The sequence below is a fragment of the Cornus florida genome, unplaced genomic scaffold, assembly GCF_030987335.1.
Source record: "Cornus florida cultivar Cherokee Brave unplaced genomic scaffold, ASM3098733v1 CherokeeBrave_3.0.0_Hap2_Chr01, whole genome shotgun sequence".
Lineage (NCBI taxonomy): Eukaryota > Viridiplantae > Streptophyta > Magnoliopsida > Cornales > Cornaceae > Cornus > Cornus florida.
In genome coordinates, this window is record NW_026775571.1 from 56,241,070 (window position 1) to 56,385,248 (window position 144,179).

The 144,179-nt window shown below is 36.4% G+C and overlaps 5 protein-coding genes and 1 pseudogene across 7 annotated transcripts; all 6 read left to right on the forward strand.

Annotated features, from left to right (window-relative positions):
- The window catches only part of LOC132272697 (mitochondrial inner membrane protease ATP23-like), a 1,518-nt pseudogene extending 165 nt beyond the window's left edge, over positions 1 to 1,353 (forward strand).
- A 28,899-nt stretch (positions 1,354 to 30,252) lies between these two features.
- Positions 30,253 to 31,089, forward strand: LOC132272707 (F-box/kelch-repeat protein At3g06240-like). Its single transcript, XM_059773805.1, has one exon. It carries the CDS (start codon positions 30,253 to 30,255, stop codon positions 31,087 to 31,089), a length of 837 nt encoding a protein of 278 aa, XP_059629788.1.
- A 30,216-nt stretch (positions 31,090 to 61,305) lies between these two features.
- Positions 61,306 to 68,005, forward strand: LOC132297705 (F-box protein CPR1-like). Of its 3 annotated transcripts, none has more exons than XM_059794933.1 (5): positions 61,306 to 62,955; positions 63,219 to 63,317; positions 65,474 to 65,517; positions 65,683 to 65,740; positions 67,688 to 68,005. In XM_059794933.1, exon 1 carries the CDS (start codon positions 61,581 to 61,583, stop codon positions 62,892 to 62,894), a length of 1,314 nt encoding a protein of 437 aa, XP_059650916.1. In that variant the 5' UTR covers positions 61,306 to 61,580; the 3' UTR covers positions 62,895 to 62,955; positions 63,219 to 63,317; positions 65,474 to 65,517; positions 65,683 to 65,740; positions 67,688 to 68,005. The 3 variants fall into 3 exon arrangements, with proteins under 3 accessions (XP_059650916.1, XP_059650917.1, XP_059650915.1); XM_059794934.1 differs by having other exon boundaries at positions 61,306 to 61,756; positions 61,933 to 62,955; positions 65,474 to 65,740; XM_059794932.1 differs by having other exon boundaries at positions 65,474 to 65,740.
- A 1,639-nt stretch (positions 68,006 to 69,644) lies between these two features.
- LOC132297741 (F-box/kelch-repeat protein At3g06240-like) lies at positions 69,645 to 71,334 on the forward strand. Its single transcript, XM_059794935.1, has 2 exons — positions 69,645 to 70,817; positions 71,054 to 71,334. The coding sequence occupies exons 1-2, from the start codon at positions 70,135 to 70,137 to the stop codon at positions 71,112 to 71,114; spliced, it is 744 nt and encodes a 247-aa protein (XP_059650918.1). The 5' UTR covers positions 69,645 to 70,134; the 3' UTR covers positions 71,115 to 71,334.
- Positions 71,335 to 82,346: 11,012 nt separating this feature from the next.
- LOC132272714 (LRR receptor-like serine/threonine-protein kinase GSO1) lies at positions 82,347 to 84,198 on the forward strand. Its single transcript, XM_059773812.1, has 3 exons — positions 82,347 to 83,259; positions 83,750 to 83,893; positions 84,017 to 84,198. Exons 1-3 carry the CDS (start codon positions 82,347 to 82,349, stop codon positions 84,196 to 84,198), a joined length of 1,239 nt encoding a protein of 412 aa, XP_059629795.1.
- Positions 84,199 to 124,811: 40,613 nt separating this feature from the next.
- LOC132272724 (receptor kinase-like protein Xa21) lies at positions 124,812 to 129,035 on the forward strand. Its single transcript, XM_059773820.1, has 3 exons — positions 124,812 to 126,771; positions 126,910 to 127,251; positions 128,740 to 129,035. Exons 1-3 carry the CDS (start codon positions 124,812 to 124,814, stop codon positions 129,033 to 129,035), a joined length of 2,598 nt encoding a protein of 865 aa, XP_059629803.1.
- The last annotated feature ends 15,144 nt before the right edge of the window (positions 129,036 to 144,179 follow it).

Consider the following 144,179-nt stretch of genomic DNA (forward strand, 5'->3'; position numbering starts at 1 on the left):
ACACATTTCTGTTCAACTGAACAAATAAATTTCAATGTCAAAGACTCATTTGTAGGTATGAATTTAATCTTTTAGTATAGGTTTCAAATACTTATCAAAAACCAAGCTCAAATTATGACCCCAGTCACTTCTTAGTGATTACAAGTTGTTTCTGATTACATCATGACGATTTTAAAGTTTTTGTGCCTGAAACTTATTTGATCCAAAGACCTGAATTGAAAGATTAATTTTGGAAAGCACAAATCTTGTAGTGAATTATTAATTAATTGTTCATCCACTCTCCAAATTTTGTGGTACCTTTGAAATTCACACATTTAAATTTAAGCCAAAGTATAACTTTTCAAATTTCATTTGAATTTTCGTGTGTGATAAAAGTTGCTTAACCAAATACATACTTCAATATGTTAAAGGTGGAGTCTAAATAATGAAATACTACTATCTTTCTGCTTATTCCCTTGAACCTGGTGGTCTAGTGTGTGAATGATCACTTACATTGTCAATGAGATATGGTTGGCACTGGAGCTGAATTATCGTCAAGTATAACTATCTTTTGATTGAACAATTTTGGTAAACTTTTGGCACCTTTTCTTTCTAAAGTCATCTTGATTGATCAAGTTATCTTTTGTCAATTATCAAGATCGATAGTAAAATTTGTTCTCTTTTAAAAATCCTTTTTCTTTTTTCTTTTTTCTTTTTCAATTTTGTGTCTGCCTTCATCAGAGTGTTTCGTACTGATCTGTGTTGTCTTCTTTTTGTTGGATTACATTTTGACATACTTATGCCATTTCTCTTTCTATATTTTGTGGTTTTCAGATAGTGGTATGTAGTAATCACATGAACATTTAAGATGAGGTCAATCAAGTTGTTATTCATGAGCTCATTCATGCATATGATGACTGTCGTGCTGCAAACTTAGACTGGTATAATTGTGCTCATCATGCCTGTAGCGAGGTTTGCGTCCCTATGCCAGCAGACTATTTTCTTGCAGTTAGTTTGTTGGAGTTTCTGTAATTCATTTCTCTATGTTCCATGTGAAACAGATTCGTGTTGGTCATCTAAGTGGTGATTGCCACTACAAGCGGGAATTGTTGCGGGATTTTGTGAAGATAAGAGGTCATGAGCAGGTGATTTCATTTTCTTTAAAAAAATTATAAAGTTATATTACGAATCTGCTTTCTGAACATCCACCATTTTGGAAGGCAAACTTGTCAATCTAATCTCTCGCTAAGCTTATGATGTACTTTAGTTTATTAGCAGATACACATATATTTCTGGTGGGTACCCCATCAACATATATTCATTACACAAGTTATATATACAGTTATGTAAAGTTAATGAGAAAAAGAAGCAACTTTAGAGAGGTGAGAGTTTAATGTTTTAAGATTCAAGACTTCTAGTTTTTCTTCCCCCCTCCCCCTCTTTAATTCAATGTTTAATATATTGATTCTTTTTTTAAGATTTATGCTAATTTTATGTTATTCGACAATTTTTAAACCTAATCTTTATTTTCAATTAAAATTGCGATTAGTAAGATATGCAGTAGTACTCTTTTTCAACCATGGTTTATTCTCTTTTTCCAGAAAAGCAGAAAACACATATTGTTGAAAGTGACTAAAATATTCTTGGCATCCCTATTGGGTGGATTTTTGTGCATATCTTTTCATCTATTTTTCTCTCTTGTCAAAGGCAAAGCTATGCAGTAGTGCAGTACATGCACATGCTACGTATTTCTGAATAAAATGTCACCTGTGAATTTAAAAGGACATAGCTGTATGATTCTAGAATGGGAAAAGTTTGGAAAGAAGTGGATCACAACACAACTGATTGTTTCGTGCATTGGGTTTTAGATGCAAAGCATTTATTCATCTCACCATTAGCCTTTGCACTTGTGTTTCTTTGAATTGTGTGTGCTTGTCTGCATGTTAGATTTGCATATGATAGTTGCATTATTTTAAATAACTTTTCCTTTTCAGTTAAGGAAGTGAGTAAAATAATCATTTGAGAAGGTAATTTTGGGTTATTTTTTCCTTGCAAAGTCCCGAGAGCCAATGATCACCTGCTCTTTGAAGGAATCACATCAAAGGCAATTCAATACTGTACGACCATGGTTTCAAGATCAAAAATCAAATTTGTTATTTGTTATTTGTTATTTTTATTTTCTTTCTCTAGGTAATCACACACACCCATTTGTCCAATTGCATGAGGTCATTTACACTTTAAATTTATAACTTAGCCTGAAAAAAGGTTAGATATATCTTGCTTACTACTTCTAATTATTTCATTCCTACCGTATGTTATTTTGTTTTTCTCTAATATTGTTCATGTGTTTTGTTTTGCATGAGGTCATTTACAGTCTAAATTTGCAGCTTAGCCTGAAAAAAGGTTAGATATATCTTGCTTGAATTAAATTTGTGGACGGTGTCCCTTGTTAAATGAATTTTGTGGGCGGTGTCCCTTGTTCAAATGAATTTTGTGGGCGGTGTCCCTTATTGAATTAATTTTGTGGGCGGTGTCCCTTGTGTATATTGTGTTTTGGAATTTTGGAAATGTCAATTTTTAAGGGGAAATCATGCCGAATTTTTTGAAAAAAAAAAAAAAAAAATCAAAAAAATTGAATTTAACTCTGCTTTATATTTTATGGAATGTCCAGTGGGATTGATAGGAAGCATTCTCCAGTTGCTGCAACTCCAGGAAGCTAGTGATCTCTAAGTTAATCAAATGGAGGCCTATGCAAGTATAAAGAAGTGGGTGTACATTTTATGGAATGAATATTAGTGATCTCCAGTTTTGTGTACATTTTAAGTAAGTGTAATGAAGTGTGTGTGTACACACATACTATTTTTAAGGAATGTCTAGCTCCTTATATGTGAAAGTATATGTGTGAATGGTGCAACACTCAAGTTTTTAAGATTGTGATGTACAAAGCAAAACTATAAGTGGAAGTATATATGTGAATGTTGTTCAGTCTTGTAAGAGAGGGATCTTCCTTGATTGCTTGTTTTTAATCTTTATTCATATTTATCAATTCTGCTTATGGTTGGAGATTGTATGAAATATTCAGAAGTCGGTTATCAAAATAAATACTCAAGAAAAGGGGAAATGGTATATTACCAATTTGAAGGACCTCCAGTACAAAATTTCTAACTAATCTCAGTGAAGTAAAACTATTCACAAGCTTCACTGTCCATTAAATCTCAACTCTGACCAATTCAAGAAGATCAATGTTTTGGCTTTTCTTGTTAGTTTCAATTACAAGGATCTCTTGCTTACATTCATTATGAATTTATATAATATATATATATATATATATATATATATATATATATATATATATATATATATGAAACAAAACAAAACAAAGTTAAATGAAATGCAAGCCAAAAGAAAAAGATAAATGGAATGCAAAGATCTGCTAAATGGCTTTGTTCTTTTAGTTTGGTTGCCATTATACATATAAATTTATTCATAATTTTTTTTTCCAACTCTAATGCAGAATATATATATTTTTTTTAATTTTAACAAATTATCTCAAATCATAAAGAAAAATGAACTATTTATATATAAACTTATAATTGTATTCATATATATAATTTTTCAAAACAAAAGCAAAACAGTCTTTACCAAACAGGTTTTCTGTTATTGATTCAGAATTTTTGATAACAAAACTAACTTCCCAAACGTGTTTTGTTTTCGGATTCTTTAAAACGCATGACAATACCAAACATGTTATTATGTTTCTGATATACAATTATCAAAAACAAAACAATCGTTACTAAACATGGATCCAATTTCTATTAAAAATATACTAATACCAAAACGGTTGTTTTCATATCATACTAAACCATAACATATAACGTTATCGCCATCCAAACGGACCCTAAGATTTCTTCTATTCGTGTTTTGATTTCTCTTGCTGCTAATAGACATTGGCCTCTGTTTCAGTTAGACGTTAAAAATGCCTTTTTACATGGTGACTTAGCAGAAGAGGTTTATATGGAGCAACCACCTGGGTTTGTTGCTTAGGGGGAGTATCTTCACATTGTTTGTTGCCTTAAAAAGGCTCTATATGGATTGAAACAATCTCCACAAGCTTGGTTTGGAAAATTCTCTGAGATGGCGTTAAAATTTGGTCTTAAGAGATGTCAAACCGACCATTTGGTGTTTCACCAGCGCACTAAAGCTGGCTTCATATTTCTTGTGGTGTATGTAGATGATATTGTGATCACAGGTGATGATTCTGAAGGCATTGCTAAGTTGAAGTTGTTTCTGCAATATCAATTCCACACTAAAGACTTGGGTAAACTTAGGTATTTCTTGGGCATTGAGGTTGCTAGATCCAAGAAGGATATAAGTTTATCCCAACACAAATATGTGTTGAATTTATTAGAAGAAACAGGTATGTTGGGTAATCGTCCAATTGATACTCCTATGGATTCAAATACAAAACTTGTATTTGATGAGGGTGATCTATTTAATGACCCGGGCAGGTTTCATCGCCTTGTTGGGAAATTAATTTATCTCACTATCACTCGACCTGATATTTCATATGCAGTCAGTGTTGTAAGTCAGTTCATGGGAGTTCCTAGAATGCCACATTGGATTGTTGTTCTTCGGATTATACGATATCTCAAGAAAGCTCCAAGTTTAGGGTTACTATATAAATCAAATGGTCATCTCAGGGTGGAAGGTTTTACAGATGCTGACTGGACTGGTTCTCCTTCAGATAGAAGATCTACTACAGGCTATTTCACATTTGTAGGAGGATATCTTATTACATGGCGAAGTAAAAAGCAAACGGTGGTAGCTCGATCTAGTGCTGAAGCTGAATATAGGGCAATGGCCTATACCACTAGTGAGTTGACATGGATACAACATTTTCTAAAAGAACTTGGGTTGATAGTTGAGGCTCCTACTCCATTGTTCTGTGATAATCAAGCAGCAGTTCACATTGCATCAAATCCTGTGTTTCATGAAAGGACTAAACATATTGAAGTTGATTGTCACTTCATTCGAGAAAAAATATTAAGTGGGAGCATCTCTACTCCATTTGTGAAGTCTGAAGATCAATTAGCTGATATGTTTACCAAAGCATTGGGTCATAACCGGTTAAGAACTATCTGTTCCAAGCTAGGATTATTTGATATATATTCTCCAGCTTAAGGGGGAATGTTAGAATGTTATATATATAAGTGTTGGGCTGTTATGTAATTACAGAAAGTTGATAGGGGCCCTTGTGTAGTTAAGTAAGACTTATACTCTTTATATAAGCCTTGTACACTTTATTAGGTTTGAGGATAATGAATATATACAAGTCTGAGACTTCTGTCTCTCTCTCATATATATAACTTTGAACAAAAATCAACTTGTGATGAGATAACCTGCCAATAGACGTTGCCCAAGGTTAAGGGTGACAGAATTCCGCATGACACCAAATTAGTGTGTTTGGGTTTACTTTAATTGTGCTTAACTCATAATCTATTAACCCGCTTAATTAATTTTGGATCGGAGCTTGATTAACTTGATGAGACCCATTTAATTAATCGCATAACTTCTTGTTTTAATTCAACTACTATGGACATTTTTGTTCGTTCAATATAATCTAATATGAATATTATGTTTGCCTAATTATCTCCCTTTCCCTTAATTTTGTCATCCTCTGTCATTTTTTTTCTTCATTATATTTGTGTTTTAAGTTAATAACGGTGTCACATGACCCATTTATTATACATAGGTATTTAATGGGTTGTGTAGTTAAACAGTTACAGGAGTCGTGTCGCATTACTTGTCGTGTTTGTATTAGGGGTGCAACTTGGGTTGGCTAATCCAAGCTCAACCCAATTTTTCACAGACTTAGGCAACAAATTTTTTTTTTCTAGTTACACCACCCCCCACCCCCCCCCCCTAAGGAATTATTTGCACTCAAGAGGAGTCGAACCTTAGAGCCAATGCTTCATGATACTTCATGAGGTACTATAGCCAACTAACTTACACACTTGAACCAACATTTTGGGGTTTTGGGCAACCATTATGACAATTAGGGTTGGATCTGGGTTAAAAAAATCTTAATCCGAGCTTAATTAGGGCTGAGTTTGGGTTGAGGTGATAGCAAGCAAAGCCCAACCCGGACCCCGAATTCTAATACTTTTTAATATGATATTTTAAATGTATTATATAATATTCAAATAATGGTCTCCTTTTATTTTCAACTTCCTTTATTTAAATCTTAATTTATTGTATGGTAAACACTTTGAAGAATTAATTTCCTAAGAATTTGTTTATAATTTCTTAAATAATTGCAATAAGTTTTTAAAAACTTTTGCCGTTAGGAGTAATTTATCTTAAACTAACTCAAGATCACATTAAATTTTCAATATGAAGATTTATCATATTGGCAATCCAAAATAACCCAACTTCATAACTCGAAATCTCAGCCCGAATTTCAAACTCAAGTTTAAAAATTAAAAAATGGGTTAGGCTCGGGTTGAGTAATTTAAGGTTAAAGGTTGGGTTAGGGTTGAACATTTTATATATTGGGTCGGTCTGTACCTCCACTCCGCCTGAATTGTAGCTCTAGTTCAAGTGAAGTGTTCAAGGCATGATTATTAAATAGGCCATGTTTGAATTGGCATATTTTACAAAATAATATTAGGTTGATACAGCATGAATATGATCTGACAACACGACTTGCACCCCTACTTATATTCATAATAAAGTGTCAATTATTGTTGGGAAAATAAACGAAACAACAACTAACAAAACGCAGCAATAACCTTTTACCTTCTTTGTTTAATTAAGATATTCTTTGTTTAATTAAAATAGGATGTGTGTTCCAATCAAACTAAGCACAAGTAAAATAAGTAATAATAATAATCCACAAAGTGACACAAAGATATACGTGGAAAAAAACTCACAAAGGGGAAAAAAAACATGAGGACCGGAGTCTGATTTCAACTTTTACTATGCAACAATAATAGGGTACACAAGTTTCCTCTCTAATTACTAGTAGAGGAATACATTTCAAGAATCATTAAGAGAAGATTACCTCTGTAAAGACCGGTTCTTTTTCCTGGTTTTACGAGTTTTCTTTTTTTCGTTACTGAATTCTTCTGAGTTAGGGTTTTTCTCCAATCGGGTTGAGTCGAGTACTCGGGAATAACTCTCGAGACTCCATGCATTCATGATTATGCATTTTACCCTTTTAGTTTGATACTTGTGCATAGCATTCTATGCTTTTCATTTCAATTGTTGTTGTTTCCTTTCTCGAACCTTAGGGTTTTAGGAAGCCGAGTTAGGGTTTTGTGCCTGATTTCATTTTCCGACGCCACATGCATTTACGTCACTTTATTTCCATGAAATATGGAACTTTACTTTTGTAGAAAAACATGCTACTTGTTTACTTTTCCGTAGAGGATGGATGTATAGTTTCTTCGGAAACATTTTCATTTCTCAGGGTGTTTTTCATAATTATGTTTTTGGTTTATTTTGTCTTAGGAGATATTTTGCAATTTATTTTGTGAGATATTTTGGGGAGGAACTATTTTGTAATTTTTAAAAAAGTGTGACAAGTGTCATACTCTCCCTTGAACCACTTGTCATTCTTGTGGTGAAGACACTTGGAAGCCTAGGATGATGACAAATGGAAGGCCTAGATTTAACCTTGTAAGAGACCATTGGATGGTGACACGTGTAGGGTGAAGATTCACCTACTTGTTAGCCTAGGATTGGTGCACTTGTAGGCTTAGGATCTTGACAAGTGTAGGGCTAGGATTTGGTCTTGTGAGGAAACCTTAGATCATGAGAAGTGTAGGCTTGGGATAAAGTCTTGTGAGGATGTGTGAGATTGTGACAAGTGGAGGGGTGAGATTAGGTGTATGTTAGAGATCTTCCACTAAGTCTTCTTCTTTCTTACTTTTCTCTCTAGCCATCTCCATTAACAACCAAGCTTTGACCTTAATTTCACCTACCTTCCCCTTACCTTTTCACCTCACCGTAGAAGGCATTAAGCTTCCTTGGATCACCACCTTGAAGGCCTTGTTCTTGGATTCTTCATTTGCGTCCATCTTTTTGAGGATTCTAGAGGCTCAATCCTCTAGCTAGGTAGGGGGTCTACTATGTTTATACTTTAAATGTATCTTATGTTCTTGTAGTTAATATAACTTGTATGCATGATTAGTGATATTATAGGGTTGTATATAGATGGACCTTGATGTTATCTAACCTAGGGCTTCACTTTTGCATGAAACTTGTACATGATTATACTCTTATATAGTTGTAGTTTCATTTTGTGTAAGAATAAAATCTAGAGATTTCTTCTGATATGTGTGATACCCCTCGATACTAGAGCCACGGGTGATCAAGTCCGGGCACAGATTCGAGGGATACCAAACAATCAATATGTAATTGAACACAGAATATAAAAATAAAAAATAAAAAAAAAAAGATAAAATAATAATAAGCTGATAAGAATTCTAAATACGAAAAATCCTTCAAATAAAATTTTAATATAATTTAAACCTTCCAATCCTTACAACTCGGGAATCCACCAAGTGGACTCCTAATAATCCTCAACTGTAAATGAAATACAGAATTAAAACCCAAGACTAAAATAAGAAAGAAACTCCTATATAGTCGGAAGAGTGAGTGTCTGTATCTGCATCACCACGATCAAGCCCTAAGCCTGGTACTCACGAACACCTGAAAAATAAGGGTGGGTCAGGCCCACATGCAAGTTCCATACTACTACAATCCATACATAAACCCGATACGCAGATACATCCTAGATAGCTCGGTAATAGCTAAAATAGTCCATATAGATATAGATACACACTATAGGACGCTCACTAGTCCAATAGGTCTGTCTCAGCCTGAGTAGAGATACCATGTAAATCGCACATACTGTGGTCATGTGTATCTGGACCTACCAGGGAACAACACCTATGTCCAGTTATCCATCCTAGGCGATATACGCACCCTAACCATGGTCCTGAGACTCAAGCTCATACCATGGCACCATAATGATATGTATATAAAGTCCGTATACTCCTAATACAAAATATCATCCATCTTTTGTAGTGGTCTGATATAAGTATAACAATCCATCCAGAAACCAAAGTAGGTCATTCAATTCATAATTGATATGACACAAATATGAGTGGGACTGAACCTTTATGGTAAATTCACACCTCAATCCAGAATAGGTTGGTTATAGTGCTTGAACTAATCCATACCTAGTATGCCACCGTCCCATACCGGTGCATACCATCCTCCATCCAATATAGTTGACAAATTAATAATAAATATTCATCAACCATACTCCAAAATAAACATAAATACAGTCTATTATATGTATGACCAAATTATGCATCCAGTATATGATTATAATCATAAAACTTCCATTTAAATTGTTAAAGCATTGATAGACAATTTAAACCATCCATATCCATCCAATTGACAAAACAGAAATTTCAATAGTTCATCAATTAACACCCACACCATGGTATAATGACTATCAGAAATATGAGCTGAGCACATTATACTAGACATCCCTAACCATACTCTCATACTAGTTCATTTAAATTATTAAAACAAAGACTAGTAATGAAAATCCTCCTTAATCCCTGACGGCATGAAAATTATCGTTTCATTACATGACGTCCTTTTTAATCCTCCATGTTAAAACCTGTGCTTGACATAATATGTCAACTAAGAAGTCTCACAACACATTATATACAACCCCAATGATATTTTATACTTACTAAAATAAACTGGTTAAAACAAACTGGCAAATAAAAACTCATCCACTCCTGACAACATGCAACAATGTATTTAAATTACATGACGTCCACAACCACAACCCAACCAACCCTCATGGAACTTAAATATATCACAAATATCTTTGGTACAACATCCCTAAAATATCTTTCAATTCAGTCCATTCAATTGGCTAACCAAACTAGAAATTTAGGACTTTCTCCTTCCTAGACAACATGCATATTAATCTTTTTTTAAAAATTCATGATGTCCATTTATATTAACATACTAGCATATACTAACTATTTTATGGTTTTAATAGGTTAATTTTAAACATCTAAAACCCCACACCACTTTCCATTAATTTCATTTAAACCCCTGAAATCAGAAAAACTACAAAAACGCACTTACTGTGCATTACCAAAAGTGGAACCGGCTCCATTATATTTTGGAGCCTGCTCTATCCTCTTGGAGCCGGCTCCAAAATAGTTTAGAGCCTGCTCCATCTCAATGGAGCCGGCTCCTTTGAAGAATGGAGCCTACTCCATTATCTGAACCTCCGTCTTCTTCAATTCCGGACACTTTCTGACTTCCTGGTTGCCCCTGTTCAAGTTCCTAATCCACTGTTTTAAGTTCCAGACAATCCCAACTAGTTATAAGAAGTAATTTTGCATCACTACATGATTCAAAACAAGTGTACATTCAAGAGAAATCATGGTTAAAACAGGTATATAATCCAACAGTAAAAGCAGTCCTAAAACAAATTCAATTTCATGTAATTAAATTCCTTTAAATTCAAGCACATTAATTAAATAAATTTTACTATCCGTTTAAGTCCTAACAATCCTAGAAGCTTCTCCAATTCCAATATGAATTAATTGACAAAACATAAACCATAAACGAAACAGTTTATGCTTCCCCTGTTTGCCCTCTCTGCTACTGGTGAACTCCATCCTTCGGTTCTGAATTTTTTTTTTAAAGTTTACAAGGTTCAATCAGAGTCTAAACAACCCTAAAAACCCTTCATGTTCCAATGTAAATCAATTGACAAAAATCCAAACCGAAAACAACACAATTTATGCAAGAGAACTGAGACCAGGTAATTAAGCATGCAACAGGTTACAGTCTGATAATCTTGTATCAACCTTCCATTTTAAAGTTAAATTAATTTCCTAGAGACCATATAGAATGCACAGAACACAAGTTTACAGGAAAAAAATAGAATGAAACTTACCTTTAGGTTTCGGTTTGAAACCTTACAACGTCGTCTATGGAGTTTTCGACGAACGGACGACCGGCAACCTTCTTACTGCTCAGTTCCAATACCATAATTCATCCACTCCTTCCTCTTTGATACGACCTTCAGGTCACGGTTGAACTCCTGATTGGTGGCCCATATAGTTTCCTCTCAAAACCATTATGTGTGCCTCTGTTTTATCTCTCAAGAATTCTTACGTGCATAGGTTTGTTTTTAACCCTAACAGACTTGTAAAGTTAAATATATAAACTACCATAAAAACTTAACCCTAATTCCAACCTCCTATAAGTCGGCACCCATAATTACATAATCGTAACACCCTAAACCTAATTAATTAATTACACGTAAAACAAATAAGGAAAGCAAATAAATAATCACTCAAAACACATAAATAAATTCAAGACAATAAATAATTAAATACATTCTCACTAGTCACAATTAAACAATATTAATTTAAATACCCACTATTAATCACTTAAGAAAAACAAAACAACTAAATCACATAATTAAATCAATTAATCAATAAATAAAATAAATAAATAAAAATCCCAATTTTATCCTTTTTAAAACTAGGGGTATTACATTCTTCCCCCCTACAAAAAGGAATTCCGTCCTCGGAATTCCGTGTGGCACAGCTGTTTTATATAAGCTCCACCCAAATTCCAACACAACCAACAATAACCAGGTTTCTATGTTTAAGAAATACCATACCTGTACAACTCCTAAGTTGTATCTATCAACGATCCAATCCTACCCAATATTTAGTGAAGGGTAACAATCCCTATTCCTCTAAGTTCCATAGAACAGACGCATATAATTCCTATGCATCCAGCGCTAACAAATTGGTAACACTAAGAAATAGGCAACTGCCTAAATCGATAAACAAAATCTTTGAAAAGTCAGTGTAACACGTAAAAATGACCTTCCTCCAAAAACATCGCTTCCAATACGGAAGACACCCCAAGCAACAATTTCTTGATAAAAACTCCTATGTACGAGTTCAACAATGTACAAAATCCGATTGTTGCCTCCAAACCACGCTCAACCATTTGCAAAAGAGAATATTTATCTCCGATGTATCTTTAATAAAGACAATGTCTTATTATATAACATCGCTTCAATGCCAAACCAAACAGTGAGAGATCGGCACACATACTATCTAAAATCCCCAAACATCTCAGTCATCCCGACCTTCCTAGAATTAGAAAGACAACTGCCAGTCCTCTTTCAGTACCCTAAACTCATCTGAGTAAAGTTCGACCTCATGTGGGATCAGCTCAAATATTCTAAGTTGACCACCTCCATTTCCCTGGTAATAGCAAGTGTTATTATTTCCACATGCTAAACTCAATTATCTTATCAACTGATAAGATCATCCTCCTCCCTATTACTTCTATCGGACGAAACTCAATGCAAAGTGTGAATCCCCACATCTATCCATCTAAACCGTCTCGTGATTCGTGCTATTCATAGGAACTGATATCTTACCAGTTCCAAAATAAACAAAATGAAACTGATTTAATTGTATCAGTCAGCCAATACCCCCTCTAAAATCCTGACCCTTGTGTAGAATCAGCCATCTCTCCTCTAGATCTGTGGAAACTACTCTGTTAGTCCCGTTCTAGCATGAGAAGTGACTACAAGGATCTAAGGATCTTTGACGGTCCATCTAGATTACCTACTAGATATCAGACTTTGAGGCAAATCACTATGTCCCTTCTCCTACCTACCTTCCAACCATCTGCTTCCTTTTTCGAAGCATCATGTTTCCTCCAAGACCCACTAAGAACTAAAAGTTGTGAACCTCAGTCATTACATCCCCCGTCCAATTTGTCGAATGAAAGTATTATTAGTCTGGTAACAACAGCTTCCATAATTAGATATTCAACCTCATCTTCAAGTCTTTGACATCTTACTTGTCTAATACAAGTAAGTGTCTAATAGACATCCTATCCAAATACAACTTCAGATAGAATCTCTTCATCCTCCAAATAGGTTACAATTTCTAGCAACAACTATTTGTTGCAAATTGTGACCCTTAAAAAAAAAATTCCCGTATTATTTGTGCAAATGAAGAGACTTTGCTTCATCCTCGATATGCAACTCCAGCAACTCCTCCTAATGACATGCTCTCATAAATCAAATTCTTGATTATGGATAGACTGATGAATAATTAATCCGTCTACTACCCTCAGTCGGTGTCATCCTAATAAGTACTTAAACCAGTATAAAATCCTCCTGCTAACTTGGGAATTTTTTTTTTTTTTTAGAAGATATTCAGTTAAGCCGTTTCCTTCAATTAACCATCATGACACTACAGTTTATCAAATGAATCTATATCATTTGACTCGAACTGCAAGTTTACTTATCCCATCCTGAAAACGTATTATAACTACACATGTCCAGGTTCATTAGATTGGCTTCAGGTAGGTATACTTACCAAATCCTATGACCACATGCCCAAAATCCTAGCGTAATTAATGTTATTCCTCCAAAATGATAATTGACTGTTCACTTACTTGCGTCCTTAACTAAATCGTATTCCCAATCCAGAATAATTAACGAAAAGAAAACACATAATGCACTCACAAAAACACAATAACATACAATAGAATCCTACGTAAAACATCGTTCCTCCTAGCAAAGAAAATTTCTTTTAGAAATCAACTTTACCGGATTGGTTCACAATCTCCTTTTCCAGTTCCAGAGGTAATCATCCAACCCCGAAACATAAGCTCAAATCATAGCTCATAACAAAAATCCATTTGCATCAAAAAAATTCCCAAGGCTTAACCTCCATCCTCCTTATACCTAGAATGCAACCGTCTAATGTAGCTATAAGAAAGCAACTTAAACCGTCACAACCTAATTCCCATACTCCCTGGAACGTGATATCACATCATTGCTGCGTTCCGATAATAACTCTATCCGATCCTAAACTCCTGAAGAGTTCTCTTTAACAACCTCTTTTAAGGTAACACGAAATTTTTTAACTATATATAAGTCAATCCCCACCAACTCTATTAGTATCGTTCATTATCATACTAGCGAACAAGATTCCCCTTGTGCGATCCTTGATTGACAAGATTCGATATCCTCTTTCTGGGGTGTGTTGCAATCTCCTCCACTAGAATTCTCTTTGGACTCCTATTCCTCGATTGCCTCATTTATGAGAACAACTAAAATCGTGTTGGTCCCTTTATGCGGTGACCTAAAACATACTCCTAAATCCTTCCTTGGCTTATACTTCAAAAGTAGCTCCAATCGGAACTAAACCTTTGATCCCAAGTTTTGCTTCTGATAGAGAACTCGATAATGTACTCCTCTACTCCTTCAGGTCTGATTCATAGTCGCCTTAGACCCCATCCTCCACCTAGTGTCAACCATTCTATAATTATGAAATATAATTGACATCACCTACTCCTCCTAACGAACCGTAAAAGAGTACAACGAATCCTAATATGACTCTAAGTTTTAAGAGACACAACGCGGAAGACTTCTAACGAAAGACACTCCTAAGAACACTAGAACCTGAAGTGCTCTGATACCAACTGTGATACCCCTCGATTCTAGAGCCACGGGTGATCAAGTCTGGGCACAGATCCGAGGGATACCAAACAATCAATATGTAATTGAACACAGAATATAAAAATAAAAAATAAAAAAAAATAAGATAAAATAATAATAAGCTGATAAGAATTCTAAATACGAAAAATCCTTCAAATAAAATTTTAATATAATTTAAACCATCCAATCCTTATAACTCGGGAATCCACCAAGTAGACCCCTAATAATCCTCAACTGTAAATGAAATACAGAATTAAAACCCAAGACTAAAATAAGAAAAAAGCTCCTATATAGTCGGAAGAGTGAGTGTCTGTATCTGCATCACCACGATCAAGCCCTAAGCCTGGTACTCACGAACACCTGAAAAATAAGGGTGGGTCAGGCCCACATGCAAGTTCCATACTACTACAATCCATACATAAACCCGATACGCAGATACATCCTAGATAGCTCGGCAATAGCTAAAATAGTCCATATAGATATAGATACACACTATAGGACGCTCACTAGCCCAATAGGTCTGTCTCAGCCTGAGTAGAGATACCATGCAAATCGCACATACTGTGGTCATGTGTATCTAGACCTACCAGGGAATAAAACCTATGTCCAGTTATCCATCCTAGGCGATATACGCACCCTAACTATGGTCCTGAGACTCAAGCTCATACCATGGCACCATAATGATATGTATATAAAGTCCGTATACTCCCAATACAAAATATCATCCATCTTTTGTAGTGGTCTGACATAAGTATAACAATCCATCCAGAAACCAAAGTAGGTCATTCAATTCATAATTGATATGACACAAATATAAGTGGAACTAAACCTTTATGGTAAATTCACACCTCAATCCAGAATAGGTAGGTTATAGTATTTGAACTAATCCATACCTAGTATGCCACCGTCCCATACCGGTGCATACTATCCTCCATCCAATATAGTTGACAAATTAATAATAAATATTCATCAACCATACTCTAAAATAAACATAAATACAGTCTATTATATGTATGACCAAATTATGCATCCAGTATATGATTATAATCATAAAACTTCCATTTAAATTGTTAAAGCATTGATAGACAATTTAAACCATCCATATCCATCCAATTGACAAAACAGAAATTTCAATAGTTCATCAATTAACACCCACACCATGGTATAATGACTATCAGAAATATGAGCTGAGCACATTATACTAGACATCCCTAACCATACTCTCATACTAGTTCATTTAAATTATTAAAACAAAAACTAGTAATGAAAATCCTCCTTAATCCCAGACAGCATGAAAATTATCATTTCATTACATGACGTCCTTTTTAATCCTCCATGTTAAAACCTGTGCTTGACATAATATGTCAACTAAGAAGTCTCATAACACATTATATACAACCCCAATGATATTTTATACTTACCAAAATAAACTGGTTAAAACAAACCGGCAAATAAAAACTTATCCACTCCTGACAGCATGCAACAATGTATTTAAATTACATGACGTCCACAACCACAACCAAACCAACCCTCATGGAACTTAAATATATCACAAATATCTTTGGTACAACATCCCTAAAATATCTTCCAATTCAGTCCATTCAATTGGCTAACCAAACTAGAAATTTAAGACTTTCTCCTTCCTAGACAACATGCACATTAATCTTTTTTTAAAAATTCATGATGTCCATTTATATTAACACACTAGCATATACTAACTATTTTATGGTTTTAATAGGTTAATTTTAAACATCTAAAACCCCACACCACTTTTCATTAATTTCATTTAAGCCCCTGAAATCAGAAAAACTACAAAAACGCACTTACTGTGCATTACCAAAAGTGGAGCCGGCTCCATTATATTTTGGAGCCTGCTCTATCCTCTTGGAGCCGGCTCCAAAATAGTTTAGAGCCTGTTCCATCTCAATGGAGCCGGCTCCTTTGAAGAATGGAGCCTACTCCATTATCTGAACCTCCGTCTTCTTCAATTTCGGACACTTTCTGACTTTCCGGTTGCCCCTGTTCAAGTTCCTAATCCACTGTTTTAAGTTCCAGACCATCCCAACTAGTTATAAGAAGTAATTTTGCATCACTACATGATTCAAAACAAGTGTACATTCAAGAGAAATCATGGTTAAAACAGGTATATAATCCAACCGTAAAAGCAGTCCTAAAACAAATTCAATTTCATGCAATTAAATTCCTTTAAATTCAAGCACATTAATTAAATAAATTTTACTGTCCGTTTAAGTCCTAACAATCCTAGAAGCTTCTCCAATTCCAATATGAATTAATTGACAAAACATAAACCATAAACGAAATAGTTTATGCTTCCCCTATTTGCCCTCTCTGCTACCGGCGAACTCCATCCTTCGGTTCTGAATTTTTTTTTTAAAGTTTACAAGGTTCAATCAGAGTCTAAAAAACCCTAGAAACCCTTCATGTTCCAATGTAAATCAATTGACAAAAATTCAAACCGAAAACAACACAATTTATGCAAGAGAACTGAGACCAGTTAATTAAGCATGCAACAGGTTACAGTCTGATAATCTTGTATCAACCTTCCATTTTAAAGTTAAATTAATTTCCTGGAGACCATATAGAATGCACAGAACACAAGTTTACAGGAAGGAGATAGAATGAAACTTGCCTTTAGGTTTCGGTTTGAAACCTTACAACGTCGTCTATGGAGTTTTCGACGAACGGACTATAATACCCCTAATTTTTAAAAGGACAGTCTCGGTATTTATTTATTTATTTTAATTATATTTTTAATTATTTAATTGATTATTTGACTAATTGTTTATGTGTTTAATTGAATTAGGTATTACTTGATTATTTGATTATGTGTCTATGTATTATTTGTATTTGTCTATGTGTTAATTGTTTAATTAGATTACGTACTTAAACGGTATTTTGATTAATTGTAAATTAAATGTTTTCATTTCTTTTATTATTTTATTTTATTTTTCTTTTATGGTTATGGTTAGTGGTAATTGGCCAACCAATGGGTCCCATGGACTACTTGGATAGGAGGTTGGATGTGTATGGATTATTACCCGTGAATAGTTGTGTATGTATATATATAAATATATATTATATACATATATAAAAAGGAAAGTAATTTATTAATTACTTTTATGGTAACTTGGATAGTAATATTTAATCTGATGTATATATTTTATATTTAAATAATAAAAATATACATAGATTTGATACGTGTTATGTTTCAAGTTACTTTATAATATTATGGTAACTTAAGTATTATTGGATAATCTATTTATGAATAATGGAATGTTTATAATTTATTTATTTAATAAACATATACATAAATTATATACGTAACATATTTTACTTACCTTTTTAATATATATAAAAGGGCAAGTAATTTATTAATTACTTTATGGTAACTTAGGTAGTAATATTTAATCTGATGTATATGTTTTATATTTAAATAATAAAAATATACATAGATTTGATACGTGTTATATTTTAAGTTACTTTATAATATTATGGTAACTTAAGTATTATTGGATAATCCATTAATAAATAATGGGATGTGTATAATTTATTTATTTAATAAAGATATACATAAATTATATACGTAACATATTTTACTTACCTTCTTAATATTTTTTTTTAAGTTGACTTGGATTGGGAAAAGGGTTAGAGTTATTTTATTTAGCCTATAAATATATAGCTACAGGTTGTAAAAGGGGGTTAGAAATATTCATGTGATACATGCTGGAGAGATAGTGTTAGAGAGGGAAGGAGAAAAAGGAAGGAATGAGGAGAAAAACCCTATTGAGAGAAGATCAAGGAAGAAAAAGTTTAAATTTCGATCCGAAAGTTTAAGGCAAGTTCTTCTTCTATCTCTTTCCCTTTGATTCGTGTTTCTATACATGCCTAGGAAATTTCAGGATTTATTAAACACATAAAATTAAATAATTATGCATGTTTAATTGGATTAGAACATAGGTTTTATGAATTTGGTTCATATCTGTTCTTGTGTTATGAATTAATAAAATGCATGATTTTGATTTGATTTCTTATGTGAATTTTTACATGTTTAAATTATATATTTTTCATATCTGTGGAATGATGGAACGTAGAAACATGTCTAGGATTCCTGAACATTAAATAGGGATTAGGTTTGGGTTTTAATAAATTTAGATAGACTCAATCATAATGATGCTTGCTATTTGAATGTTTTAAACAAACGAATGGATTTAATCTTTTAAAATATTTTAGCAATTGAGATTAAATGTGTAGGATGAATTGGATATAGAGAATCCTTATTTAACAGTATAATAAAATATCATCATGTATAAGATTCAGTTTGTGTAGGACATATGATATAGGAAGTTTAAAGAAATAATAAGTCATTCCTATTATGTGATAACTTGATATCATATTTATCATAATTATTTATGGAATATTTGATGTATTTCCTTAATTGTTACATCAATTGTTGGATTGTGTGGTTTAATGCACCGGTATGGGACGGTGGCTTTCTAGGGATGGATTAACTTATCAGTTAAGTCCTACCTATTTTATATAAGGGAATGGATTAACTAAAATGTTAAGTCCTACTTATATTTAAGTCAGGTCAGCTGAACAAGTTGAATGACTTATGGAGGATTAATTTATTATATAAGGAAATGGATTAACTAAAATGTTAAGTTCTACTTATATTCAAGTCAGGTCAGCTGAACAAGTTGAATGACTTATGGAGGATTAATTTATACTGGATAGGATGGTTACTAGATTTTATATATATAAGTATGGTGCCATGATATGAGCTTGAGTCTCAGGATCAATGGTTAGGGTGCGTATATCGCCAGGGATGTGTAGCTAGATATAGTGTAATTGTGTACCCTGGTAGGTCTAGGTACTCATGCCCACTATATGTGCGTTTTGCATGTTGTCTATTATTCAGGTTGAGACAACCCTATAGTCTAGTGAGGTTCCTTTAGTGTGTGTGTATATATATATATACGGACTACTAATTACTGTTGGATTGACTAGGATGTATACGTGTATCGGATCTCTACTTGGACTGTAGTAAAGTAGAACTTGTTTGTGGGCCTGACCCACCATTATTTTTCAGGTGTTCGTCACGAGTAGAGGTTGTTCGTGCTGAGCGGGGATCAGTCTACTTCATTCTTTCGATGCTACATAGGAGTTCCTTTATGATTCAGTTTCCTGTTTTAGATTACTGTCATTTGTTTAGTTTGGATTTTCTAGGAGTCCACACAGTATGGATTCCCGAGTTGTATTTTAGAGGATCAGTTGTATCAGAAGAGTTTATTAATTAATAGAAATATATTATGAGGTTTATTATTAGATTATCATTTTAGTTTCTTGTCAGCATTTTATTTATTCTTCTTTATTCTTTTGTACTCTGTGTTCGTTTATTATCAATTTGTTTTGATATCCTCGGGTATTCGGGTGTGGGCCTGGCCAACCCGCATTTAAAAATCTGGGGGTATCACAGTTGGTATCAAAACACTCCAGGTTCAAGTGTCCTTAGGAGTGTCTTTCGTTATGTGACTTCCGCGTTGCGTCTCTTAAAACTTAGAGCCCATATAAGGATTCGTTGTACTTTATTTACGGTTTGTTAGGAGGAGCTGATGTCAATTATATTCTGTAGTCATAGAATTGTTGGCACTAGAAAAAGGATGGGTTCAAGGCGAAAGCAATAAAGACCCAAAGGAGTAGAGGAGTATGTTATCGATTTCGTTGCCAGAAGGCAGAGTTAAGGATTGATGGTTTAGGTTCGTTTGGCGTTACTTTAAAAGTATAAGCCAAGGAAGGATTTAGGTGTATGTGATAGGTCACCGCATATCGGGACCAACACGATTTCAGTTGATCTCAAATAGGAGACAAGCAAGGAGTAGGAGCCGAATAGGATCCTAATGGAGGAGATTTATATGTATCTAATAGAGAGGGTACTAAATCTTGAAAAGGGATGATTGCGCGAGGTGATCTGAATTGCCAGTAGTATAGCGAATGTTTTTAGTAGAATTGGGGTTGATCAATCTACAAATAATTAAGACTTTCTTATCATCTCTAAAAGAGGTATATAAGAAGTATTGTTCAGGATTTTGGGAATCGGATGTGTTCTTATCAGAATGAAATACATAATTTTTAAATCACATACAAAAAGGCATTGGTATTATGTTGTGACGTTCTAATTCGATTTATAAAGTCAAGTAAGACAGTTTACATTCCGCATATAAGGAGGATGAGGGTTAAGCCTTTGGTATTTGCTTAGAAAAACATTTGTGCTTTTAAGCGATGTTTTAAAGGATATGTTTCGAGGTTGAATGATTATTTACGAAACTATAAAAGGAAATTTTGAAACAATCTAGTAAGGTTGATTTCAAAGGAGACTTTCATTCCTAGAAAGAACGATATCCTAAGTAGGAGTATATTTTGTTTTATTGTGTTTATCATACGTGTTTTATTTTATTTTTTTGTTAATTACTCGGGATTTGGTATGTGGTTTAGTTGGGGACATAAGTGTGTGATCAACCAATTATTATTTTAATAACATGGAGTCATAGCGCTATTTACACTAAATTTGTGAGCATACGGTCATAGGATTTGGTAGATACACATAAATCTAACCAATTTATTAGACTTGGACATGTGTCATTATGGTGTGTTTTGGGATGGGATAATTAAACCATCACTATGAGTCAAACAATCTAGAACGATTAGTTTGATATACTTTACGCTAGGTATGGATTCGTATCATATTACAACGCCATGATATTGGTGATTGTTAATGTTTCGGTATGCATGAGGTAGTGGTAAATAAAGATCACTATAACGCCATTATGATATATCAGAGGTGCTGGATTTGCTAAACATCTTCTTGAAAATTTCAGAAGTTGTTACCAAGTCGGAAGGAGGATTTAGTATTGGATTAAGTACTTATTGGAATGACACCGAGTGAGGATAAAAGACTGAATAAATATTCATCAGTTTATTCTTAATCAAGAATTTTATTCATGAGGGCGTGTCATTAGGAGGAGTTACCGGTGTTGCATATAGAGGAGGAAACTAAGTCTTATTCACTTGCATAAATTATATGGAATTTTTTTTTTTTTTTTAGGTCACAATTTGCAACAATTAGCTGTTGTTAGGAAATTGATAACTTATGCAGAGGATGGAAGGATTTCATATTCTTTTGAAGTTAGACAAAGAAGTCGGATTGTCATTAACTTGTTTTAAAGAAGCAGGGTGTGTCAAAGACAAGATGGTAAGACCAAACACCTTTATAAAGATGAGGTGCATGGTATGCATGGAAAGGTCGTAGTTTGTTGACTTTTGTTGAATTAAAGTTATAGTTGACTATTGATAAATGGAATTACTAATTGATTTTCAATATCGGCAAATTTATCACCGATCAGTGATGGATAGATTTAGTTACAGAATTCGCTTTTGAAGACGCCCCAATTTAAATGTTGGGTACAGACGAAAGCTGGTGGTATCAGACTAACGGTACTTTCTATAGACAAATTGGATGGAGGATGCACGGACTGAGTTTCATAACTTTTAGTTCTTCATCCTGGTGGAAACATGATGCTTCACGATTAGCAGGAGAAGGGACATAGTGATTGATCTCCAAGTCTAATATTTATTAGATAGTAGAGATGGACCATCAAAGATCATTAGATCCTTTGCAGCCATTTCCTATACTAAAGTGGAAATGAGAGAGCATTTTACGAATTTAGTTGCGGGATTTCTGATTTTACACAAGGGTCAGGATTCTGGATGGGATATTGGTTGACATTAGGTCAGCTTGATTCTTGTTTATTTTGAACTGGTAGGACTTCAGTTCATACGAATAGAATAGATTACGAGACGGTTTAGATAGATTACACTGCTGATTCATACTTTATATCAAGTTCTGTCTGGTGGAAGCAATGATGTAAATGGATGCTCTCAACAAACGATAGAATATTTAAATCTTTTGGTTAGTTGTTAAGTTATCAGATGCATTTATAACAAGTGTAATAGTAACACTTGTTATTACTACGGTAGTTGAGAATGTCAACTTTGAATATTGGAGCTAACCTTGGAGACGGTATTACCTTACTCAGATGGAGTTTAAGGTACTTGAGGGGGATTTAGTAGTTTCTATAAATAATGATATGACGGTTGGGCGACTGAGCTAGAAAGTTTATAATTTTTCTCGGTGTGCTCAGACGGTTAGAAGGTACATCATGACATCAAATGTCGGTTTTGGTGAACAGATACGGATAAGGATGCATATATAATTGCCCTAAGTGTAAAACCTGCTACAAAGGTGGAAAGTTGATCATTAGATATCATAGGAATCTTTAGCCACTTCCTATAACAAATATGGAAGTTGAACTAAACAGGAGTGATAGTTGGTGGAAAGGATCGAAATTGATTTGGAATTTCAATTTTCCATATGGAATCCGAGTGGTGGATTGAGAAAGATCGCTTGAGGACATAAATTTGAGTGATGCTTATTTTAGAACTTCATAGTAGTTCTATAGTTCAGTGATAGTGGTGTTATAGCATGTGGATGTCCATATTAATGGATGCAAAGTGCTATTTTGAAGGAGCCTTATGAAGATTTTGGAGCAGCAGCTCTACTTCATATATATAGACAGAGGAATTAATCGAGAGATTAAATTAGACCATAAAGGATATGTTTGAGGCGTATATCCTAGATTTTTATGGACTGTTGGAAGTGTTTACTTCACTTGTCGAAATTTTGTCTGTGATATTGTTGGCACAAGGAGGTTAGTGTAACAACTTTGGAGGTTTTGTATCTTTCACAATGCATACCTCTCATTTGTTGGTTGGAAATGGAAGTAAGGGTTGTACAATCAGACCTCGACTTCATTTAAAAATATGTCGGAAATAGATACTTCCCTTTGTATTGAACTGCGCGTGGTTAGGAGGCGACAGTGGGCTGTTGTAAATAGTTGAACTCGTATACTGGAGTTTTTCTATCAAGGAGTAGTTTGCTCGTTCTGTTTTCCATGTAGGAAGAAAGACGATTTTTGGAGAAAGGTCAATTTTACTTATTATATTAACTTTTAGAAGATTGTGTTTCGCAATTGAGGCAGTCGCCTATGAATTAGCGTTACCAAATTATTAGCGCTAGGTGCATAGGAGTTTGTTCGTATATTCTATGGCACTTGGAGTTATGCAGATCATTCCCTTATCGACATGGGAGGATTACGTCGTTGTTTGATACAACCTATGCATTGTATGATTATTGTGTTTCTTAAAATATAGGAACCCTGTATACCATTTGGTATATTGGAGTTAAGTGGAGCCCTCATAGTGAGGTTGCATCTACTTAGGACTAGGAGGATGTTTTTTTGCTCATAAATTCCAAGCATAATGGAAGAAAGTAAGGGCGAATTCCGAAGACGGAATTCCTTTTGTTAGGGGGGAAGAATGTAATACCCCTAATTTTAAAAGGACAGTCTCGGTATTTATTTATTTGTTTTAATTATATTTTTAATTATTTAATTGATTATTTGACTAATTGTTTATGTGTTTAATTGAATTAGGTATTACTTGATTATTTGATTATGTGTCTATGTATTATTTGTATTTGTCTATGTGTTAATTGTTTAATTAGATTACGTACTTAAATGGTATTTTGATTAATTGTAAATTAAATATTTTCGTTTCTTTTTTATTTTATTTTTCTTTTATGGTTATGGTTAGTGGTAATTGACCAACCAATTGGATCCCATAGACTACTTGGATAGGAGGTTGGATGTGTATGGATTATTACCCGTAAAAAGTTGTGTATGTATATATATAGATATATATTATATACATATATAAAAAGGAAAGTAATTTATTAATTACTTTTATGGTAACTTGGGTAGTAATATTTAATCTGATGTATACGTTTTATATTTAAATAATAAAAATATACATAGATTTGATACGTGTTATGTTTCAAGTTACTTTATAATATTATGGTAACTTAAGTATTATTGGATAATCTATTTATAAATAATGGAATGTTTATAATTTATTTATTTAATAAACATATACATAAATTATATACGTAACATATTTTACTTACCTTTTTAATATATATAAAAGGGCAAATAATTTATTAATTACTTTTATGGTAACTTGGGTAATAATATTTAATATGATGTATATGTTTTATATTTAAATAATAAAAATATACATAGATTTGATACGTGTTATATTTTAAGTTACTTTATAATATTATGGTAACTTAAGTATTATTGGATAATCCATTAATAAATAATGGGATGTGTATAATTTATTTATTTAATAAAGATATACATAAATTATATACGTAACATATTTTACTTACCTTCTTAATATTTTATTTTTTTTATTATTTTTTTTAAGTTGACTTGGATTGGGAAAAGGGTTAGGGTTATTTTATTTAGCCTATAAATATATAGCTACAGGTTGTAAAAGGGGGTTAGAAATATTCACATGATATTTACTGGAGAGATAGTGTTAGAGAGAGAAAGAGAAAAAGAAAGGAATGAGGAGAAAAACCCTATTGAGAGAAGATCAAGGAAGAAGAAGTTTAACTTTCGATCCGAAAGTTTAAGGCAAGTTCTTCTTCTATCTCTTTCCCTTTGATTCGTGTTTCTATACATGCCTAGGAAATTTCAGGATTTATTAAACACATAAAATTAAATAATTATGCATGTTTAATTGGATCAGAACATAGGTTTTATGAATTTGGTTCATATCTGTTCTTGTGTTATGAATTGATAAAATGCATGATTTTGATTTTATTTCTTATGTGAATTTTTACATGTTTAAATTATATATTTTTCATATCTGTGGAATGATGGAACGTAGAAACATGCCTAGGATTCCTGAACATTAAATAGGGATTAGGTTTGGGTTTTAATAAATTTAGATAGACTCAATCATAATGATGCTTGCTATTTGAATGTTTTAAACAAACGAATGGATTTAATCTTTTAAAATATTTTAGCAATTGAGATTAAATGTGTAGGATGAATTGGATATAGAGAATCCTTATTTAACGGTATAATAAAATATCATCATGTATAAGATTCAGTTTGTGTAGGACATATGATATAGGAAGTTTAAAGAAATAATAAGTCATTCCTATTATATGATAACTTGATATCATATTTATCATAATTATTTATGGAATGTTTGATGTATTTCCTTAATTGTTACATCAATTGTTGGATTGTGTGGTTTAATGCACCGGTGTGGGACGGTGGCATTCTAGGGATGGATTAACTTATCAGTTAAGTCCTACCTATTTTTTATAAGGGAATGGATTAACTAAAATGTTAAGTCCTACTTATATTTAAGTCAGGTCAGCTGAACAAGTTGAATGACTTATGGAGGATTAATTTATTATATAAGGGAATGGATTAACTAAAATGTTAAGTCCTATTTATATTCAAGTCAGGTCAGCTGAACAAGTTGAATGACTTATGGAGGATTAATTTATACTAGATAGGATGGTTACTAGATTTTATATATATAAGTATGGTGCCATGATATGAGCTTGAGTCTCAAGATCAATGTTTAGGGCACGTATATCGCCAGGGATGTGTAGCTAGATATAGTGTAGTTGTGTACCCTGGTAGGTCTAGGTACTCATGCCCACTATATGTGCGTTTTGCATGTTGCCTAATATTCAGGTTGAGACAACCCTATAGTCTAGTGAGGTTCCTTTTGTGTGTGTATATATATATATATGGACTACTAGTTACTGTTGGATTGACTAGGATGTATACGTGTATCGGATCTCTGCTTGAACTGTAGTAAAGTAGAACTTGTTTGTGGGCCTGACCCACCATTATTTTTCAGGTGTTCGTCACGAGTAGAGGTTGTTCGTGCTGAGCGGGGATCAGTCTACTTCATTCTTTCGATGCTACATAGGAGTTCCTTTTTGATTCAGTTTCCTGTTTTAGATTACTGTCATTTGTTTAGTTTGGATTTTCTAGGGGTCCACACAGTATGGATTCCCGAGTTGTATTTTGGAGGATCAATTGTATCAGAAGAGTTTATTAATTAATGGAAATATATTATGAGGTTTATTATTAGATTATCATTTTAGTTTCTTGTCAGCATTTTATTTATTCTTCTTTATTCTTTTGTACTCTGTGTTCGTTTATTATCAATTTGTTTTGATATCCTCGGGTATTCGGGCGTGGGCCTAGCCAACCCGCATTCAAAAATCCGGGGGTATCACACGGACGACCAGCAACCTTCCTACTGCTCAGTTCCAATACCACAATCCATCCACTCCTTCCTCCTTGATACGACCTTCAGGTCACGGTTGAACTCCTAACTGGTGGCCCATATAGTTTCCTCTCAAGACCATTATGTATGCCTCTGTTTTCTCTCTCAAGAATTCTTACGTGCATAGGTTTGTTTTTAACCCTAGCAGACTTGTAAAGTTAAATATATAGACTACCATAAAAACTTAACCCTAATTCCAACCTCCTATAAGTCGGCACCCATAATTACATAATCGTAACACCCTAAACCTAATTAATTAATTACACGTAAAACAAATAAGGAAAGCAAATAAATAATCACTCAAAACACATAAATAAATTCAAGATAATAAATAATTAAATACATACCCACTATTCACAATTAAACAATATTAATTTAAATACCAACTATTAATCACTTAAGAAAAACAAAACAACTAAATCACATAATTAAATCAATTAATCAATAAATAAAATAAATAAACAAAAATCCCAATTTTATCATTTTTAAAACTAGGGTATTACAATATGCTTATAAAATTCTAGTATAGTTCTTGCTTTGATATTGTGGTGAAACCTATTGCTATGTTGTTGTATAACTTAAGGTTTTAAACTTGCTATGTTGTGAATGGAATTCCTTGTTTAGCAACCTTGTGATTAGTGTAGTGAATAATGCATTATATACTTGACATTCACATGCCATTAATTGTAGCTTGGAGACTTAGAGCATGGTTATGTGTGATTACCAAATGTTGTTTGTGCATGGAAGGTGTTTAGTTGCATTGTAGCACCTGTAGTTGTTGTGACAACTTGATGATTTTGGAAATACTTGGGGCAAAGAAACAATGAAATGGCTAGGGTTTGACCCTAGTGTGGGAGGTACGAGTTCTCCCCAATATAGTGCGCACTTAGGTAGTTCCTTGTGGGTTAATGCCCGAAACAACTTGTATTGTCTTGTGTTGTGAGTTCACAACCTTGTCTTGTGTTGTGAGCTTACATCGGATGCCGCCTCTAAGTTTTCCATTTGGTATGATTTGGCATTTATTTTACAAGTTGATATAACTTAGGGTTGTAACTTGTTGTATATCATGGATTATCCCATTGTATTAGATAGATGTACCTATTGTGGATTGCTTTCAATATTGTGTCAAATACAGCTTAGGACCTTGCCTTAGCTTCCCTTTGAAATGTAGACGTTAGGGAGCATGACCCACTTGAATACAGTTTATATTATACAAACAAAGGCCTTGAAACTTTAGGGTATACGCATATTCATTTCCTACGAGTAACTTGTTTACTCACCTTAGTTGATTAGGTTATTTTTAGGTAAGGAGACCTTGTTTTGGGATGCACAACATCCCTAGATCAGCTTGAGCTATATTAGATATTTGATGTGTTTTTGTATACATACAAGTGTTAGTATGTTAAACTTTCCTTAAATGTTGTAATATATAACTTGTATGGAAGCATAGCTTGCTTCCCTTTTTGGGCATGTAATGTGGGCTTAAATATAATATTTGAATGTACTACAACATGTATGTAAATGAGGCCAAGGGCCAATCTCTTTTGTTAAATGGAATGTATGAGAAAACTTAACATATTTTGACTTCCATGACCCATTTTATATTGAGGGCATTTTGGGTATTCCATGTCACTTTTTATTTTGATTTTTGTTCATGGTTGTATAGAGGACTTAAATTAGGGGAGGGGGGGGGGGGGGTTGCTTCACAAACTTTTTCCAAAAGAATCTGTTTATGTGTCGAAAAATGCACATTTTCAGTTAAAAATCTGCTTGTAGCATTTTAGTTTCTATAGACGGTGATCGATCACCGGTTGTGGTGATGGATTGCTAGGCACCTATTCATCCTTCGCAGACTTCGGTGATCGATTGCCGAAGTAGCGATCGATCGCCCTGGGAGCATTTTATTTTTCGTTTTTATTTAAAAACTTTGAGATTTCGTAACTCTTTCATTCGGACTCCAAATCAGGCAATTCTTAAGTCTAACTTTATTAATTTTTTATTATCTATCCAGTGGTATGCACGGTAGCACCCATCTTTATTTTGAAAAGATTATTTTACCCTTAGAGTCATACTTAACCGTTTTTAACCCTAACTTCCGTATATTGTTTTTCTTTTAGTTTCGTGGTTTCATGGGAAGTCACTTTTGTGTCTTAGGGATGACGTACATCTTTAGAGACCTTGCTTATTTTATCCGCTTCTGCATTTCGGATCCAATATCGGATCAACTTTCGGGTCATTATCGACGCACCGGGTTTGAAAAACTTAGACCGTCACAACATCTAAGTACTAAAATCTTACCAAAGATGAACAATATGTGTCCTCACACACTTACCTACTCTAATATGTTGTTCTCATCAAATCGAACTGTGTTGACACGTTCCCATCTTCAATTCCACTTCCGAACTCAAGACTCAAAATTAAATAATAAAATTATAACTCGACTAGACACGCTTTGACATCAAAATTTACCAATTACAAAATTTATATGTTACAGTTATTGATTTGTCTTGAACCATATAATAATATTTCATCTATTAGACCGAAACAATTTTTCACAAAAGAGATTTAAAACATATATGGTGTGGCCTACTTGGGACCAAATAGACACTCACATCACTCCGAACATTTGACAACAAATCTATTTCTCACGAGGATTTAATTGGCATTAAATCTGTGTGTGTTGCTTACCAAAGTATTAGTATAATATGAATAATTATGACTGAAATTTGTAACTTATTTTTTATTAATTATTATCATTTTTTGTTTCCTTCAATTCTAACACCCACCAAATGGGTGGCTAATGGGTTGGCAAGGACGGAGCCAATTAAGGTTCCCTTTTTAAAAAAAAATAATATTTTTGTATCTATAAATCTTTAAAATTTTAAAATTATCTTCTTGTTTTTTTTTTATTCAAAACATAATTTCTAAATTCAGCCCCACTAGTTGGTGTTCTTCATCGGTAGACACGATTCAAGAGAAAATAAATGCCTCACACCCCTATTACACTCTCAGTAACATAAATGACTGGTCTTATTTTGACCATGTTTGACCCTAAATCAGCCATCAATTCCACTATTGAACGATCTCAGCTTGGACGGCCCTGATCTTGTTCTCCTAGCTAAACCGACCACAGACAGAGCCGTTGAATCGCCCCTGCGATTGTGATCTTGTTCTCTTCAATCTGAAATCAGAAGTGTAATCAACTGTGCGGGCGATCTTATTTCACTAAACCCTACTCTACTCTACTAGGGTTTACTTTGCTTGCTCTGAAGAAGTTATTAGGGTTTTCGTTTGTTCAAATCCATCTCTGTAGGGTTTTGTTTGTTCAAATCCATCCCAGTTTCTTTCAAATTCAAGCGAAGAATTGGAAGAAGAAAATGTCAGATTTCCTACCTCATGATGTGTTCATCGACGTCCTCACTAGACTACCCATCAAAGCCCTCGTCCGGTGCGCCTGTGTCTGCAAATCGTGGTACTCTTTGTTCACAAACCCTAGTTTTATCACCACACACCTCAATCGGTCATCCATTGTGAACAACAACAATCTTCTACTAGTTCGAAGCCGCTCTAGTGATGATGCCAATGTAGTGCATTACTCACTATTACGTTATGAAAACGGAACGTTGTGTGATAATGCAGAGCTTGAGCTTCCACTGAAGTGCTATAGAAACCCTTCTTTGAGGATAATCGGTAGCTGCAATGGCCTCGTGTGCCTTTCGAATGATTTGCACGGTTACCAGGAGGAGCTTTATCTATGGAATCCATCGATTCGGAAGACGATGGCCCTTCACCAATTACGGGTCAAGTTTCAATCACACGGTCCGTTTATGCATACAATCGGATTTGGCTTCGATCCAGCGACTGATGACTACAAGGTTGTCAGGATTGTGTATCTTGAATCTCTTGATGAACCCTATGATTTTGGATCTCCTCCGGAGATTGACATTTTCAGTCTGAGCACAGGCACATGGCGGAACATCAGCCATTTCGGTCTTCCACATATCATCGACGAGCGGGCTCCCCAGACTTATCTAAACGGGGCTGCACATTGGTTTGCTAATGGTTTGCTTTCGGGGAACACCTGCCACTTGATCGTGTCATTCCACATGGGTGATGAGGTATTTGGCGAGATCAAGGTGCCCAGTAGCATTTTTGATGAATACAGGGCCTCAAGTGTTGGTGTTGAGAAGTATCAAGAATCACTCTCTCTCTGATTACTGGTATTTGGGGTGAGAAACTTGTTGCATATGGGTGATGAAGGAGTATGGCATGCCAGAGTCTTGGACTAAAAAAATCAATATTGATATGAGTGCATCATTAAGCAGAAGTGTAGCTGGCTTCACCAGGAAAGGTGAAATTGTGCTTGGGAAAAAAGATGGGTGTCTGGTAGCTTATGATCCCGAAATGGAACAAGTAATGGATCTTCATATTAGTGGTTCTACAGATTCATTATCTTTGGACAAAAATAAAACAACTCACTCAGAAACAATAAAAATAAATAAGAATAGTGTATAGAGAAGCGTGGAATTGCTTGATCTTTTATTGGAGGCCTTAGCCTCTATTTATACACAAAAGATTACAAAATTATGGTAGGACTCGCCTTGCTTGCCCTCCAATTCTTTCTATATAACCATTCTTTTCTAATAGAGTTTTTTCCATTGTCGAATTTTCCATACATAGAACTTGCCTTGTACAGAACTTCCTATCAGAATTTTCCTTCTACAGTAAATCCTTCAAATGGTAGGACTTGTGCATTCTTGGGCTGAATATATTTTGATCCGGCTGGGCTTGAGTAACAGGCCGGATGTTAAATACTCATAAGTTGGGCTGATGACTTCTTGATTCGGCCTTGATGGAAGTTGGAGGACAAATAACAATGGTCTTGGGCTGTAAATACCCTCAACTTGGGCTTGAGCACGATGGGCCTTATATGTCCTTGGAATGTAGACATGGGTAGTGGTGACGTGTGCGCTTTTTATTGGAGGGAGTTTTTTTCCCTCCACACTTTGCCCCAAATTTCGTTTTTAATTGAGCGACGGCTCCTATTAAAGAGGGAATTGAAACCGGTTTTTTACTTTGCTTCAGAAACGGTTCGAGGTCTTTCATTATTACTCCAACGTACAAGATTTTGTAAGAGTTACATGTGCCCTTGCTGCACTTCTGCGTTCTTCATTCCATCGCTTTGTCAGGTTAGTCTCGTATCTTTCTCTTCAATCTTTCCTTATGAGTACTTCATCTACTCCCGAACGTATAGACCTTGGGGATTCTGAATCCACACCTTCATCTTCCCCCGTTCGCATTAGGGCTCCCCCTCCTAGGGTTTCTACAGATCGCCCTTTGTCGAATCCATTAGGTACTTCCCCTCTTCCAACCGAGACATCTACCTCAGGCTCTGATTATGTTCTTACTCATGACGAGAAGAAAGCAATCATCTCTATTCGCCGTATCAAGTTCTCTATTGCTTCGGTAATGGAAGAATTTGATATTCCTGAGGGAGTAGAAATTGCAGAATATCCCGAGGGTGCCGATTTTACCTCCGGCGAGGGAATTGAGGAGGATGAGTTGCTTCTTTCAGTGGGGCATTTTAACGCCCTCCGATTCCCTCTTCATCCCTTCTACCATTTAGTGTTTAATAAGCTGGGTCTTGTCCCCCTTTAGGTAAACCCTAATTTCTTTCGCATCCTTTCGGCACTGTTGGTGCGCCGGAAATTAGAGGTTCTTGATTTGACCCTTGTCGACCTTCTGCTTACTTACAATATATCTAAGCATGGGACCGAGCCTGGTCGCTTTTTTTTTACTTCTCCCCTTCATCATAGGATATGCACGAATATTCCTTCATCCGAAAAGAAATGGAAAGAAATGATGGTTATAGTTAAAGGAAAATGGTTCGTGTCCCAATCAATTGCGCTTCCCATCCCGCGCAAGTTCGGGAAATTAGGTATAGAATATTTAACCTCCCTTCATACCAAGTGTTCTGGCTGTTTTCCTTGCCAAGTCTTAATGTTTCGACTTATTTATGAGTTTCTTGGTGTTTTTTCAGCTACATTCCCATCCTCCGCAGCAAGGAACAGACTTTCTTTTCTTGAGGAACGAGTCTGGAGTGACCCCTCGCCTATCGAGGACCTGCTAACTTCTTCAAACTCAAGGACATTGCCTCCAGTGCCGTTACTGCAGACCTCATGGATATGTCTCTACCATCCTTTGACAGTTTTCCCATGACTGAGGAGGAGATACGAAGGGCTGAGGCTTTAAAAAAGAAAGCCGAAGATGCCCAACCCTTGGTCGTTATTAGATCAACTGAGGATGAGGTGGAGGTTGAGGAACCACCAATGAAGAAATCTCGCCTCAACCCCTCATCCTCTGGCAAGGGCAAGGTCCCTTGTAAAAGCAGAGGAAAAAAGGCTGGAGAGGCCGAACCTGAAGATGAAGTCAGGGCCTTTGTTCTAGCTGAGACTGGGACTCCTTGGACTCCTTCCTTCACCCGGGCTGATAGGTCAGTCCTGCACTCAGGGGATTCTGTGATTACAGACCCTTCAGCTGTACTGGCGGTGGCTCGAGGAATGTGGCTCCCAAAGGACGAGGAAGCCATCAGCCAAATGGGGTTGGAGCAACTACTCCCCTCTGCCCCAGTCCGGGCCATAGAGGTTCGCATTGCTCCTTCAGAATTATGTTACTTTTGCTTGCTTGTGTTTCTATTTATGCTTATATTTGCTTCCCTGTTAAACAGAGTCTATACCATACCATGGCCCTTTGCGCCACTGCTGAAGCTCAATCCCTCTCCATCAAGAAGTTGGAAAAGGATCTTGACAATGCAGAGAAGAGTGCCACTACTGCCTCTACCAATCTGAAGATAGCTTCTGAAGCCAAGGATGCGTATAAGAGGCAGTTGTCAGCCTCTGAGGCTAAGGTGGATTCTCTTCAGGCCGAGGTTCAACGCCTGACCGAGGCTCTTACTACTTGCTTCAAGGCGGGGAAGCAAATGCAGGGGCGCTACTCCTGTCTGGCGCACCTGGCTAGTGCTAAAGCGTTCCGGTCTGGCTATAATCAGGGCTCAGGCCCTAAGACGATGGATCCGGACGCTTTTGACAAGCAGGTAGGGGTGCACTTCCCATACGATGAAGGCCCAGAGGCTTTGGAAGCTGAAATCCGCTTTGCCGAGATGGTGAAGGCACACCTGAAGGGTACTCCTAGCTCCCCTGCTCCTGCGGCTTCAACTCCTCCTACCTCAAGTCCTAATGTAGTGGATATTTTTGAATCTACTCCCTTCGATCCGAAGAGGAAGTAGAACCATGTATTTTGTTTTTATGAACAGCCTGTTTTGGGATAATGAGTAATGAATATAACTTTTTGTTTTAGGCTTGCCTGACTTGTTTTTGCTGTATGCTCTTGATACTGTTCATATTTCTCTGACTGGTAATGTGTTTAAACACTAAACATTGTCTTTATACTTCGGTTTTATGCTATCCGTGAAAACGCAAGGATTGTGGGAAGAAGGAGATCCTTTTAACAGTTTAGTTGATATCGCAGGATGACTCATATGGACAATGATTTAACTGTTAAATGAACCCTCCTTGCCTTTTACTTGCCTGCAGTAGACGTATACATACTCTTTCCTTCTCGTGTGTTCCTGATGTGGGGTGGAGTATGATGAACTTATGATATATCCGCATCCACAGGGTATTAAACACTTGGAGTCCGGAGGAAAGAGTTCTGATCCGGGTACCAGAGGTCTAAAGTGAATACTCCTCGGCACTGAGTGTGGAGGAATATTGCTGAATAGGACACTTAGGGTCCAGATTTGTCTCGGATACTTAGGATTCGAGGCGAATTATCCCTCGGCACTGAGTCGTGGAGGACTAGTGCTGAATAGGACACTTAGGGTCCGAAGCTGTCTCGGATACTTAGGATCCGAGGCGAATTATACATTCCTTGGCGTGGAGCTGGAGGGGGGTTTTGCCGAGCCGAACACTTAGGGTCCGAGGCGAGACTTTCGCCGAGCCGAACACTTAGGGTCCGAGGCGAGATTTTTGCCGAGTCAGACACATAGGGTCTGGGGCGAAATTTTTGCCGAGCCGAACACTTACGGTCCGAGGCGAGAGAACTACTCCCCGGCGCTGAGCTTGAGGGGAGGTTAAATGAATTACTCCCCGGCTCTGAGCCTGAGGGGAGGTTGTGCCGAACCGGACACTTAAGGTCCGAGGCGAATGAATTACTCCCCGGCACTGAGCCTGAGGGGAGGTTGTGCCGAACCGGATACTTAAGGTCCGAGGCGAATGAATTACTCCCCGGCGCTGAGCCTGAGGGGAGGTTTGTTTTACATTTTTCCTCAAACCACTTATCATGAGGCCGAGGACTCAAATATGATAGGAGGCCAAGAAAGCGAGTAACAGTGGCTGTGAAGTTTTCCATTTGTTGACTTTAGAGACCTGCCTCCACTGATACTCCATTCTTGGCAACCAAATGTTGTGGACCACGCATATATGAACCACATTTCTTTTCTATTTCTATCTGATGTGGGACATAGACTAAATTTTGTCAAAAAGGTTGGTGTAAGGAATGCCTCTGGTATTGAGCTTGACAGCCTTAAATACCAGTGGGCCCTCCTTACACCGTGATTAACTATTTGAATATTTCCATATATAACAGAATGTGGCACATACTTTTTTGTCAATGTGGGATAGAAAGGTTTAAGCACAGGCCATAACTCATGTTTTGTTTTTGTGAAAAAATCAGACGAATGCCATGCATAGTATGGTCCCCCATTTTTATAAAAAGAAACAAAAATAGAGGAAAGTGGTACTGAACATAGAAGCAAAATAAAGAAAAGCTTGGCTGACTGTGGACATACACAGCTTTATTTGCGAAGAAGTTGTAGCAAAATGGACAAACTTAACTAATGGAAATACCTTTTCAGGTGTATTGCGTTCCAAGGACGCGCAATGGGACGTCCGCCAGCTTCGGCCAAACGATATGCTCCTTTCACCACTACTTCGGTAACCCTGTAGGGTCCGGTCCAATTAGGTTCCAGTTTCTTTACATGAGCTGTCTCCTGCTTCAAAACCCAATCACCTACCACAAAGCTCCTGAATCTGACGCGTTTGTTATAATTGTTACACACCTGCTGTTGGTATGCCGCGAGACGAATTGCTGCTGCATCTCTCATTTCGTCCACCAAATCAAGGCTATGTTCGAGTTGTTGCTCATTGTTCCCCTCCAGTACCAGAGATGTCCGAAGGGTTGGGATTATGGACTCGGTAGGAATGACAGCTTCGGATCCATATGCCATAGCAAATGGGCTTTCTCCCGTGGGTCGTCTTGGAGTGGTTCGATAGGCCCAAAGCACTTGAGGGAGATTCTTGTACCACTTTGTCTTCAACTTCTCCAATTTTTTCTTTAAGCACCCGAATATCGTGCGATTAGTTATTTCAGCTTGCCCATTGCCTTGTGGATGACTAACTGCAGCCAATTTTTACAGGATTCCATGTTCGCTAAAGAATTTCCTTGTACTTCTGTTATCGAGGTTCTTACCATTGTCCATTACGATGACTTTTGGTACCCCAAACCGGCAAATAATGTTGCTCTAAATGAAATGCTTTACTTCTTCGTGAGTGACGCTGGAGAAGGCTTCAGCTTCCACCCACTTGGTGAAGTAATCCGTAGCCAGAAGCACATGTTCCTTTTTTTCCATGGTTTTGGGTAATGGTCCTACTATATCAATCCCCCATTGGGCGAACGGCCATGGATTAGCCATGGCGTGCAAACCTTCGGCAGGTTGGTGCTTTATTGGACCATGGCACTGACACTTGTCACATCGTCTTGAGTATTCCTCGGCATTCCAAGCCAAGTATGGCCAGAAATAACCTTGGGTTAGAATTTTGTGTGTGAGGGATCTTCCTCCGGAGTGGTTTCCACAATCTCCTTCATGAACTTGTTTTAGAATTGTGATAGCCTCAGTAGGGGTTAAACACTTGAGATAGGGACCGGAGAATGACCTTCGGTACAACTGGTTATTGATGATTGCGTACTTAGCCGTGGTAAGCCTAAGCTTCCTTGCCTCAGCTTTCTGATTCGGGAGAACCCCTTCCTTGAGGTAAGCCTCGATTGGATCAATCCAGCAGGGCTCGCGTGGTACTTCTGGGATCACCATCACCTCTTGCCGGGGATTAATGCTGGGTTCTTCGAGAACATCGATTGGAACAAGCCGAATCAACTCTTCATCTGAAGATGATGCGGCTGCGGCCAATCGATCTGCTTCGGCATTTTCATCTCGTGGTACCTGATGGAACTCGATTTGATCGAATTCCCGGATAGCACTCTCTACAGTATCTTTGTACGACTTCATTCGTTCCTCCTTGGGAGAATATTGCCCTGTCACTTGATTGATCACAAGCTGTGAGTCACTAAAAACTTTTAAACATCGTACCTGTAGCTGTTTAGCTAGCCGAAGTCCGGCGAGCATCGCCTCATACTCGGCCTCGTTATTAGTAGATGGGAAATCTAGCAAAATTGACTGCTACAGCTTGGTACCTTCGGGTGTTGTGATGTCAATCCCGGCCCCTGCTCTTTTCCGGTTGGAAGAGCCATCAACCCGTAACTCCCAGTATGGCTCTTGAAGTGTCGGTTCCTCAGGTTGATCTTCGTACTCTAGTAAGAAATCCGCTACCGACTGCCCCTTGTGAGATACCTTCGGCGCATAGGTGATGTCAAAAGAGCTAAGTTCAATAGCCCATTTTATAATTCGACCAGACAGGTCTGGTTTAGCTAGGATAGCCCGTATAGGGTGATTTGTAAGTACCACTATGCTGTGAGACTCGAAGTAATGTCGAAGTTTCCTCTTGGCATAAATTAACGCCAGGATTACCTTTTCTGTCTTGCTGTACCGTGTCTCGGCATCCGTCATCGTTTTGCTTGTGTAAAAGATTGGGTGCTGAACCTTGCCTCCTTCTTTGATCAACACTGCGCTTGTTGCTACAGCTGATACTGCCAGGTACAGGATGAGAGTGTCTCCGGGCGTTGGAGCAGAAAGGATTGAGGGTTTTGTCATGTAGCTTTTCAATTGATTGAGAGCTTCCTGCTGCTGAGGTCCCCACATATCTTTGTTTTTGGATCGAATAGCATCAAAGAAAGGTTTATACTTATCAGATAATCGGGATATGAACCGGCTGAGAGCCGTAATTCGGCCGGTTAGAACTTGCACTTCCCTGCGGGTTTTAGGCTCCTGGTTCTGTATGAGTGCCTTTGCCTGAGCTGGGCTTACTTCTATTCCTCTTTTATTTACGACGTGCCTAAGGAACTGTCCTGACGAGACGGCGAAGGAGCACTTGGTGGGGTTCAGCTTCATATTGTATCTCTTGAGAGTATCAAAGACCTCCTGGAGGTGCTTTGGGTGGTCCTCTTTCCGTATACTTTTGACCACCATATCATCGATATAGGCTTCAACTGTATTTCCCAATAGATTATTGAAAATTTTATTGACAAGTCGCTGGTAGGTGGCTCCGGCATTCTTTAGACCGAAGGGCATCACTCTGTAGCAGTAAGTGCCCGTTTCTGTGATGAAAGCGGTTTTCTCCTCATCTTCAGGATTCATGAGAATCTGATTATAGCCGGAGTATGCATCGAGGAATGTGAGCCTTTCATAACCCGTCGTAGCATCCACCATTTGATCAATCTTCGGCAGAGGAAAGCTATCTTTTGGGCAAGCTTTGTTAAGGTTGGTATAATCTACGCATACCCTCCATTTCCCATTCTTCTTTTGGACGACTACTACATTTGAAAGCCATTGTGGGTATTGCACCTCTCGAATGAATCCTGCTTGTAATAGTTTATTTACTTCCTCAGCTATTATGCGATTCCGTTCAGGTGCGAACCGTCGGTGCCTCTGCTTGACTGGCCTGAACTCTGGGTTAACCCTTAGACTATGGCATGAGACTGTGGGATCGATCCCTACCATGTCCGAGTGATCCCAGGCAAAGACATCCGAATTGCACTGAATGACCCTGATCAATGCTTCCTTCTCTTCGGCTGTGCAAGATGAGCCAATGTAGGTGATCTTCTGAGGGTCTCCGAGGACTACCTCTATAGCTTCGAGGGACTCCTCGGTAGGTGCTTCAGCTTCGGCTTCTTCCTCTGCCTTGAGATACTTGGGCAGAGGGTACTGTAACTGCTATTTGATTGCGTCTTTGGGATTCGCCTCTGACTGAGGTGATTTCGACGCTTTCTTTGCTTCATGTAGCATTAACATGTAACATTCTTTTGCAGCAACCTGGTCTCCCCAGAGGTCGATGACCTCCCTGCCATCCGGGGATAAACACCTCATTACTTGATGAAGTGTAGAGGGGACTCCGTTCATACGATGGATCCAACCTCTCCCCATAATGAGGTTATAAGATGGATGAATCTCTGTCACGACGAAGTTTTCCTTCAGAGTCCTCTTTGCTACAGTAACGAATAGATCGATCACCCCAAGCGGATTCACCTTAGTACCATCAAATCCCATTAGGGGGCTGGAAGTTGGCCTGATGGATAATGGTGAAACCCCCAACTGATCAAAAGCTATTTTTGTAATGATGTTGGCACTACTTCCCGTATCTATCAGCACTCTCCTGATCATATAATTCACTACCAGGAGGCTGATGACTAAGGGGTCCTCATGCGGGCGCTGGACTCTAAAAAGATCATTGTTACCGAATCCAATGTTGATGCTGCCTGGTGCAACCGTGTTTACCGAAGACAATCTCCGTAATTTATGAGTCTCCCTCAGCTTGGATCTGTACAACTCTTCAGACTCTTCATCATCCTCTGACCTTCCGTGTATAGCATGGATAACCTTTACCTGGCCGCCCTCTACCCGTCGAGGGTTAACTCCCGAGGTTTTACGTGCTCCTTCGTGGCGAGATACTCCACCAATTCTCCTCTCGCTATCATGCTTTCTACCTGTCGCTATAGGGACCTGCAATCATTGGTGGTGTGCCCATAATCTCTATGGTAGGCACAATGTTTGCTTTTGTCCCTCTGCTCCAAGGGTTGTTTCATGGGCTGAGGAGTCGCAAACCTCGTCTTATTCTCTTGGAATAGGCGCGCCAAGGTAGTACGGAGAGGGGTAAGCCTGTCCTCTGTCCTTCGCCTTTTCTCAGACGCTTGGGTGACTGGTGTGGCGGTATGAGGAACCTTCTGCATCCTTGTGCTCACAGCTTTCTCTCGAGATTTGTTTTCCACTGTGACGAGGGTAGCGTGCTGTGCACGGTGGGCTACGTTTTCCTCCAACCGAATGTAGATTTGTGCCCTAGCGTTCAAAGTCTGCATATCCGGGGGGGAATATTTGACCAAGGATGTGTGAAACTTGGTTCCCTGGATCATTGCCAACTTAAATGTTTCGATTGCCATGGCAGGGTGGCAATCTGCTATCTCCGAGGCCTCCATGTTAAACCTGGATAAAAAATCTTGTAGAGTTTCTCCCTTCCTTTGCCTTATGGTGAAAAGGTTGGCGATACTTTTTTTCTGCTTCTTATTGTCGCAATACTAGGCTAAGAACATAGTGCACAAGGTCTCATAGTCAGGGATAGACTTGTGTGGCCTATTCCTGAACCATTCTAACGCTGTTCCGGTTAAACTGGTAGGAAAAACCTTACACATCCACGGATCGTTATGATCGTCCAGTGCCATCTTTTGCGCATAATGATCGAGATGCCGAGAGGGGTCTCCTGCCTCATCGAACTGGGTGAAAGATGGCATAGTGAACTTCTTCGGCCTCTCCATAAGGTACACCTCGTCAGTAAAGGGGGTCTTGACCAAGGAGTTCTTGTGCTCCCTAGCCATCTCGGCTGGTGTTTGGACTCTCAAGAGCTTCTTTTCGTCGAAGGCATCTTGTGCGCATGCGCCATCTGGAACGCCATTGGACCATACCGTAAGCCTATGGCTGGACTAGGCCTGTTCGTCCTGCGTGCAATGCGGGAGATTATCCGAAGCAACCGCCTCGGACCTCGTCCCTTGCTTTTGCTGAACCTCACTAGGTCGCGCCCCGTTGGGTGGTATCTCGTTGGCTGGAGGCTCGTGAACCGGAGGTAAATTCCGGGTGGGGGGTGGTGCTGCAGCATCGCCTGGTGGTGGTTGTGGCGTTAGCCTGGCCATGGCCGTGTGCAGCGTATGAGTCTGCTGCTGAAGCGCAGCTATCTGGGCGACACTCGTATCGTTTGCTTGCCGGAGTGTCTCAAATTGGTGCAAGAACTCTTCTCGCATCTTTTGCATCAATTCTATCTGTTGATTCATTGCTGAATCTCCGTTTGACATTCCAGACACGACTAAAGGATTTAATTTGAAGAACAAGTGGGAGTATATTTTTATACGGTTCCCACAGACGGCGCCAAAGTGTAGGTGCAAAATTTCGCTCAACCAATAATGATTGAGAAAAATAAAACAACTCACTCAGAAACAATAAAAATAAATAAGAACAGTGTATAGAGAAGCGTGGAATTGCTTGATCCTTTATTGGAGGCCTTAGCCTCTATTTATACACAAAAGATTGCAAAATTATGGTAGGACTCGCCTTGCTTGCCCTCCAATTCTTTCTATATAACCATTCTTTTCTAATAGAGTTTTTTCCATTGTCGAATTTTCCATACATAGAACTTGCCTCGTACAGAACTTCCTATCAGAATTTTCCTTCTACAGTAAATCCTTCAAATGGTAGGACTTGTGCATTCTTGGGCTGAATATATTTTGATTCGGCTGGGCTTGAGTAACAGGCAGGATGTTAAATACTCATAAGCTGGGCTGATGACTTCTTGATTCGGCCTTGATGGAAGTTGGAGGACAAATAACAATGGTCTTGGGCTGTAAATACCCTCAACTTGGGCTTGAGCACGATGGGCCTTATATGTCCTTGGAATGTAGACATGGGTAGTGGTGACGTGTGCGCTTTTTATTGGAGGGAGTTTTTTTCCCTCCACAGCCCCCCTCTTGTATTCCAAAAAATTTGCAATCAATTGCTTATACTTATCAAAAAGAAGAAGAACAAAACCAAAGAACAAAGGAAAGAAGAGGCAAGATGGATGATTTTACTTTCTTTTACATCTTATATTTGTACTGCTATTGCTAAGTTCTGTTATTGCTACATGTGAATGTAAAAGCTCAACGTAGCATTTAAGTAACCTTTATGTCATTTACTTATCAAAAAAAAAAAAAAAAAAAAAGGTAACCTTTATGTCATCATTGCCCTAGTAGGTAGCATAAACTTATTTTTTTCTTTGCCAATTACTATTTCATATTCATCTTTGAGGAGTTACAATTTTTGTTGGTCTTGATATCTTTTTGTGCCTAATGTGCATTGAATGTTCTTTCAGGGCTGTGATCAGGGTGGAAAATCAAATTGAGGAAGCAAGAGAAGGTGAACTATTGAAAGAGTAGAAGTGGCATAGTGAACCCTTTCCCTGTTTTTCTTACTTTTACTTGGTAGTAAAGAAATTGTGTACTGATGTAGTTAAAAACCTTCTTTGGGAAATTGGTGACTCACTCATGATGCTTGTGAACTCTTAGAGCATTTGAACTTGATATGGCTTTAGATGTTATGCTGAAAGTATATATATATTTTTTTTGTTTTTTTGGCAAGGTTTATACTGAAAATATTGGTTATTTGATGCCATTGTATTTTTAGTCCACATTATATCATATGAGGTAAGTTGTCAAAAGTACCTTCGGTAGGTCGAGTTGCTGGATGCGTGCCAAGCATTTAGAAGTAACTAGTTGGTGATATTTTGTAGAAAATCATAGCTAGATTTCCTTTTGGCTCGGATAATGATAGTCAATGTTAAGGTTATCTTGCTTTGCTTGCTAGTTCATATAATACTATATGCTAAAATAGTATTATAATAATACTGAACAAACAGCTTAAAGGTCCTATTTATTTGAAATAAGAAGATTACTATATGCTAAAATAGTTCATAATAGTACTGAACAAAAGAAGCACTTTAAACTTATTTTTATTTCATAAAAACATAAACACTAATTCAATTTAGTGAATTCGCATTACATAAAATACGATTTTGTTTATAATAATACTGAACAAGAGAAACACCTTAAACTTATTTTTATTTCATAAACACATAAACACCAATTCAATTTAGTGATTGCGTATTTCAGAAAATACGATTTAAACAAAATCAAAGTTTTAAATTTTTTTTATGTTTACCAGATTCTATAGCATCCAAGATTGTGGCATAAAAATCGGATGCGAAGTTGGACTAGAACAAGTACTTCCAAGTTAAACCCTTCCCTGTCAAGATGCATGATGTCACTTACTTTTATCTATTGCTATTACTAAGTTCTCTTATAGCTATATGTGAATGTAAAAGCTCAACCTAGCATTTAAGTAATCTGTGCCATCACTGCCCTAGTTGGTTGCATAAGCTTAGATAATTTTTGGGGAGTTACAACTATTGTTAATCTTTATATCTTTTTGCGCCTGATGTGCATGGAATGTTTTTTCAGGGCTGTGATCATGGTGGAAAATCAAAATGAGGAAGCCAGAGAAGGTGGAGAAATGTTGAAAGAGTAGAAGTAGCATAGTGAACACTTTCCCAGTTTTTTGTTACTTTTACTTTGCCTACGGTACATAAATTGTATGTTGATGTAGTTAAAAACTTTCTTTGGGCAATATATAAGTTCACTCAAGATGCTTTTGAAATCCTGGAGCATTTGGGCTTTGATATGGCTTTAGATGTTACGCAGAAAGGTTTTTTTTTTTTTTTTTTTTTTTTTTTTTGGGGTAAGATTTATGTTGAAAGTGTTTGTTATTTATTATTGCTCAACTTTTGATGCCTTTTTATCTTCAAAATTTTATTTTGGGGCACGAGTCACTTGTTGATCTCTGCTTTGCTTACATAAATTAAGTTGTCAAGAGCTGCTTCTTTAGTTCGACTTGCTGGATGTCATGCCTAACATTAGAAGTCACTAGTTGGTGATATTTTGTAGGAAATCATAGCTAGTTTTTCTTTTGGCAATGCTAGTCAAGGTTAAGGATGGCTTGTTTCGCTTGCTAGCCAATGTCAAGTTCAAATTTGAGCTCAATAAATGAGCCATATTGACCGGTTTTTAACGAGTCTGCTCTCAATTATATGTTTATCACGACGTTCTTGAGTTTAATGAGTCAAACAAGCTTTCTTCAAGTTTGGTTCGCTTACTTAAGGTGAAAAATGTCGATTAAACTATGCTGGTGTACCTGCTAGCTAAAACAGATAGATCTCTGCAATGCCTGAGCTATTCATGTCAGATAACTCATTGGACCCCTACAACACAATGTGTGTGTGTGTCTCGTTTTACTAACCACCTCAACTATGCTTAAAACATTTTTATTTTTTTATTTTTGTAGCAAAGTAGCTGTTAAGGTTCTATTTGGATGCTCTGTTATTATGGAGCAGAATGGTGATATCAATTAAGCAGAAAATGTAGTTTAATTAGCATTAATTTTCTTTCAAAGACTGCTAAATCTGTCTGTGCTACATGAAATTGTCTCTCTTGTGAAATTTGATGTTTTTCTGAAGTGCTTGTGGAATAGTTGTTGTGATTGAGTACTTACATTTGTGGAATAGGTAAATGTGTTTATTTAAAAGTTTTGTTGATCTCTGCTTTGCTTTGGAATCTCCAGGTTTTGACTGTTCACTTCGGAGTATTTTAGTTGATCTTTATTTTGTCTTTTATTGTTGTTATATTGTTATTATAATTTATTTATTATTGTTATTATTTTTAAGATGGCAAATTGTTAGGGTTATGGTCGACGTGGATATTCATGGTTTTTTTCCAGAGATTATTATCAGCCTTTGAATGTTCATGGGGTTGATTGTAAGGTGAAGGTCAGATTTTTTTTTTTTAAAAAGATCTTTGAATAGTCAAATGAATGAACATAGCCAGAGGTAGTGTTTGTTGGAGCAAAATAATTTGGACTAGATTGGAAATTTGGAAAAAGAAAACAAATAAACATTCGGAAGCATTAAAATCAGCATGTGATGGGCTTACCATACTGCAACTGGGCAATCAAACAATAGATGACCTACCCAAGGTTAGGGGTGACAGAATTCCGCATGACACCAAAATAGCGTGTTTGGGTTGACTTTAATTGTGCTCTAGTCATAGTCTATCAACAGCTCAATTAATTTTGGATCCGAACCTGATTAATTTGATGAAACTCATTTAATTAATCGTGGAACTTGTTTTAATTCAATTACTATGGACATTTTTGGTTTTTCAATATAATCTAATATGAATATTATGTTTGCCTAATTATCTCCCTTTCCCTGAATTTTGTCATCCTCTCTGTCATTTTTTTTTTCTTCATTATATTTGCGATTTAAGTTAATAACTGTGTCACATGACCCATTTTATTATACACAGGTAACACAGGTATTTAACGGGCTGTGTAGTGTTGCTAAACTGTCAGTTATACAACTTATTTATTAAACGAGTTACAGAAGTCGTGTCGTATTACTTGTTTACTGAACGAGCCGTGTTCGTGTTAGGAGTGCAACTTGGGTTGGCTAACCCAAGCCCAACCAATTTTTCACAGACTTGGGCAACAATTTTATTTTATTTATTTATTTATTTTTTAGTTGATACTCGCACTTCCTTCCCCAAGGAATTGTTTGCACTCGAGAGGAGTCGAACCTTATAGCCGATGCTTCATGATATTTCATGAGTTACTAGAGCCAACTAACTTACACACTTGAGTCAACATTTTGGGGTTTTAGACAATCAGGGTTGGGTATAGGCTAAAAAATTCTTAACCCGGGCTTAGTTAGGGCTGAGCTTGGGTTGAGGTGATAGCAAGCCAAGCCCAACCCGAACCCCGAACTCTAATACTTTTTAATATAATATTTTAAATATATTATATAATATTCAAATAATTATCTCTTTTTCTTTTCAACTTTCTTTATTTAAATCTTAATTTATTGTATGTTAAACACTTTGAAGAATTAATTTCCCAAGAATTTGTTTATAATTTATTAAATAATTGTAATAAATTTTTAAAAACTTTTGAGGTTTGAAGTAATTTATCTGAAACTAATTCAAGATCACATTAAATTTTCAGTATGGAGATTTATCGTATTGGTAATCCAAATTAACCCGAATTTCTAACTCAAAATCTTAGCCTGAATTGCAAACTCGAGATTTTTTTTTTTTTTTTTTTTTTTTTTTTTTTTTAAAAAAAAAAAAAGAAAAGAAAGTTGGACTCGAGTTAGGTAGTTAGTGTTAAAGGTTGGGTTAGGGTTGAACATTTTATATATTAGGTCGGTCTGTACTTCCACTTCGCCTGAATTGTATCTCTAGTTCATGTGAAGGGTTCATGGCACGATTGTTAAATGGACCGTGTTTGAATTGGCCTATTTGACAAAATACTATTAGGTTGATACAACATGAATATGATCAATATGATCTAACAACATGACTTGCACCCCTACTTATATTCATGATAAAAGTGTCAATTAGATGGTTTGATAAGGACAAAAGTGAAGTTTAGGAAGGATTGAGATTTGGGACCAAATGCAACATGAATTTCTCAAGAAGTATTACCCTATTGGAAAAACTAACCAAATGCGCCGCTCAATTCTTGGCTTCTCCCGAATAGATGGGGAACAATTTTTTGAAACATGGGAAAGATTGCAAGAACTCCTACGAAAATGTCCACACCATCAAATTAAAAAATGGCAATTGGTCCAAGGTTTCTATGATGGCTTGACCGAGTCATATAGACAATTGGTTGATTCAGCTTGTGATGGCGTTTTCATGTCCAAAAATGAAGATGAAGCTTGGATTCTACTTGAGAACATAAGCAAGAATTCTACGCAACGTGGTTACCGTAGAGCTAATAAGGGTACCAATCCTTGTCAACCCCAAAGTATGAGGGAAGAATCCTCTCAAGTCGATACCATAACTCATAAGGTTTATCAACTTGTGGCAGCTCATCTTCGTTCTCCTCCTCCTCATTCCAATGCATCGCATGAAGTGTGTGCATTTTGCTCGAGTCCTTCTTATCTAGGAGATTGAACCACAACGGGACAATTCTCTGAAAATCCTCAAGAGCAAGTTAATGCAACATTCTCTAGACCGAGGTATAATCTATATTCTAATACTTATAACTCGGGATGGAGGGATCATCTGAACTTCTTGTGGCAACCACAACAAGTAACACAAAATTCAGCTCCACATCGTGGACCACAAGGTTAATCCCCTGCTTAATCAAATTTTTAATCCAATAGTCGACCTTTCAATCATGCTTTTTCTTCAAGCTACCATCCAGGTCCGCCCCACTAATTTCAAAGTCATTTTGCTACTGCTCCTCTTCCTCGGAATTCCGCATTTGAGGACAAAGTGTTGATCGCATTAAACAACCTTGAGTCTAACACTCAATTATTGCATACCCACTCTCAAACCATTGCTAAGCTAGAATCCCAAGTGGGACAAATAACCAACACTCTAAATCAAAGATAGAAGGGTAAATTGTCAAGTTTGATGGGAAACGTGCAAGTTTTAAAAACTTTTTGAGGGATTTTGATTCATAGATCTTGATTCATCATATAGAGACAAGTTTTATGCAAAAATAAAATATGATGTATCATTCAATTAATGGATTGAATACTTACATTAAAGATCTGAGTAAACCTTTAAATCTTTCCTCTAAAGTGAATGTTTTCACTTATTATATATCCCTTAGCAAGATGCATTCTCCTTGGATCTCCATCTTCTTGGTATGTTTTGCCTTTAGAAATCACTCATAAGCCTCCATGAATGACCTTGGAAAATTAAGCTTGTGGGAGCCTCCATTAGATGAGAAAGCAAACCCTAAAATTTAGAGTGAGAAAAAATATATTCCTTTTCTTTCCTCCTAAAAAATCACCTTTAAAATATACATAGACCATGTATATTTATAGGCAACATAAAGATAAAAAAAAGGAAACAATAAATCTTTCTTAATCTCTAATGCACATGTCTCAAATCTAATAGGATTCCAATATCAAGTTGAGCTATAAGTGAGAATCCTTAGGGCTTATTATTTTATTGGCTACAATGAATTAATAATTGGCCCGGTCCATGGACCCAATTCAATTAATTCATAAATTAATTTATACTCCACTAAAAGAAATTAATTGAATTCCAATTAAATAATAAATAACCTCTAAGTCAATGTTGCACTTTGACCCCTCTATGCATAATTAGTTCTTGGATAAATAAAACCATCAATCCGACTACTTAATTAATATATTTATTTTAGTACCTTTGATTATTTCTGACTTGATCACAACAAAACATTTGTTTGACAAAAATAATAATTTAAATAAATAAATATGTAATAAATCATTTTGTCTAAAAACACACGAAAACCTTCGAATTTACTTTGTGATAAACCATAATCAATACAAAATAAATACAAGTAGTAATGATGCAAATATTGAAAATATAACCCTCTAACTATTAATTACATAACTATCTAAAGTTTCGGTCTAAGGATCCTGAAGTATCCACCGAACAAATCAAAGTAATTATTAATTAATAAAAAAGTTTATACTTTTCTCATACTTAAGAGTCAAATGCCATGACGGTGATAGGGAGTAATTGCATATGACGGTTCTCGTAATATATCTCAACCTAACGCGGATCCAGTTTAAGTCTTAATTAATTATAAGTTCATCCATAATTACCGACTATGAATAATTTATGATTACTATTTATATTCATGTATTGATCGCCATCACATATATATATAAATATCTCTTATAATCAAGTGGACATTATCAATTCTATAATGAATCGAAACATAATACATTGAATTCACTAATTGTATAAAGCATAAATATTTCAGAAACGTCAAGAACTTATGTCACTATAATCCAAATGGGAATTAGCTATACCAGGGCATATAAATCCCAACAAAGTTAACCCATGGCAAACCCCAATGGATAATACATGATTGGTGATGTCCCACCTAGTGGATCACACCATGAGCAAGTCTAAGCCATGACCATATTTCGAAGTAGAAAGGTAGTGGACAACAAAGTGAAAGAAAAAGATGATGATATGTTGAACTATTCCTAAAATCCAAACCATAAGTCCAATAATCCAAATCATCCATAAGATCTAAAAGTTTTAAATGAAAAACAAGTGAGATTCGATGTACCTTCTTCATCCATTTCGAGTCTTGAGACATCATATGGGCCAAAAGCTCCATTTCCTCAACGTAGCAAGGAACCGACCTCCTTTGGGAAGCATAGAGACAATTCATGACATGATGGAAGTATTCAAGCAAGTAAAAATTAATCTTCATCTTCTTGATGCCATCAAGCAAATCCCTCCATATGTGAAATTTCTCAAAGATTTATGCACTCATAAGCGAGTATTCAAGAGCAATGCCCCAAAAAAAGTACGCCTTGATGAGTGCTGAATATTACATATTCAAGCCCCTAAACGTGCGTATATTAAGATCGTAAGTGATACTTTTATCCAGTTTTAAATTGATTTTAGTTTATTTACTTTTGTAGATGCTTTCCCAAAGAAAAAGCTAAAATCGTGATTTTGGAGACTTAAAAATTGTTACCGAGGCTTATGGAGTTGTCCCCAATCATCTGAAACATGTTTGGAATCCAAAAGGTGATTCTAGAAAAGTTCAAGTGCAGAAGCTTAAGCACAAGTTTCTTAACTCGAGCACAAAGTGGAATGAAACAAGAAAAAACACTAAGGCAGAAAAGCTTGAGCATAGATTTCTCTTCTCGAGCAGAAGTCCAAGGTGCTCGAGCCTTTTTCCAAAGGGCTCGAGCATAAACTCCCCTGGGAAGATAAAAGATGCTTCAAAAATTCCAATTGCCACAGCTCGAGCATAATCCAAAAAGCTCGAGCAGAAGCTTCTCTGCTCAAGCTCTCCAGCTAAGGTGATCGAGCACCATGAAAAAAAATCCAAAAATATTCTAAGTGTTGATGAAAAAGATGCTTTGAAAAATAGTTGAAGAAATTTCGCTAAGTATGGAATTCCTGCTTGAGCCTTTCCCAAAAAACTCGAGCACGAGTCAAAAAGCTCAAGCAGAAGATTCTTTGCTCGAGCTTTGTCCTCTTCAGACAGACTTTTTAATGGTGAAATGACTAAAAATGCATTTCTAAGAATTCCAAACTCATTGAAATGCTCCAATTTACTCTCGGAACCCTTATGGCAACCTATTCAATGCGAGGCACACAAAATGAGGTGCAAAAATAAAATAATTCAAAAAATTAAAAAATACCAGAAAAATGAAAAATTAGGAAACGTCACAGACTCTTAATAATTTGTTTTCTTCAATTATATACCCTTAAAATATTACTATTGCCCCCCATAAAATTATTTTAAAATTCATTATCGCCCCCCACATATAATATCCTAGGTTTGTCCCTCCATCCTAACAAGAATAACAAAATCCTAGCTTGACATAAAATTAAATCCTTAAAGAGGGTGTCACATTTATACACAGTTGATTAAATCACTCATCCAAAACTATGCATAGCAATTTTTATACATATGGGATAAAAATATATCAACATGTTTAAACAAATGTATACAAATATATATATATATATAAACACTCATCCAATACATGTTTAAGTTGCATTTGACATACATAGGAAGAGACTTTTGGATAGAAAGGTTGTGCTAGGATGGTTGGATCTGAGTCAACATGTTTTTGGATAAAAATTAACAAAACTCTAATCGACATGTTTTGGATCAAAATTAAATTATATGTTGTTAGAAATGCTGTCACAATGAAAAAAAAGAAAAGGTTTTCTTATGTCTTTTCTTTTATTTGGCACAATGTTTAAAATGTAAATGATAAATGGCATGTGAGATAGATTTTTTAAGGGATTTTATTTATTTATTTATTTTTCCTCAAGGAGTTCGGTTAGGAATGACAAGTTGCACCGCTGAGGTAGTTACCTGCTCTGAACTGTTTTAACTGATTTTGAGTAATCGTATAAGGGATTTGGAAGGGGAAAAAATCCGTGCGGGGGAAGGGCAAGGTTGCCCAGCTGTAGGTGCAAAATTTTGCCCAACCGATAATGATTAGGAGAAATGAAACAACTCACTCAATAAACAATAAAAATAAACAAGAACAGTATCTCAAGAAGCGTAGAATTGCTCGATCCTTTTATTGGAGGTCTGAGCCTCTATTTATACACAAAAGATTGGTTGAATTATGGTAGGACTCGCATTGCTTGTCCTCCAATTCTTTCCTTACAGAAATTCTTTACAAATAGAGCTCATTCCTTTGTATAATTTTTCTTGTGTAGTAGTTTCTTTCTTTGCTGTATCCTTCTTCTAATAGGACTAATTTCCTTACAATGGATTTGAGCTATAAGTAACCTGATCCATGTGACATTGCTAACGGGTTGGATCTCTTGTTTCGGGCTTAAGCAATGCTACAGAGATCAATTATCTGCGACCTTAGGTTTGTGTCTTATGACTTTGGGCTGTCAACGAGCTTGGACTGGGCTTTGAGCAGGATGGGCCTCTGACATTTGTGATGGGTATTTACATTGCGATGACATGTACAGTTCTCATTGGAGGGAGATTTTTCCCTCCACACTTTGCCCCCAATTCCTTCTTTAATTGGATTGCGGCTCCTATTAAAAAAGGAATTGAAGTTGCACGGTTGTCTATTTTACAAAAAGACGGTTCAAAGATTGCCCATTGCCATTCTGCCTTAAGAGATTCCATAAGGGTTACTTTTGCTCTCACTACGTTTCTTGCATTCTTCATTCCGTCGTCTTATCAGGTTAGTTCTTCATATTTTTCTCTTCGATCTTGCATTATGAGTACTTTGACTACTCCTAAATGTATAGAGATCGTAAATTCTGAGTCCACTCCCTTGTCTTCCCCTAATCTCATTAGGGTTCCCCCACCTAGGGTTTCGAACTTCCCTAAACCTGTAAATGACTCGGCTAATCAGCCAGGTGCTTCCCCGATCCAGGCTGAAACATCCACCTCTGGGTCGGATAATATCCTCACTAAGGAAGAAAGAAACGCAATTTTATCTATTCGTCGCATCCCGTTCTCCATTGAATCCGTAATGGAAGAATTCGAGATTCCCGAAGGGGTAAAAATTGCAGAATACCCCAAAGGCGCTGATTTTTGCACCGGCAAGGGCGTCGGAGAAGACGAGTTGCTCCTCTCTGTTGGGCACCTCAACGCTCTTAAGTTCCCCCTTCATCCTTTCTATCACTTAGTCTTCAACAAATTGGGGATTGCACCCCTGCAAGTAAACCCTAACTTCCTTCGAGTAATATCGGCACTCCTCATTCTCCGGTGGTAGGAGAGTCTTGACCTGACTCTGGCTGACTTGCTGATTACTTATTCTATTTCTAAGCATGGAACCGAACCTTGATGTTTCTTTTTCACTTCCCCCCTGCACCAAAGGATATATACAGACCTCACTACTTCTGAGAAGAAGTGGAAAGAGAGGATGATAATTGTTAAAGGGAGATGGGCCGTGCCCCAATCGAGCAAACTCCCAATCCCTCGCAAGTTCGGGAAGTTAGGTATAGAACATCCCCCCTTTCTTTATAAAGATTGTTCTGGCTATTTCCCATGTCGAGTCTTATTCTTTCGATATATTTACGAGTTTCTTGGTGTTTTTTCAGCGACATTTCCTTCTTCGGCTGCCGAGAAGAGGCTTTCCTTCCTGGAAAGGCAGGTTTGGAGCGACCCTCTCTCGGTCAAGAGCTTACTTACTTCTGCGAGTCTTAAAACAGTTGCTTCCAGAGCTGTAACCGCTGATCTCATGGACCTCTCACTTCCATCATTTGACAACTTTCCCATGACTGAGGAAGAAAAACAGAGGGCTGAAGCCTTGAAAAGGAAAGCCGCAGAGAATGTTTTGCTGACTATATTGCTTACAAATGAGCAGGAGAAGGAGATTGATGAAGTCCCTTTGAACAAAAAGGCAAGGCTGAACCCCTCTTCAACCGCGAAACCCAAGGGTGCTTCCAACCCAAAAGGCAAAGGGAAAAAAACCGAGGAGATTAACCTTGAGGATGAGGTCAGCGCCTACGTCCTTGCCGAGGCTGGGGCACCTTGGACTCATTCCTTCTCGAGGGCTGACAAGTCCATCCTCTATGTTGGTGATTCTATGATCACTGACCCATCTGCAGCACTGGACGTCGCTCGAGGAATGTGGCTCCCCAAGGATGAAGAAATTATCGACAGAATGGGGTTGGAACAGCTACTCCCATCTGCCCCTGTTCGAGCCATAGAGGTTTGCTCCTTCTTTCATTTCCATTGTCATAATTGTCTTACAAACTTTCTTACATTGTTATTATCTCATGACGCAGGGCTTGTATCATACTATGGCCCTCTGTGCTACTGCTGAGGCTCAGTCGCTTTCTCTTAAGAAGTTGGAGAAAGACCTCAGTAATTCTGAGAAGAAGGCATCCCATGCCATTGCCAATGCACAAATTGCATATGAGGCTTGGGATGTTTACAAGAAGCGTCTGGCTGCTTCTGATGCCAAAGTTGAGTCACTGGAGGCTGAAATCCAGCGCTTAAATGATGCCCTTAGCACCTGCATCGTTGCCGGGAGGCAGATGCAAGGTCGTTACTCCAGTCTGGTGTGCTTGTCAAGTGCAAAAGCTTACCGGTCTGGCTTCAATCAAGGCTCAGGCCCCAAATCGATGGATCCTGATGCCTTTGATGTGAACATGGGGGTATCCTTCCCTTATACAGAGGGTCCGAAGGCTCAGGAGGCTGAGGTGCTTTTTGCTGAAATGGTGAAGGCTCACCCGGAAGATCCTCCAAGCTCATCAACTCCTGTAACTCCTGGTCCTTCAATTCCTCCACCTGCAAGTCCAGCTGTAGTAGATGCTTTCGAATCTGCCCCGTTTGATCCGAAGAGGAAGTAGGATCAAGCAAATATTTTTTTTTTTCCCTTTCCCTTGTACTGAAACAATTTTGAGAATGAATGATATACCCTTGTTTCTTAAGCTGTGTTCTTTTATTCTGCTTCGATTGAGTATGCTTCTGATATTGCACTCACTCTGTTGAGAGAGATTTTTTTTTTTAAAAGGAAGGTACTTTACCTGAAGGTTCCTTATTTGTTTTAGTCCGAAGCAAAATAAATAAGAGGTTTTCCAAGCCGGACACTCAGTGTCCAAGGCGAGGTTTTTGCCGAGCCGGACACTTAGGGTCCGAGGCGAGATTTTTGCCGAGCCGGACACTTAGGGTCTGAGGCGAGATTTTGCCGAGCAGGACACTTAGGGTCCGAGGTGAGATTTTGCCGAGCCGGACACTTAGGGTCCGAGGCGAATGAATTACTCCCCGGTGCTGAGCCTGAAGGAGGTTTTGCCGAGCCGGACACTTAGGGTCTGAGGCGAGATTTTGCCGAGCCGGACACTTAGGGTCCGAGGCTAATGAATTACTCCCCGGCGCTGAGCCTGAAGGAGGTTTTGCCGAGCCGGACACTTAGGGTCCGAGGCGAGATTTTGCCGAGCCGAACACTTAGGGTCCGAGGCGAATAAATTACTCCCCGGCGCTGAGCCTGAAGAAGGTTTTCATACATATATTCTTCTCTCATCGTTTTTTTTTTCTTTTTTTTTTTAAACAACTTGCCGAGGATTCAAAAATGATAGGAGGCCAAGAAAGCGAGTACCAATGGCTGCGAAGTTTCCTATTTGTTTACTTTGGAGACTTTCCTCCATTGATACTCCCTTCTTGGCAACCATACGTCATGGACTATGCATATATTAACCACATTTCCTTTCTATTTTTATCCGATGTGGGACAAAGAGTTTTAACTATAGGTTAAAACGCATGCTTTTTAATAACTTGCTTCCAACATTACTTTGCATAAAAGCATAAAATTGCATAATCATAGTGTAGTATGAAAATTTCTTTGCATAAAATTTAAAAATTTCAAATTTTTTTCTTTGCATAAAAATTGCTAATGCATATTGCGACGCAAAATTGCATAATCATAGAATGATGGTATGGCCCCCATTTTTATGGAAAGAAACAAATAGAAGCAAAATAAAGTAAAGCATGGCTGACTGTGGGCTTACGCAGCCTTATTTGTGAAGAATTCTTAATAAAATTGATAAACTTAACTAATGGAAATACCGTTTAAGGTGTATTGCATTCCAAGGACGCGCAATGGGACGTCCGTCAACTTCAGCCAAACGATATGCTCCCTTCCCCACTACTTCGGTAATCCTGTAGGGTCCGGTCCAATTAGGTTCCAGTTTCTTTACATGAGCTGTCTCTTGCTTCAGAACCTAATCGCCTACCGTAAAGCTCCGGAATCTGACACGTTTGTTAAAATTGTTGCGCAGCTACTGCTGATATGAAGCAAGCCTAATTGTTGCAGCATCCCTTTTTTTATCGAGAAGGTCGAGACTATGTTCGAGCTGCCGACTATTGTTTCCTTCAAGCAACAAGGATGTCCGAAGGGTTGGAATCGCCGCTTCGGTTGGAATCACTGCTTCGGATCCATAAGCCATGGCAAAGGGACTCTCCCCCGTAGGCCGCCGTGGTGTGGTTCGGTACGCCCAAAGCACCTGAGGGAGATTCTCGTACCATTTCGTTTTGAGTTTCTCCAATTTTTTCTTTAAACAACTGAAAATGGTCCGATTAGTTATTTCAGCCTGTCCATTCCCTTGTGGATGACTAACTGCAGCTAACTTTTGTATAATTCCATGCTCAGCAAAGAATTTTCTTGTACTTCTATTGTCGAGGTTCTTACCATTGTCCATCATAATGACTTTTGGGACCCCAAACCGACAAATGATGTTGTTCCAAAGGAAAGTTTTTACCTGCTCATGGGTCACACTTGAGTAGGCCTCGGCTCCTACCCATTTAGTGAAATAATCTGTAGCCAGTAGCACGTACTCCTTTTGTTCCACAGTCTTGGGTAACGGGCCCACCATATCAATCCCCCATTGTGCGAATGGCCATGGATTTGCCATTGCATGCAAATCTTCGGCAGGTTGATGCTTCATGGGACCGTGACGTTGACATTTGTCACACCTCCGAGTATACTCTTCTACATTCTGGGCCAAGTACGGCCAAAAGTAACCTTGAGTCAGGACTTTATGCGCGAGGGATCTACCCCCAGAATGGTTGCCACAATCTCCGTCATGGATTTGTTTCAACACCATAAGAGCCTCAATAGGGCTTAAACATTTCAGGTAAGGACCTGAAAATGACTTTCGGTATAACTGATTGTTAATGATGGCATATTTAGCTGCGGTGAGACAGAGCTTCCGTGCTTCGAACTTCTGGTTTGGAAGAAGTCCATGCTTGAGGTAGGCTTCCAATGGATCAATCCAGCATGGTTCTCGAGGAATAACTGGAATCACCATTACTTCCTGCGGAGGATTAATGTTGGGCTCGTCCAGGACGTCAATCAGCACAATTCAAGTCAGATCTTCATTTGAGGATGACGCTGATGTGGCCAATTGATCTGCTTCAGCACTCTCAACACGAGGTACCTGATAGAATTCGACCTAATCGAATCCCCGTGCAACGTTCTCTACAGCTTCTTTATATGCTTTCATTCTTTCCTCTTTGGGATGGTACTGACCTGTCACTTGATTTATAACAAGCTGTGAGTCACTAAAAACCTTTAAGCAACGTACCTAGAGGCTACTGGCCAATCGAAGACCAGCAAGTAACGCCTCGTACTCGGCCTCATTGTTCGTAACCGGGAACTTCAAACAGATAGATTACTGCAGCTTGGTGCCTTCGGGTGTTGACATTACAACTCCTACCCCTGCACTTGTTTGATTCGAGGAGCCATCAACTCGAAGTTCCCACTGTGGTTCAGGGTGTACCGGCTCTTTGGGAGTGTCTTCATATTAGAGAAAAAAGTCTGCGACGGCCTGTCTTTTGTGTGACACCTTTGGCTCATAAGTTATGTCGAAGGAACTAAGCTCGATAGCCCACTTGGTAATTCTCCTAGATAGATCGGGCTTAGAGAGTATACCCCGTATAGGATAGTTGGTGAGTACCACAATACTATGAGATTCAAAATAATGCCGAAGCTTCCTTTTGGCATAGATCAAGGCTAAGATGACTTTTTCTGCTTTACTATATCGTGCCTCAGCATCTGTCACGGTCTTACTTGTGTAGAAGACTGGATATTGCCTCTTTCCTTACTTTCTAATCAATGCTGCACTTGTCGCTATATTAGAAATTGCCAAATACATAATAAGAACCTCCCCGGGTTTTGGAGCAGATAGAATTGGTGGTTCGGCCATGTAACCTTTCAACTGACTGAGGGCTTCCTACTGCTGAGGTCCCCATATATCTTTATTCTTAGATCGTATAGCATCGAAGAATGGTTTGCACTTATTTGACAATCGGGATATAAACCGGCTGAGGGCTGCGATCCGACCGGTAAGAACCTGCACCTCCCTGCAATCTTTTGGTTCCTGATTCTGGATGAGGGCCTTAGCCTGAGCCGGACTTACCTCTATCCCTCTTTTATTCACTATGTGGCCAAGGAATTGACCTGATGATACCGCGAAGGAGCACTTGGATGGATTCAGCTTCATTTTGTACTTTTTCAAGGTATTGAAAACTTCCTGTAGATGCTTCGGATGATCTTCTTTCTTTACACTTTTAACCACCATGTCATCTATATATGCTTCAATTATCTTTCCCAGTAGATTATCGAATATCTTGTTGACAAGGCGTTGATAAGTAGCTCCAGCATTCTTCAGTTCGAAGGGCATGACCCTATAACAATAAGTCCCATTTTCTGTAATAAAAGCCGTTTTTTCTTCATCTTCGGGATTCATAGGAATTTGATTGTATCCCGAGTATGCATCTAGGAATGTCAACCTCTCGTAGCGGGTGGTAGCATCAACCATCTGATTTATCTTGGGCAGAGGGAAGCTATCTTTAGGGCAGGCTTTGTTAAGGTTGGTATAGTCTACACAAACCCTTCATTTTCCATTCTTCTTTTATACGACTACCACGTTTGACAACCACTATGGATATTGCACTTCTCGAATGAAACCTGCTTGCAACAATTTGCTCACTTCTTCAGCTATAATGTGATTGCGTTCGGGGGCAAACCTTCGGTGTTTCTGCTTAACCGGTTTGAACTTCGGATCCACCTTCAGACTATGGCAAGAAACTAAGGGATCGATCCCTACCATGTCCGAGTGATCCCATGCAAAGGCATCTGCATTGCTCCGGATGACATTAATTAACGCCTCCTTTTCTTTGGACGTGGAGGAAGAGCTTAGATAGGTAACCTTCTGAGGGTCGCCGAGGAAAACTTCCACGGCTTCAAGGGTCTCCTCAGTGGGCTTCGCAATTTCCTCTTCCTCTTCTACCTTAAGATACTTGGGCAGAGGGCTCTGTAATTGCTATTTGGGTCCAGTTTTGGAAGCCACACCTGGTTGCTGTTGAGTCGACACCCTCTTTGCTTCAACTTGTGTCAACATATAGCATTCCTTCGCTGCGAATTGATTGCCCCACAGATTAATTACTTCTTTCCCGTCCGGATAAGCACCGCATCACCTGGTGAAGGGTGGATGGAACTCCTCTCATCCGATGTATCCAACCTCATCCCATGATGAGATTGGAAGAAGGATGGATCTCTGTTAAAACAAAGTTCTCCTTTAGAGTCCTCTTTGCCGCGGTTACTGACAAGTCTATTGCTCCAAGGGGATCTACTCTTGTGCCATCGAACCCCATTAACGGGCTAGAGGTAGGTCGAATAGATGATGACGGGATCTCTAGCTGCTCAAAGACCGTCTTTGTGATTATGTTGGCGCTACTTCCTAGATTTATCAAAACCCTCCAGATCATATAATTGGCCACTAAAAAACTGATGACCAATGGGTCCTCGTGGGGGAGTTGAACTCTGGATAGGTTACCATCTCCGAATCCAATACTGATGTTACTCGAAGCGATAACACTGACCGAGGATATCCTCCTGAGCTTGTGGGCTGCCCTCAGTCTGGATTTGTATACCTCCTCGGACTCTTGATCATCTTCAGACCTGCCATGTATTGCATGGATGACTTTTACTTGCGTACCTTCCACCTTGCGGGGATAGACCTCGCAGGGCTTTGCATACTCCTTTGTCATGAGGTAATCCGTCAACTCACCTTTGGCGATCATATTCTCCACCTGTCGCCTGAGGGATCTGCAATCATTGGTTGAATGCCCATAATCTCGATGATAAGCGCAATGCTTACTTTTGTCCCTTTGCTCCAGGGGTTACTTTATTGGCTGCGGAGTTGTGAACTTCATCTTATTCTCTTGGAAGAGCCGAGCCAAGGTAGTTCGGAGAGGTGTAAATCCTTCCTCTACCCTTTGCCTTTTTCAGGTGCCTGGGTGATCTGCGTTGAGGAACGTTGGCTTTTTTGAATCTTTGGAGTTGGAACTCTTTCTTGAGGCTTGTTTTCCACTGTCACGAGGGTGGCGTGCTGCGCTCGGTGGGCTATATTTTCCTCAAGCCGAATGTAGATTTGGGCCTTAGCATTAAAAGTCTACATGTCGGGAGGAGAATATTTGACTAAGGAAGTGTGGAACTTCGTCCCCTGAATCATCGCGAGTTTAAATGTCTCTATAGCAGTTGCGGGATGACAATCCGCTATTTCTGAGGCTTCCATGTTGAATCTTGACAAGAAATCCTGCAATATTTCCCCCCTTTTTTGCCTTACGGTGAAGAGGCTGGCAATGCTCTTCTTTTGCTTCTTATTTCCGTAATACTGTGTCAGGAACATGGTGCATAGAGTTACGTAATCCGGGATGGACTTATGCGGTCTATTCCTGAACCACTCTTGTGCTGCTCCTGTCAAACTGGTAGGAAAAACTCTGCACATCCAAGGGTCATTACGATCATCCAAAGCCATCTTTTGAGCGTAATGATCTAGGTGCCGAGAAGGATCCCCTGTTCCATCAAACTGAGTGAAAGAAGGCATGGTAAATTTCTTGGGCCTCTCAACCAGATACACATCGTCAATGAAAGGAGTTTTGACCAAGGATTTTTTGTGTTCTTTAGCCATCTCGGCAGGTGTCTGAATCTTTAGGAGTCTCTTCTTGTCAAAGGCATCCTGAACACCTGCACCATCTGGGATTCCATTGGACTACACCGTAAGCTTATGGCTGGATTCGGCTTGCTCATCCTGTGTGCAACGAGGGACGTTATCTGAAGCCCCAGCCTCGGATCTTGCCCTTCGTTGTTGCTGAACCTCATTCGGCTAAGCCTTATTGGGTCGTGCCCCATTAGGTGGAGCCCCATCAGGCGGTAGTCCAATGATTGGAGGAATATTCTGACTAGGGGGTGCTGCTGTGTCACCCACTGGTGGCGGTGGTGCCAACTGAGCCAGCGCCGTTTGCAGAGTGTTATTCTGCTGTTGAAGCAAGGCGATTTGAGCCACACTTGCTTCGTTTGCCTGACGAAGTACGTCAAACTGGTGTAGAAACTCTTCACGCATCTTCTGCATCAACTCCGTCTGTTGATCTGTTGAAGATCCTCCGTTCGACATTCTAGATGGTAGCTGCAGGATTCACTTGTGAAACAAAAAACAAGAGTGGGAATATATTTGCACACGTTTCCCACAAACGGCGCCAAAGTGTAGGTGCAAAATTCCGCTCAACCGATAATGATTAGGAGAAATAACACAACTCACTCAATAAACAATAAAAATAAACAAGAACAGTATCTCAAGAAGCGTAGAATTGCTCGATCCTTTTATTGGAGGTCTGGGCTTCTATTTATACACAAAAGATTGGTTGAATTATGGTAGGACTCGCATTGCTTGTCCTCCAATTCTTTCCCTACAGAAATTCTTTACAAATAGAGTTCCTTCCTTTGTATAATTTTCCTTGTGTAGTAGTTTATTTCTTTGCTGTATCCTTCTTCTAATAGGACTAATTTCCTTACAATGAATTTGGGCTATAAGTAACCTGATCCATGTGACATTGCTAACGGGCTGGATCTCTTGTTTCGGGCTTGAGTAATGCTACAGAGATCAATTATCTGCGACCTTGGGTTAGTGTCTTATGACTTTGGGCTGTCAACGAGCTTGGACTGGGCTTTGAGCAGGATGGGCCTCTGACATTTGTGATGGGTATTTACATTGCGATGACGTGTATAGTTCTCATTGGAGGGAGATTTTTCCCTCCACACCAACCCTGCCCCATTTAAGTTTAATCTTAGGAAACTACCCTCATGTAGTGTAGGTATAAAATAGTAGAAACCATTACGGAATATTTGTAATTTAAAATTTATGTTAAACTACTGTTGATATCACTTATTGTGTAGGCTGTATACTTGTATCAGGGCAGGCCTTGGGCCTCAGATTTTAGAGGGCCTCAAATTTTGAGGCCCACAGGGGATGGAAAAAAATAAAAATAAATATAAGTTAGTGCAAGTTTCAGCGACACAATCTGCTTCGACACTGACAAGGTATGTTCATCCTCTTTCTCTCCTCTCTCCTTTTGCATGAATCGATCTTTTATATATGTTTCTTTCTTTCGCTCATCTCATCATTTGATTTGTTCTAACTTTGGTTCGTTTGATTCGGGCCTTTACCTTTGTTCCAATTGTGAGAAGTAGCTAGGGTTTTGTGTGTGTCACTGTGTGTGATGGCTATCAAAAGCTGAATGAATATATTATGGTTCTCGTAGTATTTTAATAAATGTGTGCCTTTCTACATGTGTCTTTCTTGGCGATCGAGTCCATAATCTATGGCAGGTACTTCTTTTTTTTTTTTTTCCTCAAATCAATCTCTCTGTGTTTTATTTCAAGTGAAGAATTGGAAGAAGAAAATGTCAGATTTCCTAGCTCATGATATGTTCATCGACGTCCTCACCAGACTACCCGTCAAAACCCTCGTACGATGCGCTTGTGTCTGCAAATCATGGTACTCTTTTCTCACAAATCCTAATTTCATCACCACACACCTCAATCGATCATCCATTGCGAACACCGACAACAACAACAACTTTCTACTCGTTCGAAGCCGCTCCGGTGATGAAGCTGATGTAGTGCATTACTCACTGCTACGTTCTGAAAATGGAATGTTGTGTGATGATGCAGAGCTTGAGCTTCCACTGAAGGACCCCAGCGACCGTTTTTTGAGGATAATCGGCAGCTGCAATGGCCTCGTATGCCTTGTTGAAGATTTCCACGGTTACGGGAGGAGCTTTTATCTATGGAATCCATCGATTCGGAAGACGATAACCCTTCCTCCATTGCGTGTGAGCTTTCAATCACACAGCCCTTTTATGCATAGCGTTGGGTTCGGCTTTGATGCCCGGACTGATGACTACAAGGTTGTCAGGATTGTGCATCTCTGGCCACCCGATGATTTCGAGCTTCCTCCGGAGATTGACATTTTCAGTCTGAGCACAGGCACATGGCGGAACATCAGCCATTTGGGCCTTCAATATGTCATCTACGAGCGGGCTCCACAGGCTTATCTGAACGGGTCTGCACATTGGCTTGCTTACAATCGGAGAATGGAAGGTTTCTTCAGCTTGATCGTTTCATTCCACATGGGTGATGAGATATTTGGCGAGAACATGGTGCCTGCAGGTTGCACTTTCTACTCAGGGTCAAATGCTCGTGTTGCTAAGTTTCAAGAATCACTCTCTCTGATTGATGGTATTTGGGGTAAAACTTGTTCCATATGGGTCATGAAAGAGTATGGCATAGCAGATTCTTGGACAAAGCAATTCAATATTGATACTAGTGTAGGTTTCGAAAGTGTAGTTGGCTTCACAAGGAAAGGCGAAGTTCTGTTGGGGTTAAATTCTGGCTATCTGGTAGCTTATGATCCTGATACAGAACGAGTACTGCATCTTAATATTCGGGGAACTACAGATCGATGGTGTATGGACTCATTTTATGGAGATGCTTATACTAAGAGCCTAGTTTTATTAGGAGCAAAACTTCCTAATACAGGCGCCTGTGAGGAAGCTAAGAAATCCAAGAAAAGAAGAGCAAAACATTTGTATCCCAAAACATTTGTAATCTCTTGCATCCCAAAACATTTGTAATCTCTTGCTTATACTTATCAAAGAAAAGAGGAGCAAAAACAAAGAAGAAAGGAAAGAAGAGGCAAGATGCATGATTTTACTTACTTTTACATCTTATATTTGCTATTCGTATCCTAAGTTCTGTTATTGCTACATGTGAATGTAAGAGCTCAACCTAGCATTTTAAAAACCTCCATTTTATCCTTCCTAATAGGTAGCATAAACTTATTTATTATTATTAATTTTTTTTTGTCAAGTACTGTTTAATATTCATCTTTGAGGAGTTACAACTATAGTTGATCTTGATATATTTTTGTGCTTGATGTGCAATGAATGTTCTTTCAGGGCTGTGATCAGAGTGGGAAATCAAAATGTGGAAGCCAGAGAAGGTGGAGATCTGTTGAAAGAGTAAAAGTGGCCTAGTGAACTCTTTCCCTGTTTTTGGTACTATTACTTTGCCTATGGTTCATAAATTGTATATTGACGTAGCTCAAAACTTTATTTGGGAAATATATAACTCACTCATGATGCTTTTGAACTCAGATAATTTGGGCTTGATATGGCTTTAGATGTTATGTTGAAATTGTTATTTTTTTTTCCTTTTTCGACAAGGTTTATGATGGAAGTATTTGTTATTTGATGCCATTGTATCTTCTAAATTTTGTGTTGGGGTACGATCCACATTATATTATGAATTTATTGTCAAAACTACCTTATTTAGCTTGAGTTGCTGGATGCATGCCAAGCATTTAGAAGTCATTAGTTGGTGATATTTTGTAGGAAGTCATTGGTGGTTCTCCTTTTGGCTCGGATAATGCTAGTCAAGGTTAAGGTTGGCTTGTTTTGCTTGCTAGCCAATCTTAAGTTCAAACTTGAGCTCAATAAATGGGCCATGTTCACTAGCCTTAGCTTGTCTGCTCATGATTATCCGTTTATCAACATGTTCATTAGTTTAATGAGTCAAGCTTGGTTTATTCAAGTTTGGCTCGCTCGCTTAATTGGGTTGAACATGTTGATTAAATTATCCTGGTGTACTTTACTAATTAAAACAGATAGAGCTCTTATGTAGTTGAGCCTAAGTTGTACATGAATTGGTCAATGGTTTGTCCCTTACTTATAGGCCATGTGTGACATGATATTAAATTAATTAACTTGAATGATATTCCAAGTGCTGTTCACCCCTCATTATTCTGTTCAACCATTTACTTTTTGCCATCTCTTATTGTAGCTCTAGTTTTTACTTTGATCTTATACCCCATTGGAAGGAAAACGTTAGAGGGGGATCTAGCTCATGTAAGAAGTGCTAGAGAAATCTCTCTCTTATGAATAGCCCATGAATTTGTTCTCTTGGGGCAGGTTCTTTTTTATTGTGATGATTTGTATAATATTGTCTATTGGCTTCATAAAAATTTGTTTGATAATATCATTGAACCATCTCATTTTCACAAATAAAAATCAATTAGTGTACTAATTAAGTGATTTATGTGCTGTTATTAGAATTAATAATATCAGTGATATGATGTGTTTCTTGAGGGTGTTCTCAGGTGCTAGACCTTGTTTGATAGTAGAACCCATATGACTTCAAGTTTGATGATATTATGATATTAATGTATATACCTTGCCTATCTTCCAAGTCATAATTTCTAGTTTCAAGGACATGGTTATGAAAATGCACCTCCTGGGTTGCTAGCTTGCGAAGGCATACCCGCTGTGTGGAAACTAGACAATTCAATCTTATCCACTGTTGATTTATGAAATCCTATAGTTTGTTTTCTCTTCTTTCTTGCAGTCTATTCATCTACACGTGGCAAATTCTTTTTAAGTTTTATGCACTTACAAAGTAAAAATTCATGGGAACTATTGAGAGTCATGAATTGTGGCTCAGGTTGGATTACATTGATCAAGAGAAGAATTAAGAACATTTTGCTAACCACCTCAACTTTGTTTAAAACATATTTTTGTGAGCAAATTAGTTGTTAAGGGTCTATATGGGTGCTCTATTATTATGGAGCAGAATGGTGATATCAATTAAGCAGAAAATGAAGCCTAATTAGCATTAATATTCTTTTAAAAGACTGGTGGATCTGCCTGTGCCAAAATATGTTTGAGATGCTAATAACTAACAGCTTGAAGGTCCTGTTTAATTAAAATAAGAAGATTACTATATGTTGAAATAGTTCATAATGATACTGAACAAGAGAAACACCTTAAACTTATTTTTATTTCATAAACACATAAACACTAACTCAATTTAGTTTCATAAAATACGATTTTAAACAAAATAAAATTCTTAAAGCAGATTCTATAGCATCCAAGACTGGCGCATAAAAATCGGATGCGAAGTTGGACTATAACAAATACTTCCAAGTCAAGATGCACGACTTCACTTACTTCTATACCTTATATTTTCTAAGTTGTTTTATTGCTACATGTGAATGTAAAAGCTCAACCTAGCATTTAAGTGAATATATGTCATCACTGCCCTAGTAGGTTGCATAAGCTTAAATATTTTTGGTCAATTACAGTTTCATATTCATATTTTTGAGGAGTTAAGTCTATATATCTTTTTGTGCCTGATTTGCAATGAATGTTTTTTTTAGGGCTGTGATGAGGGTGGAAAATCAAAATGAGGAAGCCAGAGAAGGTAGAGAAATGTTGAAAGAGTAGAAATAGTAGCACAGTGAACTCTTTCCCTGTTTTTTTTGTTACTTTTACTTTGACTATGGTACATTAATTGTATGTTAATGTAGTTAAAAACTTTCTTTGGGCAATTTTTAAACTCACTCGTGATGCTTTTGAAATCTTGGAGCATTTGGGCTTGATGCGGCTTTAGATATTATGCTGAAGGTGTTTTTGATCATTTTTGGGTAAGATTTATGTTGAAAGTATTTGTTATCCATTATTATTGCTTATCTTTTGATGCCAATGTATCTTCTGTATTTTGTTTTGGGGCACTAGCCACATAATATTATATAAATTAATTTGTCAAGAGCAGCTTCTTTAGTTCGAGTTGTTAGATGAGCAGCTTCTTTAGTTCGAGTTGTTAGATGTTGTGCCAAGCATTAGAAGTGGAAATTTATTTTTGTGTGTGTGGACCTCAACTATGTTTAAAACATATTTTTGTGGTCAAATTAGTTGTTAAGGTTCTATTTGGGTGCTCTATTATTATGGTGACATCAATGAAGCCAAAAATGTAGTCTAATTAGCATTAATTCTCTTAAAAGACTCCCGATCTGTTTGTGCTACATGAAATTTGATATTTTTCTGATGTAGTTGTTGTGAACATTTATGTGTTTGTTTAGAATTGATTTATGTCTGTCAATTATGTGGGCCATGCTTCAGCAAGGCCACAAATATAATTCGACATACACAACAATAAATAGTTGAAATGAAGAATAGGGAAATACTCTACTGTCCATTTATTCCTTCATTTTTTCAAAACTAATATCATAATTACATGTAATGAATGTATTAAAGTTTCAAACAATGATTTTTCTGTTAATAATGTGAAATTTAAAATCTCGCAAGATTTGATTTGAAGATTTAGTGATTTTATTTTTTTATTTTTGGGGAGGGGTTTTTTACTGATCTCTATATTGTAACATATTATTTTTATTATGTAATTAACTATTAATGAATGTCACGATGAATTTTACTAGTTTCTTCTTTCTTCTAATTTTATTTATTTTCAAACTATATTTTGACTCTTGATTTGTGAAGGTAAGACTTGAACTGAATTAATTTTTTTTTTTTTTTCTAGATTTTTTTTTCGGAAGGTATTTTTTTTTTTTTGTTTTTTATAGATTTGTCTCAAATAAAACAAGCATAGTTTTATGTTCTCTTGACGACTTTAAAGTACATTTCTGATTTTGAATCTGGAGTTTTAACTTTGAGTGATTGAGTTGGTTAGTCTTAGTTTGATATAAAAAATGTAGGAATCTTATGCTGAGAAAATTTAACTCCGTGTTTGTTTACTGCACTGTTTCCTTCAAAATTTATGTTTTTTGGTTCTTCCTTGGAGTGCTAATTTAGCATATACATAGTGTGTTGCTTATTCTTTCTTTTTTATTTCTTTAGTGATCTGTATTCATTTTTCTGTTGGAATATAGCTTACCATCTCAAGCCTACTGCTTTTCACCTATGCTACCCGGACTCGGGTACGAGTGTTGGACATGGGTATGTGTCTAGAGGTCGGATCCATTTATGTATCAAATTATCTTCTTCACCAAAAACAAAAAATATGCTATAACTGCGTGTGAAGAAACCATCATCTTCAACTTTCCAAAAACCCTATCTTCGAACCAGCCGCCTCCACAAACTTACAGAACACATCAGTGCCTTTACGTTCTTCTCTCACAGCATGTCTTTTGGCTCTGGCTTCAGCTACTGCTCCCCAACAACAAAACTTCTTACCACATTTTTAGTCTAAGATGGACCAAGTTCCTCCTGCTCGCTCATGCTGACATTTCACATAGGACACAACCAGCAGCTGGGTTCTCGTGAACAACATCATGTCAGGATGATATCTTTCTCGTGCTTGCAATTTTACTTGATCTTCCTCTGTTTTGTTCTTCCCCGTAAACTAGAACTATATATAGATCACCAAAAATCTTGACAGGAACAAAACCCATCCTTGAAATGGTGAAACCTTAAAGAATTCTAACTATAAACTCCACATCATCAACAATCTTGGCCATGAGCCTAATTGCATTATGACAATCCCCACATGGACTTGTTGGATTCTAAATGTTTTTGTTGTTTAAACTAAAGTTGCCTAATGTAGTACATTAATCTTTTTCCTTGTTTTTTGCTAGGCATGGAAATCGGAGAGGGCAGCAAGATAGGGAAGTCAACAAGATATTGTTCACGAGAAAATTTGGAATTGCATTGGTGAAAAAAAGGGAATTCACTGTATGTGTTCGGTAGTGAGATTGGAATATTATAACATTACAATTCCAATACAATTTTAATCCAATTCTAATTCTGCACAACCAAACACGGCCTGAATGATATTCTAAGAGTAGTGCTATTCACTTCTCATTATTTTGTTCTTCCTCTTGACTTGATGGCATGAGACTATAACACAATGTATGGCTTTCATGCCACTTATTAAGGTGTTTAAGTTTCATCTAGACTCTTCCGTATTACACAATGTATTATGTTATTCCAATTCTCACCTTCCACATCCGGAAGTAAATGAGATACTATTAGACACTTTTGCTGGGTGTCCGGAGAGGGGAACCACTGGTCTCCCTAAAAATTGTTATTTTGTAAATACATCCCACTTGTGATCCCACAACTCATAATATATATATATATATATATATATATATATATATATATATATATATATTCAATTAACCTCCCAAATTTATTTGTTTATTTATTTTTTCTTTCTTAAGAATTATTTGTTGACCTCAATTATATTAAGTTCGAAAATAACTAAAACTTTATATTCTTCTGAATTTCATAAAATTTTAATTAAATCTGTTTAACTTTACTTCTGAAGTCCAAATCATCAAAAACAAAAATGTATATTCATTATTTTGGTAGTTCCTTTAACATGTTATTACCACATTTACATTTACAAATATGTACACATTTATAATATCAATTATACAAGTTTTAACATATAGGTACATGAACCTTTATTGACAGACATTTTTTGAGCGGGAACGAGAAATAAGTGATGCACCATCCTTGGTCTTAGATGCTGTTAACGAAGAGAACATCTAAAATTATATACTCATCTCCGTGGGCGAATCCTTAAAGAATCAGAAGAAGGAAAACTAGAGTTTTGTGATACTTAGAAAGCAAAAATACTATTAACATCAATTATAATATTTTTAGTTGTCACTTGTTAAATGACAAATTCTATATTTATTTATTTATTTATTTTTTGTATTTCTCTATCTTGTTCCTAATAATTGTATTTTACTAAAACTTTCAAAATTTTGTTTATTTAAAATGGTACAAAATTATTATTGTTGTTGTTTCATCAAGATAAATATATCATTCTCATAGTGGAATAATCAAAGTAATCATTATATATATATATAAGAAAATAATAATTGAAACAATTGGGCGATATATATATATATATATATATATATATATATATATATATATATATATATATTTTACCACTTCTCACTTCACATGTACCTGATTGTTTTATTTGCTATCTTTTTCTTTCTTATATCAAATTTTCATCTATATTTATTTAGGTTTCATTTTTCTCATATTTTTATTATATTTTTCTCAATATATACACTAAAGGCTAAATTTTAAAAAATATTTTTATATTACAATTCATTTCTCAAAATTGCTTAGTTGTCGTCCCCCACGAAATTCAAAAAACTTGGCTCCGCTTTTGGTGGTATTTTTAGTTACTTAATAATATTGTATTATGAGTTTAAATAATAATTAATCTAATTTAAATTCAATCAAAAAATTCGTGTAAAATACACTATTTTAGTGTCCAAAAAAAATTTCTTTAAAAAAATCCATCAAATGTACTCTTTATTATTATTATTATTCAAATTTGATTTCTAATTTTGTGAGAGTAGATACGGTTTAGCAAGAGTATATCTAATTCGTAAAAATTTAAGATTAGTGATTTAAGATTTAAATGAACATAAATTGAACTTTTAGTTAGGTTTTAGAAATATTTTTAGGTTTTAAATATATATATATATTTTTAATTTTTTTCAAAAGTAGGATTGGTCCTAAAAAGTACGTAATATCTAATTCACTTACTAGGAACTAATTTAGTAAAGTGGAGAGAAATACTTGCTCTCTCTGAAGTAGTTATTAGGGTTTCGTTTGTTCAAATGATGTGTTCATCGACGTCCTCACCTGGCTACCGATCAAAAACCTCATCCAGTGCGCTTGTGTCTGCAAATCATGGTACTCTTTCCTCACAAGCCCTAATTTTATCAACACACACCTCAATCGATCATCCATTGTGAACAACAACCTTTTACTAGTTCGAAGCCGCTCTGTTGATGATGCCAACGTAGTGCATTACTCGCTACTACGTTCTGAAAACGGAGTGTTCTCTGATTATGCAGAGCTTGGGCTTCCATTGAAGAGCCACAGAAACCCTCGTTTGAGTATAAAAGGTATCTGCAATGGGCTCGTATGCCTTTCTGATGATTTGCACAATTATCAGGAGGAGCTTTATCTATGGAATCCATCGATTCAGAACACAATAACGCTTCCTCCATTGCGTGTGACCTATCAATCACACGGTTCTTATATGCATAGCATTGGGTTCGGCTTCGATGCCCTGACTGATGACTACAAGGTTGTCAGAATTGTGTATCTCTATGTACCCAATGAATTTGGGCCTCCTCCTGAGATTGACATTTTCAGTCTGAGCACAGGCACATGGCGGAACATCAGCCATTTAGGTCTTTCACATATCATCGGCGAGCGTGCTCCACAGGCTTATCTGAACGGGACTGCACATTGGCTTGCTTTTGATAGGGGGATCGATTTCTTCAACTTGATCGTGTCATTCCACATGGGTGATGAGGTATTTGGGGAGATAATGGTGCCAAGTAGCATTGCTCATGACAAATGGGAGATGGACAATCTTCGTGTTGCTAAGTTTCGAGAATCACTCTCTCTGATTGTTGGTATTTGGGGCAAAGGTGCTTGTTGCATATGGGTGATGAAGGAGTATGGCGTATCAGAGTCATGGACTAAACAATTCGATATTGATATGACTGGAGGATTATTCAATAATGTAGCTGGTGAAATTCTATTTGGGAAAAAAGATGGGTATCTGGTAGCTTATTATCCTCAAGCAGAACAAGTAATGCAACTTCATATTCGTGGATCTAGAGATGAAAGCTCTGGCGACTCATTTTATGCAGATGCTTATACAGAGAGCCTAGTTTTACTTGGAGCAAAACCAAAGAAGAAAGGAAAGAAGAGGCAAGATGGATGATTTTACTTACTTTTACATCTTATATTTGCTATTGCTATTGCTATATGTGAATGTAAAAGCACAACCTAGCGTTTAAATAACCTCTATTTTCCCATTGCCCGAATAGGTAGCATAAACTTTAAAATTTTGTCAATTACGGTTTTAAATTCATCTTCGAGGAGTTAACAATTAATTTTTATTTTTATATCTTTGTGTGCCTGATGTGCAAGGAATGTTCTTTCAGGGCTGTGATCAACGTGGGAAATCAAAATGTGGAAGCCAGTGGAGAACTTTTGAAAGAGTAGAAGTGGCATAGTGAACTCTTCCCCTGGTTTTTTGGTTACTTTTACTTTGCCTACATAAATTGTATATTTATGTGGTTAAAAACTTTATTTCGGCAATATTTGACTCACTCGTGATGCTTTTGAACTTTTGCAGCATTTGAGCTTGATTGTCTTTAGATGTTATGCTGAAACTATTTGTTATCTGTATTGCTTATTTTTTAATGCCATTGTATCTTCTATATTTTGTTTTGCGGTACAAGCCACATTATATCATATGAATTAAGTTGTCAGGAGCACCTTCTTTTTGTTGAGTCGCTGGATGTCATGTCAAGCATTTAAGTCACTAGTTGGCGATATTTTGTTGGAATCATAGCTAGTTTTTCTTTTGGCTTGGATAATGCTAGACACGGTTAAGGTTGGTTTGTTTCGCTGGCTAGCCAATCTTGATTTCGAACTTGAGCTCAAGTTCATTGCTGAAGGGCCTAACATGAATGTGGCTTTTGTTACGAAGGAGAATGAACTTCTGATGCCCTATTTTGATAAAAATCTTAGTGGTGTACAGGTAGGAGATTTTTTATTCTTGCAGAGGGCCTAGGAAGGAGGGGAAGCTTCGGGGAATAAGAGTAGGAAATGTAACTGTTGATGAAGGAAAGATGATAGCCTATTTGCAAAATTCTGGTGGTAAAACTTGGGCTATAGTAGAATTTGGCTATACACCTCCTACAGTTGATACAACTGTGGATGGTAAAATAGTCAAAGCGTTAAAAGATACTTTTGATTTTACTGCTATTGAAACTGAGCGAAATGATGTTAATGGCAAAGCTTTATATTCAATTATTAATTCTGTTGTTCCATCTGAATAAGCTAGAATTTTGGATTGTAAAACTGCTAAAGAAGCTTGGGGTATTTTGCAGGTTACTCATGAAGGAACTTCGAAAGTGAAGTTGTCCAAAATTCAGTTGCTCTCTCATAAATTTGACAACATTGTGATGAAAGAGGATGAATTCTTTTCTGATTTATATTCTAGTCTTCTTGAAATAATTTCTGAATTATGTCACTTAGGGAAAAAAATTAGTGATAAAAAAATCTGTTAGAAAATCTTAAGGCCTTTACCTAAAAGATTCCAGATTAGTGTTGAAACCATCTCTGAACATTGGGGTTTGACTACCTGTCATGTTAATGAGATGATAGGTTCATTAAAAACTTTTGAGATGCATAATTTTGATTTAAGTCAGAAAGAAAAAAATCTTGCTTTAAAATCTACATAGGTTGAGCATTCTGTGACTGATGACTCTGAGGATGATATTGCATTCTTGTCAAGGCAATTCAATCAGATTTTGCAAAGGCAACAGAAGAGAATGAATAACAACTGGGTTAATCCTCAAAACTTTGACAAGACGTCAAAGTTTAGGTTTAATGATAAGAAAGTAGAAGAATCAAAAGAAAATGAATTTATTTGCTGGAATTGTGGTGGCAAAGGTTACACATCCAATGTTTGTCCTAGTCATATGAAAGAACAGAAAGATAGGAATAAAGGAAAAGTAATGAAAGTTTCTATGACTGAAAATTCTACTTTGAGTGATAGTGACTCCTCCGGATGATCCTAATGATTTTTCTTATGTTGCTTTTCTTGATAAAGGTCCTCATGTCGTTAATTTATCTAACTCTGATATTTCAGATAATGAAGACAATGAGTTTCATGATGAACATGTGCAAGAGGCTGAAAAATGATGATGAAAAGTTGAAGAAGATGGTCAAAGAAACCATTGAGACCAAATAGGCAATCACTAAGCTAGCAAATGAGCTTATCCAAGCAAAAGGAGATAATAAAGATCTAAAGAAACAGATAAATGAAGGCAAAAGGAAAGCTTTTGAAAGCAATGCTGTTATCACTGAGCTTGAGAAACAGATCATTATTCTTGAGGATATGGTAAGTATTGCTAACTCATTGAAGGAATGTTTTGCTTTGAAGAATGATTATCTTGAAATTGAATTGAATTTGAAAAAGAAAAACTGAAAAGGTTCAATATGAGTCAAAACAGTTTGAATAAGATAATCAACATAGGCAAGGATGTGAATGATAAAATAGGGTTAGGATTTGTTAAAGGTTCTTCTAGTAATCAAGGTAAAACAAATTTTGTCAAACCTTTTATTATGCCTAAACCATGTTTATCTGATGCATCACATTTTGATATGTCTTATGTGCCTAAATTGTTGCATTGCACTTTTTGTGGAAAAAATGGACATAAGTACACCTCATATCTTCATAGGAAAAAGAAAGTCTTTTCTAAAATTCATTCTAAAAATTCTCATGGTAAGAAAAAAATGCAGTCTAGGAAGAAAAAGAATGAAGTGTCTCCTAAGATTTCTAAAGCTAGAAATGTGCCTAAGAGAGAGGTGAAGAAAGAAAAAGATTTTCAGGATATAAGAGTGAGAACTGTTAAGATCAATAAGTTTGATTTGATTCATTATGTGCCTGTTGAGTCCATGGAACAAGTTTCCAAAAGGACTTCACCTTCAAACTGAGTCCTATGAATTTTAGTGATCATGGCTTGTACTTTAAAAGAAATTTTGTTGCCATTGGATCATTTGTTAGGGGTTGGTTAGGGTTTTGAGTTTCTGATCATAGTCTTTATGATAAATTTGAGAAAATTCTTTCATTGAATTTATGATCTATCTTTGAATGCAAAATTGGACACATGATTGTTTATTAAAAATAGATTATTGGCTTGTAATCTATACAGTGAAAGTTCATTTGCATTGATTAAAGGATGCTTAGATTTGAATCTTTTAAGTTCATAAACTTTTGTGCACTAGTCCAAATATGAAAAATTTGATTGAAAAGTATATTGATCATAAAAGTTATAAAGGTTATTGTCTAAAAAAAAAAAAAAAGAAACTACTAGGAGCTTAAAAAAATTGAAAAACAAATCAGCTTGAAAAAGAAAAAGAAAAAATGTTGAATTCTTTGTTTAGGAAAATGCTACCTACTTGGTCCATTTCTTGGAGGGTTTTGAAACCCTAACTTCCGTCTCGCTTCCGTTGAGTCATGGGACTCCTCGGAAGGCCACTTTGACGTCCTAAGGACGATGTATGTCTCTAGAGACCTTGTTCTCATTTCGCTTCCGTATTTCGGATCTGTTTTCGGGTCAACTTTTGGGTTATCACAGACGTACCGGGTTTGTAAAACTTAGGCCATCATATAAGTATTTTAGCAAATGAATATTGTGAATATAAAATAAGCAAACATGATTTTGGTAATATAATAATATGCATAAGCAAATAAAGTTTTTCTAATACATATTTTTTAATAGAAGTGAGACAGATATATTATATATTACCTTTATCTTGTTACGGAAAATATTTTCAATAACGAAGGATTGATGGTCTTACCATCCACAAGACATATATCTTTACCTTGAGTTAATGTAATTTTATGCAGGTCCTTGCCTGCAAACTTCGTCTTATAATAATAATAATAATAAAACCTTGATATAAAAAAAAGAAAAGGCACGCTTCATAAAGTAGATGATAAAAGAAAGTATAAATAAGGAAGTATAAATAAGCAATGTGCATATTACTAATCAAAGAATAGTTTACCTCATAAAAGTTGAAATATCCACAAGCATCATATAAAATTCATTTCTATCTTTATTCCCTTTTGTGACTTGAAAAAGATTAATTAAAAGCTTGGAAGCATACGGTAAGAATCCGATAAATACTTACAAGCAGATTGTGCAACATTTTTCTTTTCGATGTTACATTGATAATAAGTAATTTCACGTTGATCAAATTTTCATCGAAACACTGATCAATTTCGCATTGATAACAAGCAACACGTGCCATAAGGGTTGAGGCTAATTCTCCCCCTTTGCTTGTTTAATATTATTTTGGTCCCACCTTTAGGCGTACAATGTGAAATTATAGTAATAACCTCCATAGTGTTGACAGTTAATTCTACCAAGACTATACCCACGACCATGCTTATGATCGTCAAATAAGCAGATTTCACTTTCAAAATCGTTTCGATCTAGTGGGACTGATAATATCATAATAAAAGCTCATAATTTTACTCTGCCATAATTTGACCTGATATCAGCTGTACATAAATCCACGCATTCAACGTGATCAGTGGAGTATCACTTTGTCAATATATGACCTTTAGTAATATTTTGTCCACATCAAATATTTCATAAATCTACGCCCTCGGCGTGATAAGTGATATTCTTTTCACATATACTCATGAGTAATTATTTCTCTACATCATCTCAATGTAGCTGATTATAAATAAGGCCAAATTATATTCGTCAATAATTTCATAATTCTGCAACCATAATTGCATCGATTCATATTGAGCTTTTTAGAAGGATCACAATACTATGTGACTGTTTTTTTTTTTTTTTTTTTTTTTTTTTTTAACCATAAACTAAGTGGGTCCTTCATCGTGAGATATTCAATTTTCAAGTTATCCTAAATTGAATGCAGTCCCAAAGAGCTTGAATTTAATCTCAATATCCATAAAATGGATCTCATAGAAAATAATTGTGCCCAGGCAACATAATCAAGCTTTTATCACGTGTGACATATATCAAGATATAAACCATAATATTAAGAATGAAGTACCATGATCACTATGGTGTTTATAACAATTTAATTAAAAGATTAGGTATAATAAAATTCCAAAGGTAATCATAAAATTAATTTTGTACTTTATTTGATTCTCGTTTAAGTCTTAGTTGGTTAGAGACTCATGCTGATAACGTATTGTGAATCTAAAAAAAAATGTAGAACATAAAATTATATCTATAATATAGAGAGAAGAATATATAGAGGGGAGCTAGAGAGATCTTATTTTTTTCTCTTAAATCCAAATACATACATATAGTAATGAATAATCCGTATTTATAATCAAACTTTACATTAATCAACATCCTTAATGCACCATTAATAAGTGCATTTACCACTTACGTAGAGCACACACATCACATCCTAACTTACTAGTGACATAATGCACACACATTCACATCCCAATGCATATGGTCCCCATATGATAGATACATAACACTAGTGAATTTTTAAAGTTATAAATAATGATTTTTAAGCCTAAGTTTTCAAATCAAGGCTTCGACCTACCATTAATTAATTGTGGCGTGGGCAAGTGCAGTGGATCCACAATAAGCCTATGGTTGGAAGAGGAAATAAATTTTTTACTGAAAAAAGTTGGAAAGATACAAGTAAAGTTTAGTCTTAGCCCATGGGACACTTTTAGCTAGTGCCATTTTTTTTATTGATGAGAATGATGATCAATACTGTCGTTGTGAAGCTGTTGGACAAGCCCTGCTTAATGTTTTTATAATGGAATGATAGGAGCAAATAATTTTTTGTGACTCTTGTTTCCGAGAAGATGCTTTTGAGGGAATGAAAAATAAATAAATCGTTCAAAATTCATATCTTACGAATCAACTTTCTTCCAATTTCAAGATTCCTTTACTATCACTGTTCTTTTCCAATTATTGTGTTTCTTACTTTTATTTTCTTTTTCAAGCTACTTGAATCCAGTTGTATTAGGGTCCCGTGGACCTTGACCGAGAAAGATATGACACTTATTTAGTAACAATGAACAGTTTTTTTTTTTTACTGAACCATTGACTCTAGTGTAGTTTAATCGATACCACTTCCAGCCGTCCATTAAAATTAAAGAAATAATTTAGACCTTTCATTTTTTCTCATCCAATCTCTATCAAAAAAAAAGAATGCTTCATAAAGTAAATGATAAAAGAAAATTTAAATAAGGAAGTATAAATAAGCAGTGTGCATATTACTAATAAAAAAATAGTTTATCTCTTAAAAGTTGAAATATCCACAAGCATCATATAAAATTCATTTCTATCTTTATTCCCTTTTCTTAGATTGTGACTTCGTAAAGATTAATTAAATGCTTGGAAGTATATGATAAGAATCTGATAAATACTTAGAAGCAGATTGTGCAACATTTTCCTTTTCGATGTTACACTAATAATAAGTAATTTCATATTGATCAAATTTTCATTGACACACTGATCAATTTTACATTGATAACAAGCAGCACGTGCCATAAGGGTTGAGGCAAATTCTCCCCCTTTACTTGTTTAAAATTATTTTGGTCCCACCTTTAGGGGTACAATGTGAAATTATAATAATAACCTCCACGGTGTTGACAATTAATTCTATCATGACCATACTCACGATCATAAGCATGATCGTCAAATGAGCAAATTTCACTTTAGAAATCGTTTTCGATCTAGTGGGACTAGTAATATCATAATAAAAGTTCATAATTTTACTCTGCCATAATCTGACCTGATTTCAGTTGTACATAAATCCACGCATTCAATGTGATCAGCAGAGTATCACTTTATCAATATACGACCTTCAATAATATTTTCTCCACATCAAATATTTCATAAATTTACGCCCTCGGCGTGATGAGTGATATTCTTTTCACATATACTCATGAGTAATTATTTCTCTACATCATCTCAATCTAGCTGATTATAAATAAGGCCAAATTATATTCGTCAATAATTTCATAATTCTGCAACCATAATTGCATCGATTCATACTGAGCTTTTAAGAAGGATCACAATACTCTGTGAATGTTTTTTTTTTTTTTTTTTTTTTAAATAAAATTAGTGGCTCTTTCACCGTGAGATATTCAGTTTTCAAATTATCAGAAACTGAATGCAGTCCCAAAAACATTGAATTTAATCTCAATATCCATAAAATAGATCTCATAAAAATTAATTGTGCCCAGGCAACATAATCATGCCTTTATCATGTGTGACATGTATCAAGATATAAACTATAATATTAAGAATAACTTAATATTATGAATGAAGTACCATGATCACTATGGTGTTTATAACAATTTAATTACAAGATTAGGTATAATAAAATTCCAAAGGTAATCATAAAGTTAATTTTGTACTTTATTTGATTACCTATAAAAATTGTCCAAGATTTGGACTTGTGCCTAGGTAAACTCTATTTCCTTGCCTATGAGCTTGAAACTGATCTACGCGTAGTATCATAATTATAACTAATAACAAGTGAATCAGTGGTTAATAATTACATTTAAGTGCATGGTTTGATTTTTAAAGTAAACATTGTGAATTATTAATTATTTTTGGCAATTATCATAGACATAACAAGTCCAAGTTGAGTTATACTACAACTCATCAAGTTTGACAGGGACTACAGAATTGGGAAGTAATTCAAACTTACCATACTTGTAGAGTTTGTAAAGAAACGGGTAAGAACACTACTTTAGGAAGGAATATGAACAAGGTTGGACATTCTACAATTACTATGTTAGTCTGGAATTCCTGTAGAATGAAACAAGGTTGAAAGAATTCGAATATTCAGGTTTGCCAACCTTGAACCGGTTTAGCTTCCTTGAACCGGTTCAAGATGCTCAAGTTTGAGACACTGCCAAACTTGAACCAGTTTAGCTTCCTTGAATCGGTTCAAGATGTCCTGTTTGCTATCCAACTTCAGTTTCCTTTTTCTGAATTATTTCCCAGTTGGTCTAGAATTGTGCCAAATCCTTTGCACGAAATTTATCATATTTTCTGAGGGATTAGGACTTTCAAAACTCTACATAAACCTTGTCATATACATTGGCTGATTTTATGGCTTTAGGGAAAATCAATTCTATATTTTGAGAAAGCCTTTTAGAGAGAGAAAATTCAGAAAATCAAATCTAATTGTTCTGAATTTATTTATGAGAGCATATATATATATTCATGACTGTTTTAGTGGTATGGTTCTCTATTTCATTGGAATTGGAGCTCTATTGAAGATTCAGAGATTCCGTATTACGAGCATGATTTAATTCTTCTACAACTGAGTTCAGATTGAAGAATAGAAGTAAAAGCAATCACACTTTGAAAGGGTTGGAGCATTCGTGGAGTATTGTCTGATCTACCTGTTACTCTTGTACAAATATCAAGTGTAGGCCTGAGTTCAAATTGTTGTTGGACGGGGAGTTGTAAAGACAGAGGATCGTTAGCAGTTGGTGTTGGGTAGAACTATAGGGTGTGAGCCATAGTCAAAGTTCAGTATATTTTATTTCAAGTATAGTGGATTAGTTTACTTTAGACTACACAAGTTCCCGAGATTTTTCCCATAACAGTTGATGTATTTTATTAACTAGGGTTTCCTCGCTAAAATCCTGGTGGAATCTCTCTAATTCTAACTTGCTTTACTTTGCGTATATTTGTGATTATGAATGTTTAAATTGATTATATAATTTAAATAGATAAAGTTGACCTAATTATCAGATCTAGGTTATTAAAGGAGTTAATCACAATTAACTGTTTCCACACCCAACTAACTGTTTCCGCACCCCGTATCACTCTTGTTTCACAAACATTCTATTAACGATCACTGTTTATGTTCCTCCCATTTCAAACTGAATCATAGAGTCAAATCCACAACAAGATAGCAAAGAGAGATAAATAAAGACGAGACTAATAACAAAAGAGATGAAGGAAATGTATTAGTAAAACTGTAATCAAAGTAAAAACTAAATTATATGGCACATGGATATATTTTAGTTGCTGGTAATAGCTTCACAGACATTATAAATAATTTCTCCCTTATCCCAACAATTGATTTGAATATAGATACTTAGAGATATATAATAAGCGTGGTGGACAGCCAAAAAGTCTTAACATAGTTATATATATAAAAGTAAACCAACCTGATACATGCCAAGTAACCAAGAGATTATCCATCGAGAACCATTACCAATGGTCCCCAAAATCTTATTTATTCAAGACATAAATTTAAATATATATGTGTGCATCATATCAAGTAAATATTGGGACCAGTGTTTCTGGTCGAAATGTTAAGAGCTATATCTTACAACTAATCGGCTCAGTGGTCAAATTCCATCCAAATTAGGGGAATGTAGAGAGCTTCAAATATTGGATTTGTGAGAAAACAAATTCACTGATAGTATACCAAAGGAATCCGGGAACCTTACATCCCTCAAAATTCTAGCTCTTTATGATAACAACTTGACAGGTAACTCTAGGACTTTATTACCTTTTATTAATTTATATTAGTAAATATATCTCTTGCACATGATATTTGCATCTAGATCAACTTTCGAAGCACCCATACTTTCCATCATAAAATAAGCTAGTAACATCCAATGTCAACAAAGTCATATATTAAAAGTAACCATTGTCTGTGGTTCCTAGGGTGGGGCTGACAAGGAAATTCAGTTGGGGATATCTAATAATACGAAAATAGAAATTAAAATATAATAAATTTCTCTTTACAATAGAATTCTTTATATAAACAAAATCCGAGATAAGATTATCTATAGATGAAAACTACTTGATATTTGTTATATATGTGTATATACATATATGCTCAATAGAAATATATTTGGCTATTTTTAAAAAGATAAAATTTTCTTTTCTATTGTGTTTAACAAAGCAAACAAACCCAACAATTTATCAAAATTAATATCACAAGTAATATATATGAGTTGAGATAGAGAGAGGGAGTGAGAGTTTCTCGTTCAAGTCTTAGTTGGTTAGAGACTCGTGTTGATAACGTATTGTGAATCTAAAAGACAAAATAGAACATAAAATTATATCTACAATATAGAGAGAAGAATATATAGAGGGGAGCTATAGAGATCTTATTTTTTTCTCCTAAATCCAAATACATACATATAGCAGTGAATAATCCATATTTATAATCAAACTTTACATTATTCAACATCCTTAATGCACCATTAATAAATGCATTTACCACTTCCGTAGAGCACACACATCACATCCCAATTTACTAGTGACATAATGCACACACATTCACATCCCAATGCATATGGTCCTATAACACTAGTGAATTTTTAAAGTTATAAATAATGATTGTTGAGCCTAAGTTTTCAAATCAAGGCTTCGACCTACCATTAATTAATTGTGGCGTGGGCAAGTGGATCCACAATAACACTAGCTTATGGTTGGAAGAGGAAACAAATTTTTTACTGAAAAAAGTTGGAAAGATACAAGTAAAGTTTAGTCTTAGCCCATGGGACACTTCTAGCTAGTGCCATTTTTTTTATTGATGAGAATGATGATCAATACTGTCGTTGTGAAGCTGTTGGACAAGCCCTGCTTAATGTTCTATAACGGAATGATGGGAGCAAATAATTTTTTGTGACTCTTGTTTCCGAGAAGATGCTTTTGAGGGAATAAAAAATAAACAAATCATTCAAAGTGCATATCTTACGAATTAACTTTCTCTAATCCAATGCATATCTTATGTAGACTAGTTTTTACCTAACACTCTTATTATCAACAAATAGTTATGTATATATATAATAACTTTTAATCATTATCAATTATAGAAAAAAAATATTTTACTTATTTGAGACATTTCAAAAAAAAAAAATGAAAAAAAATAATTCAGTAATAAATGGAAAAAATTAATTAATTTTGGATGCACATATAAAAAAATATAAACAATTTAATTAGTAATACATATTTTACAAAAAAAAAAAAACAATTTACAGAAGAAAGAAACTCTCCTTTTCAAAGAAGTCTATGTAATTAAGTAAAGAAAAAGAGAGACAACTAACATGGGTATAATTGGAAAGCAATATATAAAGTACACAAGTTTTGCGAGAAAGTGAATTTTCCTATATTTTTTGCACAAAAAATTTTGAAGAAAATTTTCAGATACGGGAATTCTACTTTCTCCAAAATTTTCACTTTCCTTCTAACCAAACTTTCAAAAAATTTAAATATTTTTCTTTTCTTTTCTTTTCTTTTTTGTTTACTTGACGCTATACCCTTATTGTGTTTCTTACTTTTATTTTTTTTTTCAAGCTACGTGAATCCAGTTGTATTAGGGTCCCGTGGACCTTGACCGAGAAAGATATTACACCTATTTAGTCACAATCGACTGCTTTTTTTTACTGAACCATCGACTCTAGTGTAGTATAATCAATACTACTTCCAGCCGTCCATTAAAATTAAAGGAATAATTTAGACCTTTCATTTTTTCTCATCCAATCTCTGTCAAAGTGCAAGACTCAGAACTTACCATTTTTTTTCAGTACAGCTAAAATTTACGTGATATATATATATATATATATATATATATATATATATATATATATATATTTCATTGTGCTATGTTTTACATGCCCACCTGCATTTTTGTGTTAATCCAAATTATTCACATACACTCATGGAGAGAACTTGCTTTGCTCTTTTGCATGTAGTGTTGTTAGTGCATTGTCTTTTGGCTTGTTTAGCTGGGAGTGTTACCAACATTACTAGTGACCAATCTTCTCTTCTTGCCTTGAAAGCCCACATAACTCTCAACTCTCGTGGTGTCTTGGCTAAAAATTGGTCCACAGCTACCTCTATTTGTAACTGGATTGGGGTCACTTGCGGCACTCGCCACCTACGAGTGACATCCTTGAATATTTCTGACATGGCTCTTGAAGGTACAATTCCACCACACCTAGGTAACCTCTCGTTTCTCGTTTCCCTCGACCTTAGTACCAACAATTTCAGTGGTCATCTGCCCTACGAATTATCTCATCTGCGTCGATTGAAATTCATGAATTTGGAAATTAACAAATTTAGTGGGCAGCTTTCATCATGGTTGGGTGTCTTTGCTGAACTGCAAGAGTTAAGGCTTGCTAACAATAGTTTTACAGGTACTATCCCACCTTCCCTCTCCAACATATCGATGTTAGAACACTTGGATTTATCTTCTAATTTTCTACATGGAATGATTCCACAAGAGGTTGGTAATCTTCATCACCTGAAGAATCTAATCATGGAAGATAACCAATTTGTAGGCTCTTTGCCACTAACCATCTTCAATATCTCGTCACTGCAAGTGATTGGTTTTTCGAAAAATAGCTTATCTGGTAATCTTCCAATGCATATGTGCCTTCGTCTTCCAAACCTCCAATGGCTTACTCTATCTTACAATGAGTTGCATGGCGAAATTCCATCAAGTTTATATGAGTGCTCAGAACTTCAAATTTTGTCACTATCATTTAACAAATTCAATGGACCCATTCGTAGAGGGATTTGGAATTCAACTGTGCTCAGGGAGTTATATCTTAGCAATAACAACTTGGAAGGTATTCTTACATATACTATTTTTAATTTGTTTATAATCAATTTAGTGTGCCCGTGTTAGATTCCCCCTCCCCCTAATTTTTCAAGAAAAATAAATAAATTATAAGTCTATGAATTAATGTGCTCAGGGAGTTATATCTTGACAATAACAACTTGGAAGGTACTCTTACATATACTATCTTTAATTTGTTTATGATCAATTTAGTGTGCTTGTGTTAGATTCCCTCTCCCACTAATTTTTTAAGAAAAAAAAAAATTATAAGTCTATGAATTAATGTGCTCTCATAGTGAGTTTGTAGCTTGTCAGGTTAAATAAACTACATGCCACATTTTCTTATGTTTATCTATAAGTATATGATTAAAATGAAATGTTTTATATCGATGGTAATTAAGTGTGAGAAAACCGGTTTGAATCTTGAGAGCATTTGTTTTATACTCATTAATATAATATCAAAATTAATTTGTGTACACAAACGATAAATTCTTTTGCAGGTGAAATTCCGGAAGACATGGGTAACCTTCGTAATTTGGAGTTATTATCGATACAGTACGCCCACCTCATTGGTCGCATTCCATCATCCATATTTAACATTACTTCTTTGAAATGGATTTCATTTTTTGTGAACAACTTGACTGGTATGATCCATTTAGTTTGACAAGCTTTGCAAGTTATTTTTTGCTTTAATATACTAAACAAATTTTTTCTTTATCATTTTCATTTTTCCTTTGGGTTTTACCATTCATGCTAACTAAACACAGCCCTGGACCACCAGGTGTCCAATGCCCTGGGAAGGGGGCTGAAAGGGCAAATATGTCCACAGTTATGGGCATTGAAAGATGCCCAAGAGATGGGTCAAGCCACTAACAATAGGCCCAAGAAATGTAAACCTAGCCCAGGCGAACTTACCTCTCGACGTAGGTCAAGCCAACCCACCAAGTAGATGGTCCATTAGCAACAAGACGTGGGCATAAAGGGAAAAATATTAGGGTAATGCACGGACACTATAAAAGAAACAAGAAAGATAGTGGGAGGGGGACCGGGTATTGTATGGAAACTTTTCATTTGTGGGAAAGAACCTATTTCTGTACCTACACCTAATTGGCGCTCTCTGTGGGAAACGATGAGTGAGATCTCGTACTTTTTCGACTTAATTCATGACATAGCTGTGATCAGGAACTATGATCGGAGAAGGAAGTATTTATTAGCAAGGAGAGAATCGAAGCAATCGGCAGGATGAGCTCTGGCAACTGGTTTAGACCCTACACCGGGAAAATACTGAGCTAGTCGAAACTTCATCAGGAGAACGCGGAGCTTAGATAACTTTTTGAGTGTGATGCTATGCCATGACCTCCGGCTCCTCTAGTGGATATCGCGGTGGCAAATGAAGTTGATCAACTGCGTAATGACTAGGTCAGATTTGTTTACCTCGACCCCCGCCGACCTGAGATCGACCCAGGGTGCAGGTTGACGAACGAGCAGGAGGGAACTTGTCAATATCCCACTACACGAAAATCCACTACAGACTAGACATTCGATGAAACGTCCAAAACGGATATCAGGACATAGGTTCAAAAGAAGATAGGAGAATAAATAAAAAAGCTAAAGGCGCTAGTGTCAGCTGACATGGCTGCCAGGACATCCACCCACATGGTGGAATCCCCCATTCACAGAGGAGATCCTTAAGAGCCCAAGCCAAAGAAGTTCGTCGTCCCAATATTCACCTCATTTGTTAGGACTAAAGACCCGATGGAGCACGTCTACAATGTGCATCTTAAAATGGCTCTGCACACTAACGATGACGCTTTGATAGGTAGAGTATTTCCAACAAGCCTTGCCGGACCGGTGCTCAACTGGTTCAAACACTTGCTAAAATGATCAGTCGATAGTTTCCATCAATTATGTGAACTGTTTATGCCTAGTACTTTGGTAGCCAATAAATTCCGAAGACCGTATTGAGACTATTCACGATGAGGCAGCAGATGGTTGCAAGCTTTCCTCACCATGTTCAACTTAGAAAACAGTATGGTTGATGACCGCGATCAAATGGCAATGGTAGAAGCTTTCAAGCTGGCGATCATTCCAGGGATGAAATTCCATTCTTCATTGGTAAAGAAGACCCCACTGAACATGGAGATGTTAAGTGCCAAGGCTCAAGGATACATACAACTAGAAGAAGAAGAGGTAGAAAAGATGCAACGAACCACCATGGTTGTCGTGGAAAGTCAATCACGTGATAAGATGATGAACCAAAGACCCTTAATCGAAGCACCACCAGCTCCTTGGAGACCTCCCAAATAGCAGAGAGGACCCTTCTAAAGATCTCACTGGAAAGGTTCTACCAAGAGAACAAGGTAAAGTTCACACCACCATAACCAATCAGATAACCGATCAAACAGAAGGACTAGTTAAAGCACGTGCCTTCCATAGTGATTTTGGCCATCAAACCATTGAATGCAGAAATATGAGAAGATAGGTTAAAATAATGATTGCTAGGGGTAAGTTGTCAAATTATTTATTGACCAAAGATCACCAAAACCCAAACCAAATGACAGGGCACCATAACCTGGTGAAATGGAGTGATAAAGCTACTAACCTTCAAGAGGCACATCCTATTCGGATCATCAACACTATATATGGGCGACCAGAGGAAGATGAGAAGATTGAAGAAGGGCACTGATCACGTCTAAGGCAAGCACAGAAGTTGAAAAGATTGGGTAGTGTCAACACCGTAAAAAGGGAAAGCGGCCCAACTCAGATCAGATTCGGTGAAGCTGACCTTTAAAAGGTGCAAACCCCACACGAGGATCCTCTCATGATTAGCCTCATGGTGGCTAGTTTCCTTATAAAGTGAGTCCTAATTGACCCGGGAAATAGTGTCAATATAATCACCAAGTTAGCCTTCAAACAACTGATGGTCGACCAAAAACAAATCAGGCCGATCGGGAACCCATTGGATGGTTTCGATAGCAAAATGGTGGAACCGATCGGAGTAATCGAACTGCCAGTATGTGTTGCCCGGAGGAACCATAAGGAGAAATTTGTTATTATGGACGTCCACCCATCTTACAACTTGTTGATGGGAAAGGGGTGGATCCATCGTATGCAGGGCATCCCATCCACCTTGCATCAGGTTATGAGATGCTTGAACCCAAAAGGAAATGATGTGATTGAAATTTGAGGAGACCAAGTCACTGCAAAGGAATGTAATAACCCTTTGAACCAGAGATAAGGGCAATGCTATCGCCAGGCCCCAAGACCCTAAATAGCAATCATAAAGCCTTCCATCCAAGTCAATTGAACAAATCATGGAGGTGAATGAGCAATTCCTAACTGAAGAAAAGCTAGAGGAAGTATAAATTTATCCGCGCAAAGCAGAAAGGACAACAAGGGTATGTCACTGCAGTCCCAAGAAGAAAAAAATGAATTAGTTGAGCTTTTAAGAAGAAACTTGGACGTCTTTGCTTGGAGCCACCTGATATGTCAAGGGTGAGCCCAGAGGTTGCTTGTCATAAGTTAAATGTTGATCCAAGTTTTCAACCCATACGACAGAAGTAAAGAAGATTTACCCCAGAAAGGATCCAGATAATAGCCGAAGAACTTGACCGCCTATTATTGGAGGCAGGATTCATCAGGGAAGTGCATTACCTTCAATGGTTGTTAAATGTTATTGTAGTAAATAAAAAGAATGGAAAGTGGAGGTTGTGCATTGACTTCACAAACCTCAACAAAGCATTCACCAAAGACAGTTAAATGCTTGAACAGAACCTCAATATGATAGAAGATAAGAAAGAAGTAGGAGTGATAAGGCTAACCTCCTACCAGCAAACTTTAATAAATAACCACAACAAAAAGGTTAAGCACAAAGCATTTGCCCAAGGAGATCTCATCCTAAAAAGGAAAGTAGGCATAGTGTCTAAGATGGCCCCCATTGGGAAGGACTATTCGAAATCACTGAGGTTGTGGGGAAAGAAGCGTACAAGCTCAAAAGGCTCAATGACAGGCAGATCGACAAGCCATGGAATGGCACGTACCTAAAGTGGTACTTCCAATAAAAGATTCTATCGTTTCCTCCTTTCTTTTCATTTTATGCTAAAAAAATCCTATAAGGTTGAGCCGAATGCTAATATAACCCCTCATATAAAGTAAAAGTTATAAAATTATTAAGTGATAACTTCTTCCAAGTATGATAAGTTGCATGAATGATCATTAACCAGAAACTTGAAAAAATCTTTCAAGTTTCTATAAAGATTTTTTCAACTTGAGTGGCAAATAACATACAGAGCATCCGATCGAGTTTGGAGGATGATATCATGGAAACTTGCAAGTTGAGTGGTAAGTGGCACCAAGAGCCGATCGCCAAAGACTTAGTTAAATTTTTAAAGAAATTACAAGTTGAGTGGCAAGTGGCACCAAGAGCCGATCGCCAAAGACTTAGTCAAATTTTTACATAAAAAAGTACAAGTTGAGTGGCAAGTGGCACCAAACCGATCGCCAAAGACTTAGTCAAATTTTATAAGAAAATTACAAGTCAGAGTGGCTAATGGCAGTAAGAGCCGATTGCTAAAGACTTAGTCAAATTTTTTTAAAAAACTAGAAGTCAGAGTGGAAAGTGATACCAAGAGCCAATCACCAAAGACTTAGTTAAATTTTCAAAGAAAATTACAAGCTAAAATGGCAAGTGGAACCAAGAGCTCATCGCAAAAGACTTAGTTAAATTTTCAAAGAAAATTACAAGTAGAGTGGCAAGTGGCGTTAAGAGGTGATCGCTAAAGACTTAGAATTGACAAGTTGAGTGGCAAATGGTATCAATAGCCGATCGCCAAAGACTTGGTTAAATTTTCAAACAAAATTACAAGTTGTGACAAGTGGCACTAAGAGCCGATCGCCAAAGACTTAGTTAAATTTCCTATAAGTTAGGCAGCAATTGTGGTAGAGAAAAAAGAGCTAGAATTATCATAAACAACAAAAGACATTTCCTGGTATTATATGATAAAAAGATCCAATACAAAGATGGAAAAGTCAAATGTTACACCACGTGCCTTGGATTTACAAAAGGAACAAAAAAAACCCCTACACATTATCCTAGTGGGAAGGAGAAGACTTAACATTCACAGTGTTCTCCACAGCAGACTCCGAATTTGCTTCTGCCTCCGGTAGGGATCACATTAAAATAAAATCAAAGGATCCTTAACTCGAACTATTGATCCATCTTGTTGATTCTGAGGAGCTGGAGAGACAAGGGGATCAACAGTAGGAAGTGAGGGGGGAATGGGAGCTGGAAGAAACCAAAATATCCGAACACTCCTTGAAGACTTCTTATATGAGATCCTCAAAGGGGTTAACGTAGTTCTCAGGTGGCTCAATACCTAAGGCTAAGTCACAGGCATCCAGACCATTATATGCTCTTCTTGCCCCTTTAGCTAAATGATAGTTTAGGTAGCCATCTTAGTAACTGTTCGCATACCTCATGGCAGTAGTACGGGACAACCAGGAGTGTAAAGTAGGAGATAAGAGTACTTGCCAGCGACATCCTCTATCTTCATCTATGTAAACATACAAGTGGCCTTAGACGCCTCTAAGTTCTTTGCCATTTTAGAGCGACTCCATTCGGATTCACAAAGCTGGGCAACCAACTTAGTGAAATCTTCAATAAGTTTGTTCTGCTGAGTAAGGATGCTGGCGATCTGTTGCTCTCTGTTGTCAACAGCCTTTTACATAGCAGCTATACCGAACACGGTCTGTAGGGATAAAATACTCAACTGAGGCACCAACAAAAAATAATAATAATAATAAATAATATTTTACACAAGGAAAGAATTATACCTCTATAGCATAAATGGGGAGGCGAGAGAACATGTCTTTCTTACTAAGTTCATTTTGGAACTTCATATCCATGAGAGTCCAAAGGTCTCAAAAATAAGATAGAGTTGTGGCCCCATTCTTGAACATGGTATCCTTAGCAGTGACATAGTATTTGCCTTGGTGAATTATGGAGCCCAAAGGATGATCAGCCGAGAGGGACCAGTCGATCTAGAGGTCATTTGACTGGCCTGAGCAGTAGTGGAACCACTTGGCTGAACCCTCTATTGTTGAGGCAGGGGAGCATCGTTATTGGGATCCTCCTCCCGAGTGGATCTTTTCCCATGAGACTGATTCTGAGAGGGTTGTTGGACTGCAATAGTGTGCTGAGCCTAAGTATTTTGATGAGCTTGACTGCTAGTCTTTCGAGCAACCGTGCTTTTATCGAACGAGAGGATATGCAAGTTCTCTATATATTTAGCTTCAAAAGCAACGTTCTTGAGAGACTCAGATGTGAGAATAAACGAGATGAGGGCACACTACACCATACATTTTATCAGAGGTACCCGAGTCTCCTGTTGCAAATGGAATAATCCAGTAAATTCGAAAGAAAGCCAATGGAATGATAAATGAACCTTCAAAATCGAGGAAGACATGTGTTATAGACATATTAATATTTATGAATCTTGTAAGGTTTGTATAAAGGCACAACACAATCCCCAAACTAGTTAGGGATTGGGAACATATCAGAAGCCTTAGTTCTCCAATTTCCTCGGACAATGATACGACCATCTCTCTACTGATGCTGGATTCATCATAGATAGGATCCACCAAGAGGGCGGACTCCACAATTCTTTGAAAAGTTTGCCCTTCAATGTAGAGCTTCAACCTTTGACCATTTACTTTGAAAGTGTTTCCATTTTTTAAGCTCGTGATCTCAACCGCCCCATGAGGCGCAACAGAATTGATTTCATATGGGTCTTCCCATTTGGTCCGCAATTTTTAGGAAAGAGATTGAGCCTAGAATTGAAAAGCCATGTTTTTTGTCCGGGTTCAAAGGATTTCTTCGTAATATGTTTATCATGAAAAGCTTTGGTTCTTTCTTTGTAAAGTTTGGCATTGTCATAAGCATTATGTCTCAACTCTTGCAACTCATTCAATTGAAGTAAACAATTCTCTCCAACTTTGTCAAGGTCAAGATCGAGCTTTTTAACTGCCCACATAGCTTTATGTTCTAGCTCAACCGGAAGGTGGCAAGGCTTTTCATATACAAGTCTATAAGGAGACATGCCAATGGGAGTCTTATATACCGTCCGGTAAGCCCACAAAGCATCATTCAATTTTTGTGACCAATTTTTCCGAGTTGGGTTCACTGTTTTCTCAAGAATTTGTTTAATTTCCCGGTTTGAAACTTCCACTTGCCTAGGATGATAAGGGGTGGCGACTTTATGAGTGATGGATTACTTTAAAAATAATTGCTTCAAGAATTGATTGCAAAAAATGCTTTCCCCCATCACTAATCATTGCCCTTGGCATACCAAAACGAATGAAAATGTTCAATTTAATGAATTGAACAACCACGGAGTGGTCATTTGTTTTGGTAGCACAAGCCTCCACCCACTTGGAAACGTAATCGGTGGTAAGTAAAATGTATTGAAAGCCATAAGATATAGGAAAAGGACCCATGAAATCAATACCCCATATATCAAAGATGTCCACAACAAGAATATTGGTCAAGGGCATCATGTCTCTCTTTGACATCGATCCCATCTTTTACATTGCTCACACTTCTTGCAAAAATTGTAGGCATCTTTATGGATAGTGGGCCAAAATAGACCACTTTGAAGAACCTTTAAGGCGGTTTTCTTTACACTAAAATGTCCACCACATGCAAGGGTATGGCAAACATGAGGACACTTGGAAATTCACTCTTTAGAATGCATCTTCCTACTATTTGATCTGGGCAATATCGAAATAAAATGACGAGCTTTCTAATTGCAAGATAGTTCACAATGTCGGCGAACCAAGGCAATTTTCCATTAGAAATTTGGAAGAGTTGTTCATCTGGAAATGAATTATGAATTGGTGGGCTTGGGGAAGATTCTACCATTAACCTTGAAAGATGGTCGGTAACCACATTTTCGGTGCCTTTCTTGTCTTTGACTTCGAAATCAAATTCGTGAAGGAGCAAAATCCATCTTATTAAATGAGGTTTAGTTTCCTTTTTGGTCAAGAGATGCCTAAGAACGACATGATCAGAAAATACAATGACTTTTGACCCAAAGATATATGACCGAAATTTATCAAGAGCATACACTACGGCAAGTAATTCTTTCTCGGTAGTGGAGTAATTTAATTGGGCTCCTGAGAAAGTCTTGCTTGCATAGTATATGGCGCATGGAAGTTTTCCTACCCTTTGCCCCAAAACAGCTCCCATTGTATAGTCGGATGCATCGCACATGATTTCAAATGGTAGTGACCAATTAGGAGGTTGCATGATGGGAGCATAGGACAATAAACCACAGAGTGTATGAAAAGCATCTAGGCATACTTGATCAAAGACAAATGGGGTTTCCTTGGCAAGAAGATTGCACAAGGGTCTAGCAATTTTGCTAAAGTCTCTGATGAAGCGGTGATAAAAGTCGGCATGACCTAGAAAGGAGCGGATCTCTCTCACCATAGAAGGTGGAAGCAATTCAGATATAAGCTCGACTTTTGCTTTATCAACCTCGATACCTCTTTTTGAGATGACATGTCCCAAAACAATCCCCTCTTAAACTATGAAATGGCTCTTTTCCCAACTAAGAACGAGGTTTATTTTGCGACATCTTTTAAGCACCAAAGATAGATTTTTAAGGCATGCATCAAAAGAAGACCCAAAGACTGAGAAATCATCCATAAAAACTTCTAAGTACTATTCTACCATGTCCAAGAAAATTGACATCTTACACCTTTAGAATGTGGCGGGGGCATTGCATAAGTAAATGTGGTTTTCTCTTGGTCCAAAGGGTCAAGGGCTACTTGATTGTAACTCGAATAGCCATCAAGAAAACAGTAATATTGTTGCCTGACCAATCTCTCTAGAATTTGATTAATGAATGGCAAAAGAAAGTAATCTTTTCTAGTGGCGGCATTTAGTTTTCGGTAGTCAATGCATACACGCCATGAATTGGCAGTATGCTTAAAAATTGCCTCACCTTTTGAATTTTTAACCACCGTAATCCCAAATTTCTTGGGAACTACTTGGGTTGGACTCACCCATTTGCTATTAGAGATTGGATAAATGATTTCGGCATCTAAAAGCTTTACAACTTCCTTTTTAACCACCTCTTTCACGTTTGGATTCAATCTCCTTTGGGTATCTCTAAAAGGTTTCCCATCCTTTTTCATAAGAATGTGATGCATACAAATGGAAGGGTCAATTCCCTTTAGATTAGACACACTCCATCCAATAGCTTCCGTATTTTCTTTAAGCACTTCTAAAAAATCATTCTCTTGGCCCTCTTCAAGACTTGAAGAAATGATGACCGGAAGAGTCTCTTTCGAGCCTAAGAAAGCATATTTAAGATTAGAATAGAGAGTTTTATGATGACCTTGTGGGCGGGTGTGCTATGGGCATGTGCGAGAGACACTGTCAGACTACCACACTGGCGAGCTACAGGTCCATAGTCCCACATCGCCTGGGTAGAGGAAAGATGAAGTGCTTATATGTAAGTGTGTCATCTCCAATTGGTATGAGGCCTTTTAGGGTAAAGCCCAAGAGTAAAACCATGCGGGCTCAGGCCCAAAGCGGACAATATCATACCATTGGTGGAGTGGGTCATTACAAGTGGTATCAGAGCTTGGCCTAGCCGGAAGTGTGCCGACGAGGACGTCGGGCCTCCAAGGGGGGTGGATTGTGATGACCTTATGGGCGGGTGTGCCGTGGGCGGGTGCGAGAGACACTCTCAGGCTACCACACTAGCGAGCTACGGGTGCACAGTCCCACATCGTCTGGGTAGAAGAAAGGTAAAGTACTTATATATAAGTGTGTCATCTCCAATTGGTATAAGGCCTTTTGGGTTAAAGCTTAATAGCAAAATCGTGCGGGTTCAGGCCCAAAGCGGACAATATCATACCATGTGGTGGACTGGGTCATTACAAGTTTTAAGCTCAAGAGTGGGTGGGGAGATTCGAGATGGAACCAGTAGAGTATTTAAGAGTGGAGGAAGAGGTTCTTTTGGAGCTTTCCAAGGTGGAAAATTCAAGCTTGTAATGGATTCCATTAAATTGCTTGCCTCACTCAGTGATCCCTCATTATCGAACCCACAATTCCTATACATTTCAAGGAGACAAGACGCAAGAGGGTCTTTGGAAAGGAGAGATGAAAGATTGTCCTCGGTTGGTTTTTGCAAAATCCTGGAAAGAATGGACTACTCAACAACTTCATCCAAGACATCTATAAGACAACACTCATCTTCATCAATAAAATGTTGAGTTACATTAAAAACATTAAGTTTAACCATCATGTTACCAAAATAAAGGTCCATAATCCCGGATCTACAATTGATGGTTGCATTTGTGGTGGCAATGAATGGCCTTCCTAAGATGATTGGGATATGGTTGGTAGGTTTGGCAACCGGTTGAATATCAAGAACCACAAAATCAATCGAGAAATAGAACTTGTCAACCTTGATAAATATGTCTTCAACCATGCCCCTAGGTGTTTTGATGGATCTATCGGCTAATTCAAGCACTACTGGGGTTGGCTTCAAATCACTCAAAACCTATTGGACATAGACGGAGTAGGGAATCAAATTGACACTCGCTCCTAAGTAAAAAAAAAAAAAAGCTCTAAAAACTTCATGGTTTCCAATTACACATGAAATGGTCAGAGCACCAGGATCTTTAAACTTAGGTGGAGTGTTATGTTAAATAATGGAACTCACTTGCTCCGTGCAAAGCATTTTTTTAGGGCTTTGTCCCTTGTTCTTTCTCTTTTGTGTGCATAACTCTTTTAAATTTTTTGCATAGGGTGGAATTTTCCTAATTACATCTAAGAGTAGAAGATTTATCTTAACTTGCTTAAACACCACCATCATATCATGGATTTTTCCTTTTTGTCTCCTGAAAGGTGAAGTCTCTCTCAAAGCATATGGAAATGGAGCTTTTGGTTCATAGGATTTTGGAACTTAAGGAGATGGTGAAGAAGATTGAGAATTCTTAGTAGGACCATTCTCATCCAAGGAAGTAGGAATATGATTGGAAACGGGACGGGTGCTAACTTTGGGTTGCACCGGTTCACGATCTTCACTTGGTTTTTCAACCCTATTATAAATTCGCCTACCACTTCTCAAAGTGGTAATTGCTTTCACTTGCTCTTGGGAAGGGCATCTCGATGTAGGATTTGCTTCCACTAAGTAGTGGGCTTTTGGGTTTCTTTCGGGTTGACTAGGTAGTTTAGCGATCTCTTTTTCATTCAAGGAATTAGCTATCATCCCAATTTGGGATTTAAGCTTCGATATGGATTTTGAATGAGAATGCAACAATTTAGTGTTCACTTCCAAACTACGCAAAGCTACCAAAACCTTATCTTCAAATGTGGAATTGCTAGAAAGTGCTTGAGAGTGATGTGAGCAAATTTGAGGATTATACATTTGAGGGTGAGAATAGTGGTTCATTCTTTGATGATGAGAAGAAAATGGAACAAATCTTTGAGAGCCTTCATTTCTTTTATAAGGAGGAACATACCGACTTTGAAAGTTTTAGTTTAAAATGGACTTGAATTTTCACTCCACACCGGAACATAAGCATTTGAATGAGGGTGAGCAAGTGTGGCATTGATTTGTTCATAGTGTTCATTAGGCACATATCCATGGGGAAACTGGAAGTAGTATGCAACACACTTGAACATGTCATGCAAGGTTCACAAGAATGATAAAGATGATGATGATTATGAAAAGGAGATGATTGAATAGCTGATTTTTGACTCAATAAAAATTGATCAAGTCTTTTAGTTAGAGTTTTGACCTCGGCTACAATTTCCATTGGACTTTCAACTTAACACACCTTCAAGTTGTTCCCTTTTTTATTAGAATGATGACTAACCCGAGATGTTTGAAATTTATGCAATGAATTTTCACTCATTTTTTCAAAAAGGTGCCAAACATCATCTTCATGTTTTCCAAAATATGAACCTCCACATGAAGAATCTACAATGTCCTTGTGAGTGTCGGATAAGCTTTCATAGAAATATTGAGCTACTTGCCATTTTGGAATGTCGTGATGTGGACATTTCCGTAGCAAGTCATTTAATCGTTCCCAAGCCTCATGTAAAAGCTCTCCCTCCCCGTGAGAAAAATCTCTAATGGCGATTCTTATTGAATTAGTCATACTCACGGGGTAATATTTTTTCAAAAATTCATTTTGCATTTGTATCCAAAAAGTTATTGAATTTGCCCATAAATTATTAAACCAATGTTTCGCCTTATTTTTAAGAGTGAAAAGGGAAAAGAAGTAACCTAAGGACTTCTTCCGTGACATTCATGTATCTCACGGTGGAGTATATTTCAAGAAATTCATTAAGATGCTTATATGGTTCCTCATCATCTAAGCTATAGAAAAGGGGACACATTTGAATAGTCTCGGGTTTAATTTCATATTGATCGGCTCCAAAATTAGGGAGCATGATGTAATTCGGTGCATGGTACTCATGGAAATTGTAGTGATCACGAAGGATCATTGGAGGAATTGGAGCTTGAACTCTGAGAGGAAATTGGTTGAAAGGAGGGTGTTCCATGAAATTAAGATCTAGATAACCAAGGTTACCCTTTAGATTTTCCATTGGAGTAATTAAGAAGAAGAGTGAAGAAAGGACCGCACAAAACTCAAACAACACACCAACAAAAACAACAAAAACAAGAACTCCTCCTTTACAACACAAAGTAATCAACAATGAGCCTCCACATGCATTGATCCCATACTCCCATGCTTTCAACAAATGCAAGAAATTAAATGCCTCCATGCGGGACGACAATTTACACCAATGAAATAAAATTGCCTCCACATGGGCCGACAATTTAACTAAGCAAGAGGAGTTAGAATAGCTTACAAAGGGTCCTTAAGCAACTTCAAAAGATTATTTAGCTTTTTGTTTTGCTTTGCATTTTTATTTTTTTATTTTCTTTACTTAGCTTAGCTTGCTTCCTTGCTTTGAAGTTCATTTGCTTTGCCTTCCTCGCTCCAAGTACCTAGCCAATCAAGAACAAACCCAATAAGAAAACAAAGTAAAATAAAGTAAAAACAAGATCAAAGGAGTACTAATTCATAATTAATTCCAAATACAGCGTTGGTAATCCCTGGCAACGGCGCCAAAACTTGGTGGCATCTTTGCCGTCATGATGTCCCAAAATTGAGATTTGTTTAATTGTGGCCAAGTTTGAATTTATAAAATGCCACTACCACTACTAACTACTACTAACGTAGCAAGAGTGAGTAGGGATTGTCCCAAGGGATTTACAAGGCATTTCGGAATTAATGTTAGATTAGTAGACCGAGTGAAAAAAAATCGAGGGGGAGTGGTGTTTATTGGTTGAATTAAACTACAATTTAAGCAAAAGTAATGCAACGTAAATGATGCGACCCGAGCGTGTGCACAAAATAATGCACAACACTTTGAGTTTAGAAATTAGTGTCAAGTGGGCATCATACTTTAAATGTATAAACTGTTTAACACATAGACTATGTAGTATGAGTGAGAAGGGATGGTCCCAAGAGATTATACGTGTAGGAATTTAATTTCAACTTTAATGTATCAATTGATTACAAAGGAGGGTTGGTTGTTTGATTACTCTAGAAAATAATTAATTAAAATGCAATTAAAATAAACTAAGTTGAGTTAGGGATTTAAGAGATGAGAAGTGAGGTCTTGGGGTCCATTGGAATTGACACCAAGCTTGTTCACCAAACCACACACTTTCAACTAATTTAGGGAAAACCTTCTTGTGAACAAAATGCGACTACCAATTACAATATTAAGCATGGACTATCAAATTAAATAATGAATTGTCTACCTAACCGACAAATAAACTAAGTGTAGAGTAACCCATCAATTATAAGCATGACCCATCAAACTAGTCACAATTGTAGCACATATCAATCTAGAAAATCATGGAATTTACAATAATAAGCCATGAAATATCAAATCAAGTAAAGATTGTCTACCTACCTACAAATATGGATTAAATTGTGGAACAACCCATCAAACATAAGAATAATCCATCAAATTAATTTACAAACCCATCTAATAAAAATCATGTCTAACCATCACTAGATTCTCAATCAACCACACATAGACATGCAATTAATATAGAAAAATTAGTGTAGAGATCAATTCCCAAATAATCACACATAAGACAACATGTAATCATGTAGAGAATCAATAGAAAGAATTAATCCATAAAAATCCAAGGAGAACCCAAGATTTATTAAATTCATAATACTAGAACATTAATCACAAGATATTATTCCCCAAAAAGTATAAAAGAGATGGAGGTTTAGTGTGACGGCCCAAGTTTTGCAACCCAGTGTGTCATTGATGAACCGAAAGTTGACCCAATAACGGATCCGAAATACGGAAGTGAAAGAAGCAAAAATGGCCTCTAGAGATGTACGTCATCCCCAAGGCACCAAAATGACTTCCCATGAAGGCACGGAACTCAAATGAGTCAAGTGCTGAAACAAGGATTTCAAACCCGACAAGAAATGAACCAAGGGTAAAATGGTCATTTCAAACTGAAATGGGTGCCACCATGCACACTATTGAAAAGACAACGAAAATGAACGAAGTTAGACTCAAGAATCACCTGATTTGGAGTCCTGACGAAAAAGATACGAAAATGGAACAAAATGGCCTTCTCTGTTTAAGAGATACCACGACCCTATCTCACTAAAACTGAAATAACTCTCACTACAGTCAGATTTTTGGTGTGTGGTTGGTACCATTAGAAAGCCAACTTCAAGCTCTTGAACTTAGACTTAAGAACGATCAGATTTGGATTAGAACTGAAGGAGTAAGGACCCTCTGAAGTTGATCCAACAAAATTGTCCAAGAAAACTAAAGTGCAAAAGCTCCAGGGAGGATCGGTCGACCGATGGCAAAGGTTAACTAGCCAAAACTCCATCATCAGCCGACCGAACCACCATCATCAGCCGGCCAAAATGATGATTTTCATAAAAAGGCTATTGGAATTGGTCTTGAGGCTTTGTCAGCCAGCTGATGGCTTTCATCAACCAACCGACACATCTGCTGCTACAAAAAAACGCTGCTACAATGTGTGTGAAGGGTACCCGGTTCGTCTTTAAGGTTCTACATGCATTCTACATTATCTGAACAAGTTTGAAAACATTCCCTAGCCTCATACAAGCCTCCAAAACATGCTAAAAAAAAAATGAAACTTAAAATGATACCCCAATCCATGAATTTTTCATAAAAATTCATAAAATCGCCCAAAAATAGTTCTAAATTTGAAACTTAAGAGTTTTGTGAAATGTGGACATGTAAGTAAACGTAAAAAGACATTTAAGACACGTCCCAATGGTCCGCGGCCTCAAAATATTCTCAATGCAAAATATGACCTCTCAAACCTCAATTTTTCATAAAATTACCTTAAAATGCAATGAACAAAACCAAAATGCAAAACCTAAAACAAAATGGTATTTGGCCCTTGGCCACACCTCATACTTGATCATAGAGACCCTATGAAGAAAAAGAATGGAATTCTCACACCCGATGCAAACATGGTGAAGTAAAGACTTAACATTTTTCATTATTTCCATAGCAAACCTTGAAAATGAAAGTGCATAAAATACAAATTTGATGCCATTGGCCTATGGCCTTATCTCATACATGTCAAATACATTGCGAAGAGTGTACTTATGTACACATTATGTAAATGGAATCAATGATACAAGTTTTGATATACAAGGCTACAAAATGACATTTCATGTTAACATTTGCATGAAATGGGAACTTAAAAGCTATAAGTCATCTAATGAATGATGAATATCACGAACTAAGTCTTTGTACCTGAAAAATGTCCCCGGTAACTTTGGGGTGAGTAACATAAAGCCACTCATAGGAGATGAGCATGCAAGGACCTAACGTTTTACAAAATAGTCACCTTAAGTTGAAACAAGTCAAAGGGGCTCATGCCACCTAATGTTTATGTCAAGATGAGACTCATGAAGCACCTAAGCTACCTTTGATTATTCCTAGCATAAATCACCTCATTCATGCAATTCAATAACATAGAAGCATGCTAAACAAAACAATAAGATATAGATTCTCAAGCCATCAACTTGAAATCTAAAATACGAAAAATAACTAAAGTGGGTCATGCCACCTAACGTCTATGTTCCAAATGAATCTATAGGATCATTCCTAAACCATATTTGAACATTAAAACACATCACAATATTGATGTCATTCACCAACATTGGAACCTCCAATACAACGCATAAAGTATGATTTCTCAAAGTTAACATCTTGAAACTTAAAATAGGAAATCAAATAAGGAACGACAAGTTACAACCTCATTTAGTTATCAACTTGAAATAAAATGCAAAATCAAACAAGGTGGATACTTGGATATCACGCCGGATCAGGCCGACACCATAGTTACTTTAGGGTTACTAGCCTATGGGTAACCTCCCTATGTGCGCACTAGACTATAGAGGGACAATCCCCCGTACTAGAACTACGTCCTAGCCGTCGTCAAATAACGACATCCCCAAGTTTCCAAAATCAACAAGTTGTGCAACAACGTATATATCAACATGTGTATACAAGATAATCAACTATCTACCACACACAACCAAATTTGGAAACACATACAATACATGCTCTAAGTCCACAACTACTGTGGCATGAAAGATGTCAAATACAAAGTATGCAACTCATTCAAGACAACAATATATTCAATAAAGAAAACATGTTTTCATGAATATAAATATAACAACTATGTTATCCAATGCTCAAAACATAACCAAGTGAATATACAACAAGTCAAAGTCCATGATTTAAACATAGAAACAACCCCTGAAATATAATTAAATCCATGGAGCAATTAGATATAATTTATTTAAATAAAAATAATTAAATTCTCTAAATTCCAAATCAATTTCAAATAACTTCAAATTAATATATGTTGAAGGACATAGCATGGTCATCACATATATTACATCAAATAACTAATTAAGTGATTAAAACACTTAGAATAAAATTAATTAAGCAAATTAATTAATTTCCTCTAGATTTTTAAACAACTCCAAATGCTCTCAATTTAACATAGGTTAAAAAACTCACCAAGGCCTACTTTAATATCACATTACAAGTTGATTTCATGCTTGATACAACTATGTGAATTAAACTTTCACAAAAGATAAATATTAAATAAAAGTTGCACTTCTTATTCAAATAATCCCAATTTAATATATATCAACAACTATACCAAGGCCTAAATTTCTAGCATGCCACAATTTAATTCTAAGTTGCATATCATCATGAGAATTAAATCTTAAACATAGAAAATAATTAAATTAAATTATATATCTTGAACAAAGGCATGCTCACAAGTTATATATACTTATAAAACAATCAATACAACTCAAATATAAGCCTATGACATCCCCTACCTCAATTTGAGATGAAAAACCCAAAAGCCACCAAAATGAAACCGCTTCGAATCCGACGAAAGTTCGGGGTTTTGTTGGGGACAACATGGTGATCATTAAACCCCAAGGGAGACATACCAAAATTCTAACTTGGCATCAAACATGAACTAAAAAAATGGGCAAAAATGGATTCTAATAAGAAGGAAAGGTAGAGCACGACAAGGCCTACGATAAACGTTAAGGCGGAAGACAAAATATAAAGGAAATCAAGTAGAGAAAAAGAAGAAAAGGTGGCAGCCCAAGGGGCTTCAATGGCTGCTAGCCAAAGAGGGGAGGAAGATGATGAAAAGTGATTTTCCACTTTAAGACATTCTATTTATAACAAAACTCTAAAAGTGCCCCGAAAAGGTCCCGCTAGGTTCGGAAAAGTGGAATTCGTGCAAACGTGCTCAAACGGTAAAACTCCGTGAATGAAAAAGATCTGAAATGAGAAAAGATGAACAACGGAAGAAACGGCGTCAAAAACTGAGTCCCGAGCAGAAAGATATGCCCCAAACAAGTTCGGCGGCAATTGGGGCCAAAAACCCTAAAACTAGGGAAAAACAACCAGAAGGAAATTCTAAGAGTACACGACTTGACAAAAAGTGAAAATGAATTCCGTACAAGAATCCAGCCTCAAAACGAGGCATTTTTGCAATAACTTTCATTAATTGCACAATAGCCCTTACAAAAAGGGTTAACTGCACTAATGACCCAGAATGAAAATATCTGCCAAAAATATTTTCTTAAAAACCCCTGAAATAAAATATCTTCAAAATATATTTACGAAAAACACCCTAAGAAAAGAAAATGTTTCCAAAGAACTATGCATCCATGCCCCTGTGGACACTAGGAGCAACCAGAGTACTTTTCTACAAAAGTAAAGATAAGTATTTCGTGGAAACCACTTAGAATGAAAGTACATGAAGTCAAAACCAACTCCGAACACGAAAGGTGAGGTTATACCAAAAAGTGACAAACGGGAAAAAGGACGAAAAGTGAATAGTGTCAAAAAACGAAAAATGTGGAAATGACTTGGTCCTTAAAATAAGTTGTCAATCCAAATGAAAGAGTCTAGGAAACCATTTCCGAACACTCAAGACGACACTAAGTGATGAGAAACCAAACACAAAAAAAAAAAAAAAAGATAATGAAAAAAATTATCCATAAAATTTGAGGAAAAAGGAAAGGAAGAAAATGACCGAGTCAGTACAATCTTCCTACTTTAAAGGGATTTCGTCCTCAAAATCCAGCCCTAACAAAACAAAAGACGAAACCAGGATAACTACAGAGTACATCTCCGAGTATCCCACACAACATGCTACAAGAACAATCTCAAAACTGAAAGACAATGTACAAGCCAATGTCATTCGCACCCACGTGCTCATGACAGGACAACCTCTCAAAAGAAAAGTGATCACATGGCCACACAATAAGTCAGAACTCACACACAAAACCCAAGGTCAGACAAGGGAATGAAAGACAACAATCAAAAGCATCCCTCTTGACGAACCATCATACCGATCCAAAAATAACCACCAAAGGGACTCCAAGATAATCACATATCAAATTAAGGTACAGAATAAAGACGACATGGCAGTACGAATAGCGACTAGAACCCGCCCACGACATACTCAAATGTGTGGTAGCTATAACAGTACCTAGTGCCAGCTTACACTTACTCTTCAGTAAGGTAGCATTAACGGCAACTAGCACCTGCCTACAGCACACAACTTGTAAGGTAGCATGACAGTATAAGGCAATAATTCATAACCTGCCCCCACTAGGCCTACCCATGAAACCTCTTGACACTAATGACATCAATGTCACAAAATGATCATGGCCAAAATCAATGTGGGAACCAGGCACCTGTGAGAGTTGGGGTAGCTAGTCCCAAAATTCTAATAACAATGTCATAGGCACCATTATACTTAAGGCCCCAAATCCTCAATACAACAAACCAGTAATTCTAACGTCTCAAAATACTCCTATCAATAACATTAATCAAGAATCCAAAGCCTATCAAAAAAATCAACACCACCAGAAATCCAAATGAGGCTCATTACAAGACGTTTCATCCAAAGTCCTATATATCTCCCTAAAATAGATCAACTGCAACACCACACTGTAGTCAAACATCGGATCCACATCCCTATCATGGATAACTAAATCCTCGTAATAAAAATCCACCAAGTGGCACGCACATCAAAATTCTGACAACTAAGGTAACAAAACAATCTCCCGAAACCGTGCTTGGCATCACCAAGCTAAATCAAAATTCCTTAATTTCAATCCACAACCAATCACTGGAACTATAATTCCTCAAAACTATGCCTAGCCATAACTAAGACGAGAAAACTCCACACACAAGCCAAATCCAACAGCGATCCTTCAAAACTTCTTCTATGAGTTAACCACGTCCAGGTCTTCTAAACTGAAACAAGTCTCCAAAAGATATTCTCAAAAGAGCATCAAGCTCACCTTATGAATCAAACAAATCCTCAATCAAATGGACACAAGTCCCCGTAAAATGATCTCACGCCAATCAACTCACTCTGAGCACAGCAAACTCCATCAACAACCATGACAAAACTCCCCAAGGGAAGACATGAAAGAAAGGAAACCACCAATCCTAAGAAGGACAACACCACGACTCCACCTCTGAAACAAAAGACAACAAGGTCAAAGACTTCACCCCCTATATGCCAGTAAGTCGACCAAAATCCATCAAATCCTCACCAAGGACTCAAGACAACAACGGTGATCCTTAAGGACCGACCAACCCCAAAATCGTGCACAAGACGACGAAGAGAAGAGACTCATTCCTCGTGAAGTCCCTAATATAAACCAAAAAAAGGAGGAGAAACCCTATTCTCCCACAAGTGTCAACACGACAAATATGAAAATAGAGCATTCTTCCCACCTTAGGGAAGTAGACAGCACAAGACAAAAAAAATGTGACAACTCCTCTACAAGGAATCTCATAACGAAACCATTGCAAAAACCAGCATACAAACTACTTGCGATCGAGGGAAACAAAAAGGGAAAACCAAACATGGAAGTCATTCATATGACAAGGAATGCAACTACCAAATAAGTGAATCTACTCACATAGATAGAATCAAGGGCACATGCAATACGTCTCCGCGTAACACGAAAGCATATCGTTAAAGCACAGTAACAACATGGCATCTCTAAGTATAGAAATAAGGTATGCTATTACCGCACAACAAGAAGACAAATGTAGATAGACCTCCACCTACTAATGCATCGCAATAATATAAATCATACTACTAACATGGTAGTAAATGAATCTACAGAAAATAAAATGATGCAACAATGAACCCTATGGACATCGTGTCCTAGAGTGTCTGAGTAAAAGGGATGACCAATCCCAACCATAAACTGATTCCAAAACCAATGCGATAACAACCTGTCTCAAAACAAACGTGAGCCTTCACCACAATGGTAAGACTCCAACAATCCATTTCTGAATCTAAAAGTGACGTTACAAGTGGCATTAACAATGCAATGCTCTCACTAACATGAAACATCGATCAATCGACTCGACCACAAAAGCGTTATCACACAAGGAGAACTCAAAGAAAATGACAACTATTGCCATACCAACAACAACCAAATCAATCACTACGACTGATCCCTGAAACAATCATCATCATTATCGATCAAAAAGACTATGCCTACCAAAACAAAACTAACATTGATTTCATCTAAACTGCGCTCGTAGCTAGCTAGTACGGTAACATGACAGTGCCATGCACTCGCCCACAACGTACCCGCCCACGAAAATTACAATCTCAGAGGAACCTTCCCAAACAAACAAGGAGCCTAAGAGGTCCATAACCTCATCATGGCCCAAAATCAACGAATTCAACACTACGGTAATGCCCAATGACTCACCTCATGAGAGCCTAAACAAAAGGTGACCCTCCACCTATCCAAAGCCAACGTTAGGTCAACAACGACCTAAACTACCATGAAACCAAACTGACAAATGCTAACAGCATCTAGGAAGAGTGCATAAACAAAACCAAAACACACCAAACATTGCACTAAGTGCAAACTCACCAAACAACCCAACCTCGAGTCAAACATCCATGACTATTCCCAAGTCCTGTCAAATATGCAAAATAATCATACATATACAAATCAAATCTAGCATACATCATATGTCATGCTATTTATAATAGAATTCAATCATGTTAAACAAACGGCATACCATATGTAGCACATAAGCACATAAACATGTTATCAAACCAAAATACGTTATCATGAAGCATATAAATACATAGAGCATGGCAACACAAGCATGGTATGCACCCAAAACCCGTCGTCCAAGGTATTCAAACCTAGGAGCTCTGATACCACCTGTGACGGCCTAAGTTTTGTTGGGGACAACACGGTGATCATTAAACCCCAAGGAAGACATACCAAAATCCTAACTTGGCATCAAACCCGAACTAAAAAGATGGCCAAAAACGGATTCTAATAAGGGGGTAAGGTAGAGCATGACGAGGCCTACGATAAATGTTAAAGTGGAAGACAAAATACAAAGGAAATCAAGTGGAAAAGAAGAAGAAAAGGTGGCAGCCCAAGGGGCTCCGTGGCTACCGGCCAAAGAGGGGACGAAGATGATGAAAAAGTGATTTTTCAATTTAAGGCATTCTATTTATAGCAAAACCCTAAAAGTGCACCGAAAGGGTCCTGCCGGGTCCGGAAAAGTGGAATTCACACAGACACGCTCAAATGGCAAAACTCCGTGAACGAAAAAGATCTAAAATGAGAAAATATGAATAAAAGAAGAAACAATATAAAAAACCGAGTCCCGGGCAAAAAGATATGCTCCGAACAAGTTCGGCGGCAACTAGAGCCAAGAACCCTAAAACTGGGGAAAAACAACCAGAAGGAAATTCAAAGAGTACAGGACTTGATGAAAAGTGAAAATAAATCCCGTATGAGGATCCAGGCTCAAAACGAGGCATTTTTGGAATAACTTTCATTAACTGCACAATAGCCCCTACAAAAAGGGTTAACTGTACTAATGACCCAGAATGAAAATATCTTCTAAAAATATTTTCTTAAAAACCACTGAAATAAAATATCTTCAAAAGATATTTACGAAAAATATCCCAAGAAAAGAAAATATTTCAAAAGAACTATGCATCCATGCCCCTATGGACACCGGGAGCAACCAGAGTACTTTTCTACAAAAGTAAAGATATGTATTTCAAGGAAACCACTTAGAATGAAGGTACATGAAGTCAAAAACCAACTCTGAACACGAAAAGTGAGATTGTGCCAAAAAGTGACAAATGGGGAAAAGGACCGAAAGTGAATAGTGCCAAAAAAACGAAAAATATGGAAATGACTCGATCCTTAAAGGAAGTTGTCAATCCAAAGGAAAGAGTCTTAAAAACTATTTCCAAGCACTCAAGACAACACTAAGTGATGAGAAACCAAACACAGAAAAGAAAAGACAACGAAAAAAATTATCCATAAAATTTGAGGAAAAAGGAAAGGAAGAAAATGACTGGGTTATTACATTTAGATTACAAACTCAAGCTCATTCAAGCCCCAAGGAGAAGTCTAGCCAATCATGGAGGAAGTGGGTGTGATCTTGGAACCCTCAAGGGCAATCCCCAAACATGGCTCCATATTCTTCCTTTTATTCTTTGTTGAATTCTAGAGAGAGTGTGTGTGTAAATCTTGAGATATGTTCTTGGAGCCTTCATTCTTCTTTTTTCTTCTAACCCTAATCTCTAACATTTCTAGAGAGAGAAAACTAACTATTACAATGAAATAAAATTGAAGACTAAAAGATATATTACAAAATGGTTTAATTCCCCCTTTATAAAAGGTCCTTGGAGTATTGAACAAGTCAGAAAATAAGCCCTTAAAATATCTAATCCCACAACTATGTGGTAGGTAGAGTTCGGGCGCGCGGAAGTAAAACAGCTCGCTGCCAGCACATTTTCGATCGATCGATCAAAAAATTCTCGATCTATCCAAAAATTCAGCATTTTGACCTTTTTTCGGATTTTTTTGGAATCTTCTCAGAACTTTTGCTTGATTCCAAAAAGGCTGTAATAGACCATTTTTAGCCCGTTTGAACCTTATTGACCTGAAATAGACAAAAACACAAATAAGTACTAAAACAGGAAAATAAAGATAGATGAATGGATTAAAATTACCTCACTTAGATGTTAAAATGCGTCACATTTGAGTACTCATCACACCCCCAAACTTAGATATTGCTAGTCCCTAGCAATGAACAATAAGGAAAAGAAAGAAATAAGCAACTAAGTAACTACAAACTAGAAAGCAATAAAAGGATAACGCCACTTTCGTAGGGAACACGATTGCATTTAGCAAATGCAATAAGCCTTTCAAACCCCTAGGTTACCCCTAGTCGACGAGTGAAGTCTCATGAGGGTTTGCAGAAATGATAATCACAAACATTGAGCTCTTTCTCACAAGAGAGACACAAATATACAAAACAAGCATTGGGAGAAACCTACCTTAAGTATGCAATTTTTCAACCATTTCCAAGCAATCTCCCAAAATCTCAACATTAAGCAAGCAAGTATGGTCCTTCACACATCAAGATAATGATCATGCAAATCAAAACAACTTTAGAATTCTTTTTAAGCGAACCGGTATAAAAAATGTTGCTATCTAAGCCAACTAAATAAATGATCACATCCTTACCCTCAAACTAGCACACAAATCTAGTACCGATCATCGAGATAAAGAGTGGACCATTTATTAAAACTTTATTCAACTAGGTGCGCTTATTCTTTTCACTCAATTTTTTTTTTTTTTTTAACTAACCTAGAGGATCAAAGATGGAAGTATGGTGCAATGTAGTGATCTATTAAGCTTTCTAGCGATCCATGAGGTCGAGCGTTAGGTCAATGACTCCCAAATCGGATGGCTTTAGGGCATTATGCGTTTAAACACCCCGAAGGTTGACATACCAACTTAAATCAACTAGGCTACAAATCAAAACAACCTCGATCTAATCATTTTCCACCTCTCACCTTTTGGGAAAAGTCCTCACTTTTTTATTTGCTTTTGCAACTTTTTCTTCTTCTTTTTTTTTTTTTTTTTTCAATTATTAACCAAGAGTTTGGGCCCTCCACCTTTCGGCGCGAGAAATTTAGTGCTTGATGAGGCTAGAATCCTGGCTACTTAGTGAAAAGGGATTGTTATCCACATTTTGCAAGAATGAAAGTTTTCAATTCACTACTAGCTCAGTTGGGAAATAATCAAATCAATAGTCAACAAAGCATATGGTGTATCCTTGAACCAAAACATGCAAAAGTGTGTAGTGTGGCCAAGTTTAAATTTAGAAAATGCCACTACAACTTTCAACAAACAAAATATAGCTAGAGTGAGTAGGGATCGTCCTAAGGGAAAGAAAGTGTATTTGTGATGGAAACTAATGTCGGATTAGTAGGTCAAGTGATCAAAGATTGTTGGTGATTGATTAATTAAACTACAATGCAATTAAAGATTAATGCAAGTAAAAAGAATGCAATCTAGAAGGTAGGGAAAAGATATATGAGAGAGGTCTTGGGGTTTAGAGTCACCACTAAGCTTCACTTCTTCAAACACTAGCAATTGTACATTAATGGGGAAATTTAAATTGTAATTTGTGTGTGTGTGACATCAATTGAAACTAAGCATGGATGGCAAATAAGTATAGATTGTCTAACCAATTTTAATGAATACCACAACCTATCAAATAAGATCAAAATCTATTCAATTAAACCACAATTAATGCACACACTAATATCTAGAGTAATGCACTATTTGCATTCACAAGCATGGAGCATCAAAAAACAAGAATGGATTGTTCACCTACCTCATAAATTTAAACAACTACATTACAACTAGGCTAAAGACATGAAATTAAACTAATTAAACAAGAGATGTGACACAATCCATCAAGAAACAAGTGTGAACCATCAAGCAAATCACAAGAGTGTTCCATTAAGCACCATGCCTTAACCATCACTAGATTAACATCATCAACACACATAGACATGCATCAATTTCATTAAATCTAGAGACAAAAACATGAACACCAATTCTAGCATACATAGACATATGACTAGAGCCAAATGATCAATTGAAATCATTAATCCATACAAATCAAGTAAAAATCACAAGATCTATATTTATTCATAGTCAAAACATCCATTACAACTAAAATCCCTAAAAAAACACAAAAGCTAGGTTTGAGAAGCAAGCCTAGGGGCTATCTTTAGCCCCAAGAGAAAGATTTAGCCACTCATGGTAGTAGAGATGGAACCCTCAAGGGCTAGCTTGGAGGTTAGCATCATCATTTTCATCCTTGCTTTCTTCTGAAAACCCTAGTTCTAGAAAGGAAAATTATTTTTTTCTCTATTTTCTAATATCTATCTCTTCTTGAATAATACAATAATGTTCAATAAATCAATTCGATACTCCTTTGAGTAAGGACCAAGTCAGAATTACAGCCTTTGATTGGAGGAAATTGGCAGCTACACAAGTTAGGTAGAAATCGGCACGCTCGGGAATTAGACAGCTCACTGCCGGCAGGCATTTCGATCGATCGAAGATTTTTTATCAATCAAACACTTAGCTTCGATCGATCGAAGCTAACGTGGCTCAAAAATATCTTCCAAGCTTTATCCAATTGGCTGAGCTGACACCGCCTCATTTCGATTGATTGTAGACCTCTTTGATTGATCGGGATTTCCCTTCGATCAATCGAAGTTCCTCTGGTGCATTTTTCTTGGCTTCTTTCCAACTTTGCTCCTTAGCTCCAAAATTAAGCTAAATGCACCAAGAGGGCAGACTTCATATGTTTTTGGAACACCTGCCCTTCAATGTAGGGCTTCAACCTTTGTCCATTCACTTTGAATGTAGTTCCATCTTTCAAGCTTTGTATTTCAACCACCCCATGAGGCGCAACAGAAATGATCTCATATGGGCCTTCCCATTTGGTTCGCAACTTCTCGGGAAATAGTTTTAGCCTAGAGTTAAAGAGCCATGCTTTTTGACCGGGTTTAAAAGATTTCTTCACAATATGTTTGTCATGAAAAGCTTTAGTTCTTTCTATATAAAGTTTTGCATTATTATATGCATGATGTCTTAACTCTTCTAACTCATTCAATTGTAGCAAACGATTCTCTCCAGCTTTGTCATGGTCAAGATTGAGCTTTTTAACCGCTTATATAGCTTTGTGTTCTAGCTCAACCGGGAGATGGCAAGGCTTTCCATATACAACTCTATAAGGAGACAAGTCAATGGGAGTCTTATATGCCATTCGGTAAGCTCACAAAGCATTATTTCATTTGCGCGACCAATCTTTCTAGGTTGTGTTTACTGTTTTCTCAAGAATTTGTTTTATTTCCCGATTCGACACTTCTACTTGCCCATTTGTTTGAGGATGGTATGGGGTGGCCACTTTATAAGTAATGAAATACTTAAGAAATAAGTGCCTCAAGAATTGATTACAAAAATGCTTCCCCCCATCACTTATCATAGCTCTTGGCATGCCAAAATGAGCGAAGATATTGGATTTAATGAATTAAACAACCACAGAATGGTCATTCGTTTTGGTAGCACAAGCTTCAACCCACTTAGAAGCATAATCAATGGTAAGTAGAATATATTGAAAGCCATAAGACATAGGAAATTGACCCATAAAATCAATGCCCCAAATATCAAAAACCTCTACAACAAGAATATTTGTTAAGGGCATCATATCTCTTCTTGACATTGATCCCATTTTTTGACATCTTTCACAGTCTTTTCAAAAATTATAGGCATCTCTATGAATGGTAGGCTAAAATAGCCCACTTTGAAGAACCTTTAAGGCGGTCTTCTTTGCACTAAAATGCCCGTCACATGCAAGGGTATGACAAAACGCAAGGACACTAGGAACCTCACTCTACGAAATACATCGCCTTACAATATGATCCGGGCAATATCGAAACAAAATGGGATCTTCCCAATAATATTTCTGGATGTTGGCAAAGAATCGGTTATTTTCTTGCCTTGACCAATTAGTGGGAAGTTTGCCAATTGCGAGATAATTCACAATGTTGGCAAACCAAGGCATTTTTCCATTAGAAATTTGGAAGAATTGTTCATCTGGAAAAGAATCATGAATTGGTGGACTTGGGGAAGATTCTACCATTAACCTTGAAAGATGGTCGGCAACCACATTTTCAGTGCCTTTCTTATCTTTGATTTCAAAATCAAATTCCTGAAGAAGCAAAATCCATCTTATCAAACGAGGCTTTTTTTCCTTCTTAGTCAAATTATGCCTCAAAGCAGCATGATTAAAATAAACAATGACTTTTAACCCAAAGAGATAGGACCGAAATTTATTAAGAGCATACACTAAGGGCAAGTAATTCCTTCTCAGTAGTGGAGTAATTCAATTGGGCTCCAGAGAGAGTCTTGCTTGCATAGTATACGGCGCATGAAAGTTTTCCTACCCTTTGCCCAAAAACTGCTCCCATGGCATAATCAGAGGCATCACATATAATTTCAAACGGTAATGACCAATTGGGAGGTTGCATAATAGGAGCATATGACAATAAACCACGAAGTGTATGGAAAGCAACAAGGCATGCTTGATCAAAGACAAAAGGAGTTTCCTTGGCGAGAAAATTGCACAAGAATCTAGCAATTTTGCTAAAGTCTTTGATGAAACGGCGATAGAAGCTGGCATGACCTAGAAATGAGTGAACTTCTCTCATTGTGGAAGGTAGAGGCAATTCAGAATTGAGCTCAACTTTTGCTTTATCCACCTCAATACCTCTTTTTGAAATGACATGACCCAAAACAATATCTTCTTGAACCATGAAATGGCTCTTTTCCCAACTAAGAACAAGGTTTGTTTCACGACATTGTTGAAGCACCAAGGATAGATTTTTAAGGTATGTATCAAATGAAGACCCAAAGACAGAAAAATCATCCATAAAGACCTCTAAATACTCTTCCATCATGTCCGAGAAAATTGATATCATACACTTTTGGAATGTTACGGGAGCATTGAACAAACCAAAAGGCATCCGTCTATAAGCAAATGTGCCAAAAAGAGAAGTAAATGTGGTTTTATCTTGGTCTAACGGGTCTAGGGTTACTTGATTGTAACCCGAATAGCCATCAAGAAAGCAGTAATATTGTTACCCAGCTAATCTCTCTAGAATTTGATCAATAAATGGCAAAGGAAAGTGATATTTTCTAGTGGCGGCATTTAATTTGCGGTAATCAATGCATACACGCCATGAATTGGCGGTACGCTTAGAAATTTCCTCACCTTTTGAATTTTTAACCACCGTAATCCCCGATTTCTTGGGAACTACTTGGGTTGGACTCACCCATTTACTATCAGAGATTGGATAAATTATATCGGCATCCGAAAGTTTAACAACTTCCTTTTTAACCACCTCTTTCATGTTTGGATTCAATCTCCTTTGAGCATCCCTAAAAGGTTTTGCATCCTCTTTCATAAGTATGCTTTGCATACAAATAGAAGGCTCAACTCCCTTTAGATCCGCTACACTCCATCCAATAGCTTTCTTATTTTCTTTAAGCACATTTAAAAGATCATTCTCTTGGTCCTCTTCAAGGCTTGAAGAAATGATGATCGGAAGAGTCTCTTTTGGGCCAAAAAAGGCATACTAAAGATGAAAGGAAGAGTTTTAAGCTCAAGAGTGGGTGGAGAGACTAAAGATGGGACCGGTGAAGTGCTAGAGTCTGGAGGAAGAGGTTCTTTTGGAGCTTTCCAAGGTGGAAAATCCAAGCTTATAATGGATTCCATTAAATCATTTACCTCATTCATTGATCCCTCATTATCAAACCCATAATTACCATACATTTCAAGGAGACAAGATGCAAGAGGGTCCTCGGAAAGGATGGATTAAAGATTATCCTCAGTTAATTTTTTCATTATTATAGAAGGAATGGATTCCTCAACAACCTCATCTAAGACATGTATGAGACAACACTCGTCTTCATCTATAGGATGTCGACTTGCATTGAAAACATTAAGCTTAACCATCATGTTACCAAAAGAAAGGTCCATCGGATCTACAATTAATGGTAGCATTTGCAGTAGTAAGAAATGGCCTTCCTAAAATGATTGGGATGTGGTTGGTAGGATTAGCAACCGGTTCGGTATCAAGAACCACAAATCAACCGGGAAATAGGACTTGTCAACCTTGATAAGAATGTCCTCAACCATGCCCCTAGGTGTTTTGATGGATCTATTAGCTAATTGAAGCACCACTGAGGTTGGTTTCAATTCATTCAACCCGAGTTGGACATACACGGAGTAAGGAATCAAATTAACATTCTCTCCTAAGTCAAGAAGAGCACTATGAACTTCATGGTTTCCAATCACACATGAGATGGTCGGAGCACCAGGATCTTTGAACTTAGGTGGAGTGTTATGTTGAATGATGGAACTCACTTGCTCTATGAGGAACACTTTTTTAGGGCCTTTTCCCTTGTTTTTCCTCTTTTGTGTGCAAAGATCTTTCAAGAATTTTGCATAAGGTAGAATTTGCCTAATTGCATCCAAAAGAGGAAAATTTATGTTGATTTGTTTAAACACTGCCATCATGTCATGAATTCTTCCTTTTTGCCACCCAAAAGGCGAAGTCTCTCTCAAAGCATATGGAAATGGAGCTTTTGGCTCATAAGATTTTGCAACTTGAGGAGATGATGGAGAAGAATGAGAATTCTTATTAGGACCATTTTCATCCAAGGAAATAGGAATAGAATTGGAAATGGGACGGGTGCCAACTTTGGTTAGCACCGGTGCGCTATCTTCACTTGGTTTTTCAACCCTATTGTCAATTTTCCTACCACTTCTCAAAGTGGTAATTGCTTGCTCTTGTTCTTGAGAAGAGAACCCCAATGTAGAGTTTGCTTCCACGAAGTATTGGGCTTTGGGGTTCCTTTCGGGTTGGCTAGGTAGTTTACCAATTTCTCTTGAATTCAATGCATTAGTTATCATCCCGATTTGGGATTCAAGCTTTGATATCGATTGAGAATGAGAATGCAACAAATTAGTGTTCATTTCCAAACTACCCAAAGCCACCAAAACCTTATCTTCAAATGTAGAATCACTAGGAAGTGCATGAGAGTGATGAAAACCATATTAAGATTCGTAGACTTGAGGATGTGAAAAATGGTTCATTCTTTGATGATGAGAAGAATATGATACAAATCTTTGAGAACCTTCATTTCTTTTATAAGGAGGAATATATCGATTTTGAAAAGTTTTAGCTTGAAAAGAACTTGAATTTTCATCCTACCTCGGGACATAAACATTTGAATGAGGGCGAGCAAATGTAGCATTGACTTGTTCAAAGTGTTCATTAAGCACATGTCCATGGGGACAATTGGAAGTAGAATGTAAAACACTAGAACATGTCATGCATTGCTCACAAAAATGATGAGAGTGATGAAAATGAGATGATTTGATAACCGGTTTTTGACTCAATAAGAATTTATCAAGTTTGTGAAAAAGAGTTTTAACCTCGGCTACAATCTCCATTGGACTTTCAATTTGACACACTTTCAAATTTTCCTTTTTTTCATTAGAATCATAACCCAACCAAGAAATGTGATATTTATGCAAAGAATTTTCACTCATTTTATCAAAAAGGTGCCAAATATCATCCTCATGTTTCCCAAAATATGAACCTCCATATGAAGTATCAACTATGTCCTGTGAATGTCGAATAGGCTTTTATAGAAATATTGAACCACTTGCCATTTTGGAATACCATGGTGTGGGCATTTCCTTAGCAAGTCATGCAATCTTTCCCAAGCCTCATGTAAAAGTTCTCCCTCCCCATGAGAAAATTCTCTAAAGGCAGTTCTCATTGAATTGGTCAAACCTACGGGGTAAAACTTTTTCAAAAATTCATTTTGCATTTGTATCCAAGAAGTTATTGAATTTGCCCCCAAGTTGTTGAACCAATGTTTCGCCTTATTTTTAAGAGTGAAAGGGAAGAAAAGTAACCTAAGAACTTCTTCCGGGACATTCATGTACTTATGGTAAAACATATTTCAAGAAATTCATCAAGATGTTTATACGGTTCCTCATCAATTAAACCATAGAAAAGTAGACACATTTGAATGGTCTCAAGCTTAATTCATATTGATTGGCCCCAAAATTAGGAAGCATGATGCAAGTCGGTGTATAATATTTATGGAAATTGTAATGATCACGAAGAATCATTGGAGGAATTGGAGCTTGAACTCCTGGAGGAAGTTGGTTGTGAGGAGGATGTTCCATGAAATACGGGTCTAAGTAACCAAGATTACCCTTTAGATTTTCCATTAAAATGCCTAAAATGAAGGGTAAGAAAAGGTCCGCACAACACTTCAAGCAACACACCAACAAAAACAATAAAATCAAGCACTTCTCCTTCACAATAAATCAATGAACAATCCTCCATATACGATGATCCCATACTCCCATGCTTTGAACAATATGCAAGAAAAATGAAATTGTCTCCATGCGGGCTCACGATCTATTTAAGAAAATAAAAACTTGCCTCCATGCGGGCTCACGATTTAACTAGAGAAAGAGTTTAGAAAGGCTTACAAAGGGTCCTTAAGCAACTTCAAATTGCTTTCAATATTTTTTTATCTTTCTTTGCCTTGCTTTCCTTTGCAATTTTTTTTTATTCTTAAGCTTTTTATGCTCTTGCTTAGCTTTGCTTGACTTCTTGCTTCTTTTACTTTTCAATTCCCCTTTGCTTCATCCTCTTGGCTCAATTCACCTAGCCAATCAAGAATAATCACAATAAGTAACCAAAGTAAAACAAAAATAAAGACAAGATCAAAAGAGTACTAATTCCTAATTAATTTCCAAATACGATGGTGCCAATCCTCGGCAACGGCGCCAAAACTTGGTGTGTCCTTGAACCAAAGAATGCAAAAGTGTGTAGTGTGGCTAAGTTTAAATTTAGAAAATACCACTATCACTTCCAACTAACAAAATATAACTAGAGTGAGTACAAATCGTCCAAAGGGAAATGAGGTGTATTTGTGATGGAAACTAATGTCGGATTAGTACATCGAGTGATCAAAGATTGTTGGAGATCGATTAATTAAATTATAACGCAATTAAAGATTAATGCAAGTAAAAAGAGAGCAATCTAGAAGGTAGGGAAAAGATATAGGAGAGAGGTCTTGGGGGTTAGAGTCACCACCAAGCTTCACTTTATCAAACACTAGCAATTGTACATTAATGGCGAAATTTAAATTGTAACTTGTGTGTGTGTGTGACATTAATTGAAACTAAGCATGGATGACAAATAAGTATAGATTGTCTAACCAATTTTAATGAATAACATAACTTATCAAATGAGACCAAAATCCATTCAATTAAACCACAATTAATGCACACACCAATATCTAGAGATTTGCACTCTTTGCATTCACAAGCATGGAACATCAAGAAACAAGAATGGATTGTTCATCTACCTAATAAATTTAAGCAACTACATTGCAACTAGGCTAGAAACATGAAATTAAACTAATTAAACTAGAGATGTGACACAATCTATCAAGAAACATGTGTGAACCATCAAGTAAATCACAAGAGTGTTCCATTAAGCACCATGCCCTGACCATCACTAGATTAACATTCTCAACACACATAGACATGCATCGATTTCATTAAATCTAGAGACAAAAACATGAACATCAATTCTAGCATACATAGACATATAACTAGAGCCAAATGATTAATTGAAAGCATTAATCCATACAAATCAAGTAGAAATCACAAGATCTATATTTATTCATTGTCAAAACATTCATTACAACTAAAATCCCCAAAAATACAAAAAAGTTAGGTTTGAGAAGCAAGCCTAAAGGCTATCTCTAGCCCCAAGAGAAGGATTTAGCCACTCATTGTAGTCGACATGGAACACTCAAGGGCTAGCTTAGAGGTTGGCATCATCATCTTCATCCTTGCTTTCTTCCCAAAACCCTAGTCCTAAAGAGGAAAATTATTATTTTTCTCTATTTTCTAATATCTATCTCTTCTTGAATAGTACAGTAATGTTCAATGAATCAATTAGATACTCCTTTAAGTAAGGACCAAGTCAGTATTACAGCCTCTGATTGGAGGAAATTTGCAGCTACACAAGTTAGGTAGAAATCGGCGTACTCGAAAATTAGACAGCTCACTGCCAGCAGGCATTTCAATCGATCGAAGATTTTTTACCGATTAAACACTTAGCTTCGATCGATCGAAGCTGACGTGGCTTGAAAATATCTTCTAAGCTTTATCTAATTGGCTGAGCTGGTACCGCCTCATTTCGATCGATTGTAGACCTCTTCGATTAATCAGGGATTTCCCTTCGATCGATCAAAGTTCCTCTGGTGCATTTTTCTTGGCTTTTTTTCAACTTTGCTCCTTAGCTCCAAAATTAAGCTAAATGGCTTGTGTTAGCCTGTTTGAACTTTATTAACTTGAAATAGGCAAAAACACAAATAAGTATCTAAGACATGAAAGTAAGATAGATGAATGGACTAAAATACCCTGGCTTAGGTACTAAAATGCGTCATATTTGAGCACTTATCAGCATATACCCCACAAATGAATGCTAGTGTGGGCATGTGCTAGTGTAGAATCATAGAGTAGAGTGAACCTCAAAATAATCACAAAATCAGGATGACGTGGAACATAAATGCATGCAGAATATCAATTTTTTAAAAAATTTACTCCTTAGTGGCATCCATAAAGCATACAAAGAGTATTGGACTCTCAAGTCAAGCAATTTTTAAATTCTAAGTATCATGGTCCTCAAAAGATCAAAATCATCACTCAAATGGATTCCAAATCTCAATCATACAATTAAGCTTCAAGCTTAAGTAGAATGCAACAAAGTCACCTTACCCCCAAACTTAAACCGCATATTATCCTCAATGTGCAATGGGAACAATGGAAAAGATAGAAAGAATATACCGTGGTGGCAAAGACATGAAGCCCGGTAGTGATCCATTGGGAAAAAGTGCACCCCCAAACTTGGAATCAACAATCTACTTGAATAACCACACTAGCAAACTCACATTAAATATCAAATGGGATAAGATAAGTAAAACAGGCATTCTAAGGCAATATAGTCCAAGAAGAAAGAGAGATATGAGATCAAGCCCAATAGAAAATGTGAAAGTCGCATGACTAAACATAAAGGCACAATGGTAAAAAGTTTTTATATTTTTCATTTACAAAATGTAAGAAAATCAAAGAATAAAATGCATGAACAAAATACAAAAAGAAAAATAAAGAAGGTAAAATGCAATGAAAGAATATGTACAATGCAAGAAATGAAAAATAAAAAGTAAAAAATGATGCAAGAACAAAATAATGAAAAATAAAAATAACAACTTTCTTTTCTTTTTATTTTTTATTTTTTATTTTTTGTTTTTATTTTTATTTTTTAGACATAACAAGTATGTACACACACACAAAAATAAAACAAATAAACATGCAAGGAATGAAAATGCAAGGAAATACGGATGCAGAAAAGAGAAATATATATATATATTTTTTAGATGACCAATGCTTGATCGATCGAAATTTACTTCAATCGATCGAGCTGGGCCATGATCGATCAAAAACATGAACATTATTGGCTTGGGATCAAAAAATTTCAACGTAATTTCGATCGATCGAAATTATTTTCAATCGATTGAGATCATTTTCGATCGATTGGAAAGCGCTGATCAATCAAGAAAGTCTTCGATCGATCAAATTGGGTGCTGCCTGGGCACAAAATGCTGAATTTCAAAAAAATTTCAAAGGCAGAAATTTTTTCTAAGGCCCCAAAATGCATGAATATGGTCTAAAAACCTGATTTTTGACAATGAAGTGCAATGGAACATATCTAAACGCGGCAAGAAGTAAAAAATAAATATAAAAAGAAATGGGAGAGGAATAGAGTTGAAAGCTCTACAAATACTAGTGTTTAACGTCTCTAGCAAGATGTTGGTTCGACTCACTAGTCAAACGAATCAAAAACTGGATATGAAACATCCTTATTGATCATCTTTTCCATTTTATCATTTAATACCTCACTTAAAACAATATACACATCCCCCAAAAGAATGACTTGAAAAGAAATTATGACAGATACAATTTGTTTATTTTCATCCACGGTCTTGAAAATAAAATCAAGGATGAGCGTCCTTGCACTTGGCAAGACAAAGTCTTTCAAAGACTAAATTGGATTAATAGGAATTACACCCTCTTCATCCCTTTCCTCTTCCCCAATAATCACCATCTCCTCACCATCCAAGTTAGCTAAGGAGTCCATTAGAGGGTTCATTTCATTTTTGGAGCTTTCAGGTTAAAACCATAATTTTTATACATTTCAAAAAGGCATGTCTCAAGAGGGTCTTTGGAGATAATAGAAGGAAGGCCCTCTTCAACAAGTTCCTCCTCCTACTCTCCTACCTCTATAGTGGTTACTGTCTCCTCACTCTCTAAAGTATCAAAGGCCGGAATCAAATTATGATCAAAATAAGAAAAGTCCTCATTAATCATGTTGTGCTTTATTGAATAAGCCATTGGTGGACTCACTAACTCCTCAAATTGCTTACTTGCTACTTTTTCCTCTTCACTCTCATCATCCTCATCTATATATATTGAAGTTCTTGCCATTTTTTCATTTACCTCTTCCTACTCCTCTTAACGAGAAAGAGTACTTGTAATTTACTCAACTTGAGCTTCAAGCTTGGCTAAAATTTGTGAATGTGAAAGGATAAGTTGAGTTTGTGAATTAAGCCCATCAAGTAGAGCTAACACTTTTTCTTGAAACTCGGGTGAATAAGGTGATGGAGGTGGTTCTTCAAAAAATGGTTGGGGAGGGCAATAGTCATAAGAAGGATTAAAAGAGTGATCAAGTTCATAATAAAATGATGCATATTGAACATTGGACTCAATCTCATATTAAAATGTGATGGAGGAGCATAAGGTGAAGGGATATAATTTCCCTCCAAACTTGGATCAAACAATTCCTCCATTCACACTCAAAATCCAAATGCAAGAAAAAAATTTGGCCTTCACACGGGCCGATGCTTAGACTTAAAATAAAACAATGAAATTAGCCTCAACAAGGGCTACCACAAATATGCAAAGAAGCGCACAATTAAAATACATGAGTTCCAAGAATTGCTCACAAAGGTCCTTAAGCAACTTCAAATTCCATTGTTAGCTTTAAGCTCCAATGATTGCTTTATGATCCAATGATTGCCTTCCTTATAGTCAAGTACCAAATTAAACAAATAATATAAAGAATGAGAAATGAATATACAATGAAAAATAAAATAAAAATAGAAGTAATCAAATGAACACTATTGTTTAGTGTAATTCCAACAAAACCGTTAGTCCCCGACAACGGCGCCAAAGTTATAATGCGACCTGAGCGTGTGCACAAAATAATGCACAACACTTTGAGTTTAGAAATTAGTGTCAAGTGGGTATCTTACTTTAAATTTATAAACCGCTTAACACCTATACTATGTAGTATGAGTGAGAAGGGATCGTCCCAAGAGATTATACGTGTAGGAATTTAATTTTGACTTTATTGTATCAATTGATTACAAAGGAGGTTTGGTTGTTTGATTACTCTAGAAAATAATAAATTAAAATGCAATTAAAATAAACTAAGTTAAGTTAGGGATTTAAGAGATGAGAAGTGAGGTCTTGGGGTCCATTGGAATTGCCACCAAGCTTGTTCACCAAACCACACACTTTCAACTAATTTGGGAAAAACCTTCAAGCATGAATTAAATAGTAGAACAACCCATCAAGCATAAGAATAATCCATCAAATTAATTGACAAACCCATCTAATAAAAACCATGTCTAGCCATCACTAGATTCTCAATCAACCACACATAGACATGCAATTAATATAGAAAAACTAGTATAGGGATCAATTTCCAAATAATCACACATAAGACAACATATAATCATGTAGAGAATCAATAAAAAGAATTAATCCATAGAAATCAAAGAAGAACCCAAGATTCATTAAACTCGCAAGACTAGAACATTAATCACAAGATATTATTCCCCAAAAAGTATAAAAGAGATAGAGGTTTAGATTACAAATTTGGGGCTCATCCAAGTCCCAAGGAGAAGTCTAGCCAATCATGGAGGATGTGGGTGTGATCTTGGAATCCTCAAGAGCAATCCCCAAACATGGCTCTATCTTCTTCCTCTTCTTCTTTGTTGAATTCTAGAGAGAGTGTGTGTGTAGATCTTGAGATGTGTTCTTGGAGCCTCCACTCTTCTCTTTTCTTCTAACCCTAATATCTAACTTTTCTAAAGAGCGAAAACTAACTATTACAATGAAATAAAATTGAAAACTAAAAGATATATTACAAAATGGTTCAATTCCCCCTTTATAAAAGGTCCTTGGAGTAGTGAACAAGTCCGAAAATAAGCCTTTAAAATATCTAATCCAGCAACTATATGGTAGGTGGAGTTCGGGCGCGCGGGAATAAAACAGCTCGTTGGCAGCACATTTTCAATAGATCGAAGAAATCTTCAATCGATAAAAAAATTCTCAATCCATCCACAAATTCAGCATTTTTGACCTTTTTCCGGATTTTTCTGGAATCTTCTCGGATCTTTTGCTTGACTCCAAAAAGGCTGTAATAGACCATTTTTTTCCCGTTTGAACCTTATTGACCTGAAATAAACAAAAACACAAATAAGTACTAAAACGGGAAAATAAAGATAGATGAATGGACTAAAATACCCTTGCTTAGGTGCTAAAATGTGTCACATTTGAGCACTCATTAGTAAAATAACTAAATAAATGAGGTGTAGAGAATGAGAAAAGGTTCTTGGAACATAAAGTTCACCACTAAGCCTTGCCTTACTAGACACTCAATATTTGATAGATTAAAGGGATTATATGTTGTAAAAGAAGTGTGTGCCATTAATTGAAATATTAAACATGGATGTCCAAATAAGCATACATTGTCTAATCAATCTAGTGAATAACACAACATATCAAATTAAGCCATTAACCCTTTCATAAGCCCACAATTAATACACACACAAGAATTTAGAGAAATGTACTACTTGTACTCATAAGCATGGATCATCAAACAATAAGAATGGATTATCCACCTATCTAGGAAATTAAAGCAATTACACTACAACTATGCTAATGACATGAAAATTAAACTAATTAAGTTAAGGAGGTAGCACAATCTATTAAGAAATAAGTATAATCCATCAAATAAACCACAAGAGAAATCCATGAAGCACCATGCCTTGACCAACACTAGACCCATTATTTTAATACACAAAGACATGTATCAAATGTAAAGAATCAAGTGTAAACCACATGATCATTCATTCTAACATATATAAACATATGAATAGAATTAAAAGATCATTTAGAACTATTAAACTACACAAACCATGTAAAAACAAGATTTATATAAATATGAGGTCAAAACAATAATTATAACACAAATCCCCACTAATTACAAAGCATCAAAGTTTAGGAGGCATGTTTAGGGCTATCTTTAGCCCCAAGAGAATAGTCTAGCCACTCATGGTTGTTGTCATCCAACTCTCCAGGGCTCTTATCCTGGTTGAATTCATCCTCCTCCCTTGGTGTTCTTGGTAGAAACCCTAGAAAAGTGGAAGAACCTTCCCAAAAGTGTATGTTCTCTCTATAATATCTAGCTAATTCCCCCTCTAACTAACCAACCTCTTTACTAAAAATAGCCAAATTCCTTATATAGGTAACTCAAATGTCACACCCAATGGTCAAACCTCGTGCACTAGGACCTCCAAATGATTGCACCACGAGCACACCTTCAATTGGGCTTGAAATCTATGTTGCACGTATTTTGAGGCAGTTTGATCCATCACACTATTGCTTCGATCGATCGAAGTATGGCGGTGTAATTATTTGGATAAGGACAAAGGTTGAGATATTTGTGGGAAAAGGATAAAAGTGGTTATGAGGATAAGATCAAAAGGTCGGATCGATCGAATAGGAAATTTTCCTAAGGATAAGGACAATAATTCGATCCATCATAGCAGGGTTGGAACGATCATAATATGATCGATCATAGCTCGGTTCGATCGATCGAAGAGGAAATTTCCACCACTTTGCTTCCACTTTGCTCATTCTTTCCACTAGACTTTAGATTGCGTCTTCCAATGCTCTAATTCAACTGTTTTGACTTATTTTGGGGATAAGTGCTTTAAAAGGAGAAAAATATGAAATTAAACTAAAACGGGGAAATAAGATAGAATAAGGTCCTAGAACACTCAAGATTAAGGAGTTTAAATGCGCACTTTTCAGCTCTTACCACATGCGTTTGAGATTTTCTATTCATATTGTAATCTGTTACAGAAGAAACTAAATAATTAGCCCAAACATGGTAAATTAACCATAATTGTAAGACTCTAATTATTAATGGAGTTTAAGGAAATCAATTTGGTTTCAGATTGCAACAAATGGTGATAAATCTCAAAAAAATTTATGCCACTAGAGTTATGCGTATTTATTAATTGGTCGGCCTCGAGTCATTCTGGAGATGGAGTTGCAACAGATATGAAAGACAACGAATGTGGAGGCTTGAAACATCTCTAAAGATTGGATGTAAAATATTAGGGTTTGGAAATGGAGGAGGTGGCAAGCAGTGGATGTCGGTTGGCGGAAGAGAGGATTAATATTAGGGTTTCAAAATTGGGGAGATGGTGGGCATCAATGGGGATTTGGTGGGAAGAGAGAAGGAATCGTGAGTTGAAAGAGAGGGAAAGCCCGCTACTAGGTCTCACACACGAGTGAGAGAAAATCCTCTCTCTTTGGATGACCCATAAAAAGATCTGAATGATTCAAGTTTAATTTTTTTATTTTTTTTATTTTTTTTGACACATATTATGTTGTTATTGGTCCATATCAACATAAGGAGGAGAGCCCTGCTTATCCAACCTAAGACAAGTTTTTCCATAAAAGAAACAAGAAATAGAGTGGGAGGCAGATCGTTTATTGTATGGAAACTTTCCATTTGTGGGAGAGGACCTATTTTTTTGTCCCTACAAGGTCCTTGTGAGTGTGCTTAATGGTTTGTTGGTGCATAGCTTCATTTGTGCATGGCACTGAGATTTTTCTATCCCTTTTTTATAAAAATAATTTTTTTATAAATTATATTGGGAGGAATAATATTTTCTTTATAAATTATGTCTTCAAGTGAGAATTCAATATTTGGGTCGGGAAGGCACAAGTGGTCATTATCCTCCACTTTTACTACTCTCCAAATGGACTTTTATGGGTAATTTTTATTCAATTATTTTTTTTCAAAGAATTAAAAATTAGAAAATGTATAGAAACTTGTTAGTTTTTCCGAATTTGCTTTCTCAAAATTCAGCTACAAAAAATGTATACTTTAAGAGATAACTGCTTTTCTAGTTATCTAAAAATAATTTTATGTTTACTAAATTCTTTAAAGTTGTTTTTAGACAAAACAAGCATATATCTCTTGGTTTCTTTCAAGCAAGTTATTATCCAGTTTTTCATTAGAAGATTGCTACAAGCTTTGGTGAGTTGTTCTAGGTTCTCACTTTTCCTCCAACTTCAATTCCAAGAATTTTCTTACAAACAAAAGGATGCTTGTGAACAATAAAAAAATTAATGGCAATTGGTTTCATACAATGTAGGTTCGTGACCATGACAGGCTCAAAATAGATTAAATTTGAAAGTGCTAAATTAGTTGATATTTTCATATAGTTTAGAGTAATAAATATAGTGATTTCAAGAAAATAAAAAACCCAGACCTCCCCTTTGGGGAAGATGGATTACTATACTATTGCTTTCTTCCTTCCTTCGTCTTTTAGTGTTTGCTATTTCTATATTCACTGATTCTCAATAATTCCCACAAATTAAAGTTACATTTCATTGTCCTTCTACATGGCTTAGCAGGTGTGATACCGCAAGAGATTGGCGAACTCCCTATGTTAGAAATGATAATATTGGATTCGAATAAGCTAACAGGACGCATCCCAACAACGTTGTTCAACATCTCAACAGTACAAATGATCTCACTTAGTGACAACCACTTGTCGGGCAATTTTCCATCAAGTTTTGGCCAGACTCTACCCAGTCTTGAATATATTTTTTTTGGAATAAATAACTTCAGTGGAACTATCCTTGATTCTATTTCAAATGCTTCTAGGCTCATTGTTGTAGACCTTTCCAGTAATAGGTTCACAGGTTCAATTCCCAGCTCACTTGGTAATTTAGGACGACTCCAATTACTGAACCTAGGAGGAAACAATTTCGCTAGTGAACCCTCATCACCAGAATTGAGCTTCCTCACTTCCTTAACCAATTGCAGACAATTAATAGAATTGCTGATAGATGAAAATCCTTTAAACGTATTTCTTCCGGTCTCCATCGGTAATCTCTCCGATTCTCTCGAATCTTTTTCTGCAAGTGGTTGTGGAATTAAGGGCAATATTCCTAGTGAGATTGGCAAATTAAGGAACCTAGCGTCCGTATATCTAGATGGCAACTACTTGACCGGGGTTATTCCAACAACAATCAAAGGGTTGAGCAAGTTGCAACAACTTCATCTTGAGGACAACAGAATAGATGGATCCATTCCAAAGGAGATTTGCCATTTGCTGAACTTGGGTGAGTTAGCTTTGAGTGAAAATAGATTGTTTGGAACCATACCTGAATGCTTAGGGAATGCTACTTCCTTGAGATATCTGAATTTGGACTCCAATAGATTAAATTCCAGCATACCTGAAACCATTTGGAATCTCAAAGATCTTTTGGAGTTTAACTTGTCCTCTAATTTTTTTAGTGGATATCTACCGCAAGAGATTGGAAATTTAAAGGTAGCAACGGTACTTGATCTATCGGTGAATCAATTCATAGGTAATGTTCCTAGCACCATTGGAGGTTTGCAAAACTTGGCTAGGCTTACCTTTGCACATAATAAACTACAAGGATCGATTCCTGAGTCACTTGGCAACATGGTAAGTTTGGAATTCTTGGATCTTTCCCAAAACAACTTATCCGGTCAAATTCCTAAGTCGTTGGAGAAACTCTTGCATCTTAAATATTTTAATGCATCTTTCAATAGATTAAGAGGAGAAATTCCGAGTGGAGGCCCTTTTGCAAAGTTCACAAGTCAATCTTTTTTGTCAAATGAAGCATTGTGTGGTGCTCCTCGATTCCAGGTCCAGCCTTGTTATATTAGTTCTCTTCAAAAATCAAAGAAAAAATTAATAATTCGTATTTTGTTGCCAATCGCATCAGTACTTATTGCCTCAACAATTCTCATTTTTTGCCTAAGAAGTCGATGGTGGATAAATGAAATTCCAATTCGAACCGAATTGATACCCATAGTTACAAGTGAAAGAATTTCATACCATGAACTTGTGCGAGCAACTGATGGGTTTAGTGAAAGCAATTTACTTGGCATGGGGAGTTTTGGTTCAGTTTACAAAGCTACACTAATAGATGGGACGATTTTGGCTGCAAAGGTATTCAATGTGCAACAAGAGGCCGCTTTCAAGAGTTTTGACACAGAATGCGAAATTCTGCGCAACATTCGTCACCGGAATCTCACTAAAGTCATTAGCAGTTGTTCTAACCTTGATTTTAAGGCCTTGATACTCGAGTACATGCCTAATGGGAGTCTTGAAAAGTGGTTATATTCACACAACTACTTCTTGGATATCTTGCAAAGACTAAACATCATGATAGATGTGGCGTGTTCATTGGACTATCTCCATCATGATTACTCAACACGTGTGGTTCACTGTGACCTCAAACCGAGCAATGTCCTACTAGATGAAGATATGGTTGCACATGTAAGTGACTTTGGCATCGCAAAGTTCTTAGAACAGGGGGATAGCATTGCACTAACCAATACTCTAGCCACATTTGGGTATATTGCACCAGGTGAAGGTTTTAGCTTTCAATTTTTGTCCAAATCTTAGTTATGGTATTCTTTTTCTTATATCAAAATTTCAATTTAGTTTATCAAAATTTCAATTTCATCAAAACACATCAATTCATTTTTATTAATTATTATGTTGGATGTAGAGTATGGATTGGAAGGATCAGTATCAACAAGGTCTGATGTTTACAGCTACGGTATTGTGTTGATGGAAACATTTACAAGAAGAAAACCCACTGATGATTTATTTGCCGGAGATCTGAGCCTCAAGGATTGGGTAAATCAGTCATTACCTGATGCAATCATTCACATTGTAGATTCCAACTTGCTACGGCCAGAAGAAGAAAACTATACTGCAAAGGTGCAGTGTCTATCATCCATCATGGAATTGGGTTTGAAATGCTCTGCCGAATCACCCTATGAGAGGATCAACATGAAAGATGCTCTAATAGTACTCAAGAAGATCAAACTTCAATTGATCAAAAATTGTAAGTGAGTTGACGCATGAAAGTATCTATCTATTTCTTATTCAGTTTTTTATATTTCTAGTTACAGAGAGCATCCATGGTTTAATTTTCATCAAACGTCCCGATAAAAGTAGACCTTCAATAATTTAAAATATCAAATTTCGTGCAGGCGAGAAAGTTGAGACAAGTAACCAGCGGACTCAATGAGGACTACATTTTTTTTGATAATTGATGCTGTTATCTTAGAAGGTGCGTGACTAATTTCTAGTTCTTTAACATTGGCATATCCATAGTAAGTGAAAACTTTCACTCCGTATTTATCGGTTTAGATGCTCATAGAGTACTTTTTTCAGAAAGTAAGGAGATCGAGATGTTAGGGTGGTAGCTCAGGTGCTTCATGATAGAAATATGATGCAATGACAACAACAAAAAGATGGTTTATGTCAGATAATTAAGGTGTATTGCTAGTTTTCCGGGTAAACATATGCTGTATATGATCCATCTGGGATTTGGTAGTGTAAATTATTAGTTTTCTTTCAAAAATGTACTTCTAATGTTGTGACTCTTTGTCTGGGAAGATGAAAGCTTTGATTGAGTTTGTAATAGGTTATTTGAACTCTTAATACCAAGTATTAATTTAGATGGCTTTGATTCAGCTTAGCAGAAAACTAAATAGCATACATGAATAAGGAGTCCATTGTTTCAAGTGTAACTAATTTCGAACTTAATTGCATGTTGTGAAGTTTACTTTTATGGGTGAGAGAAAAATATTAGAGAGAACATTCAATTATTTTGTCCAACAAAGGGCTTAACTCAAGTGGTATCCTCTCTTACTTTTAAATGAAAGATTAAGGGTTTGGTCCACAATGAAACAAGAATGGGTTTGTGATATTTACCTACCCAAAGATATCAAATTTTTCCTTCAACAATCATATAATCTTATAGGTCATTCTTATTTCACCAATTCATCATCTGTTGAATTCAAAATTTGTGTAAGGAAAAAAATTATGATGAGGGCATTATCATATGATCTCACGTGTTCATCGGTTGGCAGAGACATGAACTTACATCCTCATCAATTGGAGAAAGAGCAAGAGTAAGAGACTAGGATGCACAAATGTACCTATAAGAACAACGTATACGTGTCCAATACTCGTAGATACGTATTTGATACTTCTTAGATGTATTTATAATTATAAAATATATTTTATAATTTCTAACACATATCTAATAGATATTTCGACTACATATCCAGTACTTTTAAAATACTTCATAATACATTTTAAATAAATTTTTGGGTTAAATGCAAAAAAAAAAACCCCTAAACTATTGGGGTATTGCAAGAAACCGCCTGAACTACAAAAAACCCCTCTGAACTATTATTTTGTTGTAGTTTACCCCAGTAGCTTACCAAAAAAAGCAAAAGACTATTTTACCCTTGTTATAAAACGACATAGTTTTGCCCAGCACCCCACTTTTTCTCTATAACCAACCATAAACACTTGCAAGGCCAAACAAAAAACAAAAAATCAAGGGCGGCGGTGAAGGGGTTTAAGGTGGGACGAGGAGATGGATCTAGTGGAGGTGGTGGTGATGTTGTGGCAGCTGCGGCAAAAGGGGTTGTGGTGGGAGGAGGAGATGGATCTAGTGGAGGGGGTGGTGTTATTGTGGCGGTGGTGAGTTGGGAGGAGGAGATGGATCTAGTAGAGTTGGTGGTGTTGTTATGGCGGCAGCAGCGAAGGGGGTTGAGGTGGGAGGAAGAGATGGATCTAGTGGAGGGTGTGGTGGTGTTGTGGCGATGGTGAGGTGGGAGGATGAGATGGATCTAGTGGAGGCGATAGTGTTGTTATGGCGGCAGTGGCGAAAGGGGTTGAGGTGAGAGAAGGAGATGGATCTAGTGGAGGGGGTAGTGCTATTGTGGTGGTGGCGGCGAAGGGGGTTGAGGTAGAAGGAGATAGATCTAATGGAAGTGGTAGTGTTGTTATGGCAGAGGTGGCAAAGGGGGTTGAGGTCGGAGGAGGAGATGGATCTAGTGTAGGTGGTGGTGTTGTTATGGTGGTGGTGATGGGGGTTTAGGTCGGAGGAGGAAATGGATTGCCATGGACGACGACGATTCCAGAGTCACCATATCTGGCGGTAACACCATGGACGGCAGTGATTCCAGTCACCATGGATGACGGCGGTTGTCATGAAAATCTCAGCTTCTCATTTCAGATTCAATCCAAAACTTGATTATAATGAATTGCTCTGCTGTATTTTCAGAAATCCTTAACCGGATGAGGTTTTTAGGACAATCACCGCCGTGAAAGTCGCCGTTGACCGGACACTTCACTAGCTGACATTCCACTCCTCAACCAAGTTCGCCCTCTGCTTTGATTTATGATTCAGGTGAGTGGTGGTGTAACCAACGTGCCGGTCACTGATTTCAAAGCTATTTTTTGGTATCATTGGATTTAGCCAATGGAAGGCCTCATCTCTGCTATCATGTAGTCACAAAGATATCAGATGGAGATTGCAGGAAGTTGATTTCTGTGAATTTGATTATTTTCTGAAGATCAATTATTCGATCAATTATTTTGTTAAGTTGATTTTTTTTTTTGGTAAGCTAATAGAGGTGGTGTAATCAAACACCACCTCTATTAGCCGGATGGGGTAATCAAACACCACCTCTGTTAACTGTAACAACAAGGGACATTATTGTCCTTTCATGTGAATAAGGGCATAATGGTCTTTAAATATTAAATTTTGCATCACGTGATAGCACGTTATATTTTATAATCTAACACAAATATAATAAACATATATGCATGATCTTAAGTTTGTGAGAGTGTTACTTTGAGGTGATTTGACCTTTTGACCTTTTTTTAATGAAATTGACAAATTTAATCCTTTTTGATGCTCAAACTTCATCACGGGTTAAATTTTCACTAAACACTCAACTTACCCACCTTTCGCTCACTAAGTTGAAAGTAAAATTACATTGAGTGAGTTTTTTATTATGAAATCTGCCAACAGTCCTATGAAGCTAACAAAATCTTTTTGTTTAGCGACTAAATTAATTTTGGACTGTGCATCTTTTAACCAGAGAAAAATTTTAATTTTGGAATATATATATACATACATATATATATATATAGATATATATGTTTGTTTAGAATCACTTGTAATTCAAAATGGAAACTTGAATCTGTTGGGAAACGTGCTAGTTTTAAAAACTTTTTGAGGGATTTTGATTCATAGATCTTGATTCATCACATAGAGACAAGTTTTATGCAAAAATAAAATATGATGTCTCATTCAATAAAACTAGATTGAATACTTACATCAAAGGTCTGAATAAACCTTTAAATCTTTCCTCTAAAGTGAATGTTCTCACTTATTGTAGATCACTTAGCAAGATGCCTTCTCCTTGGATCTCCATATTCTTGGTAATTGTTTTGCCTTTAGGAATCACTCATAAGCCTCCATGAATGACCTTGGAAAACTAGGCTTGTGGGAGCTTACATTAGATGAGAACATAAACCCTAATATTCTAGAGAGAAAAAATATATTCCTTTTTCCTTCTACTAAAAATCACCCCTAAAATATACATAGACCATGTATATTTATAGGCAACATAAAGGTAAAGAAAAGGAAACAACTAATCCTTCTCAATCTCTAATTCACATGTCTCAAATCTAATATGATTCCAATATCAAGTTGGGCTATGAGTGAGAGTCTATTAGGCTTATTATTTTATTAGCTACAATGAATTAATAATTGGTCCGGTCCATGGACCCAATTCAATCAATTCATAAATTAATTTCTACTCCACTAAAAGAAATTAATTGAACTCCAATTAAATAATAAATAACCTCTAAGTCAATATCGTATTTTAGCCCCTCTATGCATAATTAGTTATCGGATAAATAAAGCTATCAATCCGACTACTTAATTAATATATTTATTTTGGTACCTTTGATTATTTCTGGCTTGATCACAATAAAACATTTTTTTGACAAAAATAATAATTTAAATAAATAAATATATAATAAATCATTTTGTCTAAAAACACATGAAGGCCTTCGAATTTACTTTGTGATCAACCATAATTAATACAAAATAAATACAAGTAACAATGATGCAAATATTGAAAATATAACTGTGATACCCCTCGGATCCGAGACACGGGTTGATCAGGCCCAAGCCCAAACCCGAGGGAATATCAAACAATTAAAGTATTTTAAAACGAATACAGATGACAAAAAGAACAATAAAGATAGAATAAAACTGCAAGAAATAATAATAATAAAATCCTCCATGTGTAACTGAAAACTGAAACTCCAATCCTCCAAAACTTCAAAGTTACAACTTGGGAATCCACTGATGGACCCCTAACTAAAAATTCAACTGAGACTGAAACTGAAAATAGATAATACTAGAAACATCGGGGAAAGTCCTACGTAATCCGATGAAAGTGAGACTGTCCTTGACAAGCACGATCGAGCTCTAAGGCTGGAACCGTCCTGTACCTGAAAAGAATAATAAAGAAGTGGGTCAGACCCACGAGCAAGTTCTAATCTAACTGCAATCCATACAGTGACCCGATACGCAGATACACCGTAGACACCTCACAATATCTATCTAGTCCATACGTATAAATATATCCACACTAAGGGACATTCACTAGTCTATAATAAGGGTCTCAACCTGAATAGAAGGCAACATGCGAATACGCACCCAAAGGTGGGCATGAGTACCTAGACCTAACAGGGTACACCTCAACCTATTATAACCAGCTACGCATCCACTGCATATACGCACCCTAACCAACGAGTCTGAGACTCAAGCTCAACTCGTGGTACCATAAACATATATATAAAGTCCGTCCAAATCCAGGATATACAGTTCAACTATTTATTAAACTGACATACAATAAACCAACTAGTTAGTCACTCAACTTATTTAGTTGATATGACTTAACTACCATCCGTTAATTCAGGAAGTCATCCAACTTGGTTACAGCTGATCTGACTTAGTCACAATTAGGATTCGATATCTTTCAATCCATTCCATTAATCCATTAGGTTAGGTTTATGCGTTTTGAGCTAAACCGTCCCTAGTATGTCACCGTCCCATACCGGTACATACAATCCTCCATATCCATGTAAATTACAACATATATAATAGTTCAATAATTTACAGACCAAAAACCACCATCCAATAATTGCAGAAGGAATCTTAACAATCTAGCAAATAAAATCCAGTAGTAATCCATGTAATTGCATCGAAGAATAAACTATTCTAACAATTAACATCCAACACATGCATAGTTCAAATTTTAATAAAACAATGACCCTGTCATGTATTTAAAATTAGTTTTATAATAATATTATAGTCCAATAAATCGCTAAATTAAACTAAGCGATCTAGTTCCCTCCATCCGGCAACAAAGTACTAAGTCATATACTTATATTTTGTTGTATCCTTTAGCACAGAGCCCCCACTATGCCACAAGTCCAATATATTACTTTAAAAGACTTCATCGTGCATCTAAAATAAATTTAAAATCATTTTATAGCACCCTAAACCGTCAGATTAAAATTAATCAACAAATCCCCTTTCAGCCGTTAACTGTGCGCAAAGTTGTCAAATAGCGTACTGTTAATTCTATTTAAAACTAAGGGGTAGACCTTAGTTACATGTTAAAATTATTATTTAAACACCCAATTAAAATTTTGAAACTGATTAATGACCCAGAATGCCCAAACAGTGACAAAAGTATTAAAAAGTGCTGTAAAAACAAAATTCCAAAAATCACAAAAGGTTGGAGCCTGCTCTATAAAGAAAAAGCAGGCTCTTTCTTACTTGGAGCCGGCTCTTGTTGAAGGAGAGCCGGCTCTTGCTTTCCAAAGCCGACTCTCTCCCTCTTGAGAGCCTCCCGTTCTGTCTCTGCTCCGTTTCAGCTCATCTTCTCTATCTCCGATCCAGTCCTAACCCACTATTGGTCTCTAACACTAATTTTAGAAGTTAAATTAACACCCAGTAGCTTCCTATTAATTTAATTACAGTAACTAGAATCAATTACCAGGATTACATGTGAATTAAAATGGCTACTGAACTGCATATACTTTAAAACCAACTGCAACGGATTTACGACAACAGTTCCCTTCCAACTCATTTGTTCCTCCTCTAAATTTGAATTTAAAGGACTTAAATTACATCTAATATCCAATCAGATCTTGGTTCATCGCAGTAAGGTTCAAAACCAAAAGTAAAACCGTGGGACGCTTTATGCCAAAACAGAGACAAGGAAAACCTACATGCTATAATTGTTTGGTAAATAAAATCTCACAGATAAAACGATCAAGTAAAACATATATGAAACATGCATGGTTCAGTTTAAGGCCAATTAATCTCCTAGAGACTGTCCAGGTGCACAGAACACAAGCCAAAGGGAAAGAGGAAGATAAGAACTTGCCTTTGAGTTTCAAACTTGAAACTCTAAATTCCCAGTTCTGTATTGCCCGTTCAATTCCCCACTGTTGTTCCACAAACCCACGTTCCTTCTACCTTGCTTCCACCTATCCTTCCTCTCCTATCTCTCTCTATTCTCCCTCTGTATCCCACAGTCTCTGTTGTTTTTACAGAAATTACGTTTAATTATTCTAAAACCCTAAACCACCGTGACACACATACTTATAGGCTTAGTGATTAAACGCTAATCCATGTAACCTTAAAGCCAGAGCCTATCTCGGCCCATAAACCGACCTAAGATAAATACCTACGTCGGCCACCCATGTAAAATGCAACCCTAAAGTTAACTGTAACTTAAAACAGAATTAAATGAAAAAAACAATTAAATAATTAAATCCACTTAACTAATTAATTCCAATTAAATAACCCAATTAAATAATTAAAAACACTTAAACAATAAATGCCAATTAAATAATAAAAGATAACTTAATTTAATTTAAAACACATGACACATAGGTAAACAATTAAATCAAATCAATAAATAAAAATAATTAATCCAAATAATCATGCAAAAATACAATAAAAATAATAAATAAATGCCGAGACTACCCTTTTAAAATTAGGGGGTATTACAATAACCCTCTAACTATTAATTACATAACTACCCAAAGTGTCGGTTTAAGGATCCCGAAGAATCCACCGAACAAATCAAAGTAATTATTAATTAATAAAAGAGTCTATACTTTTCTCATGCTTAAGAGTCAAATGCCATGACGGTGATAGGGAGCAATTGCATACGACGGCTCTCGCAATATATCTCAACCTAACGCGGATCCAGTTCAAGTCTTAATTAATTATGAGTCCATCCATAATTACCGACTATGAACCATTTATAATTACTATTTATATTCATGTATTGATCGCCATCACATACATATATAAATATCTCTTGTAATCAAGTGGACACTATCAATTCTATAATGAATCGAAACATAATACGTTGAATTCACCAATTGTATAAAACATAAATATTTCAAAAACGTCAAGAACTTATGTCACTTTAATCCAAATAGGAATTTGCTATGCTAGGGCATATAAATCCTAACAGCTCCCACTTGCCCTCATAGCCAATTCAAATTGCATCTAACTCCAATGTTATCCAGATGATGATCAAAATTATTAATCAATAACTCCTTTGTTAATAGATCAACAAAGTTGTGTTCTAATGTAATGTTCTAGCCACAAGTACATTTTTTTGCCGGACAATATCATGTAGAACATGATACTTCTTCTCAGTGTATCTTGTTCCTCTATGGAGCCTTGGGTCATTGGTTTAGACTACTTCTACACTATTGTCGCAATATAGCTCGATAGGCAGACTAGTATGCTCCACAACCTCTAAATCAGTGAGATCAAACCAAAAAGGCTTCAATTGCCACATTTAAGGCTGCAATGTACTCCACCTCCAGGTTTAAGTCAGCAGTTGAAATCTGCTTAACAATCTACTAACTGATTTCCCTTCCATTTAGTGAACATACACTAAGTCATGAACCTCATAGTATCTACTTCTGATTGAAAATCAAAACTAGCATACTTGACTAGAACCATATCATCACATCGATAAATGAGTATGATATCATTGATTTTCCTTAAGTACTTAATGATATTTTTCACAACAGACCAGTTATCAAGTCCAGAATTGGACTGATATCATCTAACTATCCCTACAATGTAGCGGATGTCCTGTTTGGTATAGACCATGGCATATATGAGACTCCCATATGCCAAAGCATATAGTTCCAGTCTCATTTGCTCAATCTCCTCTGCTAGTCTTGAAAAACTACTTACTAGAGAGAGCAATCCATATCAATAAAGCAAAAACTCATTCTTTGAGTTATGCATACCAAACTTGGTCAAACATTTATCAATGTAGGATTATTAAGATAAGCCTATTTTCCTTTTAACCTGATCTTGCAAAAGCTTGATCCTAGGAATATAGCTTACATCTTGAAATTCCTTCATTTAAAAGTAATTGAACAACTACCTCTTTATTAATGACAAAACTTCCACTTCATTCTAAATGAGTAGGATGTCATCAATATATATAGAATCAGAAAAATAATGACATTCCCATGTACACTCATGATTTATTCACTAAGAAATCTTCTAGTATCTTTTTGTAGATTAACTTGCCTTCCATAGGTATCACCCTACTAGAAAGTTCTACAAGATCCCAGAATTTATTAGAATACATAGATTCCAACTCTGATTTCATAGTAACTCGCCAAAACGATCTGTATCCATATCGGTTCACGCTTCTGTGTAGCTTACTGGGTCTAACTCATGTTTAACAGGGATGTCCATAATGGTCTCACCTAAAAGCATGATTCTGTCGGATTGGATGATAATCTTCCCACTACCTCAATGTATCGATGCAGGAATCTGTGTACTAGATGATGCTGACGCACCAATTGGGAATTCATATATTATTCTCAATCTCTATAATAAGTGTGTTCACATGTGGTACATTTGGTACTCATACCATATTCTCTAACCTTATGCTACTAGGTATGTAATTCATAATATGATCCTCCTATAGATAAACAGTGAGTGTAAACAATCAACTTTTATCATTGAGATCATAAAATAATCTATCCTAGTGCATTTAGAGTAGCTATCAAATCTATCATGCGTATGATCTGTTTCCAACTTACTTGTCTATATCAAGCGCACATGTGCAAGACTACCCCATATGTGCATGTGATTCAAACTAAGATTTAGTCAAAAACACAGCTCAAACGGTATCCTTGAGACAGACTAAGATGGAATCCAGTTTATAATGCGCATCGATATCATTAACGCTAAACTTTTAAATGAAAGAGATAATGTAGCATAACTATTCATAGATCTAACCATGTTAAGCGGAATTCTGTTATTCCTACTTGACACCTCAATCCATTAAGCGTCAATTGCGGAAAACTGGTACACAACACCCTCATTGACCATATAGTCTTTGCACTATCCCAAGAAATACTCATATACACGATCAGATCGAAGTGTTTTGATAAGTTTACCTAATTTGTGCTCCACATCAATCTTGACCCTCTCGGAATATACCAAAAGTATAAGACTTGTGTCGCAACAGGTAAATTTATCCAAAACGTGAGTAATCTTGCTTGGATGTTCATAAGACCACACGTGTCCGTGTGTACCGACTCCAATTGTTCTTTATGTCTATTTCATTTGGCTGATTAAGCTTTTAGAGTTATCTATCCTTCAAAACAAGATTCACAAGTTTGGTTTAGGCTCCTCTACCTCACTAGGTAATAAACCTTCTTTGACCAATCTTTGAATCTCATTTTGATTGATTACAACCCAAAAATAGACACCAAAAAATATAATGAGTCAGGAATAACAAATTTTCTCTTAACACTCAATCTAGAAGATGCAACATTAGTTTCTACATCCTACAAATCTTAAGAGTTTGTGATTATAGTATATTAACCATCTTTCAATGCACCAGAAGCAATCGCATATCTATTCAATTTTATAAAACCAGTTTTACAAAATAACAACATAGTTTTTATAAACCACAAGTGAAACAAAAATTCGATTGCGTCTAACTTCTGTGTATAAAGATAGTTCTCTAATACTAATATCCTCATACTCTCTAATTTCTGATGTAATACTCCCACTGACTTAACTACAACCTTGGCATCAGGTCAAAAGATAAATATATATCCATATCATCAAGGCTTCTGGATTCCTGAAATCCTTACAATGAATTGCAAACATGTTTAGTGGCTCTAGAATCTATCCATCAGGAATTAATAAACACAACCACATAACATGGCTCAATGATTAAATATATATTTTCCTATGCCACGTCATTGCTTAGATAGTTCATCCTTTAGTGTTTTAGTTAGTGGCAAAAGAAACAGTTTCCTTCGCCCTTAACATACACTGCCTTATTCCCTTTAACCTTTTTGGATACCTATGTTTTGTGCTAGCCTAGTCCTATTATCATCCTTCTTCTTTGCTTTGCCCTTCCACTTGGGCCTAGAAGAAGATGACATAGACTAGGTTAGATTGATAAGAATGCCTATGTTTTTTATTATCCCTTCATTTGTTACCAATTCTATAAGAATATCAGCGAGTGTGAACTCAAACTAATTCCTTATTTTGTTCACTCTAAAAGAGCCGAACCAATTTGGTAACAAGGCAATAATCATATCAATTTGAAACTTGCCACCCAAGTTAGCCCTATAGATCTCCAGCTCATTTTTAAATAATAAACTATCATTTTCCAAAATTCGATCTCATACTGGAGTTCGTTAGGCTATCTTGATGGTGTTCAAGTCTGACATAGTACGTAGGCATACGCCCTATCTAATCTCACTAAAACATCTCATTAAGTATCTTAAAGTAAATGAATTAGGTATAGGAGTATTAAATACATTTCTTACCCTTACGTTGTGAATAAAATATCTAAATTCATTTTCCAGTCATTATAAATGAGGTCCACATATATTGAAAATGTTAACAGGCAGATAACATGGATTAGACATATTTAATCTGAATAAAAATGCCTTCATACAATATGCAAGGTGAATTATTAATACTATCATGCATATTTAAAATCAAAATGAGTTTGTCAACCATATAGTATAATAAATCTCAATAGAATAAGATTTCATTATCACTATTGGTGAACAATCCCTTTTAATTAATGTGGGTCCCTCAACTCCGTAGCATAATCAATCACACAATCAATAAGTCAATAACTTATCCTAATGGAGGAGTTCATTATTACTATTGCTAAGATTCATTTGCTATTAGGCGAGCACTTCCATTAAAATAATATGTGGGTCCCTTAACCACTGCATGAAAAATCAGATATCCAATACGCCAATAACTTATTCGGTTGGCGAAGTTCATTATTGCTATTGGAGGGCAAATCCCATCATCTCCATATCTCTTAAGACAATGCCTTGTCTATCTATATGAAATAATTCCCGATTATGTTTAACCTTTATAAAATCACCTAGTATAGACCACTTCGTTGGGGAGCTAACACAATTGATTTTAGTTTGAGTGTATAACGTTATTAAAGCTCTAATGAAAAATAAAACATTAAATATCTTGTCATTATAATCTAGACTCTTTAAATCATGCGTAGGGCCTTATTTTTAAAGATCTAATTACAATAAACATTTAATATTTTTATTTTCATGAGACAACCATTCTTGTAATATTAAGACTCTTCAAATCATGCGTGGGGCCTTATTTTTGAAGATCTAATTACAATGGTGTTAATAACGAAGGCCATGGGGCAATGTATAAAAATCTCCGCTCCCACTCAATTTTTTAATCATTCATAATTAGGGTTTTCATTTTATTCATTTACATGATATGATACATGAAAAACGTCTTAATTTTAATTTAATTAAATTTAGAAAATAACTGGACTTTTAAATGATTCACTAATATTTAATTGGAGGCACACTTTAAAAATAATTTACAAAAAAAAAAAAATTTCGTTTCCCAATAAGTGCACTCTAATTAATTAGTAATCAAAACCAATTAATTTTCATAATTTAATTAATATAAATCAAGTCATTTAATTAAATATCATGGATCCAATGCATGAATAATAATAATAAACAATTAATTATTCCATGCATCAGATAAATAAATAAATAATAGACAGAAGCAATTTAAATGGCCAATGGAATCTGCTTTTAACATTTATTTGCTCTAATAACTGCACGAGGGTCTTCCATCAGCTTGTAAACACCCGCAAGAGGTTGATACGCGCTAAGAAAAGCAAAACGAGGCTTGAAACGCACCTGGAAGGTCATTCACGCGCTCCCACGCGCCCCTGGAGTGTCCCAGCGCGTGCCACGCGCTTGTACGCACTGGAGAGATGATTCAGCGCGTGCCACGCGCTGCCACGTGTCGGCACGCGCGTGTGGAAAGTTCTATTGTCCGGTGCGTGTTCCTCACGCGCCGGAATGTTGACTTTGTTCTGGCATGTGATGCTCACGCGCCAGAATGCTTGCCTTTGTCTGGCGCATGCTCCTCACCCGCCAGAATGCTTGTTGGCGCTCCTTCCATTGCGCGTGTGATACACGCACTTGAGGATTGGGTGTGCATGAGCACACCATTGATTGCATCACACTAGATCATTTCCAGCTGCTATCAACATATCCAATGGTTGCCAATGCGGCCGTATGTGAACCGTGCCACACTGGACGATTCTACTTCATTCTGGCGCAGCCTTCGCTAGCGGCAACGCTCCGGTGGCGGAAAATCGACGGAAATTCCAGAAAAATATTTAAAAAATCCCAGAAATCAAATTTAGGCCCAAAAAATTCCAGAAAAATTCCGAAAAATTTCTAAAAAATTCCAGAAAATTCTTGAGGCCTAATTTAACCCTCTTGGACCTTCTTGAAGCTTCATAGCATCCTTTGATGAAAATTACATAGCTTTAAATAAATTTACAATTTGAAATACAATGAAAAAAATTAAATTACATCATTGAACTTTCAAACGACTAAATCAAAGCCTTAATTGCATTCATCCAAAGATAAAATTACATTCAATTAACCTATAAGCTTCATCCATGGCCCAACCATACATCATCATTCATTCACAATTATTCATACATCATCATGTATCAATATATGTTAATATATTAAATCATACATCAACATACATCAATAAAAATATATATGAATATAATTTTGGATCCATGAATGATGAGTTTCATAAAATCATGATCTCTAGTAATGAATCAAACCATGCTCTGATACCACTGTTGAGAAACGTGCTAGTTTTAAAAACTTTTTGAGGGATTTTGATTCATAGATCTTGATTCATCACATAGAGACAAGTTTTATGCAAAAATAAAATATGATGTCTCATTCAATAAAACTAGATTGAATACTTATATCAAAGGTCTGAGTAAACCTTTAAATCTTTCCTCTAAAGTGAATGTTCCACTTATTGTAGATCCCTTAGCAAGATGCCTTCTTCTTGAATCTCCATCTTCTTAGTAATTGTTTTGCCTTTAGGAATCACTCATAAGTCTCCATAAATGACCTTGGAAAACTATGCTTGTGGGAGCTTACATTAGATGAGAACATAAACCCTAATATTCTAGAGAGAGAAAATATATTCCTTTTTCCTTCTACTAAAAATCACCCCTAAAATATACATAGACCATGTATATTTATAGGCAATATAAAGGTAAAGAAAAGGAAACAATTAATCATTCTCAATTTCTAATTCACATGTCTCAAACCTAATATAATTCCAATATCAAGTTGGGCTATGAGTGAGAATCCTTTGGGCTTATTATTTTATTGGCTACAATGAATTAATAATTGGTCCGGTCCATGCACCCAATTCAATCAATTCATAAATTAATTTCTACTCCACTAAAAGAAATTAATTGAACTCCAATTAAATAATAAATAACCTCTAAGTCAATATCGTACTTTGACCCCTCTATGCATAATTAATTATCGGATAAATAAAGCCATCAATCCGACTACTTAATTCATATATTTATTTTGATACCTTTGATTATTTCTGGCTCGATCACAATAAAACATTTGTTTGACAAAAATAATAATTTAAATAAATAAATATATAATAAATCATTTTGTCTAAAAACACACGAAGGCCTTCGAATTTACTTTGTGATCAACCATAATCAATACAAAATAAATACAAGTAGCAATGATTCAAATATTGAAAATATAACCCTCTAACTATTAATTACATAACTACCCCAAGTGTCGGTCTAAGGATCCCGAAGAATCCGCCGAACAAATCAAAGTAATTATTAATTAATAAAAGAGTCTATACTTTTCTCATACTTAAGAGTCAAATGCCATGACGGTGATATGGAGTAATTGCATACGACGGCTCTCGCAATATATCTCAACCTAACACGGATCTAGTTCAAGTCTTAATTAATTATGAGTCCATCCATAATTACCGACTATGAACCATTTATGATTACTATTTATATTCATGTATTGATCGCCATCACATACATATATAAATATCTCTTGTAATCAAGTGGACACTATTAATTCTATAATGAATCGAAATATAATACATTGAATTCACCAATTGTATAAAACATAAATATTTCAGAAACGTCAGGAACTTATGTCACTTTAATCCAAATAGAAATTTGCTATGCCAGGGAATATAAATCCCAACAGAATCAACAAAGAGAAAGAAAACGGCGATCTTTGCTTCATAGAGGAAATGTAAATCTCTTGATATAGGTAGAGTTTTATTCATATGTTATCCTTATTCAATGTGAGATATAAAAATGTAATTGTCATATTTCGGAGAACAAAATGAAGTCCAAATCGAGTACTTGTAATTTTTCCATTTATTTGAATCTTGGTTTTGGAAGCGAAAATTCAAGTGAAGCTACTCACGACAACTTCTATTCGACAATGAACAATATATAGTCAAGGTAAGTGTGTGAGGTTCACTTAAAATAGGTTTGAAGTTGGAAGAGAGCACTGAGGATTTCTCACAAGTTGAACCGGTTGCATTTCATTTTAGAACCGGTTACACTTTTTCTAAGAATAGCTCTCAGGATTTTTCCAACCAATTGCATCTGAAAAATGAATCGGTTTCATTTTATGTGTGAAAACCATACTATGGAAAAATCCAACCGGTTTCATTGTGAGGTTAAACCGGTGGCATTTCCCTGAACTAAAAAGGAAAGTTTTGGTTTAAACCAACTTTTGTTACCTTTTTAATCTGAAGTAGAGAGATATTTTATAATGAAATTTGTGGTGTTTTCTGACCTTATTAGGACTATCTAATTCTCTCTATAAACTCATATTCACACACACTTAATTACAGCTTTTGCATTGATAAATTTTCATAACCCTAGAAAGCTTTTTTGCATGAGTTTTTGAGAGTTTATTATTTATTTATTTTTGAAAGCACTCACCTATACATAGAGTGATTTAGGTTTTTAGTTCATTGTTCAAGCGGGATTAGCATGATTGAAGGTTTCATATCTACCGATCATAAAATAGATTTTTGTTTCAACTTAAGAAAATCGTTTTTTGAATCTTAAGTTAAATACACGCCTATGAATCTTAAGGTTAATTTGGGACAAAGTTTAATCATGTTGCTAAGCTGGTAAATTATCCATTAATTACGAACATACCAAGAGAAAAATGATCCACAGATGTCGATCACAAAATAATGAAAAATAATAATAATATTACATTGTACATTTTGTTTTAACATTAAAAAAAATTATTTACAGCTATCCAATTATCTTAAAATATCATTTTTTTAAAATCAAACAAATCAACTATACCAAAATAGAATTTTCAATATCATATCTCATTTTAAAGGATTTTTTGTAAAATATATTTTATGCAATATATTAATGTTGAAGCTTTTATGTAAATATGATGTGACAAGTCTGAACAAAAGAAGGTATCTTAAAAGAATTTCGAGTATACTATGTGTAATGTTTAATTTAATAATAAAAACTCACATGGGCATTATCCATATGTAACCATAATCGATAGAACTTACAATTTTCTAGCTAGTGTCTCCTTTATTTGGTAAGATAAAAAATAATAATAAGAATAAATAAATAAATAAAGCATCTGAAACTCTTAAACCCTAATATTATGCTATAGAGAGCCCTTCTCCTTCATCACAGTTGTTTTTCACATATGGCTTTCAGGGAAAATCGTTCTCATTTTTTGAGAAAAAAGAGTAAGAATTTCAAATACGTTTTCCGTCAATATAGGTTCTTATGATTTAGTTGTATATGTACATGAAGCGATATATGTATTGACATCATATGCTGATCAAAATGATCCAATTATGCTACCTTTTTCTGTCTAGATCTGTTAACATCATCTATTTTATGGCAAGAGGTTTCCCTCTATGTATAGTTAAGAATCTTTGTATAATGAAGAGATTCTTATATTGCCCAAAAGCTTTTAATCACATAGACACCAAACAATATTGATATTTTTAAATACATACATACATACATACATATATATATATATATATATAAATAGTGTTGTATGGTAGTACATTTTATTAATTTGGTGCAATGATACTATTACTAATTCACCATATTCTTTATCATAATTCCTGAAGGTCTTTTATTATTGTCATTATTTTTTTCCTTTTTAATATTAGAAAGTCTTTTAAAAGCTTTCATTTACAGCATTTGTTTTTTTCATCCAGAATTTTTAATTATAATTTATTTTCTGTTGATGAATTTTTCTTTTATTCTATCAACTTGGATAAATTATTAAAAACATCCCCTAAGTCTGCACTTCATTTGCTCTTATGATTTCGACCATTCATTAATTCATGAAAACAACATTCTAGATAAACAAAATCAGAACAAACAACATTCATTTATGCGTTGGATGTCTTTTAACTTACAAAAATCAGGCCAAAAAATGACA

Bases quoted from the DNA above. Each gene is read 5' to 3' on its own strand.
- LOC132297741 (XM_059794935.1), top strand. From the start codon at position 70,135: ATGCATAGCATTGGGTTCGGCTTCGATGCCCTGACTGATGACTACAAG. The intron at 70,818-71,053 runs GCAAGATGGATG...ATGTTCTTTCAG, and splicing joins AAGAAGAAAGGAAAGAAGAG to GGCTGTGATCAACGTGGGAA.
- LOC132297705 (XM_059794932.1), top strand. From the start codon at position 61,581: ATGGCAGGTACTTCTTTTTTTTTTTTTTCCTCAAATCAATCTCTCTGT.
- LOC132272707 (XM_059773805.1), top strand. From the start codon at position 30,253: ATGTCAGATTTCCTACCTCATGATGTGTTCATCGACGTCCTCACTAGA.
- LOC132272724 (XM_059773820.1), top strand. From the start codon at position 124,812: ATGATAATATTGGATTCGAATAAGCTAACAGGACGCATCCCAACAACG. The intron at 126,772-126,909 runs GTTTTAGCTTTC...TGTTGGATGTAG, and splicing joins GTATATTGCACCAGGTGAAG to AGTATGGATTGGAAGGATCA. The intron at 127,252-128,739 runs GTAAGTGAGTTG...AACACTTGCAAG, and splicing joins ACTTCAATTGATCAAAAATT to GCCAAACAAAAAACAAAAAA.
- LOC132272714 (XM_059773812.1), top strand. From the start codon at position 82,347: ATGGAGAGAACTTGCTTTGCTCTTTTGCATGTAGTGTTGTTAGTGCAT. The intron at 83,260-83,749 runs GTATTCTTACAT...ATTCTTTTGCAG, and splicing joins TAGCAATAACAACTTGGAAG to GTGAAATTCCGGAAGACATG. The intron at 83,894-84,016 runs GTATGATCCATT...AACTAAACACAG, and splicing joins TTTTGTGAACAACTTGACTG to CCCTGGACCACCAGGTGTCC.